The sequence below is a fragment of the Peromyscus leucopus genome, chromosome 10, assembly GCF_004664715.2.
Source record: "Peromyscus leucopus breed LL Stock chromosome 10, UCI_PerLeu_2.1, whole genome shotgun sequence".
Lineage (NCBI taxonomy): Eukaryota > Metazoa > Chordata > Mammalia > Rodentia > Cricetidae > Peromyscus > Peromyscus leucopus.
Genome location: NC_051071.1, coordinates 93,251,606 through 93,371,381, shown reverse-complemented (window position 1 = coordinate 93,371,381; position 119,776 = coordinate 93,251,606). Strand labels below are relative to the sequence as shown.

At 44.9% G+C, this 119,776-nt stretch overlaps 2 protein-coding genes across 3 annotated transcripts; one reads left to right on the top strand and one right to left on the bottom strand.

The window, feature by feature from the left end:
• Positions 1-10,659: 10,659 nt before the first annotated feature.
• On the top strand, positions 10,660-42,799 carry Cplx1 (complexin 1). The gene is made up of 4 exons (XM_028867423.1): positions 10,660-10,793; positions 12,104-12,206; positions 35,741-35,916; positions 41,049-42,799. Exons 2-4 carry the CDS (start codon positions 12,176-12,178, stop codon positions 41,244-41,246), a joined length of 405 nt encoding a protein of 134 aa, XP_028723256.1. The 5' UTR covers positions 10,660-10,793; positions 12,104-12,175; the 3' UTR covers positions 41,247-42,799.
• Positions 42,800-54,306: 11,507 nt separating this feature from the next.
• Pcgf3 (polycomb group ring finger 3) lies at positions 54,307-102,081 on the bottom strand. 2 transcript variants are annotated; one of them, XM_037209293.1, is made up of 11 exons: positions 101,867-102,081; positions 90,523-90,562; positions 90,118-90,275; positions 88,431-88,548; positions 87,131-87,227; positions 83,844-83,899; positions 75,215-75,322; positions 73,982-74,070; positions 61,696-61,833; positions 57,788-57,868; positions 54,307-56,976 (listed from the first exon to the last, which is right to left on the bottom strand). In XM_037209293.1, the coding sequence occupies exons 4-11, from the start codon at positions 88,537-88,539 to the stop codon at positions 56,929-56,931; spliced, it is 726 nt and encodes a 241-aa protein (XP_037065188.1). In that variant the 5' UTR covers positions 88,540-88,548; positions 90,118-90,275; positions 90,523-90,562; positions 101,867-102,081; the 3' UTR covers positions 54,307-56,928. The 2 variants fall into 2 exon arrangements, with proteins under 2 accessions (XP_037065188.1, XP_028723254.1); XM_028867421.2 differs by having other exon boundaries at positions 90,118-90,258.
• Between the last annotated feature and the right edge of the window lie 17,695 nt (positions 102,082-119,776).

Sequence of the window (119,776 nt, the reverse complement as noted above, 5' to 3'; positions counted from 1 at the left end):
TAGCAGAGGGGTGGAGTGGGATAGAGCCCTGGTCCAGGTTGTCCCCTTCCTTCTTGAAGCCAGAACCTGTTAGAGGACCTCAAATTCTCCTACTTCTGGACTGATGTCTTACAAGGATATGACCCATAGGAAGGTTCCTGAACCCATTCCCATCTGTACCTGCTTTAGCTTGAAAGCATCCCCAAAGATTGTGGCTGGAAACTCATTGGAAGGTCTGGAGGGAGGTGTTTGGATCCTGGAGCTCTAGACCTATAATGACAATGCTGTGATATGGGAAGAGTCAGCTCATTATAGGAGGTACTCAGCCTCTCCTTTCCCTCTCACCTCCTATACCCTGTAAAAACCCAACATGAAGCCCTCACCAGATAAATTTCCCTTCTGCTTTCCAAGGATTGCTAAAATAAACTGAAAAGGATAGGCTAATTGTAAAAAAGACACAAATGTATCGTGGAGTATTCCTTTACACTGTATGAATATATGTCACAGTGATTGGTTTAATAAAGAAGCTGACTGGCCTGTAGCTAGGCAGGATAAGATGAGGTTGGGAGAACCAGACTAAGAGAATACTGGGGAGAAGGGGAAGAGTCACAAGGAGATACCGAGAGAAGCAAGATGAACACGTACCACCATGTGGCAGAGGGTAGATGAGAAATATGGGTTAATTTAAAATTTAAGTTGACTAGTAACAAGCCTGAGCTATTGGCCAAGCATTTATAATTACTAAATAGTCTCTGAGTGGTTATTTAGGAACCAGCTGCCAGGACACAGAGAAACTCCACCTACAATGTATTGTATGACTCAGTGAATTGCTGAATGAATGAGTGACTGAATGGTCAGGTTTGAGTCACACTTGCTGGTGGATAGGGTGGATGAGGACAAGAAAGTAACTGGACTCTGCCATGGCAATGAGGGGTCTGGTGTCGGATAATTTCTCCATCACCTTACTGAATCATCCAAGGTTCCTAGAGGGACTTTGGAGACAGATGGGTACTATTCTACATCTAGGAGGGTGCCCCAGTTGGAGCAGGGCCCAAGCAATCCACTATAAGGTTATGATCCTCAAACATCTCTGTGAGGTAAGATGAAAGATGAGGGAAAAAAGGGAACACAGTGTGGTAGTTTGAATGCTATTTACCCCCATACACTCATAGGGAGTGGCACAATTAGGTCTAGCTTTGTTGGAGTAGATATGGCTTAGTTGGAAGAACTGTGTCACTATGAGGGTGGGCTTTAAGATCTCCTATGCTCAAGCTACATCTAGTGACACAGTTCACTTCCTGTTGCCTACAGATCAAGATGTAGAACTCTCAGCTCCTTCTCCAGCACCATGTCTGCCTACATGCTGCCATGTCCCACCATAATGATAGTGGACTAAACCTCTGAAACTGTAAGCCTGCCCCCAATTAAATGTTTTCCTTCACAAGAGCTGCATGGTCATGGTTTCTCTTTACAGCAATAGAAACCCTAACTAAGACAGAAGTTGGTACCAGGGACTGGAGTATTGCTGTGATAGGCCTGACAGTGGTTTTGTTTGCAGGAATTTGGACTTTGGTACTTTGGGTTAGGAAGCTTGGAATGCTTTCATCACTAGTAGGAGAATGGAAAATTTTAACTGTGGGGTCTGGCTCAAGAGTTTCAGAGGGAAAGAATTTTAGTATGTTAACTAGAGATTGTTCTTGTGACATTTTGGTGAAGAATGTGCCTGCTATTTGCCCTTGTCCAAAGAGTCTGCCTGAGGCTAAAGTGAAGAAATTTGGATTAATTCTGTTGGCAGAGGAAATCTCAAAACAGCCTAGTATAGACTCTGCCATGTAGTTATTAGTGTTAACTCCAATTAAGATATATAATGAAAAGGAGCAAGCTGAGCAGCTAAAATACAGAATGTACAACTTGAGGAGAAAAGACATACCAGGAAGTGGAATGGAGCTAAATCCTGTGTTCAAGGAGATAAATAGATTAAGAAATGGAATAAAGGGAGTGGTGACTGAAGATCCCACCCAACTAAGTTTCCTACTTGTGAATAGTAATTAAAGAAAAACTTGGAGCTGAATGTGGTGGTACAGGCCTTCAATTTCAGCACTCCAGAGGCAGAGTCAGGCAGATCTCTAAGTTTGAGGCCAGCCTAGTCTACAGATCCTATTTTAAGACAGCCGAACTTAGGCAGTGTGGAAAACAGAAAGCTGGTGAAGCTATAATTGAATGAGAGGGCCATGTTTCAGCCCCAGCAGAGACTCATCAGCTTCATCCACATGGTTCTGGCTTTAGAGTCAAGGGTAGGAAAAGGGGGTTATGGAATCTCCTTCCACAACTAAGGAAAACCACTGAGGCCAGGTATGTATCAGGGGGTGTCCATGCATGGAAACCCAAAGAAGACATTGTGTGAAACTGTGAAGTTGAAGCCTGGATTGCCTTGGAGACCCTAAGAAGTTGGAGATGCCAAAGCCATGGGATACCTGCCAAGGAAAGCTGCTAACAGGGAGTGGAACCAGCCAAAGAGAGAGAAGTGTGTTGCAGTCAACAAAGCTGAAAGGAGTTGGCGATCTGAAGATTATTTTGACATCAGACATGGAGATGCAGAGTTTGGAGTTTGCCCAGCTGGTTTTTAGTCTTGCTTTGGTCCAGTATTTCCTCACTATGCTCCCTTCCCTGTATATACAGTAGTGTATATCCTGTGCCATTATATGTTGGAAGTATGCGATCTGTTTTTTTTTTTATTTTGATTTTGTAGGAGATTACAATTAAGAGATTACATGAATCTCAGAAAATATTTTGAACTTTGGACTTTAAAATATTTTTGAGACTGTGATAGACTTTGGGGACTTTTGAAATTGGGCTAAATGCATTTTGCATTATGATATTGTTATAAGCTTATGGGGGCCAGGGAGTGGAATGTGGTTGTTTGAAAGAAAATGGCCCCCATAATCTCATAGGGCATGGCACTATTAGGAGGTGTGGCTTTGTTGGAGTAGATATAGCCTTATTGAAAGAAGTATGTCACCGTGGGGTGGGCTTTAAGGTCTCCTATGTTCAGGCTACATCCAGTGACACAGTTCACTTCCTGTTGTCTGCTGACCAAGATGTCAAACTCTCAGCTCTTCTCCAGCACTGTGTCTGCCTGCATGCTGCCATGCTTCCCACCATGATGATAATGGACTAAACCTCTGAAACTGTAAGCCACCCCAATTAAAAGTTTTTCCTTTATAAGAGTTGCTGTCTCTTCACAACAATAGAAACTCTAACTAAAGCCTGGAGGTGGTGGCAAACGCCTTTAATCCCAGCACTTGGGAGACAGAGGCATGAGAATCTCTGTGAGTTCAAGGCCAGCCTGGTCTACAGAGCTAGTTCCAGGACAGCTAGGGCTGTTACACAGAGAAGCCCTGAAGAAAGAGAGAGAAGGAAAGAAACCCTAACTAAGACACAAAAGTAAAAAGGAATACTTTACCCTGGAGTCTGGTTGCAATCCTTGTGAACTGAGAGTCAAGAATTCCAGGACAATTAACAAAAGTTTGCCTACATAAAGACAATGATATTTTTACTTTGTTTTTAATTTTAAAAAAATTATGTGTGTGAGTGTTTTGCCTGCATGTACATATGTAGGGCATCAGATCCATTGGAACTGGAGATACAGATGGTTGTGAGCTCCTATGTGGGTACTAAAAACTGAATCTGGATCATCTGCAAAAGCAGCAATCTCTCTTACCTGCTGAGCCATAGCTCCAACCCCAATATTTTTTATATTGAGATCTAAAACAAGAATATTAAAATAGTAATGAAGCAGCCAGGAGTGGTAGTATATACCCTTAATTCCCAGCACTTGGAAGGTGGAAGCAGGAGGATCTCTGTGTTTGAGGACAACCTGGTCTACATGAGAAGTTCCAGGCCATCCAACACTACATAGGGACACCCTGTCTCATTAAAAAGATAATGAAAGGGCTGTAGCTATTAAGATGGCTCAGTTGTTAATAGCACTTGCTGCTCTTGCAGAGGATCTGGGTTCAGTTCCCAGAACTTACATCAGGCAGCTCACAGCCAACTGTAACTGCAGTTTCAGGGAATCTAATGCCCTCTTCTGGCCTCCAGGGTGTATATACAGACAAGCAGGCACATATACATACACATAAATTATAATAAAATTAAAGTAATAACAACCATGCTTATAGGCCTAAGAATATAGTATATAACATTTCCAAGATATAAACTTGCAGCTTTTAGCAAATCTCCCTAACAAGACTATAAATAATTCCCTTGAGCAACTCTTGTCACTTATGCTTTATCAGCTATAATCATATCCAGTGTACCTCAGAGACCACCATATGATCTCATTTATGAAAAGAGACAGGTTCCTTGGCCACCCCTAATGATAACTTCAGAAGTCATCAAAATCATCTATCTGTATGTATAGCTATTATAGACACTTAAACATGCCTTTCTCTTAAGAAGTCCACACCCACACTTGGATATATATTCTTTCCCTCAGCACCTTTCTTTTTATTAATCCCAGTTACTAGAAAGCTAATATATGTTAAAATTTCTTAACCAACTCCATAGGTTGGGGATACAGTTTGTAGAGTGATTACCTCACAGAATTTAATATATAATACTGAAAAATATTCCTCCAACTCAGCTTCATATTCTTTTCTGTGGTGTCAGTAGTATACCAAGATAACCACCAACTGGCTTTGTGGGACAAGGAAAAAGAAAGGAAGTTCAGGGTGGTGCTGTTCCCTGGCTTCTGCACTGTAGACTCACACCTGGCTAATTTAAAGTTGCTGAGCTGCTGGGGCTCAACATTGGACACCCTCCCTTCATTGGGGAAGGTACCCTTTGCATTTGCCCAAGCAAGCTACTTTTATGTACCTCCCATTCATCCCAACTTTGACTTGGCCACACCCCAAATACAACACAAGACCTAGATCCAGAAACTGATGCCATGAACATGAGGCCCAGTAGTCAGGAGATCTATGTCCATGTGCACCAATGAAGAGCCAGATCTGAGCCAGAGCATCAGTATCTGAACGCAGCAGGCTATGAAGTGTCCTGCTGTTGCAGAGCCAAAATAGCTCCCCTCTCTGCTTCTCCGGTATGTGACAGTCCAGAAATACGTGCATGTGACATGGCCTCAATCTGTGTGTTACCTGAGAAGCAGCAGAAGGAAGTATATGCCTTCCAAAAAGGCTTAGCTCACCTCTCCTACCCTGCTACCCATCTGCATCTTTATGGGATTGGCCTGGAGCACCAAAACAAGAGGTCTCCATTACCCACTACAGTCATCATCAGGCAGACTCTTCTCCAGGCTCAGTAGTCAGACCACCCCACATCCTATCTGGAGTCTCCCTGAAGCCTACTCTTCAAGAGCCTGCTCAATTACCTCATTCAAGGAGGCTACTTGACTGCACCCCAAGATAAGCACTAAGCAGCTCAGGGTTCTGCCCTGCAGCTAGAGAGCTCTAGTCTCAGGTGGGCAACTAGAGACCCAGCCTTAGGCAAACTGTTGAGCTTAGGTCAGCCCTGAGCCTGGAAGAAATGGAGTGTTGGAAATTCCAAATATTAAGAGAGTGACAGTGGTGGGTAACGTAGGGAAAGGGGGCTGGCTAAGTGTTCTAGCTATAATGGATGAGACCTCAGTCAGGAACAGGGAACCTTACTATGCATCAGACCCTCCAGGCTTTCCTGCCCCACCAGCAAGTGTCAGTGTCTCACTCTTAATCCTGCTTCAGCTCAGAATCTTCCTGGGACTGGGGTTCGGGTCTCAGGGAACAGAAGGGGAGTAGGGTGTGGTACAGATCATGCTAAAACATGCTGGCTGTTCCAGGCCTCCATGGCATCAGAAAGGTAGGAGCTGCCTGGATCCATCCAGCCTTAGTTCCCCACACTGACATTCTCAGCAACCACTCAGCTACAGCTGTGAGCCTCAGTTGTCTAGGGACAGAAGTGGCTCTTCTGTAAGCTGTCTGTGTGCTCTGTCCCTGGCTGAGCTGACAAGGTATTTCAGGGTAGAGGAAAGGAAGGTCACACTTCTTAGAGGGTGTAAGGAGGCCTTTGGAGCTATGTCCTTGGAAGTCTCTAGTATGCAGCTTGAAGTTTCTCAGGTGATTGGAAGAAGTAACCATTGGTGTTAAGTGCCAGGGTACTGAGACCACACACCTGCAGAAAGACTTGAGATGCTTCAGGACACCATCCAGCTAGATGTCCCTTCTGTTTGCTGACTAGGTTCTGCCTCTAAGCCTAGAGTGGAGCCCCAGGCCTCCCTGACTAGGCTCTGGGTCTGAGCAAGGTTGAGTCAAGGCCTTGATAGCAGCTACCATGCTTTTTTATTCATGTATTTTTTATGTAATTTGCATGTATGCCTGCATGACCGAAGATGTCATGAGAGAGAAAGGGGGTTCATAACCCATTATATATGGTTGTGAGCCACCACTGGGTGCTGGAAATTGAACTCAGGACCACTGGAAGAGCAGCCAGTGCTCTTAACTGCTGAGCCATCTCTCCAGCCCCTGTTACCATGCTTCTGAAAGTTAGACAGTTTCAGAAGTATATGATTTGGGAATAGCAGAAACCAGGGTAGGATCTTTGGCAAGAGGCCACCAGGAAGTGCAACACCCCTACTTCTGATCCTGGGATCTCAGAGGACAAATTCCTAGACATTGACATCTAGCCATCTAGGACCCAGAAGCTGGACTCTGTTAACCAGCCACTGGATTGGTAGCAGTATCAGAAGGCCCATGGAGATCCCTGCGGCAGCAGAGCCCTCTCTACCCAAAGTCCCCTCCACCCATAGCCCTGGCTGCCTGCCAGCTCAGATGAGACACTGCAATTCTTGGGCTGGAGAAATGGCTCAGGGGTTAAGAGCACTGGCTGCTCTTCCAGAGGTCCTGAGTTCTTTCCCAGCAACCACATGGTGGCTCATAGCCATCTGTAATGAGATCTGACACACAGGCAGAACACTGTATACATAATAAATAAATAAAAATCTTTAAAAAATAAAAAAATGAAACTGCAATTCTCTATCTTGCTTCTCACGTGTTGCTCTTTTGAACAATCTCAGAACCCAGCAGGAAGTATCTTCACAGATGGTACTAGCCCTAGGCCTGCATTATTCAGGGCACTGAATTATTAAGTTTGTGTTTAAAGTTCCTGGACCAATGCATTGAACAGAATCAGTCATGTGACAAAGATACTTTCCCCACATAGTCCTCTGCTGCTAGAACTCACACCAGAACTGAAGATGACTCCAAGAACCCTAAAAGTTCTTCCTTCCCATCCTCTGGAGCAACCTACATTGCAGGGGAGCCTAAGTGGAGCAGATAAGGGGACCCTCAGAGTTGGTACAGAACACACGCAGACACCAAGTTCTCAGCACAAAGTAGATTCATTACCCTGGAGGGATGGGGTGTGTGCAGAGGGGGAGAGGGCTGTCTCTGGATCAGACAAAGACAGACAGCAGGTGTTTCTGTAAGAGTGGGTTTTTAAGGGGAAAGAGGGCAGAGGAGTCTGTGTTAGGATGAGTTGGTAAGTCCTGATTGGATCTGTCAGCCAGTGTAGCCAAAATATGAATTTGGATTGCTGGACCTTGGTATTTTGATAGCTGGACCTTGGAGTTCTAGTCAGGCATAAGGAAGTGGCCAAATAAGGGAATAATCATGAGGGCTAACTTTAGGAATGTAATCTAATGGTTTAGCAAGGGAGAGGGAAATGGTAAGGGCAAGACCTGATAGTACCATGTTTACAATGCTCAGGCCTGTTTGAGAACCCTTCAGAGGAGTGTCCTGCCAACCTTAGGTGGCCGTTTCAGACCTCACACTCTGAACTCTCTGATGGATGGAGCTTCTGAAGCACCTGTAAAGTGGACAAGTGAGCAAGGTGCCCCTCCTATGTCCTAGGTCTCTTAGCCAGCATTTAACTATGAACAAATGCATATGATATTCATGACTGACTGCTTGGTGGGAATCTGCTCCCTCCAGCAGTAGCCTCTCCATGATGACTACCTCACCTGGCCTTCTATACATTTCCCCCTTTTCCTGTCACTGCCTCCTGCATGTCCCAATAGACAAGTCCTCTGGACCCCTGGAACTTTCACTTCCTGGACCTTCAACAGACGAGTCTTTCTCACTAGGTTCCTGGGATCCTCTGTACAGCTAGAGCTCTGTAGACTGAACTGAATTATTGGCAAGAGCTGTAATCTCTCCTACCTGCTGAGCCATCTCTCCAGCTTCAATATTCCTTTTATATAGAGATATCTCAAATAAGAATATTAAAATAGTAATGAAGCAGTCAGGAGTGGTGATATATACCCTTAATTCCAAGCAGTTGGGAGATGGAAGCAGGAGGATCTCTGTGAGTTTGAGGCCAACCTGGTCTACTTGCTCTCAGGCCATGTCTGTCCCAGGTGTGGCAAAATGGATGGCCAGTTAGGCACAGACCTTTTGCCATGTTCTCTTCCTATCATAGGTTCAGAAATCTAGGTAGCTTGTAGAAGCCAGCCTTAGCTGTGGTCACACCCCAGATGGGCAGACAGTTATGGAGCCTTCTTCCCCGAGGAAGCACTGCCCTGAAAGCTTTCTCAGGCCCAAGCAGCTGCCACCTCCCAGAGTTCTGCCACTCAAATCTAAGACTGTCATTATCTTTGTCTTTGTCTATCAGCAGAGTCTGGGCATGACATTGCTCTGTACTCTCAGGACTTAGGAGGTGGTGGCAGGAGTATAGAGGTCATCCATTGGCTTGATATCAAGTTCAATGCCCGCCTGCAACACATGAGAACCCGTCTCAAAAAACAACAACCAAAAAATAAATAAATAAAAAACCAAAACAACACATATGCAAAATTAAACTAGGGGGCTGGAGAGATGATTCAATAGTTAAGAGCACTGGCTGCATTTTCAGAGGACTTAGGTTCAATTCCTAGTGCTCACATGGTAATTCACAACTATCTGTAACTCCAGTCCCAACACCCTCTTCTGGCTCCTGTGGTCACCAGATGCACATGTGGTACACAGACATGTAGACAAAATACCCATACAGTTAAAAGGGGGAAAAGCTAGGACAGAGAAACAAGGAGATAGAGATACACAGAGACATAAAGACAAGAACACAAATATAGAGAGAATAGAGACACAGACAGAGGCAGACACAGGAAGACGAGAGAAACGGAGATGAAGTAGAAGTGGAAGTCCGGTAGTCCTAGGGTCCTTTGCTATAATAACCTCAGCTGGTCTGGGGCTATGGGCTATGGATGAGATTGGCCTGCTCTGGCTCAGGAGGTCAACCCGAGGTCTTCTATGGGATTACTGCCAGAGAGTCAGGTCCATCTAGTGGACTGCTGGAGAGAAGAAAAGCCAGTGAAAAGTGATGGGTCTGTCTTGCTCTGGCCCTTGATTTTGGTAGCTACCCTAGACTCTGAAAGCACAGAAGGAGCCAGATTGGGCACATCTGTCTACAGATGACCCTGTTCCACAGGGCACCAGTCCTAGGCCTGCACAAGACCTGGGGCATCAACCATCCTTACCAGGAGGGTGGACTGAGTTGGACAGTGCCAGTAGGAAGTGCATTGGGAGACTTAACTCCTCTGTGTCCAGTGTGAGTCACACTGGCCCAACTTCCTGAATGGTCTCCTCTTCCTTGGCATAAGCCTAGATGCAGTGCAGGCACTTTTACCAATGGCAACAGACCATATTGAGGGACTCCCAGAGTTCCCTAACTTCAAGGCCCTCAGGCTGAAGTGAGAGCCGAAAGGTGTGGGGCTTGACACTTTCTGTTCCTCTCTCCACTCCAGCTCCCTTTCTGGTCTCTTCTACTTTGAATCTGCCAGGTCTAAGGAACAGGAAATGATAAAAGCCAGTCAGTGATGGACTCCACCCCTGTGAGTTCAAACTGCCAGGCACCTTGAAGCAGCAGCCTTGGGATGTTGGTGAGGGAAGCATACTCATTAGGCGAGAAGTCTCCCTGAATTGGATGAAGGTCAAGATCTACCTAATCCTGAGGAATGACTCAGCCAGGAGGAACAGTAACAGTTAATACAATGGCCATCAGCACTAGCCCCTGCGGGCTAAGAGTCACCTTTGGCTAGCCAGAACCAGAACAGCTTAGGCGTCCCCGCACAATCCTTCTGCGGAGCTGATTGCCTCACAGAAGCCCCCAGGATACGTGCACAGATGCCAGGCCAACCTTGTGCTTCCTCAGCAGGGCTATGATCCTGGCTCCGGGGAAGGGGCGGCCTAGAGGCGGGGCTGCGGCTGTCCCGGAGGAGCCCCCGCCCAGCCGTGTCCGCAGTGACCTTCAGGCGTCCCTGACTGGCTGGGGTTTCTATCCCATCAAAGCCACATTTGGATCTGCACACTGGGCAAGCTTGGTGTATGGGCCTATCCAGCGCTATCGGGGGTCTCGGGCTCTGCTCGCTTCCTCCTGCCCTGCCAGCAAAGGAGCAGAGCAGAAGGCAACCGGGTCAGAAGCAAAACGCGGTGGGTAGATTAGGGGTGTTGACCCCAGCCCTGCGTTCTCCTTGCGCCCGCAAGCGAAGACTTCTCGAGGGTCTCCAAGCCGGTGTGGAAAGAGTAGCCCTCAACAAGGAGGGGCCCCTATGCAGCCGTCGCGCGCGCCAGGCCAGGATCTGGGGACCGGGGGCGCGGCTGCCCCCCCTCCGCTGCGCCCCGCCCTCCTCGTCATGCGGGATGCGGGCGGGGGCGCCTCGGAGTGACGCGCCCTCCTCGCGGTGCCCTTCAGCCGCCGCCGCAGCACAGAGCGCCACATGGACTCCGCCGGCCCCAGAGAGCGCTGCTGCTGATCGTCCGCCCAGGAAGGTAACCAGTGCCCTTGCAGCCGGTCCGGCCTTAACCGGCTCCCTCTTCTCCGTTTCCCAGCCCAGTCTTCCTCCCGACTCCTGGGCTTCCCTTCCAGGCTCCCCGCTTTCTAGCCCTGGGTCTCCTCCCCATCTCCTGGGTTCCCTGGCTCTTTCTTGGTTGCACGTTTCTCAGCCCCTGGTTTTCCTCAAGGTTGCTCAGCCTTGAGGGCGCTGTCCAATGCGAGGTGCTGAAGTGGCCCTTGGTTCCCTCTCCCATTGGCGTCTTTTTCTCCTTTGAGAGGCGCTCTCTGGCCCGAGGCCGCGCTGGGGCCGGGCACCTCGCCCGCCCGCAATGCAAAGGGTGCGGCGGCCGCGAGAGAACTGGACGCCTCGGTCTTTGCGGAATCTCCGCAGCGTCCTAACCTCTCTGCGGCTGGCCCTGCGGAGCCCCCATTCCCCGACTCCCGGGAGACAGAGAAGTTTAGAAGGCAATTGGCTTTGCGGCAAAAGCATCCCTGAACCTCTAGCTTCTGGGACACTATCCTCGCCTGGCATCCCTCTATAGTTCCTTGGGGTCTCATTTCGCAAAGGGAAACCTGTGAAACATTGGATCCCCAGCACTAGGTTCCCTGGCAGGAAAGACCCTACCAAGAGGGATGTCTCTGCAGCTGTTGGCATTACAGAAACACCTTGCCAAATGCTGCTGGCCCATTCTGGACATTCTGGCTTGGGTCATCCTATCCCATGCAGAGGCAGGTGGGGGCAATATGCTTCCACTCCCACTGGAAGACTGGGACGTTGCCATCTCTCTCTCTGATCCGGGGCCAGTTCTGCTCTGGGCCCATTTGGGGCCTCCAAAGTCTCCCTAGAGACAGATATAGTTGATACTAGTCAGAAGTCATAAGGACACTTCCTGAGGGGCAACATTGACGGATTTCTCTCCCCAGTCCTTCTCCAGAGGGACCCCTGCCCCACAGCTCCAGAACTACCAAGGAAGCTGAGCAGCCAGAACCTGGGCGCCACAGTAGAGCATTGACCTTCAAACGCCCCCTGGGCTCCGCCCCCGCTTGAGGAGGCTGGTGCCAGACTCCTATAATTGGTGGCCCCAAGTTGTGAGCTGCAGTGGCATCTAAAAGCTTCCTTCAGAAACCCCAGAAGCAGCAAGATAACTGTTGCTTTGGCTGGGCTCTGGACCCTGCCGTCCTGGTCTGGGTATGGGGGCAAAGCCTCCCACACTGGATTCTCAGGGTACTGGGGAAGGGAGCAAGGAGTAGATGAGGGTCTGAGGAAAGCCTGGTCTGGGTACCTGTGACCACCTGCTCTCTCTAGGCAGAGGATTCTGACCACACTTGAATGTGAGATCTGACCCCGGAGTGACTCCTGAGGGACCAAGCCATCATCATGGAGTTCGTGATGAAACAAGCCCTGGGAGGTAGGAGGGGGGCAGGGAGGGGGACGTGGGGTTGGGCCACTATGGATACACAGAGAGGATACTCAGAGACATGTCTCCACCACTGCAGTGGCACATAAACGTACGCTGCATGACCACTCTGACCTCATACACAGCCTCTATAGATGTTTGCTTATCATCCGAATAAGCCCAGGGCAGTGCCCCAGCCCAGTACTTTTGAATCCCCTGGGAACTCAAGCCTTGAGATTGAAGACAAGATGTGGGAGGTTATGCTGTGTAAGATGGCCCTGTGCTCCCATGCCATGGTCCAATAAGTCCCACTGGTCATCATCAGGCAAATCAAGAGCTGAGAAGCATGGATCAAGGTAGATGCCCCAAGGAAGCTTGGGAGCAGCCCTCACTGTGGCAGTTCTGGGAACAAAAGGTGCACTGGGATTGGGTTAGGAAACAAGATTGGAGTGATCACAACCAGCATTCACCTATGGGTTTCACCCAGGTAAGAGACAGTACTGTGCAGAGGACAAGAAAAGATAGCTGTGTAACCAAATCCCCTTCTGCAGAGAAAATATGGCCCCTTTTGTATTGTTGAGTGAAGGCAGCCACTGTTTGAAGGTAGTCCTGTCCCCACTTGGCCCAGAGCCATCTTTGTAACCATCAACAGTAGGACTAGAAGCTGGTAGAGAACAGTGGGCTGAGCTCTTGGCCAGGAGGTGCTCAACAGTGAGCTGAGGGTTTGCCATCCATTTGGCCTGAATGAGTTTCAGCAGGGCAGTTTGGTCATGTCTGTTTAGAGCTGCCTGCTTCAGGTGCCCCAGGACCCTCAATGCCAAGAGTTCACCAATTCTACTATTGGAGAGTCCTTGTTGCCTACAGGGGAACCTCTTGACTGGTGTAGGTCTCAGCTGGAACGTGTTAGGCATCCTTTACTGGTATGGAGAAGGGAAGGGGGACCGCTTACAGAGAGGAAGCTGGTTGGGGCCTCAGGGCCAGGAAAGAGAGAGGTCTGCAGGGATAGGCATCTCCCAGAGGGTGTCTATGACTTCACTCATATGTGATGAAAAGTAGACCCAGTGTGCTTGCTGAGAGTTCATGGCTGAGGTAGACTCAGGTTGAATCTAATTATAATGATTACATCACCAGGACAGGATTCAGGGACAAGCCAGCATCCTGCATCAGAAGGGACCTGTGTTATACTCAGACAGTCCCAGGCTGCTACAGATAATTAATTAGGTGGCTAATTCAGGCCCTGAGGTGGGCTTTTAAATAAACTGAAATATCTGATTTGGCTGTCTACATAGCTGAAATTAGCTGGGTAATTGCCAGCCTGGATTCCCTCTTTGTTCTATGCCAGCCCAAAGTTTCTCCTGTACCAGGGACAGGGTGTGCTTCTTGGGGTGCTGTGAAAGCTGGCAGTGTGGGGGATAACCAGCAGACAGAGGGCTACAGGGTAGCAGCCACATACTAGGCTGAACATTATCAAAACTACCCCATATTTGCTCTGCATTCATTCTGTGGAGACAGGCATGTAGCTCCCACGATGTTTGGTGGAGCTGGTAATGACTTCCCCATCCTCACTTTCAGTCTTGTCATGGGCCTCAAGCTCCTCTCTCTCTAGTGTATGTCACCTTTGGTGTCTTAAGTTGTGTGTGAGCAAAATGAAGCCAAACATAGTTGGTTGGAAGGGAGGAATGAGTTCCAGGTAAGGGTCAAAAGGCAACAAAGAGCCCAAGATACAGATCAAGCCCCAGATATACACTGGCAGGCCAAAGGGCCAGGGAGTCCCCGGAAAGAGGTGACAGTGAAGAAAATAATAGCCCAGAAACAGACTTATGGCTCTTTTACTAGGCCATGTCTACTTAGGGTTTCAGATCCAGGAACTTGAGATCTGTTGCTTCACAAGGCCCTAGACCAAAGAGGGGCAGGTCTAGGATCTGGTTAGATGTGGATGTGGTGCATACCTGGCTGTTCTAGGCCCATGCCTGTCAGGAGAAGTAGCCCATACTTTGATGCCTCATGTCAGGCCTGCAGCACTTTACTGGCATCCTCTGTTCCCTTTGGCATGTCCCTAATGCCTCCTAAGAGGCAGGTCTGGGCCACAGTGACATCCTAGAAATGAGACTCAGAGGAACCAAGGCTTGTGTCTGAATACCATGGAACAGTAAGTAATGTCCCGAAATTCAGAGACTTTCAGGTCAAAGATAAATTCACCTTGGATAGTTGTGAAGTTCTAGATAGTTTCAGGTATTTCCTATAAATGCTATGTGGATGCCTGGATTCTGTTGTGTGTGCAATTCCATCAGCCCAGTTGGGCTCAGTCAAGCTGAGAGGTGCTTTCCAGAGGCTCTCTATTCTAGTGCCATCTGTTGCATCCTCTCTGGAGACCATAAGGTAACTTGGGAGCAGGACACAGCCCCTGGAGCCCTACTACATGAGAAAAGGAAGATTTCAGATGTAGGTCTGGTGCACTGGCTTTGGCCGGGTGGAGAAGTGTCCAGGGTATGGTTTGTGAAGAGATAAGCAAGCCTGGAGAGTGTGAGCAAGGAGGGAGTCCTTTCCATCTTCCATCAGCTGTTTTGTCTGCTGCAAATGTCCAGCATCATGTCTCACCAGTATAGCTTTCTCTGTTGGTTTCTCCCACCCTCCTCACCTCACTTGCCTTGCCTTGCCTTGACACCACCACCCCCCAGACTCTTTATGACCTCTGCACCACTGTGCCTGTCCAGGCTGACACCAGGTACTGGGCCCTGGGATTCTTGCACCTGAAACTGATAATTGCAGGGTCTGGCCTTCTCTGCCCCAGTGTAGCCTCTAGGAGTCTGAGCCAGGCATTTTGAAGACAGGACCGCCACCAGCTGGTACTTGTCTTTGCTCAATAACCACTGAAATGCCAGGAAGTGCCACACCTGCAGCTCAGGTCTGGAGGCTGAGCCACTGCTGCGGGCCTTACTGCTCTTTGTCCCTTATCACCCCTTCTCTCACTGCCCTTTGCTCCTATGGATGCCTCACGACTCACAGACCATCCTACAGACCCTTAGAGAATGGTTTAGACAACAGTAGCCTTGACTAGAGACCTTGTCAGGACAAGCTGGGCACAACCTATTGTCTCTCATCCTTTGCTCTCCCTGCAAGCAGATACCAAATTCCTACTCCATGACAAACAAAAGCATGACTGTGAGTACCTATGCCAGCCATGTAGGATTGAGGGAGCATTCATTTAGGGCCAAATCATGGAAGATAGTGTCCCCTATTGATACACCCATTCATACCAAAAGAATATCCTTGTAGCCTTGGACCACTCCGGAACTTACCAAGATACACCAACCCTAAATGAACCACTGCCAGTGCTCAGTCACTGAAAGGAGACAGTGATCAGCACCTCTGCTGTCACCTCGAGATGTGACACATCTGTAGCCATCTCTGTACAGGTCTGTGATTCAAGGTTGCCTAGAATGCTTAGTGTAGGAAGCAGCAAATAGCCCAGATATATAGTTATCCTTGGAGAAGATCGGGCAGCTGTGGGAGTAATATGCTAGGTGTGGGCTCTTACCAGCTAAATTAGATAGAAGTAGCTATTTTGGCCCAAGTGATCCAAATTATTGCTTGTTTTCTCATTATTCTCAGTATAACACCCTATGTGCTAGTAACATGTTCTAGTCTCAGAAAAGGAATTGTGTAAATGCCTATGGGGCAATAAGCACATGGATGGTAGCAAGAGACTCTTAGGACATCCTCATTATGGGTCCTAAGAGCAAACCCAAAACAGCAGGGCCTCTCCACCCTCCTCCACCTGGGCAGTTCCAGTGACCTGGGGTGACTTAGTGTGAATAGTATCTTATGATGAGCCTACTCTGGGTCTGGCACCCTGAGGTTCTAGGTGAGGCTGACTCCACCCACTCCCACTGTCCCTGCTTTTGTCAGGATCTGGTCTCAAGAGTTCTGTGCATCGAGTTCCCCAAACTACTGCTGGTCTTGGTGGTATGGGATACAGATAGACATTCAGGGCTTCCTGTATTGAGGGGATAATGGGGTTGCCACTGAGCTGGGCTGCAGGTGAAGCTCTGGAGAGATGTCTCATGATGAAGTACCAGATAGTCAGAAGAAGAGCAGCTGGAGTCAGGGTGGCAAAGAATTATGAGGTGCTCAGCAATGCCATCAGGACCTGCTGCTGCCCTGGTCTTTTTGCCCATCTACACTTACCCTGCATCACTCCTTTGCCCTGGGTAGAAACTAAGCAACAGCCCTTCATCTGATTGGCAGATGTTTCTATGGAATCTTGTGGAAGCTTTCCACTGGGCACCACTGGCTGAAGCAGCTACAAAGATGAGGGCCAGTGTAGACACATGAACTCCAAACCAAGGTAGGGCTTGAGTGGATACCTCTCAGTGCTTGGCTGGACAGTCTTGATGCCAGGCCTGCTAACCTGCTAAGCCCTTCATAGATAGAATTCCCCATTTCCTGACTTACCCAGTAGGGCAGGCAGCTAGCAAACACTTGAGGACAAAATATCCACACTCCTGTGCACTCAGAAGACACTAGTGCAGTGCATGGCGGTGGATTCAGCTTGCGCCCATAACTCTCAGTGGCTAGAAGGACACTTCAGGGAAACAGCTTCTCTCCCTAAACCTTGAAAGGCAGCTCTTTCCTTAGGAGAGGATACTCCTGATTGATTAGACTGTAGATCAACTGAAAATGCCTTAGTCCTGACTGGGATTGAAGAGGATACTGAGCACTTCACTGATTGCCATTCATGTTCTGACCTGTTGGTTGGCAAAAGATCTTAGCTGGGTCTCAAGGTACATTTCACAGCCCTAATGGACACTAATTCTCAGAAACCTTTGCTAATGTTGCTCACTGCAGAACTAGCTGTGACAGGCCATCTAGTGCTGGAGGTTAACTAGAGCTTCAGAGCAGGGACAAGTCCATGCTGCCTGATGCTAGCTAGTCTAGCAAAGCCCAACCCAAGCTGGAAAAGTCATCAAGAAAGAAGAGGCAGCGTTGCAGGCTCCTCCCTTGGCACCTCACCCGCAGGATACCCTCTTCTCTGACTCCCTTCTGTCTGCCACCATAGGGTGGTTAGAGAGAGGTAAACACCCTGCTCTTCAGAAACCCAGAGTTTGAGATTTCCCACTATTAGCCAGGGACTTCTTAGAGCAGCCTGTGTGCCGAAGAGATCTCTGAAGGAGGGAGACTCTGGATGGAAGACAGGAAAGTACCCAGTTGGTCTCACCATCTCTCCAGAGGCTTTTCCTAACCTGCTTTTGCTCCACATAATTTAGTTCTCTAATGTCACCCAGTGGTCTTAAGAATACTCAGTAGCACTGCTAAGCCGGTCTTTTATCATCTCCTGGATTAAGGTGAACACCACCACTCTTTGTCCCTCAGGTCCCAGGGCTTCTTGTTTCATTTTTGTAGGACCAGCAGCTCAGGAGAATGAGGACAGCCCATGGTTCCATGGGAAGAGAGGTGGACTCTGAAGCCAGGGGCGCTCAGCTAGTGCTACGTGTTGGGTACTGGTGCTGAGCATTGCTACTGGGAGCTGGTGTCCAGTGCTGGTATAGACTGAGGACCAGAGGTGGAGGGGTAGTCAATCAAGCAGCCACTGGAGCACAGGCTCTAAGGGAGGCTGGTGCCCTGCTGTCTTCAGCAGCTGCTTCTGGCCTTTGTCTCAGACTGACATTTCTGAGGTGACTGCACCTGATGTAAATGCCAGACTCTGGCTGCTAAGCTGCATGGAGACTTTCCCAGGCCCCTTCCTTGGGTCCTTCCTCACTATCCCTGACCTTGTCTTCCTCAACAGAGAACAACGTCACTGTCACCTCTGGTCCTTTGAGGAGAGCACATGGCAGAGGCAGTGGATTGGATCAGTTCCAAGTGACTGGCAGAATGACTGAGTAGAGGGCCAGGATTACAATCACATTCAAGACTGGTGGCTAGGCCATCTGCCACAGAGCCCGACTCTTTGAATTTACTAATTGGTGACTTCATCTAATCTCTGTTTCCTCTCTGTTTGTCCTTCCCCAAAAGCCAAGATCAGATACTGTTGTCTGCCTGACACTTTGCTCCATAGGAAAGGGTGACAGTACCTATAGCAGGCCTTTCCAGCCTCCCCAAAGGGTCTAGCCAGTAAGGCAACCATCTGAGCTCCAGCCAGCTTATAAAGGCTTATAGAACCACAAAAGGGGTTGTGCAGAGGAGCAGTCTTTAATGTCTCATGTCCCAAATCAAAGGAAGCAGTGCAGAAACCAAGTCAGTATGTTCATTCTGTCTAGCCCAGGACATGGGATATAGATGCTGGCTTCCATGACACAAGGCTAGGGACAGACATGGAATGAAAACTGGTCCTGGGAAGACCCTAAATCTGCTTCCCACAGGCAAAGCCATAAGGAACCAATGAGGCCAAATGCCTGAATACTGTGCTCAAGTAGTGACCAGGTCAGGGCAAAGTCCAGCTCATAGATACCTTCCCAGGGCCTCTTTGCCTCTCTGACTTGAAGACATAGCATGGTGGAATCAGGGGCTTCAGAACAGATGCTTTTTTTTTGTTTTTGTTTTTTTGGTTTTTTTTTCTAGACAGGGTTTCTCTGTGTAGTTTTGGTGCCTGTCCTGGATCTCACTCTGTAGACCAGGCTGGCCTCGAACTCACAGAGATTCGCCTGCTTCTGCCTCCCGAGTGTTGGGATTAAAGGCGTACACCACCACCGCCCAGCCCCAGACCAGATCTTGAATACTCAAGAGAAACATGGGATGGGTCCATAGAAGTAAGAATAAGAGCAGAAAGCCAAGTTTCTGTGACATTAAAACATTGCTCATCCCCAGTGGGCTGAGGGGTAGGAGTTGGAGACATACATGTTCAGCAAGCATCTCAGACCAGAACCTTGGAGTCCTGCCTCTAAAAAATGTTTATTCACTGACCAGAAAGGATAAAAAGTTCTACCTTACCAGGTGCTGAATGTGCTACCCCCTCTCCTATGTACCATAGAAGTGAGGATAGGATGTATGATGAATGAATAGTCCCAGAAAGAAGCTAGGAGGGGAGGGGAAGCCCTGTTGTGGAATGGGATTCAATAGAATGCAATGGCTGGAGGCAGAGGGTCACTGTGTACAGCGTCCCTAACTCAAGTTGTCACTGTGTAGAGGGAGATGACTGTCATGGTTTAGTTTTTGTCGCTGTAATAAACACCATGACTAAAAACAACTTAGAAATGAAAAGGTTTATTTCAGCTTACTGTTTATAGTCCATCATTAAGGGAAATCAGGACAGGAACTCAAGCAGGAACTTGGAGGCAGGAACTGAGGCAAAGACCCTGAGGACTGCTGTTTACCAGTTTGCTCTCCATGGATTGTTCAGCTTGTTTTCTTATAAAACCCAGAACCATCTATCTGCCCAGGGTTGGCACAGCCTACAGTAGCTCTGGCTCTCCCATATCAATCACTAATCAGGAAAACACCCACACAGACTTTTGTTGGCAAGTCTGAGGAAGCAAGTCCTCAGTTGAAGTTCTCTCTTCCCAGGTAACTAATTCGTGTCAAGTTGACAAAAACTAAAACCAGCACAATATGTTTCATCTTTACTTTAAAACTCTAATGAATAATATAAAATCATGCCAATCATCCTCTGGTTTTTGCCTAGAATTCTACTTTGATTTTTTTTTTCTTGTATTTACTGATGCCATTGTCTAGCTGGCCTGGCATTCCTGTGGCTTTATTTGAAAACCTCCAGCTGAGGACAGCAGTAGACATGCCAAAGAGGATGGGGGAGATCACCAGGCTTCACCATTACGGGCAGCTAAGGAATGCTGAGAGTGGGAGAAACAGTCTTCTCCAGGGAAGCGCACCAATCGGTCATCCTGAAAACATACATACAAACAACATTACACAGACTGAACAGACTATATTAGGAATACATATGTATATACATATGTGCATGTAACAACAATTAATGAAAAAAAGGCCATGAATTTGAAAGCAAGCAGGAAGGGGTATGGGAGGGTTTGGAGGGAGGAAAAGGAAAGGAGAAGTGATGTAATTATATTATAATCTCAAAAATAAAAGAAATAATAATAAACAAATGACAAAACCCAATAATTATATGAGTTTCAAACAAAACCCAGAAACACTGGAGCCAGTTTTGCTGCTGTTCCTCCAGGGCCTGTTCTCTAGGCAGTGTCAACGCCTGCTAGTGATGTCATCACCGCAGTGTATTGGACCTGACCTCTGTCACCCTAACCTTTAGAGGTACATCCTTTAGGTTTCATTATTTCATTTTAATATGGAGAATAAAATCTTTTAAAAAATCTTTTACGTGCCTTGGAGGCAGAGCAGGAAGACTGCTGCTGGCCAGCCTGGTCTACACAGCAAGTTCCAGTCCATTCAGGGATACAGTGAGAGACCCTGTCTCAAAACCAAAAACAGATAAGCAAAAGCTTTTGCAGTTCTCTGGAGCCCACATGCTCTTTAAATACATCTTTTCAGGGTCAATGAGGTGGCCCAGTGGGAAGTGGTGCTAACTCCCAAGCCTGATGACCTGGGTTCAGTCCCTGGGTTCCTACATAGGGGAAGAAGAATATCGATTCTCAAAAGTTATCCACTGACCTCCACACCCACAATATCGCACAATCTCATGTGTAAACACACACACACACACACACACACACACACGCACGCACGCACGCACGCACGCACGCACGCACGCACATGCACATGTACCATAAATAAATAAATAAATAAATAAATATGTAAAAACAAAACAAAATAGTTGGGTATGGTAGCACACCTTTAATCCCAGTACCTGAGGCCCAGTGAGAGGTAGAAGCCAGTGATCTCTATGAGTTCCAGGCCTGCCTGATCTACATACCAAGTTATCAAGAGTAACATAGTGAGAGACTGTCTCAAAAAATGAATAACATTATTTCAGCCCCAACTGCTTGAGTCAGAAATCAAGTCCTTGCCAAGGCAACTATAGGGGTTCCATGTACTTTTAAAAATATGCTTTAGTAATTTTGCATATTTACAATTACACTTCTATGGTTTCACACATGTACATAGTACATAATAATTACATCATGTTCAAAAATTTCCCCACTTACTTCCCTGACCCCTCCCCAACAAAGACTAGGCCTCACCATGATGTAGTAGCCCAGGCTGGCCCAGCTCAGGATCCTTCTGCCTCCACTTCCCAGATGCAGGACTTCCCTGTGTATTTTCATTCTTTCTTATCCTTTCCTGGTTTTTTTGTCTTTTGATCTACATGTAGAGGGTTGAGCTAACATTCTGTTTTCTTCATACACAAAAGCGTTTTTGATGTTCACATTTGATTTTGTGATACTAATAAATTTATTTCTTTAAATTTGTTTTGTTTTGCTTTGCTTTGGTTTTTGTTGTTGTTTTTTATGATTTATTTATTAGCCAGGCAGCAGTGGCTCACACCTTTAATCCCAGCACTTGGGAGGCAGAGGCAGGTGGATCTCTATGAGTTCAAGGCCAGCCTAGTCTACAGAGCAAGATCCAGGACAAGCACCAAAACTACACAGAGAAACCCTGTCTCAAAAAACCAAAAAAAAAAAAAAAAAAAAAAAAAGATTTATTTATTATGTATAGCGTTCTTCCTGCGTGCCAGAAGACAGCACCAGATCTCATTGTAGATGGCTGTGAGGTACTGCATGGGGAATTGAACTCAGGACCTCTGGAAGAGCAGCCAGTGATCTTAACCTCTGAGCCACCTCTCCAGCCCTTCTTTGTTTTTGAGACAAGGTCTCACTATATAGACTTGGCTGACAAGGCTAGCCTTGAACTCAGAGATCTGTTTTCCTCTGCTTCCCAAGTGCTGGGATTAAAGACATGCACCACTACATACAGCCAATAAGTTTATTTCTTAAAAGAAAGGTGTATTGTCTTATTAAAATAGAGTAACAAAACAATATAGGCAACTATGAAGAAGAAATGTGAAAAACTGACTCTTGCATATGTATGTGCATCACATATATGCCTGGTGTCCATGGAGGCCAGAAAAGAGGATTAGATCCTCTGGTATTAAAATTATAGATGATTGTGAGCTACCATGTCGGTACTAGGAACTGAATACAGGTCCTCTGCAAGAGCAGCCAATGATTCTAATTGCTGAGACATCTTTCTACCACCTATAAGAGATACAAACAGGTAGGTACTGAAGTCTGGGAAGGTCCATAATAGGACTCTGGTCTCAATAGTGTTGGTCACTACTCTCAATACTTGAATCTGGTCTCCTTGCTCACCTGGGAGTACCCATTCACCTGTGGATGGCGAATATTCAGGAACTCTGCATGGTAGGCTGGCTTAGGCAAACACTCAACTTGTTTAAGGTACAGAAGTTGTGTAGCCTAAGCTTCCAGCTTCAGAAGCAGTATCCTTCCTGACAAAGGTCTTGTGGGCGGGGTCACAGGCAGTACACTGAGTCAACAGTTTCTCCAATCCAGTGTCTTTTAGATTTATGACCTGTGAAGTCAGTGACAATTTTAGCTAACCAGAGGAGACAGTGTCAATTTATGTTCTGCAGCTACCTTCTTGGGAGGTGTCTGCAGGCCACCTCTAAGTGGATACTTACCTGGATCAGCTGTCACCTCTGGTTTTCCCTTACAACATATGGCACTGTGCTCCTGGGGAGTAATCACAAACTGTAAGCTTTGCTCAGTGAGGCACTAAACAAAACTGTGCTACGTTTCTTACAAAACCTTTTGTTTGTTCTGTAGTTAATGTTTCATTTTCCACTTGGTCCTTTTCTCTTCACCAGCAGCCCTGAGCACCATGTGCTCATATGGGTGATCATGACAGATACACTTCTAGGTGTGTTTCTCTCCTTGGGGCCTTCCCTTCTGTCTGCATTGGTAGATTTCTAGACAGTCACTCAGTAAGGACACTGGGGCCTTTCTGAGAATACTGCAAGGAGATGAGGGGGTATCTTTGTTCTCCCTCGTTAGAGACAGTTCGGCTGGGTATAAAATTCCAAAGATGAATGAATTTCCCATGTACACTTGAAGGCATTTTTTTGTTGGTGGTCCAGCTTATGAAGTCTTAGGTAAACTCACCATCTGTCTGCTTCCAGCCTGCTGTGCAGGCTTTTGGGGTTTCCTCTCTGGTTTCAGTACCAGGAATTCCTGGGAGTTAAGAGATTTCTATGGGTCTTGTTTCATTCACCCTGCTGGTGTGATGTTCAGTTCCTGGGAATTTTTTCCTGTTGCTTCTTTGTTCTTCTCTTCCTTTTCCTTCTCTGGCACTAAAAACTCAGCCCTAAACTCCACCCTGTTTCCTTCTGTTCTGTTTGTTGTTGTTCATTGCTATAGCTTTTATTATTTTTTGGGCTATTTCCAACATTGCATCTTCTAACCTTTCAAGTAAGTTTTTATCTTCTGTACTTGTACCTTTAATTTCCAAGAGCTCTGGAGTGTGGGTCACCTCACATTTGCTTAAGGGTAGTACCAGGTTGGTACAGTTGAAGGACACACAGGAAGGCAGGTGCCTCTGGTTGCTGCCCACAGGCTTAGCTATGTGATGTTGTATTTGGCTTCCGTGTCTTGCTGTGTCTCTAACATCCATTTAACACTTCCTTTTTTGATTGGAGACTTCATGTTTGTGTTCTACTGATTGGTGTCTGGATCACATGTATGGAACTCTGAGCTTTCCATTGGTTATGTATGGTGAGCTGGCGGGTGTGCTCCTACGCCTTTATGGAACTACAGTTCTTTCAGAACATACGTGACAGTGATGACTCTGAAGTGAGTGAGGGCTCTTCTTTCAGGACTACGTTAGTTACTGTTCTGTTGCTGTGAAGAGATGCTATGGCCAAAGGAGCAGGTAGACAGAGCTCTGGAGCAGTAGCTGTGAGCTTATATCCTTATCTGCAAGTAGGAGACAGAGAGAGAAACAACTGGGAATGGCATGGGCTTTTGAAACCTCAAGTCCCACCCCCCAGTGGCACACCTCCTCCAACACCTCCAAACCTAGTGTTTCCCAAAAGTTCCCACAGTTGGGGACCAAGTATTCAAACAAATTCTATGGGGGCCATTCATTCGCACCCCCACAAGGACACAAGCATTCCCTCATCTGTGTCTGTAGCTCCACATTTCACCAGTGCCTTGGAACTGCTTTTGTATTTTGTTTTGTTTTCTTTATTTGGCATCCAAAGTAATGGCATTTTCATGCATACTTTGTTTTTGTTGGTCATCCTTCCTCATTGTTCTCCTCCACCCATCTATTCCCAACCCACATTGGCTTTCTTCCATGCAATAACCATTCTGCTTTCACATCAAGTATACTCTGTTGCTCTTTCTCCATCATCAGACCTGTTTTTTCCCTCTCATAGTTCACTTTATAGTTTTATGACCTACACACATACATGTATATAGACAGACATAGATAAAAAGTAAAATCTAGGATTGGAATATGAGAGAACATTCAATATTTATTTCTCTGAGTCTAAATTATTTCACTAGGGATTTTTTTCCTTATGACTGACTAAATGGAATTCCATAGTTTTATTTGTCCATTCATTTGTTGAAGAGCATCATAAGCATAGGCATGAATTTTCTGAAAAGGACTCCAATAGCACAAGAAATCATCCTAAGAATTGGCAGATGAGACAGGTAGCACTCTAGTTATTTTCCAGTCCATTGCAGTAAAATCAACAAAGTATTTTTAAAGAGCAACAAAAAAGCTGAGCAAAGTGCACACCTTTAATCCCAGCAGTCAGGAGACAGAGGCAGGTGGATCTCCAAGTTTGAGGCCAGCCTGGTCTACAGAACAAGTTCCAGGACAGCCAGGACTACGCAGAGAAACCCTGTCTTAGAAAACAAAAAACAAACAAACAAACAAAGAACAAAAAAACATAATTGACAAATGAATAAATGGTATTATCATATGAAATTAAAATGTCTCTGTACAGGAAACTATCAGCAGAGTAAAAAGACAGAATAGGAGAAAAGTATACTTGCTAACTATACTCTAGAAGGATATAGTTATGTAGACAGCATGTAAAAAACTGGAAAAATTATTTTGAGATGATCTCCCTAGTCCAAGCTGGTCTAGAATTCACAATCATCCTGCCTCATCCTCCTGAGAACACCACTATACCTGGCTAAAGCAGTGTTTAGAAGGAAATGTCTGTCATGAAACTCTAGAAGATAGGCTATAGCCGGGCACATGCCTTTAATCCCAGAACTGGGGAGGCAGAGGCAGGTGAATTTTTGTGAGTTCAAGGCCAGTCTGGTCTACAGAGAGAGTTCTAGGGCAAGCTCCAAAGCTACACAAAGAAACCTTGTCTCAAAAAAAAATTAAAATAAGTCTGCATTAAAAAATTAAAAAGTATGCTGTAGAGTGGGACAGTATATTGATAAGATTCACATTGACTGAGTGTGGTAGAACATGCTTGTAATCCTAGCACTCAAGAGGCTGAGGTAGGAAGATTGGTAGTTTAAGGCCATCTTGGGCTACAGGAGCCCTTGTCTTAAAAATAAAATACTAAAACAAAAGTAAAGAACCAAAAATCAAAAATATATTTCAGATAAAGAACTTGTACGTGGAATATAAAGAAATCTTACTATTCAATAATAATAAGATTACCAATCCAATTTAAAAACAGACTCCATACAGGATTCTAAATAATGTGTATGGAGACTCAGAATATAGCTGGATGTGATGGTGCACATCTGTGAGTACAGCATAGGAAACAGGGGTAGGAGGATTGAAAGTTCCAAGCCAGCCTAGCTACATAGTGAGACCCTGTCTCAAGAAGAAGAGAAGATGGGAAGGAAGAGGAGAAGGAAAGAAGAAGAAGAAGAAGAAGAAGAAGAAGAAGAAGAAGAAGAAGAAGAAGAAGAAGAAGAAGAAGAAAGGAAATGCTAAACTAAAATAATAAAGAATAAAAAGGAAAAAGCAAGAATAAAAATCAAAGCCAGTGTAACCCTTAGGTTTGCATTGCACAATGAGAGCTGTGCATAGGAGACTGAAGACTTTGACAGTGAGTGTGGACGAGCACCTCAACCCGGAGGCCAAGGTTAACAGCAGCATTGCAGAATGTGTCTGCCTGGGACACTCACTGTGGTATGACAAAAAGTATCTCTTGTACCTCAAAGCCATAGTTCAACCTAAGTAAGAAGAAAAACATTCAAGAGTCCCAAATGAGTTTTCAAAAAGCTCAAATCAAGGTTATCAGGACCAATTTAAGTCTGAGACACTAGCATAGCCCAGTAGAGCCCAGAGAGATATGACAACTGTTTGTCAAATCAATTTTTGGCTGGGATCCCTGAACAGAGAAGAAGTTAAAAACCCAGGAAAAAGGCTGGGCATGGTATCATATATCTTTAATGCCAGTACCCAGGAGGCAGAGACAGGCAGATCTTTGTGAGTTCAAGGCCACCCTGCTTTATCTAGCAAGTTCCAGACCAGTCACAGCTACACATCAAGACTGTTCTTCAAACAAACAAACAGCGCACAAAACCAGGAAATCTGAACAGAAGACAGGCTTTAGATACAATATCCCTGGGTTGGCTCACTCTGAGCAGTGTGCCTGACAGCTAGAAGACATCATTTACCCAGGAGGTTGGATGCAGCTTCCAGGAACTCTGTTCTGTTTTCCTTTGTGATTATTCTGTAAATTTCAATTGTTCTCAAAACATTTGTTAGGCACTGGAGTATAGCTCAGTGACAAAGAGTCTGCCTAACATTGTGTGATACTCCAGGTTCAATTCTGAGCACTGCTAGAAAGTTTATTATTGATTGATTGGGTGGTGGTGGTGGTTTTTTGAGACAGGATTTTTTCTGTGTATCCCTGGCTGTCCTGGAACTCACACTTTAGACTAGTCTGGCCTGGAACTCAGAGTTCCACCTGCCTCCAGAGTGCTGAGATAAAGGTGTGTGCCACCACCTTTTATTTTTAAAAACACACACACTTAAATTTTTTATTACATTTATTTAGTGTGTGTGTGTGTGTGTGTGTGTGTGTGTGTGTGTGTGTGTATGAGCATATATTTATGGTGCATTTGTTGAAGTCAGAGAACACCTTACAAGAGTCAATTCTCTCCTACCAAGTAGGTCCCAGGATTAGATTTAGGTCATCAGGTGTGGCTGCAAAAGCCTTAACCAGATGAGTTATCTCACTGACTCTGAAAATATACTTTTGGCCAAGTATCCTGAAACACAACTGTAATCCCAGAATTTGGGAGGTGGAGGCAAGAGAATTGTGAGTTTAAGGCCAGCCTTGTCTACAGAAGGAATTCCAGGTTAATCCCAGGTACAGAGCAAGACCCTGTCTCAAAAGAAAGGAGAGGAAGGAAGGAGGAAGAGAAGGAAGACTTTGAATTGATATTCACCCAAAGCAAATACAGGAATGACCAGCAAGCACATGAGTAATACTCGAAATTATTCATCAGAAGTGAAATATAAATACAAGCTGCAGTAAGGCACCACCCGTCACCCACAGGGTTGGCTACAGTCAAAAGGGCTACCAAGTCAGTATTGAACTATATGGGGACCCATGTTCATATCTGCCATAATTCAAGTGTAAGGGACAGAACTACCTTAGCAGGATCTGACCATTTCTTCCAACTGGAATCTAAATTTGCTGAACGGTTTGTCAGTCACTCTCAGGATGTACCTGGGTAAGTGACCAGTACACAAGCTTGTCTCTAAGGCCCAGGCAGTTCTCTGTGTGTACCAGCAGGCCATGAATGGACAAGTTACTCCACAGTGCGACCCTACAGTAAGCTATTCATATAGAAGCATTGTACTTAGTAACCAGGACAGCCCCCTGTTATATACTGTGGGGCTCTACTGATCTAAAATTCCAGAGAACACAAGACAATTTCTATGGGAAAGAAGATGAGGTCATCTGGGTGCTGGGGTGGGCACTATGGCTACCAGAAACCTGTCTTTGGCTTCATAGACTTACATATTCTGATAAGCACCCACTGTGCTTTAGTAGTGGGTTCAATGTGGCAGGGCACATTTGCCCCCCACCATCCCCCCCCCCGCCGTGGTCATGCTGTGGCTATGTATGTAGACTCCACCTTTCAGCCACATGTTTGCAAAGCAAGAAGGAGGCAGGCCAGTAGTCAGACATGGTGCAAGTTCCTATTATTCTAGGCCCTCTCTAAAGGGGATGGAAGCTGTAGCTACCCCAAGGACACAGGAACCCATTGGCTTGTTTGTGGGGGAAGGAAAGAGGAAGGTTCTGGGAATACACAAATACTCAGAACAGCACCTTATGACACAGGCACATGATGGCCACTGTGCCTCTGGGTGGCATCTGAGTCACAACTGATGTTCTGGTGCTGGGGCATTTCTACATTCTGCAAATGAGCTCTACTGAACTTAGGTTGTGCTTTCCTGTGTTTACCTAGAAAATGACAGATGCCAGTTTCCCTTTGGCTGAATATTATTCTGGCCCATGTGCTGGTTCCTAGTCTTCTGGAAGCTCTAGTTCTCTCTCTCTCTCTCTCTCTCTCTCTCTCTCTCTCTCTCTCTCTCTCTCTCTTTCTGTCTCCCCCTCCTTTTCTCCCTCCCTTCCTCCCTCCCTCCTTCCTCCTCTCTTTCTTCTTCCTTCCCTCTTTCCATTCCTCCATTTCCTTCAATATGACTTCTGGCATTGCTTTTATGCTAATTTAATAAAATAACCCAGAGGATTTCCTTCTTTTTTCCCAAGAACATTCTAAATATCATGGGAATTATCTGTTTTTTAAATGTTTGAAAGATCCCATCTGTGAATTCCTAGACATTATTCTCAGCTTTTTATAATAAGTATATTTTGAGGTATGGATTTCATTCAAGATTTCCTATGTATGAGGATAGAAAATACAATGTATTATTTGGTTATTACTTGCTTATTAGCGTGTGTGAGTGTGTTGACATATGCGTATGTGTGGGAAGAAGCCAAAGAAGGATGCTGAGTGTTCAGCTGTATGATTGCCACTTTATTCCTTTCAAACAGCAACTCTCACTGTACCTGGTGCTGGCTGGCTTCCAGCAAGCCCGAACAACCCTCCTGTCTCCACCTCTCACATGCTTTTTATTACATTGGTGCCAGGATCTAAACTCAGGTCCTCATACTTGCACAACAAATACTCTTACCCATGGAGCCATTTCTCCAGCCCATGGTTGAGCATTTTAATTTCCTTTCTGTTTTGGCTTGCTTGTTCTCTTTGCTGTGGAGGACTGAGGTAGAGGCATACCTCATCCTGCAAGCCCTCATGGGTTCAGGAACCATGTTCGGGAGTTTGCAAGCCAGCTGCTTTCTAGGACCTATATCATGACCTCATTACCTCTAGTATCCATGTTGGCAGTGACTATATTCTAATATCCAAGCCCATCTGCTGCTAGGGAGGTCACATTTGCATAGCCTACATAGCACAGGTGATGTCATTACCAGTCATGCTTTGGAAAATTTGGTACCAGCCTCATGTATGCTTTGGGAAACCTACCAGGGAGATGAAATTATAAGTAATTTAAAATTATATTTCTCTTTTTTGTAATAATATATATGAATTTCACTATTTTAATTAATTTTAGGTGCACAAAGCAGTGGCCTTAAACACATGACACTATTGTTCAGCTGTCACCTCTACTTCTGGAATGTACTCATCTTTCCAAACTGAAATTGTCCCAGGGAAACACTTAGCTCCCTATGCCTCCCAGCCCCCAAACTACTTTCTATTTTCTGCTCCTGGATCTGAGTCCTCTAAGGGCTTCACAGCAGCTGTCCTTTGTGGCTGGTGCATTTCACTCAGTAAAATGTCCCCAGGGTTTCTCCATATTCTCTTGTGTCAAAACTTCCTTCCTTTTAAGGTTGAACAATATGTAAGGTGAGGACAGATCCACTTTTTTCTTTCTCCAGTCACCTGTGGACTGATGCTTGCTGCTTTCCCTCCTGGTTGTTGTGAATGATGCTGCTCAGACTAGGGGTGGACAAATATCTGTTTGAGTTCTTGCTTTCAACACGTTTATGTATGTACTCAGAAGTGGAATTACTAGGTCTTGTGGTAATTCTGTATTTGTTCTTTTTATTATATATATGTAAGTGTTTTGCCTGCAAGTGTATATATATACTATGTATGTGCAATGCCCTTGGAGACCAGAAGAGCGCATTGGATCCCATGGAACTAGAGTTACAGGCTGTTGTGAGCTGTCATGCCGGTGCTGGGAAGCCAGGTTCTCTGCAAGAGCAGACAGTACTCTTAACTGTTAATCTGTTTCTTCAGTCCCAGTCAGTGCTTGACCTTCTGAGGACCGACCAAACTGTCTTCCATGGGCTGGATCACTACACATTCCCAGCACAAGGTTTCATTTTCCCCACATCTTTACCAATATTTCCTGTTTCCTGTTCTAAAAGGTATGTTGCGAGATATCTCAGTGTAGTGGAGACTGTCATTTGGTGGATTTTAGTGAACATTCCCTATAGCTTTCCTAGGGCTGAGGATTAGGGGGAGGATGACATGCAGCCTCTGGTAATTTTTCATCCTCAAAGAACTGTGAAACCATGAGTATCTTTGCCAATCAGGTTTTGATGTGTGTGTGCATGCAGCTGGCCTAAAACTCACAGAGATCCTCCTGCCTCTGCCTCCTAAGTGCTGGGATTAAAGGTGTGCACCACAATGCTTGGCTACCCATCAGGTTTTCTCCTTGCTTTTCAAAAATGGAGTCTGTTATAGTGCATTAGGCAGCCTCTCAACCTTTTCTAGGATACTGCTGGTCTTCTTCTGGGTGTTCAACATCTCCAAGTGCACTGTAGCCCCAGATGTTCCCTGGTTATATGGCCATATGCCTAAGACAGCCCTTGTCTCTAGCCTTGTGTTGAGATAGTGGACATCTGTGGACCCATGTCCCAACAAAGGGCCATTTCTGACAGAGGCTGGAGTGAGAGTGCTAGGTAGGAGGGTGTGCATACTGTCTGGCTGCTTTCCCAAGCTTCTGCCATTAATCCTCTTTCTCCAAGAACTAACTGTGCCCCTCCACAGCATGGAAACGATGACATTAAAGGCATCTACAACATGACCACCCTGGAACTCTCTAGGACTCTGTATTTTCACTCCTTTTTGTTTTGTTTTCTTTTGCTTTGATCCAGGGTCTCATGTAGCTCAGATTGGCCTCCAACTCACTATTCAGTTAAGATTGGCCTTAAACTCATGAACCTCCTACCTCCACCTCTCAAGTTCTAAGATTGCAGGGATGCATCACTATTTCAGGCTTGGTATTTTCATTATTGGACATTCATTCTGCCATAAATTTATCAAGAATTTTAAGATACCCTAAAGTTTAAGTCAGAGATTCAATCCAAACAGCATAAACTTGCATGTCACAGTGGGGCCACCATCATCACAGTAAGCTTTTCCAGCAGGGAGCTGGTATGTCTTTCAAAAACCTTAAGTTTCTAAAGATTTATTTGTAAAATGCAGTTTGTTTCCATAATGTAAATGCAAGTTCTCCCCTATGTGGGTCCAGCTGGCATGGACAGTTTGGGGGCAAAACTATTGACTTTAGGAAAATGTCATCCCTTACCGTCCTTCTGTATAGTTAGTTCTGGTCAGCTTTTGCTGGAACATCCTGAGTGTTTTAGAGAGTATGGCATCAACAGCAAGAGAAGTGGAGAAACAGAGAGCATGGTGTCTTCTTAGGATGCCATACTCATTATAATTTTTCTCATGAAACAGAGCCTCCAAAGCTGTGTTAAAGAACGTCAATGCCGCTGTCTCACTTAACTGTAATGTGAGCACTTTCTCACTGCTGCTCTTTGTTTTCCATATCAGTTCTGATTCTCTCTATGGATCATCTCTCAAAATATTACATTGGATTTTTTTCTTTTTGCTTTTAAAGTCAGAGTTTCTGTGTGTTGTAGCAGGAATCTTAAAAGTTCTTATTAATAAAATCAAACCTGAGGCGAGTTATTGGGGTCCATGCTGGTAGATCAGAGAGACAGAATAAGCCACAGCTAACCTCACCTGGTCAACTTCTCAGCTGGTCTTGTTTCCTCAGACTGGAAGCTTCTGTGTCCTCATCCCAATGGCTCTCAGCTGAATTGCTGCTCAAAAGCCTGAATGCTTAACCAGCTAAAATCTTAACCAGCCAAATGCTTCTAGTTTCTGGTCCTCACACCTTATATATCTTTCTGCTTTCTACCACCACTCTCTGGGATTAAAGGCTGGCTTTCTGGGATTAAAGACGTGTGTCACCATGCTTGGCTGTTTCCAATGTGGCCTTGAACTCACAGAGATCCAGAGGGATTTCTATCTCTGGAATGCTAGGATTAAAGGTGTGTGCTATCACTGCCTAACTAGTGGCTTTTCTGTTCTCTGACCCCAGATAAGTTTATTAAGGTACACGATATTTTGGGGAACACAATATCACTACAGTGTGTAGTCCTAGCTGTCCTGGAACTCTGTAGACCAAGCTGACCTCAAACTCAGAGATACACCTGCTTCTGCCTCCTGAGTTCCTGAGTGCTGGGATTAAAGTCATGTGCCACCACCACCCGGCTAGGATTAATTTTTTGTTTATTTCTTAGAATGATTATGAAGCCCCTCCACTTTATTTTTCCTTCTTTATGATTAAAGGCTATAATTATTCTTTCAAAACAGTTTTAGTCACAGACCTTATTTTTAGACATATAGTCTGTTAGATTAGGCTAATCAAATCATGGAGTGAAGATTTTGGGAAATAAAAATCCCTTTGTCTACACTGAAACTGTCCAGACTTTCTCTGCAGCTTCTGGGAGGATTTGCGAAGGCCTTGTGTAAATGCTACCAGGTGCATGCAGGGGCCTGCGACTCACTAAAAGCCAGAGAACAACTGCAGAGTGTCTGCTTCTCACTGTTATCAAAGTTTTTATACTTTCAGTTTTAATGTCCACTTCAGCTGAAAGGCAAACAACAGGTTTATTTCTAACATTTGAACCTCTGTGGCTATAAATTTGATCCTCTGTTTAGAACAGATAGTTTGATTAGATCAGGACCAGGAAACATAGTCTCTACCACCTCCAGTTTTAGCCTTTTAGATTGTATACTCGTTTGTATTGTGGTGTGGCTGGTGTTTAGGAAATACACACACAACTCCTACAGGAAGTGATCAACACACTTCCACGGGTCCAAGGCTGTTGCCACCCCAGACAATACCAAAGTTGCCTTCTCATCAACGATCAGACCACACTTGCATTTACTTAAATAAAATCATTTAATTTATTTCTGGCCTTTTTTTTTCACCCAACAACTAAGATTCTGAGCTTCTTCCATGCTTTTGGGTGTGTCAACCAATGGTCTGCTTCTTTTCACTGTTGAGCGGCACTCTGCTCCTCACCTGCAGGTTCCATGGTTTACTTGCCCATTTGTCTGCTGATGGACAGATAAGTTATTTTGATTTTTACTATTACAGATAAAACTGCTATAGCGTTTCTGTCCCAGAATTCATATGAACTTGTTTTATCTCTGTTGGTAAATACTTGGGACTACACTTTTTTGAATCACATTATGGGTGCATTTAACACTGTAAGAAACTAGCAGTTTGATGGCAGAGTGCTTGTCTAGCATGCATGAGGTGCTGGGAGGAAAAAGGCAGAGAGGACAAACTGACATTGATCCACTGTCCTCCAACTCCTGTGCCATCTGCATTCCCACCAGTGTGTGCTGCTGTTTGTACATTGTATCCAGCACTTGTATAGCCAATCTCTACCTGTTAAAACCTTTCTCATCCATGTATGTGTGTACACACATGCATTTGTCAATATGGGTGTGTGAATGTCACTATGTGCTGCACCACAGCCTGGGGTCACCCAGCCTTCCAGAGCTGCCTCCACAGTCTGAAGGCTCAGATATCTCATAACAAAAATAGATCTTCCTTCAGAGCCCGGAGTCCAGCCAGGAATCTCTGGCATATAGGAAGGTCTAGGGAAGGCCCAACAGGCACACAGCTCCATAGTAGCACATAGACGGCCTTCAGTAAAATGGAGATTGCAGTCTGTGTGATGGGTGGGATGTGGGACAGGCCTAAATAGGCAGCTACAAGCCACACAGCCCTCATTGTTACACTCCAGCCACTGTTCATCTTCCTCTAGGGCAATGGTTCTCAACCTTCCTAATGCTGCGACCCTTCAGTACATACCAGTTCCTCATGTTGTAGTGACCCACAATCATAAAATTGTGTTCATTGCTACTTCATAACTGTAATTTTGCTACTGTTGTGAATTGTAATACAAATATCTGTCTTTTTCGATGGTCTTAGCGACCTCTGTAAAAGGGTCATTTGACCCCCCAAAGGGGTTGGTGACCCACAGGTTGAGAACCACTGCTCTAGGAATAGACACCAGATTCAGTTCTATCTGCTTTAGAATGCCAGCACCTTCTCGGAGGGAGAAATAATTATAGTTCTCTCTCACGTAAGTGTAAATTAGCTTGTTCTAGTAGGGAATAAAATTTACATGAAAGCAGTTGGGATTACAAGATTTGTCCTTGCCTGCCCCAACACCTGCTAGAGACAGCTGTGCTAGAGGCAGAGAGATTCCAGTGAGTTACCTGGAAAACTGTTGGAAGATTACTTCATGACCCAACTTCCCTTGAGTCACTGACCCAGAATCTCCTTTGCAAGTTTCTAGATGCTGCTGAAAACTGACCAAGAAGTTCATAATTTCCAGTAAGATTCAAGATCTGCTCTGTCAGCAAATGCATATTTTAAGTTGATTCTCTTGTCTCCACCTGAAAGCAGCAACAAAGTCTCCAGTCTCTTCACACCCTATCACCTGTGGTAGAGTTTCAGGCAGCCTGAGGACATCATGCAGAGGAGAGAGGACAGCTGGCTTTGCTCTTGCTTGTCATGGTGCATAGGGTTGGCAGGTACTCCAGAGACATGAAAACCAGTGAACCAGCACCCACGCTGAGGTCTTGTGTGGCTTGCCAGGTCCCCATCCTGGGGGACACAGTATCTGAGTGCAACCGCCTGGGGATCTCACATTGGGCCGTTCTTTAGAATGTAATTACAGCCTCTGTCCTATGGGCTAAACTAAGGCATTTGGGGTGGTTTCTGTAGGGCCTGTGACTCAGGAACTCATGAGAAAAGTGGTGCCTAGCATAGAGGCAATTAGGGCCTTGGTGCTGAAGACAGGCAGTGTCTGCAGTCTGGGTCATGGGTGCACGCCTGTTGCCTACTTTAGTGACCAGTACTGCCCACCAGACATCTGTCCCCTGCCTGCTCATCATCCATGTATCTGCACATCTGGATTTTCCTTCCACCACTTTCCAGTACCCAGTCCTCTGCCAGACACAAGCCTCAGGGAAGACACACGCCTGCCTCTCAGGAGCACATGAGTGAGCAGACACATCAGTGCTCTCAAGCACACATATGCAGTAACATGGTCATACACACATAAAAAGATACGCAGATATGAACATGCAACTACAACAACCACTCACACACATATTTACAAGTGAGTGCACACACAGAAGCCAGCACATCCACTGTTTCCCTCAAAGGATGGGCAGCACTGGAGCCATGGCCAGCAGAAACTCTGGCAACTCTGAATGCTACTGCCTGACCTCTGCTGTTGTTCCTAGGGGCCACCAAGGACATGGGGAAAATGCTCGGGGGTGATGAGGAGAAGGACCCCGATGCTGCCAAGAAGGAAGAGGAACGGCAGGAAGCGCTGCGGCAGGCGGAGGAGGAGCGCAAAGCCAAGTATGCCAAGATGGAGGCAGAACGTGAGGTCATGCGGCAGGGCATACGAGACAAGGTGGGCAACTGGCGGTGCAGGAGAGCTGTAGGTAGTGACCCACAGGGCCAGCAGCCTCCTTCCTTGGCGTCGGCTAACAGCTCCCCTTTTACTCCTTATTTAGGGATTAAAACCTTGGAAACCGGACTGTTGTGGGGCTATAAATATTCACATCTGAATGGGGGTCACTCTGAAGGCTCGCGTCAGGAATGGCTGCTCTCCTGGAGTTTTGGCCCCTGTCCAGAAGAAGGCTCTGAGAGAGGGATGGGGATTGGTTGAGCAGGAAGTCTTGGTGGATCAGGAAAATCAGGGCCAGAGGTTTCCCTTTCCCTTTGCTTCCTAGACTCACACATGGTGGATGGGTGGCAGCCTCCCTGTTCTCAGTCACCCCGTGACTGTCTCCCATGGGTGGGGCAGCCAGAGAACACTGTGCCTATTCATGGTAGAAAAACTGAGGCCCCATGTGGAATACTGAACTGAGACCCATGTACAGCCTCATCTTTCAAGAGGATGGCCTCTGCCCACTCCTCCCTCAGTCCTTACTGTGGCTCACACACTAATGAAGGCTGGGCAGAACCCTGACAAAGCGGTTGCCTGCTTATCAGTGTGCAACTGATGCTAGAAGCCAGGTGGGAAGACACCGCAGTGGAGCCCTGGCCCCTGTCCTGTGCCTCTAGGTACTGGGAAGAGCAGAGCCATGGTAGACATTGTGTGACCTCTGCTTACAGGCCAGGTGCACAGTGGAGACAGTTATTGCCCACACAGAAGAAAGGCTCCAGGCCATGAGGACATGTCATCTAGATCCTTCCTGGCTTTGTGGGGTGGCTTAGCAGGCTTGGGTGTATTGGCGAAATTATTAAGGCCACTCCATGTAGTTAAAAGGGAGGTTTATTTAGTGGCATAACTTACAAATGAAGGGATAGGTAGGTCGCAGGGTCTGGGAAAGACATAGCGCAGTCTGGCGGTGTTCTCTGGAGAACTCTGCTCGGTCTACCTCCAGTGTCCAGGGTCCAGGAACCAAGAGAGACCCCCATCCGGATCTCAGGTCTTCAGGGTCCTCTCTTGGCCCCACCTTGTAGGCGTGACAGTTACCAAAACCTCAATGGGGGTTGGAACTTCCAGATCAAGGTTGGAATGGCTACCCACTACATGGGTGGTTGAGAAGCAGGAAGTGGGTCACATAATCCTCCAGTCCTGAACTTGGTGAGATGCTAGGCTGGAGAGTGGACAGCCCAGGTTCTAGGCCCCTTTCCTGCCTGTGCATCCACATCAGGTTCTCTGTTGATATGTCAGTGGTTGGGGCAGATCTTTGGGACTCATGGGAAAGGAAAGCTTTCCCTAAAGGTAGGTAGAGGGAGATAGCCATTAGGTGTCTGGGTACATTGGGCCAAATGGGTGGCTCCCCCCCCCCCCGTCTCCACCCATGTTCTGCCCCCAAGGGCCCAACATATCCTCACCCCACACTTGGCGCAGTGTGCTATTTATGGGGTCTGGGCTATGCACCTGACACCTGCCTTGGAGCACTGCCACTGGACAGTTTCCTGGGTCCTATGGAAAGTGCCTGCTCATTTTGCTTTGACCCTACCTTCCATAGCCAGTGAGTTACTGATCATGGTTAGCAAGATGTGCTATTGATCATGTGAGCAACATGGTGGCAGACCCCTAAATTAACTGTAATATGGAAGGAAGAGGATAGACATGAGAAGTAGAGAGATGGAGAGTTAGACAGACAGACAGTAATTCTGAGAGAGGAACAGTTTAGAGGGAGGGACAGAGGTCCCTCCCTCGGTAGAGCTTAGAGGGAGTAGCTATCCAAGACGGGCAGAGCAAGCTTTGAGTAGGGTGCTATGCTAGGTGCCTAGGTGTGCAGTGGCTCCGGCAGTCCAGGGATGGGTCTGGGTTTTGGATACAGGGGAGACCTGTGCCTGGCTCAGTCCCCCCCCCCCCAGGAAGTCCCTGCCAGATACCATCCCACCCACATAGGCTTTGACCTCTCACTGTCTTTATAAAAAACAGGATTCAAGGAAGAGCCTACAGGGTACCTTCTCCACTTCTCTGTTTTCACACATTTTCCTGGAAATTGTGAAGAAATCCATTCTGCAGAATATCAGTCCCCAACCTGTCAGTCACAACCCCTTTGGGGGTCGAATGACCCTTTCACAGAGGTCACTTAAGACCATCAGAAAACACAGATATTTACATTACAATGCATAACAGTAGCAAAACTAGTTATGAAGTAGCAATGAAAATAATTTTATTGTTGGGAGTCACAACATGAGGAACTGTATTAAAGGGTCACTGTATTAGGAGCATTAGAAGGTCAAGAACTACTGCTTTAGAAAGTTCAACAGCCTGTGCCAGGCTGATTATGGAAAAGAAATGGAGAACATTCAAATGAACGCCTGAAAGTAGGGCCCACTGGTACAGATAGAAGGGTAGACCCAAGAGGAGAAAGTTGGAGTCAAAGCCCCAGGCATGACAATCTGGGCTCCATCCTCCCTCAGCCGGACTGGACAGGATGGTACAGGGCTGTCATGCTTCCAGACACCCACTTGCTGCTGCATCACTGTTTGCCCACCCCAGACTCTCGTAGTCCTGACTCTCCGGTGTTTGCTGCTGGTGCTCCACCTTCCCAGCTTCCCATAAGGAATAAATTCTGCCTGTCGGTATGACTTTTCAGCCTTCACTGGGCAGCTCCTGCTACTCACTATAACTGGATCCCCAACCTTCCCTAGGCTATGTGTACCCCTGGTCAGAAGTTGAAAGGCTGAATGATGTTCCAAGGCTCTTCAGTGACAGGGGGAAGGGAAGAGACTGGGAATGGGGCCAATTTTCATATCCATATGATGTGAGACCCCAGATAACCTATCTAAAGAACTGGGCATGGCCATTCAGGATTGTCTTAAGAGGTGGGGTGTTTCCTGGAGAAGTATCCATATCCATTGGGAAGTCATCTAAGCAGGTACTTGATTTGCTGACCCACCATCCAAATTATATTTCTGCCACTTGTTTGTGTACCTAGCCAGATTTGCACACACACCTTCAGGTGTTCATATGTACTACCTGATTTGTGCACACTTCCAGTCACCCACAGTGAACTGTTTGTTGAGCCAGAACTTTCCTTCTGGTAAAGAGACAAGGCCCAGGTTTTAGCCCCCACATTTCTGCACTCACTTAGGCTCTCTCAGCCTGTATGATGATGAGAGGTGTGCAGGCACATACCAGCTGGAGCTATTGGCTCTTACCACTGACAGCCACTACAGGCTTTTTCTTAACAATGTTCTTAGGTCTTCTGTTACCTCCTATATATCAGACCTTCTTTACCCAGTCCCCAGTCTTCACCTGGCCCTGGAAGCTACCCGAAGTGTGCTTTCTAATACACCTGACTGACACCTCCTGTGGTCCTGTCCTTGGACTGATGCTTCTGCACACCTGACATGATGAATACCTGGCCTGGGTTAAGCTGGCATGTATCAGTGGAATCCAGTGGAGTCTGGCAAGGGTTATAGCCTGGATAGCATTGACTGGCAGAATAACCATGGCTTTCCCTAAGATAGAGCTGAAAGTGGTTGTAGCCTCAAAATGACCTTGAACTTCAGTGGACAGACTAGCCTTCAGGAAAAGTAACCAAAGCAATAGCTACACATGCCTCTGATCACACACTTGTTCCTAAGTGTAGCCTTAGGCAGCTCAGCCTCTCAGATTGCCCGTAGACCTCACTTGGCCTATGCCTGCTGCTCTTGCCCTGGCTGGAAGTTGCTGTGACCTGGCCTTGTTTCTGGAGACGTTTCTTCTGGCTCACATACTACCCCATAGAACACTGAGCCACATGCTCCTCTTCTGTATCACAGGGGCTCTGCCTGTGTGGGTAAGGTTTTCCCAGTAGGTGGCCTGCAGTAGAAGCCATGACAGGTTGAAGCTGTGGGAGGGCCTTTCATGTGCTGTTTGCCTTTCATGCAAGCTGACCTATCACTTCTCTGTCTTGTACTGGAAGGTACTGGGGAAAATGACTGGGAAAAAGGCCATGCTTTACTGGTCATCTCAGTTCTGTTAAGGGATGGAGGGATGATCAAAGAAGAAGAAATGAGCTCCCTTTATTACTTGGTGTCCTCTGGTCTTGCCTGAATTTGGCTGTTTTCTCCTCCACAGTGGAATCCACCAGGAGAGAATGAAAGTGCCTTTAGTAGAGGACGAGCACCAGGCAGATCCCCATCTGGAAACAGATTATATGAGTTTTTGGGCCGAGGCTGGTGGGGAAATAGATAAGTCAGGAGTAGCTGTGTTCCCTTATAAGCAGGAGAAACAAAGGTGTGCATTTGTAGGGTTTACATGCTTTCAGACTTTCAGGAAGAGTGGTCTGCAGTAAAAGAGGCTGGAAATTGAGCCAGGATTAGTGATGTAGGTGTGGGTGTGGGTGGGTGGAGTCCCAGGATAGTCTCCACCAGGGAGCCCTAGTGAGCAGCCTCTTCTTACCTCTGTGGTCTCATGCACCTTTTTTTTTTTTAATGTTTTTGTTTTTTTTAATTATTATATATGTTAGATGCCGTTATAAACAAAGTGTGTTTTGTTTTTACCCATCCTCCTGCTGCTCCAGCTCCTCCTTTGTAGCATACCCAAATTCTTTTATCCTTTAATAATTAATATTTATTTTTATTGCTTTTAATTATGTGTAGGGTTATGTGTCTACATTGTAGGTATGTGTAGGTATATAGGTTAGTGCAGGTACTTAAAGGGGCCAGAGGCTTCAAATTCCTTAGAGTTGCAGTTACAGATACTGGTGCTGGGGATCAAAACCCAGGTCCAAGTCCAGAAGAGCAGCAAGTGCTCATAACTGCTGAGCCATCTCTCCAGCCACCCCAGACTCTTTTTCTCTTTCACACCCCATGTATTCTTCAGGCGCCTCTTAATTGTCCCATTTTCTATGTGGTCTTCCAAAACCTGGGTGGGATCACTTCTGGAGCCCTGGTGAATAGGGTAGGCCTGGGACACAGCTGGAGTCTTCCTCAGCCATGAGTACATCTTTTGGGGTCCCTGGTTGGTTTCTCCAGTGCAGAAAGGACCTGGCCTCTCTGGGTGTTGCATCAATGCCACCCAGACTGGGGGCTGGGGAGGGAAGTATGCAAGCCCTGCCTTGACTACCCTTTCCTTCACAGTATGGCATCAAGAAGAAGGAGGAGCGCGAGGCGGAGGCCCAGGCAGCCATGGAAGCCAACACAGAAGGCAGTCTGACTCGACCCAAGAAGGCTATTCCACCAGGCTGCGGGGATGAGCCAGAGGAGGAAGATGAGAGCATCCTGGACACTGTCATCAAGTACCTGCCTGGGCCACTGCAGGACATGTTCAAGAAATAATGATACTGTGTCAGCGCCAGGAGCCCCGCCCACTGTACAGACCCCCTCGGAGCCCCCCCTACAAGGGATGTTGGGAGCAGATGCAGTCCTCCCCCCTGCAAAAATAAGCCATAGTCCTAGATCTATCCTGCCCATGCCCCCCTCGCGCCTCGGGAGCCTCTGGCCACACCCCTCCCCCCACTGCCATCATTAACCCCTCCAGGCAAGGGTGTGGCCCTCAGGCCCCTATGCTGTGCATCCTTGCCTTTGGGTGGTTGGACCCCTCCTTACTAATCTTGAGTTCACCATTCCCACTGAGCCTGACCGAGGTCAGGCCCCGAGGGCCAGCCCTGACCACCCCTGGAGTGCCATCCCTCTGTGGGTGGCCACCAGTCAGGGCCTAAACTCAGGAGCACAGCCATAGTGGGGTGGGACTTGGGGAATGAGCTGTGGGTGCCTGGGGGCCCCAGCCCTTCCCTGAGCCCATTACCCCAGTTTCTAGACTTGTTGGACCTGCTGGACCATTCACTCTGTCTTCCTGTCTGTGCGGTAACACCCCAGTCTTCACCGGCGGCCCTTGCATATTTTGTCCAGCTGTCTCTTTCTCTGTTGCTCTGCAAGGTTTGGCTTCTTAAGAATGCCACAGCCAGGGGAAACAAAGCAATAGATTGGGTATGGGTGGGTCCCTTGACATCCTCTGTAACGCACACTTTCCAGAGTCCCATCTCTCCCTGGTGGCCTCCTGTTCTCTTCATGGAGGACAGGCAGTCTCCTAGGGAACTCCTGGCTTTACCACTAGACACCTACCTTCAGAATGCCCCACTCCCTAAAAGCCCAGGGTTCTGGGGATCCATGTGCAAGGCAGACAGAAGGCCACAGGATTCGGTGTCCCACCCTCTCCACTATTCCCCCTTTGAAGGGCTGACAGTGGCCCGCAAATGCAAGCTCCTGGGCTTGGGCTGTGGTGTTTTGTTCTGTGCGTGGCCCAAGGGCAATATGACCCAGCTACTCCCCTTTGCCCAGCCAGCAGCCATTGTTCTTCATATTTGTTTAATTTACATCATAATATGTTGAATCTCAGGTAAATGAGGTCTGTATTTGATAAGTTTTATCTTGACAGAAAGGCCAGCCTGGTCTTCCCGACCCTTCCTGTCCACATTAAAACTGCATTAAGTGTCCATGAGTTTTGGGCCAGGTGTGTGGCTTGGCATTGACCTTCATGACCTTACATAGCTCTTTAGAGAAGCCATAACAATTAGACTGCAATACTAATCAGAACGCCCTCTGCCCAAAGAGATGAAGCATGCTCGGCCCACAGTACCTTGCTCACCTGGGCCTCTCTCTGCACCTCTGGCTGGTTTTCATGAATTGAAAAGCCAGCTCTGAGCAGATGGCCTTTTCTTGAGTTAACCCTGCATCCTGTTCCTAGCGCATGGGGCACCGGGCCGCAGCGCTTAGTATAGCCCATGTGTTACCTGTCTGTCTGTCCTTGTGCCTGCACCTCCTGCATGTCAGAGGCCTCACATGTTCTCTCTGAGGGAATCACAGCCAATAAACAGTGATTTCACACCGTGTGGCTATTCCTTCTAAGACTCCCATTCTCCCCGGCAGAGGGAAGGCTTCCCTCACATTGGAGACAAATACAGAATGTCCTGTAGGTCGTTGCTCAGATTTACTGATCCAACTTATTCTCCAGAGGGCAAAGTTGTCCCTTCAGGACCCCAGTGCCCAGAGTGAGCCTCCAGTTTACACAACCTTTCTTCCTCACAGTTCTGCCAGGCTCTGGTAAATCCAGACTATACTGCTTCCCAGGTCTGGGCCCACCAGGATTTCCATAGCTCTGTTCCCCTGCCCAGCCCAGGGTGCTGTCCTCATTCCCTATAGCACCACACACCTTTTGGGATCACTGTCAACTGCCGAATGGGAGGAGGTGCTCACAGGACTTGACAGCTCTCTGTCCTGGCATATTTTATTAGACCCAAGTCCAGAGAGTAGTCCACCTATCTCATACTGTGGGTCTGCAATCCCAATTTGCCCCATGCTTAGCCCAACCCGAGGTGCTGTGACCACAGCTGTCCTTAAAGAGCCCTTGTTCATCTCCCTTTTGGGGCACCCCTCTTCTGGGAGACAGCAATCAGCAATTGTAGAAATTCCATCCAGCAAAACCTGCTAGTCTGAGCAGAAAGGCTACACATGTCTCACTCTTACTTGCAGGGGTGGGTGGAGATGAATAGAGAAGTGGGGATGATTTAGAGGGATCCTGCTTTCCTCCAAGTACAGGAGAAGTATCTCTCATGCCCCTCACTATCTCTGGAGGAAGAGGCCCACCCAAGGGGCACCACCGAATTATCCAGATAACATCCTACCTGCTGGGGCAGCGGCTACTTCTTTTTCCTGGAGGTGTACTTAACACCCTAATCTCTGGCTCTAGACTCTCTGGAGCTTTGCTGAATGCTGTCACTCAGAATGAATGTTCTTATAAGGGCACCAATCAGTCTACCCACCTGTCATCTGGTGCCCTACCTCACAGCCATCTGGATTCCTCTTGGACCTAAGTAATGATATGAATGTTTTAGCTATTGGAAGACTTGATCAGTTGGTCACCCAAGGACTGATAGGTTAGATCTTGGTTGGTTATAATATCTTCTAGGGCCTGGAATAATTGAGTTCCCTTCTCTTATAGTTGTGTGTATGTGCATGCGTATGTCATGGGAGAAGTGTTAAATACACACTGTAATTAATGATTTCTGCTTGGAGAAAAATGGGTATGGGGTGATGGGATCTGGAAATGCTATTCATGAGTGATGTGGTGGCTGTCAGAGGAGTGACACATACAAGATCAAGAGGATAGGAGGCAGGAGCCATGTAGGCATTCTCCATGCATGTGCTTGTGTGTGCACGGAATGTGAATATTCCAAGCTGAGCGACAGGCACCAGGGCCAGGGAAACGCTGCCCTGAAGCTGCAGGGCATGATGTTCTTACAAAACCTCCACCTGCAAGCCTAACCCCAGACACTGGATGTTGACATATCCTGAACACTTTTGGCTGATTTTACCTCCAGTTTCTCCTTATAGCTTCTCCCTGGTATCTGCAGGCAGCTAGCTCCGGCAGCCAGACAGATACCTGCTCTGACCTGTGCTCCACTTTCTAAGACCGAGAGGCAGCGCTGTTCTCAATCACAAGCTACCTAATCATCAAAGCATTCCAGAAAAACTAAAAAGACCTGCAATTAAGGACCATTTTGTCCACCCCTGCTAATCCGCAGCTAGACAAATCCTGCTGTCCACCACAAAACCAGCGGGGCCAAGGATCCCTGGGTCTGCGCCACCTGTCCACGCGTTTTGGACCCTGGCTGCTCTCAGGTCTTCAGTTCTGAAAGAGAGCCAGGGCAAAGGGGCAGCGGGGCAACACGGCAGGGCTCCTTCAGGTGCGGAGGAGGGGTACCCATGACCAGGCCCAGTTCAGACGGGCAACCGGTGGAAGGGTGCCCAGTGAAGAGGGTGGGACTCAGCAGGCAGTGTGGAATAGCAGAAGAAGCCTGATCCAATCACTGCGCTCCGCTGCGGGGCGCCGAGATTGGTTCCAAGATGATCACGTGCAGATCCTGCCCAATCAAAGCTAGAAAGACGCAGTTGCCTAGAGAAAACCTTGTCTGACCTCCTCAACCCCTCCCCGAGGTGGGGCTCTGAAGCGGGGAGGGGGGAGGGGTACACGTGTCCCGCACCCTACCCCACCCCAGCCTCCGCATGGCCTGCCTCCTTCCCTTAGTCCTTCCTGAATCTTACTTCTGCTTTAGGCGCCTGTTCCTATCTCCGGGTTCCCTAACAGCGTGGGCTAAGTGGTCACTGGAAAGACCCTCCTTAGGTACAGAGCTCCCTTCTCCAGAGGTCATGAGCAGGGCTATCTCTTTTCTAAACCAAATTAAATGTGGCTCAGTCTGACCCTAGACAGGTGTGAGATAAGTCTTGTCCTTTAGCAGCCACAACAGATTCCAACCCACCCGGCCTAGTCTTCCCTCCTCATAAATGGGGGCAGTGTTGGGAGTCGGGGTCAGGCAGAAAAGCCAGTGGAGATGTTCACTGGGCAGGGGCCTGTACCAATCAACATTGCTTTCCCTAGGATAACTGTACACCCCCCACAAACTAAGGCTCTCTGCCGGCAGGGACTGTTCCCTTTCTTTATCCCCACAATGACTTCGATCAAGGAGCAGGCAAAATGAGGTGCAAGACAACCTAGGGGCGCATCGAGCAGTCCTGGACATTTCAGAAGTCCAGTTATGGCTGTGCAGGTGAGGGCTTTCTGGGCCCCAGGAATCCCTCTTTCGACCTTCAGGTGAACCCTGAGCTGGCCTGTTATTTTTGGCCTCACCTGCTGACCTGGGGGTCAGATCAGGCTAAGGACAAGCCAGGAACTCACTACCTGTGCTAGCTATGGGTGATGGATATGATAGTGTGACCAAGTGCTTTCTGGGTGGCTGCCATACCCTATGAAGGTAGGTGTAGGCCAAGCTTCTGAAGGACAGAACTGGGGAGGGGCCCAGCACTGCCCAGATCCTTAAAGCACCCCAGTATCTGAGAAGGGTGGTAGGTAGGTGGAGAAGGATGTTTGGCTGTGCTTCACTGTTAGGTCATCAGTTGAGTGATGAATCTCAGTGAAGGCCCATGGCCAGTAGAGTGGCACAGACCCTCTCTTTAGCTTATCCTTCATCAGGGCTCATGCATAATCTGTAACACCGTCCCACAGAAGGCCATTGGTCCAGGACAGTGACCCAATATCTAATGCTCCTAAAGGAGGCCTTGGAGTTCATCAGCCCAAACGTGTGTGGGCTCTATGTATGTGGCCACCAGGTCCAGGTGCAGGAACCGAGAAGGTGGAGAACATCCCACTGCATTTCCTAACCCCCTCGGCTACCCTCCCATACCTGACTGGGGCAGGTCCTGGGATAGCAGAGGCAGCTTAGTGAGGCAAAGTGGCAGACTAACCCTCTGCAAAGTGACCTCCATTCCAATATAAGGAACAGAAATAAACGTAGTTCATCAACCAGGACAACCCGCCTAGGAACTGGGGCCAACAGGAAGAAACCCTCAGTGAAGCCATCACAGCTATGTGGTCACAGCTGAGTGTACCCAGTGGTAGAGGCTGAACTAGATCACAACCCAGATGGGAAAAAAAATGTGCCTAGGTACACACAGACATACCCAAAAACTGAGTAAATGCATAATAGAGAATATAGATGAGTTTCCCATTGCAGATGATTCCACATACTCTACCCCATCTTCCTGTTAGTCTTTGCAGGAGGACTTAAATTTAAGGAGTAAAGCACCAGGGATTTCACTGTTTCCAGATAGTCAAGATGACTGTCAATAGTAATGTGTCCTGCTACCAGCACAGACAGATTCCTGACTGCCAGCAGTCATATCAGAGGAACTACAAAGAGTGATGGAGCTTATGGAATTCGGCCCAGAGGATAACAAAGCTGCTCTGGGTGCCTCCTGGAGAGACAAAGCCCTGGGAGGATTGTTTTCCCAGAATGCCCCTTGCTTCTGCTATGCTTCTGTTTGCTCTGCTGTGTTCCTGCTTGTTTGGCATGGTATTTCTGTGAAAAGGATCCCACTGTATCTAATACAGTGTGATTGTTTCTTGGGAAATCCCACTCCTCACTGGGTGATTTACTTTTTACTTGCAGATCATAATGAAGACGATTTTTTAACAATGCTGATTGTTATGCCCAGATCGCGGGGACCCCCAAAAGACCACCATGGAGACCAAATCTCATATATAAAAGCAAAGTCTTGGGCTCTCTTTCTGTTTGACGAAGCAGTGAGAGCAGAGAGCCCTAAGCTCAGGCGAGGTAGAGATTTTATCATAGCAGAGGTTGGGGTGAGGGGATTTCCAGGGTTTAGGACCCTGATTGGCTGACATTTGTCTAGAGGTATCTGTAAAACAAAAATAGGTGTGTTCTAAACTCAGGGACATCTGGCCACCTTATCTAATGTTTGGAATGTTTGGGATGTCAGGTACTTCCCTTAGATGTAGGCCCTCCCTGGGTGGGGTCAGCTTATGGCTTTTCCTGGGTCTGGGTGTTGCCTGCCAGTAAACTTGTCACGGAAGCTGTGTCTGGGCCTCTAAGCCTATCATAGCAGCTGTGTGGTCAAGCTGTTTTGGTGCCCCTCTACAGTGATTAGTTAGATCTATGATTTAATTGGACTTTTTGAGTTAGCCTAACAGATACAGGTGGTTAGGATAGTTGGTAAAGATGATGAAGGACATGATTTAGGTTATTCTGCCAATTGCTCCAATAAGAGATACAAAAAAAGGCAAATATAGGCTAAAAGTTAACTTCCCCTTTGTTAGATGTGAGATTTGCAGAGGGCAGAAATTATAGATGTATGAATTCTACCTGTGGAAAAACAGGCTGATGATCAAAGAAAACAGTTATGTCCCTACACCCAAGGTTAGGCCTGAGTCCCTTGGTCATGTAACTTACAGAATTAATCACAGGCCCTGGTATGCACCTTGAAAAGACAAAGTTGTAAAAAGAAATCAAATGACTCTATTGTGTGTAAAGAAAAATAGATGGTTAGCTGACCACTGGTTTAAAGTTTTTCTAGAGTAGAAATAAGAATAGAAATCGACTACATTAAAACCACAAACAGCTGCATGCCAGTACAAAGGAAATGGCTGAAATAGACTTGGCTAGCTTAAAACTTAGTTAATCAATAATAAAAGAACCACTGCTTTGGAGTGAAGATGTTATGGTGGAAAAAATTAATACAAAGGAAAATGTTTAACTACTTGTGGACTTCTAAAGGAAAACATGTAACTTGTGATCTTAATGTGATTTCTTCTTATGTAAAGATTTTAATTTGCTTTTGGAAAATATGTAACATGGTTGTGAGGTAATCTTTTTCTTGCACAGAAATCTTTTTTTTTTCTATGTATATAGCATTCTGTCTGCATGTACACCTGCATACCAGAAGAGGGCACCAAATCCCATTGCAGATGGTTGTGAGCCACCATGTGGTTGTTGGGAATTGAACTCAGGACCTCTGCAAGAACACCCAGTGCTCTTAACTGCTGAGCCATCTCTCCAGCCCCCCCAGAAATCTTTGTCTTAGGTGGTATAAAAGGGATAAGGGAAAAATGTAAAACGAGGGCTGGAGAGATGGCTCAGAGGTTAAGAGCACTGGCTGTTCTTCCAGAGGTCCTGAGTTCAATTCCCAGCAACCACATGGTGGCTCACAACCATCTACAATGAGATCTGGTGCCCTCTTCTGGCCTGCAGGCCGAACACTCACTGTATACATGATAAATAAATAAAATCTTAAAAAAAAAAAAACATAAAATTATTTAAAAAAAAATGTAAAACGAACAACAGAGAGAAAAATAAAACGAAGAAGTAAGCTTTGGACCTCAGAAAAAAAGAGTCTTCTATGTGTGTATGCTGCTCCACTGACACTCCTTTCCAGTTTCTCTGACACTGCTGAAAGCTGGGCTTCCAGTTGCACCTGACAAACTGTTCCTCGAGGGCATGCTACTTCCATGCTCTTCCTCAGGAAACCCCAGGCTAATCATTTGGAAAACCCTGTAAACCAACCCAGTTGCTTAACATTCTACAAAATTCCTGTCGGACTCTCCTGGAAACCATCAAGGTTACTGGAACCAAAGCAAATCTAAGAAGCTGTCACAGTCCAGAAGTGCCCAAGGAGACATGTGTTGTCTTGTCATGTGTTCTTGGTTGGGAAGAGAAAAGAGGAAGTAAACACTAAGGGAAGCAGTGCATCAGACAGGCTTTAGTTAGCATTGTCTTTGTTGGCTCACTGGATGTATTGAATATCAGAGCTGCAGTATTGAGAAAAGATTGGAATATTGTTGGTCCAGAGTCTAAATTACCTTAGAATTAGTGATTAGAGATGGGCAGTGGTGGCACACGCCTTTAATCCCAGCACTCGGGAGGTGGATCTCGGAGTTCGTGGCCAGCCTGGTCTCCAAAGCAAGTTCCAGGAAAGGCACAAAGTTACACAGAGAAACCCTGTCTCAAAAAACCAAAAAAAAAAAAAAAAAAAAAAAAAAAAAAAAAAAAAAAAAAAAAACAGAATTAGACATTAACGATCCAAGAAAACTCACAGAATCAACTAACGGTTGTATCTAGAGTCCTCCAAAGACCACCAAGAGACCAACTCTACACAAAAGCAAAGAGTCTTTATATTGTGAGTTAACTCGGGACACAGCAGCAGAGCAGGAGAGACCCTGAATAGCAATGGGGCAGAGTTTTTAAAGCAAAGGGGGCTTGGGGTCTACGGACCACATAGGAACAGACTCAGGATGGGTTTATATGAGGGGCAATCATATTAGTAATTTTTTAAATTTTTTTTCTGGAGCTGAGGACTGAACCCAGGGCCTTGTGCTTGCTAGGCAAGTGCTCAACCACCGAGCTACATCCCCAATAGGCACACCGATAGGCTGATGCAGCAATCCAAGTCAGACTGAATTAGAAAAAGCCCCAGGTTAATGGGTAAAGCTTTCCTGGGTGATTTTTCGGCCCCCCAGAGAGGAGATGGGGATGAGAGACTGGAAAAATCTCATATCTGTTTTCTGGGATGCAGCTTAAAACCCTGTGGGAGTGGTCTTGGGCCTCTCTGGGGGAGGAGCTGTGTTTGGCCGGCTTTGAAGGGGTGGGTTTGGGGAAAGAGATGGGGGAGGGGAGTTGAGGTGGATCTTCCACCAAAACATTCCAGACTTTTTGCGTATAGGATGCCAGGGTGCCAGGGGCTGAGGTGGAGCTCCCGCCCAAACACCAGGCTTTGTCCTTGAGCTGCCATGGAGGCTGGCTAACCTATCAATACTCTGTGGAAGCTGACTCAGTGGCCTAGGCTTTCACATTGACCCATGCACATAGCTCTAAGTTGGTGAGGGTCCCACCCAGACAGTAAACAATTGGCTGAACCTTGAGCAGTCGGGATACGTAAAGAAAGGGAGCTACTGAAAGGACTATATCTTTTGTTCATGGCCCTCCCAGAAACTGCTTGCTCGACTCAGGAAACTGAAATTGAGGCCTGATCTCTGAGAGAAGACTGAGCTGTTATGGCTTTCACTAACCTGGGCTCATCAGGGCTCACAGAGACTGAACCAACAACCAGGGAGCTTGCATGGGACTGACCTAGGCCTTCTGAGTGTAGCTTAGTCCTCTTATGGGTAGTAAGGGTGAAAAGGTCATAGTCACAACAGGACCCAATGATACCTTTTAGAGCTTTATTAAGAGAAAGAGACAGAGACAGAGAGACTGCATGTCTGCTTTTAGGCTGGGACGCAGTTGCCTGCTGATGACTACAGAATGCTTACAATGGGACTCCTAACAGTGGGAACAGGGGCTGTCTCCAACTCTTTCACAGGCTTTTGGGACCCTACTCCTCATACTGGGTTGCCTTGCCCAGCCTTAATACAAGGGGAGGAGCTTAGTCTTACTGCAACTTGATATGCTTTGTTGATACCCATGGGAGGCCTGCCCTTTCCTAATCAGAAACAGAGGAGGGCTGGGGGTGGGAACAGAGTGGGGTTGGGAGGAGGGGGTAGGAGGAGAGAAGGGAGGAAAACTGTGGCTAGTGTGTAAAAGAAATTTATTTTTAAAAAAGAAAAAAGACATAGTGATCTGGGAGGCTAGGTGTAGCTTCTAGAATTCTGGCCTGCCTTTTTTTGTGATTGTCCTATAAATCTAAAACTATTTTGAAATTAAAACTCTCTCTCTCTCTCTCCTTTTTTGAGATAGGATTTCACTATGTATCCTTAGTTGGTCTGGAACTCACTATGTATATACCAGGCTGGCCTTGAACTCATAGAAATCCCCCTGCCTCACCTCCTGAGTGCTGGAACTAAAGGTTTCCTTAAAGAATTCACTAGCTGGCCAGGAATGGTGACAGTAATCCCAGTACTCTAGACGTCAAGTACAGAAGGATCCTGATTTCAAAGCTCAGGGGTAGGAGAGGTTTTTAAAGGGAAAAGCTGCCAGCCGGGAGTTATATGTCTTGGCATTTGGGATTGGGTGAAGGGACATGGGGCAGGGTGATTTTTTTGAAGCTATTGGTCTAGACTTTTGGCGTGAAACCACATTTGAAACTAGTTGGCTGCTTCTAGGCTATCAGTTTGAGTGTCATTGTCATGGCATATTCCTGAGGTTCTTCCTGGAACTGAGTACAGCCCCTGGTAACCAGGTGGTCTAAGATGATGGCCCTTCCCTACGATGGAGTCTGCAAAGTCAAGTCTAGGCCTTCATATTGCCTTCACAAGAGAATAAAAGTTTATTCTAGAGTCAAATATAAGTGACCATGACCTGGGAACAGATTTAGGTTACCTCAAACTCCATGTTCCAACATGGAAGCAGTTTTATCATTTTAAAGAACAAAGTCATAAATCAGGTCAAGTTTAAAGTGCATTGGCGGGTACATCAGAGAGGCGGGTGCAGCAGGATGGGAGCAGCTCTTCCAAGGCCTCAGATGCTATGTGATGACATTCTTAGTTTTGGGATGGTGGAAGCAAGTGGTCTACTAAGTTCATAGATTTCTGTAGGAAGCAAGTGAACTCCTGAGTAAATTGTTGACATGGGCACAGCCATGTCAAGGACCCCAATATGTCAGCCCCACGAGAGTGGCAAAGCCTTCCTCCGGTCCAAGTAGGAGTGTTGACAATGCACAGAAAGTGTTCACCGTAGATTTTCCACCCCCACCCCATGTTTAGGGCCTGAAGACTGCTCCCAACTGAGATTAGCTAAACCTGCTTCCTTGTTCAGCCATATGCAATAGCATCTCCTTGCTGAGCTTCTAAGGGGCTGCAGCTTCTCCATCCCAGAGCCTAGATCACCCAATTGCAGCTTGTGTCTCCATGTGTCTGTCCTTTCTTTAATATCTGTCATTTCTTCATTTCCCAATCAGGTCTCTGGGACACAAGTTGTACAAGGAGGCAACAGATTTCAAAAGACTGTCTATTAGTCATAGGATGTTAGTTCCAACAAAGGTGGACAAGGAATGGCTATTCGGGACCGAAAGCTACCTGGTAAGGTAATAAGCATCTGGACATGCCACATTCCAATCTCACCACATTACTGCAGCTCTAATTAATTAGTTTGCAGACACAGCTTCTTTCTAGGCATTCTTGTTCACACTACATAGTGAGACCTATGTCAAAACACACAAACAACAAGGACAAATTTCTAGCTGGAAAAGGTATTATTCAACTCAATTAACACAAATAACATAAAGCAGGCAGTGAAAGAAATAAGAGTGGGAAGCACAACTCTTCAGTGCCCAGCCACCACCAGGGCTGTAGCTACCTGGAAGGTGGTCAGCTGGGGTAGGTCTCCTTCCTGAATTTCTCCCCTTCTAGACGGACAAGGTGGAAATGGCTACAGAGAGACAAGTTTTTGAGAAGAGTTGAAATTTACCACAGTACAAATGGGAACTCCATTCTGTGTATTTTTATGAATATTTTCCATCCCTGAATGACTGAGCCTACAGACGGAGAGGGCTGCTCATACTCTGTAACACATTATCTGCCGTAAGCTTACAGATACTTCAGACAAAACATTTCCAGTCCAGGAGAGTTAAGTTTTTCTTCTGCTTTTATTACAAGCATATAATATTAATTGGCAAAACACTGAATACAAGCTTCACTATCATGAAATCAAAACATTAAGCAATATTCCAAAAAAGATTTCAGACAAAAACTAGCCACTGATGGTACAAAAATTACACACTAACACAATCATAAAAAATGTAAACTTTCAAATTAAACAGTCAAAACATCTGAATCTGCATCATTTCATACACCATGACAACTGTTGGCTGTGGCTGCATTCCGGGGTGAGAGCCCACGTGGTGCTGCTGTCTGTGACTCGATGTTACTTCCACTTGGGGAAAATGTGTCTAGTACAAGCTGAGAGCTGGAACTGACATGCTAAAGTGACACACATCTCACGGGCACATTTCAGTTCTTTCTCCAAATGTGCTCTTGGATGGGGGTAGTGACAAGCGGAACACTGGGTGTGAGAGCCACAGGCCCACACAGCTGTTCCTGATGGGAGCCTGAATGGTAGTAAATCCTGCCTGGAAGAACGCAAGATATTCAGACTATGGTACAATTCAGTGATTTTTCTAACCTACATGTCCCAGTTTATTTACTTGGTGTATTTAATATCAAGGCAGAGAAAACTTCTGTTTTCATGTTAAGGTCACATGTGATGTGTTGGGGTTTAAATGATTTCCTGAGGAAACAGACACTTTGTGTGTGTGTGTGTGTGTGTGTGTGTGTGTGTGTGTGTGTATGTGCGTGTGTGAGGGGGAGGGAGGGAGAGAGGGAGGGAGAGAGAGAGGGAGAGAGGGAGAGGGAGAGGGAGAGGGAGAGAGAGGGAGGGAGGGAGGAGGGAGGGAGGGAGAGAGAGAGAGAGAGAGAGAGAGAGAGAGAGAGAGAGAGAGAGAGAGAGAGAGATTTCGCTATCTGCACTAAATTCAATGTTTTAGGAGCATATTCAATATCCATATACAAAGTAGAACCCAGCTGGCTCATTCTTGGAACATTTAATCTAATGATACATTTCAGAGCACTGTGATACACCACCCTGTATGCCCTCAGAAACAAAGCATACTAGCCTGCCAAGATTCAGATGCCAGGGCAGGCATCAGAGGCCAGCAAGCCTGTCAAGGGCAGCACTGCCAGGTTCATCAGTGGAGACAAGGAAATCCCAACCCCCAGGATGGCTCAGCCACAGACTCAGCTCAAGAACTTGGGTAACCGACAGTAGACACAAGCCTAACATGGTGCAAACTCATCACTTCCTTCCTGGATGCTTATCTTTTAATATTGATGGAACACACACACACACACACACACACACACACACACACTCACGCACACTCTCCCAGTAACAGCATTCTTATAATAATAACATGAAAAAGGCAAAACCAAATAGCTGAATGCACAGATACTGAAATTCCATCTATATTCCCTTTCAATTTAGTAGAATTGATGCTAGATCACAATTTAAACACTCTAATAAATGCATGTTGGAACCTATTGCACAAAAGCATAAAAATGCTCTTCATCCCTATAAAAAACATACAAACCAAAGGCTACAAAAAAGTAAAAGAAGCTTGCAAAACATCTCACAATTTTATCTTATATGCCTGTAAATAAAGCTGGACCACGGAAACCAAACAACTGGATGGGAAAATATGATAGAAGGCTTAAAATAGAATAAATAATTTTATAAAGTTAAGTTTTCTTTTTTTAACCCCCCAAGTCTTAAATTCAATATTATATATTCTATCTGAGTTTTCTATTTTCGTGAAAATGGTACTGAGCGAGACCACGTGCTGGGAGGCTGGTCCCGGGGCTGCCGGTTGGACGCACCCGATTTCTAGCATCGGCAGCTATGAAAACAACTTCACAGGAGCTCCGCCTGCTGAGAAAGCTGGACAGGACCAATCACTAACTGATCCTACTGTTCATGCTGGAAAAATAAAATTTCGGCCTTGGATGTCACATGGAGCTTGGCAGGAGTGAAACAAGGCGCCCGGAAACTTCCATCTGACGCAAGCTCACTCTGCTTTATCTATGAGCGAGGTAAGGCTACAGGTCAGACCAAAGGGCAGAAGGGCATTGGGAAGCTGTCTGCAGTGAGACAGGCGCGTGATGGAATCTTAGAAAAATAGGTATTTTTGCTGCTGAGGTTTATCAGGTTAACGTGGTGACTGAAGCAGAGCTGTTGGGGCAGTGGCGCCCGGCTAGGACATCAGTTGCCATGTCCGCCTCGCTGAATACTTAGATCTATCAACTTAGCACCATAGCAAAGTCAAGTGATTCTAAAAGTAGCTACAAAGTTACAAATATATATCATGAGATTATACAGCCATACTAAGTTTGATCTGAACTGTAAATTAACTTTATTTTAATTTGGAGGCTTCTAACTGTTTAACTCTTCTTTAATTTCACCACATGGGAAAATACCTAAATTCTAACGTAACTGCATTGTGAGAACACGGTCTTGCAGAATGCTTTAGCAGCACTTGTGTTCTGAGGTAGACAGGTAATATTTACGCATAAACCCTTGTGTAGTAACTCTAGAAATGATTTGGATGAATAGCAAACTCAGGAAACTGAATGATCCAAACAGTCCTGGGCTTAAATAGAGAGGTGAATTTTGATCAATTCCAAACAAAGAGCTTGCTTTTATTTTAGAAGGGCATACATTAAAGATTCAGTTAATTTGGATGTTTTATCCTTAGTAACATTAGGTCTCACAAGTCGCTGCTTCTGACACTGTGTAAGTGAAAGAGGAAGTAGAAGAAAAAGTGGGTGTTGATAAACCCAATCTCAACTCTCAAAGCAAATTCAGGAAAAATTCCAATTGCTAAAGCGAAGACTCAGAAAGCCTGGCCTAAGGGACACTAAGATCCTCATCTGCCCACCAAGAGCAGAGGTACTTCTAGGATTATAGGGTCCTACAGTTCCCATGGGGCCTGGAAGGGCAGGAAGTGGGAGAGGTCAGAGGGCACCCAGACTGAGGGGGTCCCTGGGACCCCAGGACAGCACCCTCCTGTGTAGTCTTGCCTTCAGACCCCTTAGGGGATAAAGTTGGATATGCTGGCATCTCAATCTTTAACCCAACAACAACAACAAAAATTACACGTGAAAGGGGAGATTACCAAATAGTATCCTGTCTGTGACCAAAAAAGCAACTTCTGCTTAACAGGTTGCTCAGTTACCTTGCATGAAAAAGGGACCCAAAGAATGCATGTTAACCCCATGAGCAGGAAGGCAAGCCTGGAAATACCCACTACCAGGAACATGGAGGCTAGAGGCCACCTCCCAAGTGTCTTTACAAGGTCTCCCCAGGGATGGCTTGTGCTGTCTGATAGCGACAAACAGCCACCACCACATCTTGCCAGCAGAAGGAAAACAAAAAGGGAAAGGCAGGACCTTCAGTGATGGCCTTTCCAAGGAAAAGTATTTCAAGAACTTTTCAAAAAGCCAGTGCTGCACGGGCAGATCACCTCGTTTGCCTTGCCGAGGGGGCCGGAAGTGTAGCCACATGACACCGGGGAGTCATGAAGGGTCCTGCCTTGCCCGGCCAGCACAGGCCATCATCCCAGGATGCACAGTACAAGACTTAAACTTGGGAATGGGCCTCTGCCATACTCTAGAAGATGGGAAATTAAATAATAGTATTACTGCAAGCCTCTTTGGGTACGCTTTAAATTAAATTTTTATATATATCTTAAGTCTTCAGGAAGCTAAAGGCAACATAAATATATACCATGAAAAGACTTTCAATAACTTAGGAAGGACTTAATGAAAGTACAAGTATTTTTGAGGCTTATCATGAAACCTAATCCACGAATTAAACCAAAGCGAACTCAGATTCTCAAGGCCTGGAAAGCAAGCAGAGGCGCTGATGTCAGACGCGGTGTGGGAACGTGCCACCATTTCACTTATTCTCTGGCCTGCAGACCTGAAGCAGAGACGAGCAAACTGCGAAGTGTTTTCATCCTCTGTAAACGCGTGCTGGTAGTGTCTTGTTGGGAGTGGATTCTCTCATACAAAAGTTATAAATATTCTCTATTCAGAAATCTGGTCCACATGGCACCCAGAGGCAACATTCCACGACACATTTTGCCGTGTAGAGCGTTGGGTGTGGGCTGAGTCTGGCTGGGCTTACAGCAAGTCCATCTTGGGTCTGTAGTGTAGCAGGAGGGGTGCCTTCTGCAAGACAAAAACAAAGGTGGCTGAGGGAGGTACAAGGGGCCTAGACTGCACTCACACCACAGGCACACACTGTACCAGCAACGCCACAACTGAATCCAGTTCTGGGGACAAGGAGTAACTATCATTGTTCTCAGGTAGCCCAGTGGTCACCTGTGTGGGCGTCTGGGGCTCATGACAGAGCCTGTGCAGCCAGAACCTCAACTTGCTCCTCCTGCCTACTAAGCTAGCTCCGCTCTCTCCCACAGTTCTTCCATTCTCCAACCCTTGTCTCGGTCAGCATCAACTACTGGTCATCCCGGTCTTTGGCTGGCCCAGTGTCTCCGCCCCCTTCTTCCTGGGAAGCCACATGGCTAGAGGTGTAAGAGCTGCACTCCAGTCCTGGGCAGGGCCCGCAACACCAGCTTCCACACTCAGAAAGGCACCCAAAGTTTGAGTTTGCTCCAACTGTGGCAGCTGCCACATCTGGTCCCCTGGACTCAGGGGACTGAGAGGGGTGGCGAGTAAAGACCCTGGCTGGGTGGATGACTCAACAAAGACAGCTGTTCCACAGCAGTGTCTGCAAACAGAAGACAGGCATAGCAAGTAAGGGTCAAGAGTCTATCTAAAACCTGGCATTCAAAAGAACCACCCAGTCTCATGCCAGGCGGTGGTGGCGGCGCACGCGTTTAATCCCAGCACCCGGGAGGCAGAGCCAGGCGGATCTCTGTGAGTTTGAGGCCAGCCTGGTCTACAGAGTGAGAGCCAAGACAGGCACCAAAACTACACAGAGAAGCCCTGTCTCAAACAAAACAAACCCACCCAGTCTTACCTTGAATCTCCACCTTGTAACAACCACGAACTTGAGAGTGTGGTCCTTGCCCAGGATCTCTTCGTTGCATAAAATGTCCAGCTGGTGGGAGAAGGGGCTTCAATTAGTACAAATTCAACCTATCTTTAGAATGAGGCCAACATGACAATATGAACAATACTCTCGTATGTTCTGAAACAAGCCCCTCCCTAGTCATGTGGGAATATAGCTTGCCTGTTTATTCCAATATAGAAGCCAGCTGCAAACACGAGGTATAACAGAAAAGGAGCATTTCTATTAAGACCAAACTTCCTCAGGGGTCAAAGATACAGTGGTGTACTTCATAGCTGTGTTGCTGTGGTCCCAAGAGGCTCAGCCTAGTTGCTCTGAGCATCAATGATGCCTGCCCTGTCTCTACCCCTGTTCTGGGTTTCTCTAATGAATTTCTGGAGGCATCAAAATGTGGACCCCTCCCTGGATCCCCACTTACTGTACCTCATGCCACTGTCCTCCCTCTAAGTGGTAGTGAGATATAAATTCCTGTGTTTACCCACTGACCCTTGAAGGGCCTAGCCACCATCAACAGTTCAGTAAGCTACAGCAGTGACTCCAGGTTACCCAGACAGCAAGGTAGGAAGGTATACCAAAGAAGTCACAAGACAATTTCTCTTCATACAAAGCACAAGGCCTGGTCCACACAGAGCATAAAGGACCTTATCCACATAGAGCACACAGGGCCTTCTTCACATACAGCTGCAGGGATTGATTTACACCCACCTGCTAGCCTACACCATCATGGGTTTCAGACCAGGATGCTTTCACCATGGCTGCCCTGCCCACTGTCCCTTACTTCTAGCTATCCTGTTCTCAATGCAGTGAGGGAAATGTGCTCTTGAACTTTTTCTCACTTATTTATGTATTTATTTATGTATTTATTTATTTATTTATTTTTGGTTTTTCGAGACAGGGTTTCTCTTGTGTAGCTTTGCTCCTTTCCTGGACCTCACTTGGTAGCCCAGTTTCTCACTTATTTAATAGACTTTACTACTTAGAGAACAGTTTTAGGCTCCCTCGCCTCATCTTACATACACATTCCCAGAGACTAGACTGTTACGGCATGAGTTATATATCCTGTACTTCATTCAGTCTGTGAGGAGCCACCTGGCTGCCATCTTCCTATAACAGTCTATTCCCATTGCACCTAGTTGTGGTTCTGTGTCTCCTCATCTGAAGTCTAATGCTTACAGGTGTATCTGGCCAGCACTGGCCCTCCACTTCTCCAGGCTCACCTGGATAGCACTTGCCATTATATAATCTGCACATGGGTACTTGAGGAGGTGCATAGTGATGTCTCACTGTTTTTTAAATTTGTATTTCCTTAAGTGTGTGATCAATGACCCAGATGGTCTTGGTATCTCTCTAGGCAGAGGACAAAGGCTGTTCTCACAGGCCACATAGGAATGTGTGTTTCTTGTAGACAGACCAGCCTTTGGGTCCATGAAAGCTCAACTGTCTGCTGTCATCTTTACTAAGTGGTGTTTACCTTGTGATACACAAACTGCATATAAGCTCCTGTCCCCAGCAAGGCAGAATGCCTTCACGCAGTTCTTATGACTTGCCCTTAGTGCTTATCCCCCTTCCTTATCCAGTGTCCATGACAATGCTCCCCACACTTCACACAGCATTGGCAACTGCAGGGCTCTGAGCAGTGTGAGATCCACCTGGGATACTCATGAGCTGACAGCCAATTGCAATGAAAATGCTTCACTTTGCCGGGCGGTGATGGCGCACACCTTTAATTCCAGCACTCGGGAGGCAGAGTCAAGTGGATCTCTGTGAGTTCGAGGCCAGCCTGGGCTACCAAGTGAGTTCCAGAATAGGGGCAAAGCTACACAGAGAAACCCTGTCTCAAACAACAACAACAACAACAAGAAAAAAAAAAAAAAAGAAAGGCTTCACTTCTTGTTGGTCCTCGTGAAGAAATGTTCCTGCACATGGAAGGCTCCCCTTGAACTGCCTGATGTTCCTGGCTCTGTACAGTCATAGAAGCCACTTCAAGTCAAGACAGACATCTTTACCTTCATAGGGTCCAAATCTCTCCTCTACCTTATTCCCCAAATAAACCAAATCTAGACTTTCTTTTCTTTTTCCTGTGGGCTCCTGGTAGTGAGTATCAAGTTATAACCTCATTCTGTGTCTGCCACCTCCTTCTCAACCACTCAATGTGGTTGGTTCAGGGCTGAGCATTGGGCTGCTTGACAGTCCAAAACCCTGGTTCCTGGGTCTGATCACAGCTCTGAAGAGCAAGCACTGTGGTAAGACTGCCAGGAGTGTCTTTTAGTGCGGCTATAATTAAACAGAAAAGACTGGGCAACTGATGAAGTTAATATGTTAATATAACAAAACATTAACATACTTTAATATAACACAATTTAATATAACTAGTTAACAGCTAATATGTGCTATAGGCTGGAATTCTGGTTATAATGTAAGCACTTGCTGTCTCTTCAAGCTATAATAGAGCGAAGAAAGATTCCCCAGGTACCAGTCATGATTTAAACACCTCCCCAAGGCCCTGCCTCCCAGCACCATGGGGTTGAAGTAGAGTTTTCAGCACATGGACCTGAGGGACACTGAGTACAAGAAGATCCTCTTGCCCTACAGTTTCTAGGGTCTTGTGACCAGGTCACTGCGGTCCTTACCTCTGTTATCTCTATCTTGCTTCCCCTGACCTGTGTCTAAAATCTTCTTCTACTGCATACTAATACATATTCTTATCCCTGGGTTTAGGCTTAGTAGACAATCTGAGTTGTTTCACCTCAAAATCCTTAAGATGTTACATCTGCCAAGACCTTCTTCCAGAGGGGTCATATCCACAGGCTCCCGCTGGGATACAGCCTCGATGGCTAGCACAGCTGTATATACTACTCTCCAAACTGTTCTCAACCACCACTCACACGTACCTGCTGCAACCTACTGGACCGTCTGTCTTGACAGGCGTCTATGTGCCCTCTAAGTCCTTTTCCACACAGCCTCAGAGCTCTTTTGACCCTTCCTTGGTGCAGCAGGACCAGCTCCTGCTGTTCTTGCTCAAGTACCACACCAGCCTGAGTTTCTGAGCACATGTACGTACAAGTCTCTGTTGTGAGCCTCCACGACAAGCTCTGGGTCTGTGGGTCTACTGGGGTTTCAGCTATTAATATGTGTCAGACCCAACACCCCCTCATTCATTAAATTAAAAACAAAAGTTCTGGGACTACAGAGATGGCTTAGTAGTTAAGAGTACTTGCTCTACATAAGGCCTTGAGTTCAGATCCTAGTACTCACATAAAAATCTGGGCATGAGCCAGGCAGTTGTAGCACATGCCTTTAATCCCAGCACTGAGGAGCTGTTACACTGAGAAACCCTGTCTCAAAAAACCAAAAGTAATAAATAAATAGAATCAAGTAAATAAACAAACAAACCGATTTCTTTATAAGGGGCCAGGAAAATGGCTCAGTGGGTAAGGGCACTCTGTTGCCAAGCCTGACAACCTTTTAGTTTAATCACCAGGATTTCCATGGTAGAGGGAAAGAACTGACTTTTGCAAGCTGTCACTGCCCATGTACACACACACACACACACACACACACACACACACACACACTCACTCACTAAATAAATCTAATTAAAAACATTAAAAAAAAAAATCTCCAAACAGCCAGGCAGTGATGGCACACACCTTTAATCCCAGCACTCAGGAGGCAGAGCCAGGCGGATCTCTGTGAGTTCGAGGCCAGCCTGGTCTACAGAGTGAGATCCAGGACAACCAGAGCTACATAGAGAAACCCTGTCTTTAAAAAAAAAAGAGGGATGTGTGTGTCTTTGGCTGTTATTTTAACAAGACAGGCAAAGAAGGATCCATCCCAGATCTTTGGCTGATGACTACCTCATTGAAGGAGGAGAGATTGAGCTTCTTGGCGATGAATTTCTTCAGGTGCAGCACTGTTGCTTGGGCTGAGCATCGGATCCACTTGCGCTTCAGGCCCCGTAGTTTGCTGCTATTGCATTCCAGACAGATGCTCACCTGGAAGAGAAAGGATATGAGGTCAGGAGTGCCAACTCTCAGACTTTTCCTGGACGAGCACTAGTTTCTACATCTATGAGTACTGGTCTTTGAAATCAGAACAACACTGTACAAGGATTTCTACCTCAGTCATTTTATACCTCCTTTAAAAACCTCCTCAGAGTCTTTGTGATGCTGAGAAACACTCTAGCCTGTCAATTTTGGTCTTCTTAACTTAGTCACCCTGAGTTATGTGTCTGTATTTGCCAAGGGCACTGAGTCCTTAGTGTTCTCAAGTGGCTACCCCTGTCCAGACAAGACCTGGACTGAGCAAGGTTTGTGAAGGAAACAGGTGTGTTCCTGACAGAAAGGCCATGAGCAAAGCCTTGGCCTGACACTTAGACGGTGCTCTGGATGAGCCATTCTTTTCCAGAGTCAGAGTACAGGTGCGGATGGAAACATTCTACAGGTGGAATTAACTGCTGGATCCTAATGCAGTGCAAACGGAGATCTGCTTCAGGGAGACAAAGCCTTATCCCAGGACTGCAGAGAAAGCATCTCTAACATGGGTTCATTAAAATTTCTGAAAATTCAGGTAAAAGAATTAAAAAGGAAAGTAACTGAAATATGTATCATAAAATAGAAAAGGAAGAATTAAAAACATAAGATACTGAGGAAAGAACATGTTACAGGCATAAAAATACAACACAACTTCTAAAATTAGTAAACACATTCACTGAAGCTAAAAACACTGGGTACCTTAACTACTCAAGACAAAAAACTTTCTCAAAGATCATTTGAGGAAATTACCAGTGAGAATTTAAGTTTAAAGGCAAAGATTCAAATTAAAGTATCAGAATTAAGGAAGCCAATAAAGAAGACAGATGGAGACAGACTTGCACAGAGGGAGGGACAAGGGAAGTCAGAATGTAAAAGTTTAAGTTCCCCGAAGGATGGAAGACCAGGAAAGCAACAATCAGATAAAAACAAAGGGACTAGAGAGATGGCCCCTTTGTAAAGTACATGATGCTCCTCCAGGAGATTCAAGGGTTTAGTTCTCAGAACCCATGCTGGGCAGCTCACAACCAGCTGTAACTTGAGTTCCAGGATGCCTAATGCCTTCTTTTGGCTTCCACAGGCACCTGCACACATGGAGCATACACACCTTAAAAAGAAGGCCGGGCAGTGGTGGCCCACGCCTTTAATCCCAGCACTCAGGAGGCAGAGGCAGGTGGATCTCTGTGAGTTCAAGGCCAGCCTGGTCTACAAAGTGAGTTCTAGGACAGCCAGGACTACAAAAAGAAACCCTGACTCAAAAAACAAAACAAGAAAAGAAAAAAAAAAAAAGAAAAGGGGGCGGGCACAACTTAAACAGAAGGACAAATTTCTTGAAATACCTTATTAAAAGATAAAAAGAAATGATATAGAGGTGAGGTAGTGCATTGCTAAGAGATATCTGTTGGATGCAGTGCATAGGCCTGTCATCCCAGTACTTGGGGAGGTAGAGGTAGGTAGATTAGTTCAAGGTCAACCTCAGCTACAGAGATTTTCAAGTCAGCTTGCTCTATGTGAAGCTCTGTCTCCAAAAACAAAACAAAACCAAAACCAAAATGAGAGAAAGGAGACACTGGCCAAGTGATCAGAAAATAGATTATTACTAAATCACATCACAGAGCAAGAATGAAAAAGAGCTCCTTTCAAACAACTATGGAAAAGACTGGTTTAGGAAGATGGACAGGAAGGAGACAGGGGGAATCTTAGGGGCAAGGTGCTATTATCAGCTATGGATTTTTGAAAATGTATGTATTAATTTAAGCAATTTGTAACCAGTAAAGTAAGAACATTTAACTTGCAAAACAGACATGACAAAGAAAAAAAAAAAGATTAAAGAAAACATTAATTCTCTGCCAACAACCCTAAACCCTACCTAGTACCAAAAACGGAAGCAACAAGAAAAAAAAATAAACATGTTAAACTAAAGCAGAAATCAGCATCGATTTATCAGTGGTCATGGGAAATACAACTAACTTGCCATCTAAATTTTCCAGGGACCAGAGAGATGGCTCAGTGATAATACTTGCTGCTTTTGAAAAAGACTCAGGTTTGGTTCCTCACACTCACATGAGAGCTTATAACCATCTTGCTTCTTGTTCTAAGGAGTCTTTTGGCACCAAGTATATGCATGATGCACATACATCCATGTAAGCAAAATACTCACATAAAAAAAATCTTTTAAAAAGAGAAAAATCCTGGTTTGATTAAATAAAATTTAGTCAATGTTAGATATTATAGGAAGATATTTAATAATCTGAAATACCACATTATTAACCAAAAGAAATCTGGCTTAAGTTAATAAGAGATAAGGCAGACTTTAATAGAAAAAAAAAATGTCCCTAAGAAAACATTCCCTAAGGAATGTTTATAAATTTACACACACCAATTGATTGGAGCAGATGCAGAAACCCATAGCCAAACATTAGGCGGGGCTCAAGGAATCCTGCAGAAGGGAAGGAAGGATTGCAGGAACCAGAGGGGTCAAGGACACTACAAGAAAACAGCCCATAGAATCAACTAACCAGGGCTCGTATGGGCTCACAGAACTGAACCATCAGGGAGCCTGTATGGGTCTGACCTAGGTCCTCTACATATGTTATGGTTGTGTAGAGCTTGGTGTAGGACTCCTAACAGTAGAAGCAGGGGCTGTCTCTGACTCTTTTGGGACTCCTACTGCATTGCCTCATCCAGCCTTAATATGAGGGAATGTGCCTAGTCTCATTGTAACTTGATATGCCATGTTTGGTTGATATCCCTAGGAGGGCGGCCCTTTTCTGAAGGGAAACAGAGCAGGAGTGGATCTGCATGGGACAGGGAAGACAGGGGGAAGGGTTGGGAAGTATCTTAGGTTTCTATTGCTGTGAAAGGACACCATGACCACGGCAATCCTTATAAAGGAAAACATTTCATTGTGGTGGCTGGCTTACAGTTCAGAAGTTTAGTCTATTATCGTCATGGCGGAAAGCAAGGCAGCATGCAGGCAGACATGGTGCTAGAGAAGAGCTGAGAGTTCTTACATCTTAACTCATAGGCAACAGGAATTAGTCTGTCTCACTGGGCATAGGTTGAACATATATGAGACTTCAAAGCCTGCCTCCACAGTGACATACTTCCTCCAACAAGGCAACACCTCCTAATAGTGCCACTCCTTTTGGGGGCCATTTTCTTTCAAACAACCATAGGAGGAGAGGAGGGAGGGGAAAATGGTTGAGATGCAATATATGAGAAAAGAATTAAAAAAAAAAAAATTGCACGCACCTAGTGACCGTTGTGAATGGACTGCAGTAGCCCCATTTGACACCTACTTAGCCAAGTGGCTGTAAGCTTTGAGCTATTGTGTGCTCTAGCCAGAGTCTGCATCTTTGTGAGGTATGTAGTCCTGTGCTTAGCTCTGGCTAGAGGACTCAGGTATATTCAGGAAAGGTGTGATCAAGGTCATGGACCCCAGGGAGCAAGATGTCTGAAGCACACCTAAAGCATAGGTGTGCTTCATTTGAGCAACAGAAACAGCACAATGCATTCATTCCATAGGACTATGGGTCTGAGCCATCTGTGAGACAAGAACAGGTGTCTGTGAAGTTTCACAAACAAGAAATTAAGACCTTGGAAAGGTGACCACCTGCAGCAGTCAGGTCTGAGATAAGACTCAGGAGGTGAGGCATCAGGGCAGATGGTCAGGAGTAACTGATATGAATCTTTCCCCACACAGGTACTGCTGTCCAGACTCCAAGGTGTATGTGGGGGAGGTTGAGACCTTAAAGTGGCAGACATGCTTTGTTACAGGTAACAGAATTTCTTGTCTGCAACAGAGATTGTTGACAGGATTTTACTTCCTGCCTCTCCTCTACCCCCTGCACTTGCTCTACATTCTTTGACGCCTTCCCCTCTTGCCATGTAGCATCTGATCTAGATTTTACACCAGCTGCAAGAAACTCAAAGGCAGAATGCTGCCTCCCCACGGGTGAGGGCAGCACTGCCACTGCTGTCCTCTGGGACTGCAGAGGTGGGAAAACAGCTAAAAAGTGACTGTGTACAGAGGCTGCTCTGGAAGGTCTTTCTATGTAGAAATTAAAGGAGAATTCAGAATGAAAATAGACTGGAGTCTATTGAGGTAGATGAGCTTGAAACAGGGGGGTGGGGCACAGAAAGAGACCTGGTGCTCCTAGGTGTTCTTGCAGGAGGTGACAGCCTATCCTTCCGTCCTTGCAAAAGAGCTCCATGAAGAGAAGGGCAGGGATCAATGTAAGTTGGGGACCCCTAAAGCCCATAATGGCTGTTCAAAAAACAAACAAACAAAAAACACCCAGAGCCCCATCACAGCAGACATTGGGGAGCTAAGGAGGGGCCTTTGTGGAAACAAGACTCACATTTCCACCCCAGCTGTCTGTTGACCACAGGTGGGGTTTCTGGGTGTGAGCATATCTTGTATAGGAAATAGCTTAAGAGAGAGATATAGATAGATAGATAGATAGATAGATAGATAGATAGATAGATAGATAGATAGAGAGGTGATTAGAGCCACCTGCCCACTCACCAACCACCTGCTGTCCACCAACCACTCCGGCTGTCCCCAAAAAAGTAACCCAGCCTTAGGAAAAGAGACCTTCAGCAATACATGTCTCATCTACAGAGAAAGAATGTGGCACAGCTAATGGTCCTGACAAGACGGCCTTTTCACTGTGAACAAGGGCAAAAGAAAGGAAAAAGGGACCCAAGTAGTTCTCAACTTGGGGCAAAGTTGAGAGGAGGAAGAAGAAATGAAGAGCAGAAGGAATAAAGGTTCCTTGTGTGGAACAGCAACAACAACCATGAGGCAGATTCATAGATAGCTGGGAACTCCCAAAACATAATTAAGACTGAATCAGGTTGGGGGCTTGATCACCTACAGAGAGGTGAGGCTCCCACAGAAAGAGGCCCTTTAATCCCTTGCCCCAGGAAATGGGAAAATAAAAGTTCTGTCAGTTCTTCAGAAAACCTGATGTGGAGTATAGAAACTTGATCTACTCTTTTTGTTTTGAGACAGGGTCTCAGTATGTAGCTATGAACTCTATATGTAGACAAGGCTAGTACTGAACTCAGATCCACCTGCCTCTGCATCCTAAGTGCTAGATTGGAGGTATAAGCCACCACTCCTGGCTGGATATATACCTTTTGTATTTTTCAGGCATCCACTAAACTTGTCTCCCCAGTAAGGTCAAGTAAAATAATTTACTGGCCACAAGCCTGTTCCTGGGGTTATTTAGTAGTGAAGACAGGAGACAAAGTAGGGGCAATTTCTATTCAGAGAGAGAAAGAAGAAAGAGGAGTAAGTACAGTTCGAGAATTCAGAGGCCACCACGAACAAGACACCATCCAACTCCCTGATTGACCAGACACAAGAGTTGGAGTCAAGCCATGGTCCAGTGGTCAGGGCTCTCCTGCTGTGGTCACAGAGAGGTCTAGACCTTTCTGCCATTGAGTGCCAGTAGATGGTCCTGCCTAAGCTAATAGGAAACACAAGAGGAGATAAGACTGACATACACATGGGGTAGGCAGTTTGTCCTTTTACTGGTTTCTTTTGTTTTCCTTTTTGGTCCTGGGTCGGGGGTAAAGGGAGAAAAACTTAGGGCTTTGTGCATGCCAGGCAAGCTTTCTACCATTGAACTACACCCTTAGCCCTCTTAGTGTTCCATTTTTCTTTCCTCTCTCCTTGCTTCTTTCTTGAGATAGTCTCATTATGTAGCTCTGACTGGAATGGAACTATGTACATCCAGGCTGGTGTTGAACTCACAGAGAGGTCTGCCTGCCTGTGTCCCCATCCCCCAATTGCTGCAATTAAAGGTATGTGCCACCATGTCTTGTCCATTTTCTGTTCTTAATATTTAATGTTTAAGACACAATCCAGTTGAAAAGATATGTCTTAAAAGATACAAGACAACCTGGCAGTGGTGGTGCATACCTTTAATCGATAAATTATTTTGAACTTAGATTTCATTGTGAATGTGGACAGTAATAAATACACCAACACACAAGAACTTGAAATGTTTACTAGCCACACACTTGTTCTGAAATGACATATAAAACAGAACCCACAAAAGAGAAATACTGAAGATAAATCCAACATTGTGGGAAAATAAAACAAACACTCAAAGAGCTGGACATGGTGACACAGGCCTCTAATCTTAGTTACTCAGGAGGTTGAGGAAAGAGTATCCTGAGTTCAAGGCCAGTCTGAACAACTTAATGAGAACCTGTCATAGAATGAAAAGCAGAGTGAGAAGAGGGCTGGGCTGTAGTTCAGTAGTAAAGCACTTGCCTAGAGTGTGTGAAGCTCTCAGTTGTTCCCTAGCACCACAAACAAAACTAATACCAAACTCAACAAGAGCACGAAACGTAACTAAATCTATACAACTATCAGTTTGGCATCTAAGTTTTACTGTTGGAGAAGAGTTCTGGAAATGCAGCATTCTTGGCTAAGTGCTTGCTTAACAAAGCACTAGGTTTGATCCCTACATAACTGGTACAGGCTGTGCATACCTGTAATCTTAGCACTTAATTAAGGAGTGGAGGCATGAAGATCAGAAGTTCAAGATCATCCTTGGTGAAACAGTGAACTCATGGCTAGAATGGTTTATGTAAGACCCCGTCACAATCAATCAATCTCCCCTAAACCAAACTAACTTTATTCTGGTTTGGTTAAATTTTTCTTTTTTAAGAAACTTTCGCCGGGTGGTGGTGGTGGTGCTGCTGCATGCCTTTAATCCCAGCACTCGGGAGGCAGAGGCAGGCAGATCTCTGTGAGTTCGAGGCCAGCCTGGGATACCAAGTGAGTTTCAGGAAAGGTGCAAAGCTACACAGAGAAACCCTGTCTCGAAAAACAAAAAAACAACAAAAAAAAAAAAGCAACATAAAATCCTATATTACATACACACCTAAAGCATCAGGGCATGGAAAGGAGAAAAACCAAAGAAAGTGGCAACATCAAAGCCTGAAAAGTCAGGAACCAAAGCAAACAAAGGGCACAGAAAAAGAGAACTCAACTGGGAGACAGCACATTCAAGACCGTGGGCCAGTCACAGCCGGTGTTCCCTAAGACAAACAATTACAAGGACCGCAGAGAGAGACTGACAGAGAACAATGATGATTCAGGGGACACTAAGAAGAGAAAGTAAGGGTGAAACCAACACTAACTGATCCTTAGCTGGCTTGGTACTTTATTGTCCATCACATGCTGCAACTGTACACCACAGAAGCCTTGGGAAGACATAAGCACCATCCATTTCACAGGCAAGGAAACAGGCACGGCAGAGTGTCAGCTTATGAAAGTAACTGCAGCTTAAGGTTAGGGTTAGGACGTGAGAAGATGGGGCTACAGGTCCCGTGTGTTCAACCACACCAGTGACTTAAAGAACAGTGTTTCTGGGCTCTCTGCACAACTGGACTATGAGGGCTTATCTTGGTTGTCAACTTGACACACCCACCTGGAAAGGAACCTCAATTCAGGAACTGCCTCCTTCAACTGCTCTGTGGGTGTTGGAGAATATTATTTTAAGGTGTGTTACTTTTGTTTATGTTGCATTTGTTTAACTTTGTGAAGCTGTGTTACTGTGCCTTTCTAAAACATCTGATGGTCTAATAAAGATCTGAACAGCCAATAGCAAGGCAGAAGAAAAGATAGGCAGGGTTGGTAGGCAGAGAGAATACATAGAAGGAGAAATCTGGGAAGAGGTATTGAAAAGGGATCTAGGAGCCAGAGAAGGAGGAGGTCTCCAGGGGCCAGCCACCCAGCTACAGATTAAGCCATGGAGTAAGAGTAAGATACAGAAGTAAGAGAACGGGAAAAGCCCAGAGGCAAAAGATAGATGGGATAATTTAAGGAAAGCTGGCAAGAAACTAAGCCAAGTTAAGGCCAGGCATTCATAAGTAAGAATAAGCCTCTGTGTGATTTATTTGGGAGCCAGGTGGTGGGGCCCCCCAAAAGAGCAAAAACAATCAACAGCATATGTACACATCTGTAGGGAATTTTCTTTATTGCTAACTGAGAGAGGTGGGGCCAGACTACCAGGGGTAATACCACCACTTAATAGGTAGTCCTGTATTGTGTAAGAAAGCTAGGTGAGCAAACCAAGGAAAGGAAGTCAGCAAGCAGTGTTCCTCTAAGGTTTCTACTTCAGTTCTTACTTCTAGGTTCTTGCTTTGGCTGTCTTCCATGATGGACTTGTAACCTGTAAGCTAATATATCCTTGCCTTCTCAAACTACTTTTGGTCAGTGTTTTATCACAGCAACTGAGAGCTAACTAAGACAGAAACTGGTACCAGGAACAGTGCTGTAATGGACCTGACTCTGTACCTTTAATGTCTTGGACTGTTTTATTGGATGAAGGCAGAAAATTTTGAAGCTTTGTGCTGGAAAAGCCATTGAGTGCTCAGGGCTTCACGAGCTGTTGGAAGATAATTGGAGAGAAATGCAGACAGTGAAGGCCTGGCTAGTGAAGTTTCAGAGAGAAATGTGAGAGTAGCTCAAAGACTCCATGAGAGAGAGAAGACTGTGTGTGTGTGTTTGAGACAGGGTTTCACTATGTAGCCCTGGCTGTCCTGGAGCTCACTATACAGACCAGTTGGCCTCAAATTCAGAGATCCACCTGCCTCTGCCTCCTGAGTGCTGGGATTAAAGACGTGAGCCACCATGCCTGGCCTTTAATGTTTATATGATATTTTTCATTAAGAATTTGTGATTTCTGGTCAGTTGGAACTGAAGAATAACTGTGATTAACAGAAGGCCAGCACCACTGAAGTGAAACCTTTTGCTTTACTGGGACAATCAATGCTGGTTAGCTGGGGCTAAAAATATCAGCTGTGGTCAATAAGAGACCAGCATCATGGAGGTGAAATCTTCCAAGTATTTCCTTAGGGTATTAAGCTGGCAACAGACTTTAGCATATGATGTGGAAGTGTCTCCCATGATACTGGTTTTTCAGGCATGTACAGGTCATAAAGAGCAACTGAGGCTTGGTACAGTGTGGCAAGGCTGGCATCTTCCTAAAGAGAGGCCAGAGAGTGTGTGTGGCGGGGGGAAGCACTCAGCGAAGGTGCAGCCTCAGTTACAGTGGAAACTCCAAGACTGAAAGAGTCATGGAGAGAATCTGAGGTTTAGCACCATGTAGAAGCAGCACTGGAGTCCCCCAGGTGAGAGGCCAGGAGAGCTACTGATGAAGATGCAGCCTCAGCTGCAGTGGACTTCTGCAAACTGGAGATACTAGGACAGTGGGAAGAGAGGCAAGTGTGAAATGGAGTTGGCCTGAACCTACCCTGAGACAACTTGTGTGTGCTACGGATGACAGAGTCAAAGAAGTGAAGCTGCCCAAGTCCTTTGGAACCCACAAGAGTCTGAGACCAAGATGCCAGACATTGAACTATAAGATTCTGGAGCTACACTGCTGGACTTTGGTTTTTCCTTAACTGTGATTACTTTGTTGTTTGCTTTTCAAGACAAGGTTTCTCTGTGTAGCCCTGGCTGTCCTGGAACTTGCTTTGTAGACCAGGCCAGTCATGATTCAACTGCCTCTGCCCACAAGTGCCAGGATTAATAGCATGTGCCACCACCACCCAGCAACTGTGATTGTTTCTATAGCCTGTTTTTTTCCTTTTGAAACAAGAATGTATTTAACTCAACTCTGATTTTATAGGAGCGCAGAATTAAGACTTCTGACTTTTAAAGAGACTCATTGAGTCTTCAGTCCCCAAGACACTGAACTTTTAAGTGACGAAACTTCTTAAACACTGTGGGACTTTAAAGTTGTACTGTATTTTATATTCTCATATCAACATAAGATCCTAGGACAAACAAAAAAAGAAAGGCTATGGTTTAATAGTGATATGTTTGTATGTCAAGTTGAGGAAGAGTAGACTTGTTATGGCTAATCTTGATTGTCTTTTTGATACATCTGGGAAGAAAGAACCTCAACTCAGGAAATGCCTACATCAAATTGGTCTGTGGGGCATTTTGTTGACTGCTAATTAATGGAGATAGGCCCAGCCCACTGAGGACAGTGCTACCCTAAGGAGTTGTATAAGAAATCTAGGTAAGCAAGCCAGAGAAAGGTAGTCAATAAGCAGTGTTCCTCTGTGGTCTCTGATTTAGTTTCTGCCTCCAGGTTCCTACCTTGAGATCCTATCTCAGCTTCTCTTGATGATGGACCATAAAGTGAAAAATGAAACAAGCCTCTTCCTCCCCAAGTTGCTTTTGGTCATGTTGTTTACCACAGCAACAAAAGAGCAAGCCAGAACCTGGACACTGGAGGAGCATGGATTCCATGCAGAGATCAGCACAGACAGCACCTCTAAACACGAGAGAAAGGAAATAAAAAGTACTACAGCCAAAGCAGGGTATTCAGGTGGACACTTGAGAAAACTTATCTAGAATGGCAAGATGATGGCCTTCATGCCTCTCCAGAAATAGGATTGTAAGGCACAACTTGTCAGTGCCAGGGATGTACCCAAGGCACCCAGGAAGTGCACAGCCTGGGTGAGATCAAGAATATACACAGAGTTTAGCTCCAAAGGCTAGACCAATACAAAAACAAAAACAAAATTCACTCTTCACATATGCTTTAAGAAACAAACAAGTAGCATATCTGGTATAAAAAGGAAAAGGCAAAACTTAACAATAGTCAACAATAGCAATTTTTTAAACTGTAAAAGATTAGAGAAAATACTCTGAATAATTCTATGCCAATCTATAAAAAACTGACACAAGCAACACCCAGGCCTGGACAAGGTCTAGAGACCCAGTGACTTCCAAAAGCATAGTAATGAGTCCAAGCAAGGAACACAATTGCTCCAGAAAGGCTAGCAGGCACATGGCCTACAGAGCAGGGCCTGTGAAACCTGGGGATATTGCCTGAGAGTTGTTCCAAGGTACCTACAGACAATACCTACTGTTACTTGTTACTGATGCTCAGGATCAGTAAAACAGATGAGACGAGGGGCCACTCCAAGGTGACTGTAGTGCCTGTGTACACAAGGGTAGTCAGAGTGGTCTTCTCACCACAGGAGAATGCTTATCCCACATTTATCTGCAAACCTATCCTTATTCTATGGTGCCGACTATCATTAATTGCAGAAATGGACATGTTAAAATAAGATCCCACCATTCCAGTCCCAATATACTGTTTCAGTTACTATGTCTTCTGATAGGGCCAAGATCACCCCCACTGTGTACAGCAATCTCATGGCTGTTGATGCACATTCATCTCCCAGTAAGCTGTATAGTGGCTGTTTCCTGTCAACCTTGGTATCATGTCTAAAGTCAGACTGGGGAGAGGAGCTCTCTTTTCCAAGGAAATCATACCAAAATTCTTGTTGGTGGTGTGCGTTGGTTCTTTGCCAATTGCCAACATGTACTAATTATTTCATGCTGAGCCAATCACCCATGGAGCCAAGTTCTGTTTTCAGAGGATTGTCTTAGGTTTTATGTAAGACAGCATGACCTAGGAATAACAGCATCTTTGTTCCTCTTTAAGTGCCTCATTCTTGTTTCCCTGCCATTGGGAGAGGACTTCTAAACACAGAGCCAATCAGTCATGGCATTTCCTTACTCCTTGTTTTAGTAAGACAATGATCCTATTTCATCAAAAGCATCACAACTGTTAGAACTCACAAACTAGGAAGTCCTGTAGACAGGGATAAGGAGTTTTATTAGATCCTTCTATGGCACTTCTGTGATGATACGGTTTTTGTTTGGTTGGTTTTGTTTTGTTTAGCTGATAATGTGGCAAATGAGACATGGAGAGTCCTCAACATTGCATGCTTACTTCCCTTTATTGTGCTGATGGGTCACTTCCCTTGGGGGCACAGCAGAGAAGGTACCAAACCACCAATGGTGAGTGGTTGCAGTGGGCTGTATAAAACATAATCTGACTGTGAACTGTAATTCTGTATGTCTGAAATGCTTTACAGTTACCATGTGTTGCTTTGGTAATTAAAACATAAACAATAGGAATATAAAGAAGAGTTAAGTGATTAACAGGAGGAAAACTTTATGATGTTTTATCCTGTTACAGTTTCACGAGACACTGAAGTATGCAAACACGGGAATGAACTGATGCCAGAAAATTTACAGAGGAGGCATTTTCACCTGCTCGTCACTCCTGTGGTAATCGTTGTCCTCCTCCTGCTTCTCTTCTGCTGTCTCTTTATTGGAACTGTCGTCTGCTTTGGTTTCACCTTTTAGCACAAATAGAAAACGTTGTACAGGTTGAAATATCTCTATTCCAAAATTCAAAAGTTCTAGTATGTAAAGCTTTTCGAGGTGTAAGTGTAAACTTTTATACTTAACCCCATATGACAGGTTGTATGTAGAAAAAGGTAGAATTAAAATATATACAACTTTTCCAAAATGAAAAAAAAAATCTAATACTAAAATACTTTTGGCTCCAAGCATTTTGGACTAGCAAAACCCATATTAAGAAATCCAAAATGTTATAATATTTGTAAAAGTTCACAGCATACTAAAAACGATGTTGATATTCACTCTTTTGAGAGCATACGTACGTCCAGTGGTAGCAGTTAAAACCATTCTGCATATTTGCTAAGGAACTAACAACTCTGTGGTATGAGGACCTATGGCTGCAGCTGGGTGAGGCAGATTTTGGATTATGTGTCTTGAGAGACTCGTGGATTTGGACTAATATGTCTTAAGGGACTCAGAAGATGGAGACAGTAACCAAAATTGGTGAGCACAGCAGAGACAAGCCTCCGGGACCACTCAGCACTCACCACAGCAACCTTACTTCTGTAAGTAGTCTGGCTCATGGAACCTTACTGTTTGGACAAATACTCACGACCAGATTCTCACTTTTATCCACCCTACCCACTCTCACCCAAGCCTAGTCTGGCTCCCATAGGAACCTGGGCACCAACTTGCCTTAGGCTCTTAAGGATATACAGGCTGGTCTTGAGATTTCTCAGGAACTTACATGGTCCTAGTAGCAAAGTGCCAGTACTCAAGATTTAAATAATTTATTGAATAGACTTAAAAGTACCAATTAATTTTATGCCCAAATCCAACTACTATTTGGCCTTTTTATCATAAAGCAAGCAAAGTCAGAATCTTAAGGATATCTACCTTCTATCGTTTTTTCCTAGGCCTTCTGTCCAATTCTGTTCTCTTCCACATGACCCCTAGGCATTTTCTAGTATCTCTTATAGTCTAACCCACATGTCCAGCTAACAGGGTTGATGAAGAGCCTTTTCAACAACCATCAGAAAAATGGTCAAAACCACCTAAGCCTTGAGACAAAGTGCTCTGTGGGGGAAAGCCTGATGAATGAGCCTCTGAATTGCATGGTGGTCTAATGCAGCTACTCACCATTGCGGGGATCTAAGTGCTGTTTTGCTGAGCACGCCTCCCCCTTGATGTCACCTGGTACCTCCATGCCCAGTTTGTGATAGAATTCCCTCTGTTTCCTCATTTCCGCTATTAAGAATGGAGACAATTTTAATAATCAGTAGGAAAGGACTTAAATAGTAAAACTGCTCACTAATGTCACAAAGAAACTTGCAGAGTTAGATGAGTCTGAAGGATGATACTAGTAAGAAAACAAGCACAGGTCAGAACGAAAAACCTTAATGCCCTAGTTGCGGGTGTTTAAGAACACTGAGACAGGACACACTGGTGCAACAAGATAGGCTCTGGAGCCGTAGGGATCTTGTTCCAGGACTATGACCCAACCTCCTCAGCCCTCTAAGATGGTGTGGGGTTATTCATCACCTGGAGCATGACAGGTAGTTTGAGGGGCTCCCTAGAGTGTGAGAGACCCTGAGGAGGTGGCCCGGATGACCCTTCATACATCATCACTAACAATGTACATATACCATTTTTGCACTGGCAGCTTGGCAATCCACACATACTGCCGAATGCTCCCACTGTCCCTGTAGCCATGATGGTCACAATCTAGAACCATCTGGCTGCCATCAAATGCAGAAGAATTCTCACTAGGCTGAAGGTAGTAGACACACCTGGAAAACAAGGACAGACCCAGAACAATCCTGTCCTGGAAACCTGTGTTTGTGTGCCAAGGTCCCTTGGTCACATCAGAGACTGGCAGTGGCCAGTGGCCATGTCTGTCTTGTATTGGGTGAAGACTGCCTCCAGTGGCTGTGGGCAGCAGTGGCCATGAAAGAAATGTAAGAAAAAGAGGAAACAGAAACCTCCAGACTACAGAGAAAGTTTATTCTTAAAGGCAGGCATCTAAGTCATGAAGCTGTCCAGGGTTTTAGATTATTATGCTTCTCTGGATCATTATCCAATAAAGCAGCATGGTCTGTCCTTCGATGGTCAGCATACAACCCCCACTGCCTAGACCAGGTTGATACCTTGTACTTGGAGGAAACTATCAATTACATGAGACAAAAGCAGCTTCTGACTTTCAGCAAAAGCTCCATTCATGAGACTAAAATTCAGACCCAAATGACATGCATCAGATCCTGGCCACTGCTCAGAATACAGACGGCAAAGGAAACTTAAAATGATTTGTTCAAACCAAAAATTTACAAGTAACTCTATAAAAGATACTTTACATGTAGTCAACCAAGAAATGATTTTTCATTAAACTTTTTAAATTTTTACTTATCTTTTGAGACAGGGTCTTACTAGGTAGCACTAGCTGGAACTCATTGTGTAAACCAGGCTAGCCTCTAAGTCACAGAGATAGTCTGCTTTTGCCTCCTGAATGTTGGGGTTAAAAGCATGTGCCATCATGCCTGGCCTTATTAAACTTTTCATCTGCACATTTATCTTTCCCTATAGATCTGGAACCTCTAGAGAGCCCAGAACATGTTCTGAACATGTCCAGCCTGAACAGATGCTTTGCAAAACCTGACTGTACACATATGAAGATGTGTAAGCTATGAACCTGGTCAGAAAAGGAGTCCTTCTAGAGTGGAGGAAAGGAAGGGCGGGCTCAGCCCAAGAAATGTTCTTGGACCAGAGAGATGGCTCAGTGGTTAAAGATGCCTGTCACCAAGCCTGACAACCTGAGTTTGCTACTGTGACCCACATGGTGGAAGGAAAGAACTGATTGCCACAAGTTGTCCCGACTTCTATATCCAACCATAGCACATACATCAGGGAACACACTTGTCCCCACATGTACACATATATACATAAAATAAACAAATGAAAAAAGAGACGTTCCCATATACATGTGTATGAAAGGCAACCCTGAAACCAGAGCATGGAACGATTTCTGACAAAGGGAAGTCACCCAAAGTGGCCTCAAAAAGAGCTGTGACCTTAAGACCAAAAGCCCAGAACACCAAAGGCAGAAATAATTCAGCTTCTGTCACCATGTTTACTGCCTATTTCCTTATTTTCCACCTATCATAATAAAAAGGTGGAACAATAATACCCCAGTATGTAGTTTGAATCTGAAATGTCTTCTGAAGGCTCATTTTCAAGGTGGCCAACTACGGGGCTCTTGGGAGGTGACTGGATCAGGAGCGCTCTAACTTCAGTGGGTAACCTCATTGTATTACCAACAGGTGTAAAAGGCAGGGCCCAGCTACAGGAAGCAGGTCCCTGGGCACGCTTCTAAAGAGGATCTTGCTCCTAGTCATTCTTGTCTGTTTTTGCTCCTCTGTTTTCTGGCCACCATAAGGTAAGCAACTTTGCTCTGCTATACCCTTCCACCATGATATTCTTCTGCTTCACCATGGCCCACAAATAATAGAACCAGATGACCATAAACTTAAAATTCTAAAACAGTATGACAAAACGAATTCTCTAGGGTATTGGTCACAGGGAAAAAAAAAAAAGTCTAATATGTCCAGTGTCAGATATGTACAAATATAGAAACATTTCCAGGAATGTTGGCACAAACCTATTAATACTAGCACTTGGGAGGCAGACCCATGCAGATCTCAATGAATTCAAGGCCAGCTAGAGCTAGTCAGATCCTACCTACAAAACAAACAAGCAAAACAAAAAACCACACAAACAAATAAGCAAACAGATACAGAAACATTAACTGGAATTTTCTGGCATTATATATCTAAAATACATTAAAATTTAGCCAACAACACAAAAAAATTCTGTTAGTAATCTATCCTAAAGGTAAGCACGTCAACGTGTAAGGAAGTCTTACTTGTAACACTGGAGGATCACACACAACTTAAGTGCTGCATGATAAACAGAGCTGAGCTAGTTAAACTTGGTCTAAGGTACATGATATCTCTTCTGCTCAGCAGACATCCCTACAGAAGCTGTGAATATTTCAGCACTGTCCAGAATCAACAGGCAAAGTGACTCCAACAGGTGCACCATGGGACCAGAGTAGGGTCACTACCCCAAGGAATCTTAGGCAGCCACTGCAAACAGTACAAGGAGCATAACCAGAGTTATGGAAAATACAGACTGTAAACTGGCTCAGGCTCTGCCAGTGTAATGCCCACACACTCAAAAAAGAAACACAGGATTCTCTCGGAATTTAGAAGCAGAATGGCATCTGAGACTCTACAACTATTCCCAAAAAACACTCTGCCAACAAGTTGACTTGAATTAGATGTGTCTGCTAGGCCCACAGTGGGTGCAACCCACTGTGGAAAGGCTGAGTCACACACACCAACAGCAAGCCAGACTCTATATACACCTGCCCCACTCAGCATCAGGCCCCAGCTGGCTGCAGGTTTTCTATGTAAAGAAGCAAAGCAAACCTAAAGCTCTGTGACTGGAGAGCAAAACTGAGATGCTGCTAAAAGCTCAATAACAGAAGAAAAGCAAATTTCCAAAGCTGCTTGTGGATGATATTCAAAATTCAGTAATAAGGGACTGCAGATATAGTTTAGCCACAGAACACTGTCAATCAAAATACAATAATGACAATGAAGTAGAGTTTGGTTTTGTATTTAATGTAAACTCACTGATAAGGAGAATGGAATCCTTTTGGGGGACAATACTGATTCAATTGTGGTTAAAAGTTATTGCTTCAGTTCCTCACTCCATCCCTTTGTCTCACCCACCAACACCTGAGGCAGTCTTTCCCTAGAAACCTACTGACTACACTGGCCAGAGAGACAGGAAGGCGATCTTCACTCTCCTCGGCATCCTCCAATTCCTTCTGCAGTCACAGTCTCATCTCCCAGCTCAGCAGCAGACCACCTGTGGGGCCAGTCTTCTTCCATTTACTATGGACTCCACAGAGCCCTCCGCAGACCCAGCTTTCTCCCCTCCTGTGAACCCTCTCCACCCATCCATCCCCACCCTTCTATCCAATCCCCATTCCTGAGTGTCAGCTCCCAATACCTAGAAACAAGTTCTACCCAGGGACCCCCAGTGGCCACACCTTACAGGGATTCATGAAACCTACAGCCACCACACACTCTTAAGATCTAGAGAGGGCAACAGAAGTCAAAAAAATGGAAAGCCCACTCAACAAAGACAATACTAGATATCAACAAACTAGAATTGCAATTATTCCAAACTCAGATACCTAGACACCAAGATAAAAACATAATAATTTCTATCCTGACTCATTTTCATTCAGTAGTGAGTTGTGCAGTTTTCATGAGTTTGTAAGCTTTCTGTTGTTGATATTCAGCTTTAATCAGTGGTGGTCAAATAGCACGATATGTCTCCACTAAAGCCCAGCAACCCTACTACAGTAGTTCATGAGAAATGTGATATATCTGAAGCACAAGGACTTTAAAATAGCCTTTATGAATATGCTCAAGGACCTTAATGTTATGGATAAATCCATTAATGAAATCTATGAAAATATAAATGAATGATGGAATGAAATGAAGAAAACTATTCAAGATATGAAAGCAGAAATGGAATCAATAAAGAAGACCCAAACTAAGAGATATGGAAATGTGGTGATATTCTGTTTCCCAATATATTGTGTACCCTAATAAATTTATCTGGGGTCAGAGAACAGAAGAGCCACTAGACAGACATTGAGGCCAGAAAACGGTGGCACTCACACCTTTAATCCTAACCTTCTGGAGGAAGAGATCCATCGGATCTCTGTGAGTTCAAGACCACACTGGAAACAGCCAGGCATGGTGACTCACACCTTTTATCCCAGGAAGTGATGGCAGAAAGCAGAAAGGTATTTAAGGCATGAGGACCAAGAACTAGAGCTGGTTAAGCTTTTAGGCTTTTGAGCAACAACAGTTCAGCTGAGATCCATTTGGATGAGGACTCAGAGGCTTCCAGTCTGAGGAAACAGGATCAGCTGAGGAACTGGCAAGGTGAGGTAGCTGTGGCTTGTTCTGTTTCTCTGATCTTTCAGCATTCACCCCAATACCTGGCTCCGGGTTTGTTTTTGTTAATAAGACTCTTTAAGATTCATGCTACATGGAAATGAAAAATTCAGAAACTCAAACAGGAACCTCAGAGGCAAGCCTCACCAACAGAATACAAGAGATACAAGAGAGAATCTGAAGACAAGGTAGAAGAACTGGATGCCTTCTACATGTTAAATTGAAAAAACTCCAGGCACAAAAATATCCAAGAAATCTACGACACTATGAAAAGACCAACTCTACATATAACAGGAATAAAGGAGAAGAAACCCAGGTCAAGGGCATGGATAATATTTTCAACAAAATCATAGAAGAAATCTTCCTTAACCTAAAGAAGGAGGTGCCTATCTAAGGTAAAAGAAGCATACAGAACACCAAATAGACTGGATAAGAAAAGAAATTCCCCATGACACATAATAGTCAAAATACTAAACATACAGAACAAAGAAAGAATATTAAAAGCTGCAAGGGAAAAATAATCAAGTGACATATAAAGACAGATATATTAGAACAGCACTTGACTATTCATTGGAGACTCCAAAAGCCAGAAGGACCTGGAGAAGATGTTTTACAAACTCTAAAAAACCACAGATGCCAGCCCAGACTACTATACCAGCAAAACTTTCAATCACAAGAAATGATTCAATCACAAAAAAGACATTCCACAATAAGATCATATTTAAGCAGTACCTATCTACAAACAGAGCTCTTCAAAAGGCACTAGGGAAAAAAAAATAAACCTTCAATCTGAAGAGGTTAACCACACCCAAGAAAACACAAAGAATATATAATCTAAGACCAGCAAATCAAAAGGGGTGGAGGTGGGGTTCTACACCACCACAACAAAATAACAGGAATCAACAGACACTGCTCATTGATAACTCTCAACACCAATGGTCTCAATTCCCCCAATAAAAAGACACAGACTAACAGACTGGATACAAAAACAGGACCATTCCTTTTACTGCATCCAAGAAATATACCTTAACATCAAGGACAGAAATCACCTCAGGATAAAAGGATGGAAAAGATATTCCAAGCAAATGGACCCAAGAAAGAAGCCAATGTAGCCAATAAAATACACTTCAAACTAATCCAAGGAGATAGGGAAGGACATTATATATACTCAACAAAGGAAATATTCACCAAGAGGATTTACATTTTTTCCCCCAAAATAGGGTTTCTCTGTGTAGCCCTGGCTGTCCTGGAACTCTTTTTTGTAGACCAGGCTGGCCTTGAACTCACAGAGATCCACCTGCCTCTACCTCCTAAGTGCTGGGATTAAAGGCACAGGCCACCACTGCTAAGCAATATTATGATTCTTAACATCTATGGGACAAACACAAGGGCACTCAAATTCATAAAAGAAACCTTACTATAACTAAAATTAATTACATATTTGCCCTCACACAGTGAGGGTGAGTGACTTCAATACCAACAGATAGGTCATCCAGACAAAAACTAAACAGAGAAGTGCTGGAGATAACTGACCTCATAAACTAAACAGACCTAACATATTTACTGAACATTTCACCCTGACATAAACAAATATAGCTTCTCAGTACCTCTAAACTGACCACAAACTTGACACAAAGCAAGTCTCAACAGATATAAGAAAACTGAAGTAACACCCTGCATCCTGTTTGACCACCATAGATTAGAGCTGGATATCATCAACAACAGAACAACAGAAAGCTTACACACTCATGGAAACTGAACAAATGACTACTGAATGAAGAAACAACATACCCAAACTTATGGGACACAATAAAGGCTATTCTAAGAGGTAAGTTCATAACACTAAGTGACTATATTAAAAAACTGAGACAGGTAGTGGTGGCACACACCTTTAGTCCCAGCACTTGGGAGGCAGAAGCAAGGAAGCAAGGGCATCTTTGTGAGTTTGAGGCCAGCCTGATCTACTGAGCTAGTTCAAGGATAGTCAGGGCTACACAAAAAAACCCTATGTTAAAAAACACACACACAAACAAAAAATCAGAGAGATCTCATATTACTAACTTGATGGCATACCTGAAAGCTCTAGAACAAAAAGAAGGGATAATACACAAAGGAGTAGATGGAAAGAAATAATCAAACTCAGGGCTGAAATCAGTAAAATAGAAACAGGGGCTGGGGGTTTAGCTCAGTAGTAGAGCGCTTGCCTAGCAAGTGTAAGGCCCTGGGTTTGGTCCTCAGCTCTGAATAAACAAACAAACAAACAAACAGAAACAAACAAAAATACCAAAAAAACCCAACCCAATCCAAAAAACAATAAAACAAAGTTGGCTCTTGGAGAAAAATCAAAAGATTTACAAATCTTTAGCCAGGCAGAGAGAAAAGATCCAAATTATCAAAATTAGATATGAAAAGTGGGACATAACGACAGGCACCAAAGAAAAGCAGAGACTCATAAGAATATATCTTAAAAACCTGTACTTCACCAAATTGGAAATTTTAAAAGAAATGGATAGATAATTTTCTCAGTTTATACCATCTACCAAAGTTAAATCAGTATCAGATAAGCAATTTAAACAGACCTATAACCCTTAGTGATATAGAAGCAGTCCTTAAAAGTCTCCCAACCAAGCTAGGCAGTGGTGCTGCACACCTTTAGTCCCAGCACTCTGGAGACAGAGGCAGGCAGATCTCTGTGAGTTCGAGATCTGGTCTACAGAGTGAGCTCCAGGACAGGCACCAAAACTACACAGAGAAATCCTGTCTCAAAAACACTGAAGACAAAACAAAACAAAAAGTCTCCCAATCAAATAAAAAATTCCAGGCCCAAATGGTTTTAGCATAGAATTTTACCAGACTTTCAAGGAAGAATTAATGCCAGTACTCCTCAAATTACTCCATAAAACAGTAATAGAAGAAACAGCCCAAATTCTTTTATGAACACGCAAAATTTATAAATAAAATACTTGCAAGCCAAATTCAAGAACACATCAAAAAGAACATCTACCATGATCAAGTAGGCTTCATCCCAGAGATTCAGAGGTGGTTCACAACAAAACCACATGATCATCTGATTAGATGAAGAAAAGTCTTTTGACAAAATCCAACACCCTTTCATGATAAAAGTCCTGTAGAGACTAGGGACACAAGGGGCATACTGTAACATAATAGGCCTCAAAAAGTCCATAGTTAACATTAACCTAAATAGAGTGAAACTTAAAACATTTCCACTTAATCAGGAACAAGACAAGGTTATCCACTCTCTCCATATCTATTTCAATATAGTAACAGAAGTCTTAGCTAGAAAAATGAGACAAATGAAAGAGATCAAGGGGTTACAAACAGGAAGAAAAGAAGTCAAAGTGTCTTTATTTGCAGATGATACCATTGTATACATAACTGACCTTAAAAATTCCTCCTGGAAACTCCTATAGCTGATAAACACTTTCAGCAAAGTAGCATAAACAAAAATCAGTGATTACAGCATACAGAGATCTCCATGTACTTGGCTATATCCTTACAAAACTCTGCTGTAAATGGTTCTGAAGATCTCGGCATTTTATCTTGAGGCGTTGCTGTTTCACAAAACTAACACAGCCTATGTATCACAGGAAGACAATGGAAAATCTAGAACTAAGAACAGACATGTGGGAAATAGGGATGCTGCTGATGAAGGGGCCTGGGCCCAAGAGCCAAAACTCTAGCTATGAACTGGGCTGAGCAGTGTTTCAACTCACCTTCCTGGAGGCCTGGCACCAGCTTGTAAACAATGTCCTGCATGGTTCTGTCATGACTGCAAAAAGAAAACAGGCGTGTGGGGGGAGTCAACCAATGTAAATGCTGTATTTATATCTTCTACTTAACAACTTGAGGTTAGATTTTCCTTCTAGTTTGCAAGGAAAAACATGTTCTAAAAATTATCTAGGACTTGAATTGATGCATCATTTAATTTAGGTTCCAGCCTCCTGGAATGAAAGGTCACTCTGGACAAAGGGTTAGGCTCAACTTTCTGGACACAGGAAAACATGAAGGTGCAGAGCTTCTTTATCTACAATATGGCTCTTATTATAGTTTGTTATTTTTAAGCATAAAAAATAATTATGTCAAGTAATTTCTTTTCTTGAATAAAGTGATAGAGAATTTCTTAATTTTCAAAGCCATTTTAACTTCTAACCCTTATTGTATAAGCCTGTATAAATCCAGTAACTGGCCAATGATTACACTTCAACAAATGCATAGGAATCTAGCCAACCTGGACTCAGCCCAGTGGCTACTCATGGGCAAGTCCTAGTGCAACTGTAGCCACTTAACTGTTTAAGATCATCACTCACTGCATGAACCAACTTCCTGTGCTTTGGAAGCTCTAGGCTATGAGGCCCAACTGTATACTGTAAGGTGGTCACACAGAGCTCCAAACCTCCTTTCTACTACCTAGACCAGGATACATGGTCCATTCAGGTGCAAATTTGGACTTTGTAGACTGGGGCCTGTGCTGATTGGTTTTTGCCAATTTGGCACAAACTAGAGTCACCTGGGAAAAGGGAACCTCAACTAAGGAATTGCCCCCACCAGACTGGGCCTGTGGCCAAGGGTGGGGGTGGGGCCTTAATTAGTGACTGATAATAGGAGAGTCCAGCCCACTGTGTAACTGTCACTCCTGGGCAGGGGGTCCAAGATTGTATGGGGAAAGCAGGCTGAGAAGGCCATGGAGAATAAGCCAGTAAGCCCCGATTCTTACATTAACAGTGATGAACTATTACTTAGAAGTATAAGCTAAATAAATCCTTTCCTCTCGGTGTTGGTTTTGGTTAGTGTTTTATCAAAGCAACAGAGAAGCAAACTAAGACATGGCCCTCCATGCATTTGATGCCCTTGACATCTTTTACCACACCCGCCTAGCTTCTACTAGACCCCATGCTGAGTGGAATTAGTGGCCAGAGCTCCATATTTGAATGCCAGGCTTTGCCTACCTTGGAGGCCTAGCAAGGGGGCTAGTTAGAAACATAACACATGGTACTTTTTGGATGGAAGGCTCTCAAAGTGGAGCTTTCTTCAAAGCGAACATGATCACACTCCAGGTTCATAATAGTATGTTTTAACACTCTGCAATGTCTCTACCCCCTGCTTGGATCATCCCGGCTAGTTCTGGCAACACATCTTTCCACCCTAAAACTTGAGACATGAATTCTGAAGCCAAGAAAATCCCTTCTACATAACATTGAAGGGCCCCACAGGCTTCCTCTCTTTGGCCCCTGTAAGTAGAGAATCAGACATGAGGTGGGGGTAGGTGAAACCAAGTCAGGAGCAGAGGATGGCACCAGCAGAGGCATCACCCTAGACAATTTCAGATGGAACCCACATTACCATCGAGAGAGAGGGGCTAAGAGAGCTGGGGCTACAGCTCAACTGAGAACACTTGCCTTACATTCACAAAGCTCTAGGTTTGATCCCCAGCATTGCATAAATGGGGTGTGGTAGAACACTTACAATCAAAGTTCTTGGGAGGTAGAAGCAGGAGGATCAGAGGTTCAAGGCTACATAAAACCCTATGTCAATTAAACAAGTGAGAGAGAGACTAATCGACTTTCCAGGTCCATTGCTGTGCTCCTCCCCTAATTCTCTTTTTTGTTTGCATAACAATCTAAACTTCCATGAGAGGATCTGCCCACAAGATAGTTCTTTAGTGTTCTACCTCCAACAGCAAACTCCAGCAACCATAAAGAGGGCAGCAGTGTCCCCAGCCTCCAGCTCACAGCCCTAAAAGCCCCCCACCACTCCTGTCAGCAGCAATTTAAGTGGGGAACCTGCTACTGAGCTCTACAGAACTGCACCCCAGAGAGAAAGCGGATGACACAGCGTGTACTATCCCATGAGGACAGAAAACGCAGAACAGAGCCTGAGACAAGTGGTATCAAAAGGAAGTCTCAACAGTAAGTTGATGTGTGGGAAGGCACCAAGCTTAGGGATAACTATGGTAGTGGGCTAAGATGTGCCTAGAGCCACCATAGTGACAAAACTATAACCTACCACTATACAGGGTTGTCCAGAACACAGAGCATTGGAACTTGGTTCAAGAGTCAATGGGGGGCTGGAGAGATGGCTCAGAGGTTAAGAGTACTGACTTCTTTTCCAGAGGTCCTGAGTTCAATTCCCAGCAACCACATGGTGGCTCATAACCATCTATAATGAGATTTGGTGCCTTCTTCTGACATGCAGGCAGAACACTGTATACATAATAAATAAATGTTTGTTTGTTTTTTTTAAAAAAAAAGAGTCAATGGGAATTTGGACTGAAGTTCCTTAAATCAGATGTCCCCCACCCATTCCACATGTGGGACACTGGCAAGGACTCAGGACAATACTTAACACCAAGAACTGCTAGATATTACCATAGGTCCACCACATAGGATATACAGACCCTGAGGTCCTCTCCAGAGACTCTATGAATAAATGATTTAGCAATGAAGTTAGGCACACAGAAAACACTCTCATCTCAGTGTGGGCAGTAGAAACAGTGGCATCAGTAGTGCTGTCTAGAGGTCTGGAGGGGCTTCCAAGGCCAGACAACTCAACTGCTATTGCTCCCAGCTGCATGTGACTCAGCTGTGACTGTGACATGCTATACAACTTTACAGTGAAAAACAAACACCTCTTCCTTTTAGTTCATCTTCTCTGGTTCCCTCATGCCATATGTATCGGTGCCTTAATTTCCTTCAGCATGACCTTTGAAATCAGAAATTCCACTTTCAGGCCCTTGCTTCCTCAGTTCAAGTTCCAGCTCAGGGGCAAGTTACTACTCTAAAGAAAGGAGGTCAGGGTCCCTTCTACTTCAAACTTTTAGTTTAAGAAAACTTATAAGATTCCAGTTGTTCTCATGGTCCCTCCAGAGCAGGTGCTACTAGATATCCATTGGCATGGCCCTGGTCACCTGCAGTGTAGTATCTGGGCCAGAAACAAGATGGCCACTACTATGCAGATGTAAGAACATCATGGCCAGAGAGCACCAGCCCACATTGTTACTCACCCAATATACTGTAGTGGGTGGCTCTGATGGATCACGATCCTGCAAGTGGGGCAGGTATTATTCTCCTCCAGATATTTCACCAGGCAGCTCCTGCAGACTATCCAAAGGGAGAGAATGACAGAAACCCACAAGAGAGGTGCTAATTGGTACTATGCCCAGCCAACTCCAAGAGTGCTAAGAGGGCACTTGCATAAACCTCCTCTACATAGTTCCTGACCTCTGAAAAGAAAGTCCCTTTGGGTTGCACTGTGCGGTTACCACCTGTTACACACTCCTGGCCTAGGAACTAACTGGAGAAGAAAACACTAGGAGTGGCTGTCTAAGTCACTATGTGGCAAGATCATAATAATATAACTAATATTTAAAAATCTGCATTTGACTTAAAAGATGACAAAATTGTCTTATATAGCAAAATATAGGTAAAAGTCAGTGAAACTGCCTAACACAAAACTGTACCACGGATTTCTAACAATACAATTAATCTTAGCCTAAAAATTCTTTAAAAATGGAAAGCATCTTCAAAAATGCAGAATGTATAGAAGTCATATGTGCTGGTCACTAGATGCACTTAGATGCAGCAGTCATGTCTCTAGGTGACCCACACAGGAGATCTGTCTCTCAGTGAGACAGGAAAAAAAAATCTTAGGGGGGCTGGAGAAACGGCTCAGTGGTTAAGAGCACTTGGCTCTTGCAGAAGACTTAGGTTCAGTTTCTAGCATCCACATGGTGGTCAACAACTGTCTGCAGCTCTAGTTTCACAGGATCCAACACCTTCTTCTGGATTTTGCTGGTACTGCAAGCATGTAATGCGCATACATACACATAGGCCAAACTCATAGATAAATAAAAAAAATAATTAAAATAACAATAATTAAAAAAAAAAAAAAAATCCCGTCCTGCACAAGTCCAGGCCTGACAAGCAGAATGAGTAACAGGCAATAGGTACTATACTGACTCTTGAAATCCCACAGGTGCTTGACTGTTAAAAAGAAAAGACTTCACTTGAAATTTCACAGCGCAAGTACTTCCCTGCTAGAAAACAGTATCACTACACCAGTGGCCAACCTGGCAGACAAAAAAAAAAAAAAAAGTAGTTCTCTTTGGTTCAGCTTTCCTGACAGAAACGTCCCTCCAGGGAGTTACCCGTAGCATCCCTAGGTGAAGGTAAGTTTTCCAATCACCCTTCAAGATCTTTGTTCTTCTCTGGGCCCTGTTGCCCTTGTGTCCACACGAAAGCCCTAAGGAATGTGCTGGAGCACTCCTACCCCCTTCAGATCAGAGCAGAACTGGCTGTACTCACATGTGTGCAAGCACTCAGTCACTGTAGTTGCATCAATGAGGTAGCCGCTGCACAGGCGGCAAGTGATGTGGGCGTTTATGTCCCAGAGTTTAATCTTCCTGGTCAACATCTTTGGCTTCTGCAAGAGAAATACACTGAAGTAATAATGATGACTAATCTAGGTTGTCAATTTGACTACATCTAGAATTAACTAAAACCCAAGTGACTGAATATACCTGTGAGGATTTTTTTTCTTAATTAAAGTAGGAAGACCCATTTTCCTTTTGAGGTGGAAAGATCCACCGTTAATCTGGGCCCCAAATAAGGAAGCTTGCTCTCTTTGTCTGCCTGCTCTTGCTGGTAAATCCATTCCTTCCCTGGCACTGGAGCCTACTTTTTTGGGATTCTAGTGTATAGTGAAGATCAGTTAAGATATCCAGCCTCATGGACTGAAAAACTACTGGATTCTTAGACTTTCTGTTGGGAGACAGCCATTGTTGGACTAGCTGGCCACAGCCTGTCTGACTAATACACCAAGTATCTGTTTCATTCCCAGCTTGCCTTTCCTCTACTCATTTTTGTTGGACACATGACCCATCTTTTCTTACCCTATCGTTAAATAATGACCCACCTCAGGCCTCAGTGGTAAGTAAAGTTTGAACCTCAACTCAAGGGACTGCCACTAGCCACTATACTGTCTACCAGAAAAACACAGAGCCCAACAAGAGGCTAGATTAAGTCCTGTGGATCCAAACTTAATCACCAGCCACTTTGACCTGGATCTACCACATGGCCTTTCAACATCACAGCTGGTATCTGGGTCCAATCCTACCTTAGATATTTAGCTATCCTCACCCTTGTGGTGATATTTTATTTGTATGTTAATAAAAAGTTTGCCTGGAGATCAGAGGTCATAGGCCATAAACAAAAGTCAGGTGGTGGTAGCACACGCCCTTAGTCCCGATCACATGGCAGGCAGAGTCTCTGTGTGGTTAAGGACAGAGGGAAGTGTGGTGATTCATGCCTTTAATTCCAGTACCAACCATAGAGACCTGGAGGTCTGTATAGACAGGCAGTGACGAGGTAGTGATGTAGCTGGGCTTAGAGCCAATGAGAAAGCAGAACAGGAAGGCAATAAAAGCACAGGTTAGACAGGAAGAAGCTCTCTCTGGGGAAGCTACTGTGTGGTGGTAAGCTAAGGCTAGTCGTAGCTATTCACTAATTCTCTGATCTCTTTGGCTATTACCCCTGTATTTGGCTCTGTGTTTCTTATTTAATAAGACTTTCAAGAAATTTTTCTATATACTCTTGTACTCTTTATGAGAGGGAACAGTTAGATATTCACTCAATGCCACAGGAAACTAACTTACAACACCAAGTCATCACCTAGACCCAGCTGAGCTCCAGACTCACCGATGGCCTCTTAGCATAGTATGGCCACCTCTATGCCTTCTAGACACTATATTCAGGGCTAAGCATGGCCATAACAGCCCTTGAGAAATCCATCTGGCTCATGGTACCATTTCTAGTTACGCACCTCTCTTAGCCAACTGACTGATCAATATCACATACCCACCACACCCTGAATTAATGGTACTCTAGAGCCAGCACGCAGAGGATAAATAGGGCCAAACTCCTCACTCTTCAGACAGGACCCAGACCTCCCCTCCTAGATGGCATGGCCCCTTGGGAAAATCCCAGACCTCACCTCCTCTGGATGTCTGTGAGTCCTTCCTCACCCGGTGGCATGGAGGCTTCAGGCCACCAAGTGGATGCGATGATCCCTCCTTACTCTGAGTTCTGGCTGGCTTCTGCACCTTCTTTCTGTCCCTTGTTCCTTTTCCATTTTCTAGCACAAAAATGGCACTGTTAATTCAAAGCACATTGATGCCAATCCTGCACACAATCACATATTAAACCCTTACTATATCTTAGATAAGTATTACATATTAAACCACGGGACAGGGCACACTAGAAATGCTGGAAGACAATCAAGAACCACCAAATAACTCCACAGACAGTTGCTAGAGACCAAACTTCAAGGAAATATGAGGCAGTCACCATAATGAGTCATAGGTAGCCAGAAAAGAAGATCAGTTTCAGCTATGCTTACCTGTGAATGATAGCCTGGAATCGGGGCTACATTGTGAAGTCTGTGGAGAAGCAGAGATGGATGTTACCATGGGAGCACCTTGTCTCACCCTCTAGCAATTCTCAAGTACTATTTGGTTAAATGTGTCTGTTTATTTACTTGCTTTAAAATGATGGTAAAGAAGGTGGCTCTGCTGAGGAGACACCTCCCAGAGTTCCTGAGCCCTGCCCAATCTAGAGCAAATACACAGCTTACGGTGTAAGGGAAAGAGAAGATAGCTCCACTACTTGCTTTGGGGCCCAAGAGGCAGGATGAGGTATCTGTGGAAGCTCCAGGGGACAGTGGATTTCAGGGATGACCTGAGAAACCTCAGGAGGACAATGAGCAGCACTTCATTGATCACTTCATTTGAAGCCTGCAATTTTTACATCCTCACACTCAGACTAAGTCATTGTCTCTCCTACTCACAGACCTGCCACCCACTCACTGAATTTCCTCTGGGCCCATGTGGGCACTGTACCATGGTTAGGTTCCATGGGCTGAGGCCAGTGAGCCAGATATTCATGCCAGGATGTGGAGATGGCAGCAGCTGGAGAAATCCTGGTAGAGTGGTCTGGGACCTCCCAAGAATAACTACACAGGCAGTTTGCTTCTTGACTGAGGTACTTTGAAGGCTTCTTGGTTCATGGGTCTTACCATGTGGGAACAGGCAATGCTGGTAAAGGGCTTGGTAAGGCACCTGGAAGCTTAACTAGAACAGTACCAGAGCTCCAGGTTTTTGTAGCTTAAGTACTGATTACAACCTGGACATGGTGTACCCTAACATGTCCTGGAATGAACTTACTCTTAAATGCAACTCAGATAATTTCAACTTTAAAATTTTTCCAAAACTTCATTTTTTTTAAGTTTTTATTTATGTGTGCACATGCGTGCACCCACACACCTGTGTATGTGAGTGTCTGTGTCTGTCTGTGGGAATGTATGCAATGTGTGTATGGGTGCTTTGCAGAGGCCAGAAGAGGGAATTGGATCCCCTGAAGCTGAAGTTACAGGTTGTCTGAACTGCTTGATGTGGGTGCTAAGAAAGGAACTTGGATCCTCTGGGAGGACAAGTATGCATTCTTAACCACTAGGCCTTCTCTCCAGCCTCAGAACTACATTTGTTTATTAACTAATCAACCCAGAAAATTGTACAAAATGAAGAAGGAAAATGGGAAGGTAGAAGAAAGTGAGTATGTCCTATCAGGCAAACCAAGGGAGGAAACATTTAGAGGAAGAGGTGGAGCCAGCTCAAGGCCAAGCCTATCTTAAACTAGCCCTTGTCTATTATGGAGGCCACTGACCATATAAAAATGCTGTCCCTTGAAATTTGGTGGCTCATGTGATAAAAGAATCAGATCATGGCATTCATTCATTCATTGCTTTGAGACAGGGTTCCATTATGTAGCCTTGGCTGGCCTAAAACTCCCTATGGACACCAAGCTGACCTCAAAGTTTCAGTGACTCTCTTGCCTCAGCCTCTCAAGTGTTGGGCTTATAAGTATAAGCCACCATACATGGCTTTCTAATTGTACTTAATTCCAGTGCTGAGATTATTAAAGGTGTGTGCCACCCCTCCTGGTTTACATGTAATTTTTTAAAATGAAGTTTGTACAAAATGGATAAATTCCTGAGGGGGTGGGGTGCGAGTGGTGGTGAAAAACTGAATTGAGACTAGTGAAGAACACCCAATATATTCTCTATTATAGAAGCTGAGTAAGTAGTCACAAAACTTTCTTCATGGGCTGCCAGGTAGTGGTGGGGCACGCCTTTAATCCCAGCACTTGGGAGGTGGGCAAGTGGATCTTTGAGTACAAGACCAATCTGGTCTACAGAGTAAGTTCCAGGCCAGCCAGGGCTACACAGAGAAACACAGTCTCAAAAACCAAAAGATAAAAAATAAAACAAAACAAAAACAAAACTCTGGGTCTGTGAGTATACCATATCTGAGAACAAACCACCCTTTCAGGTGTTAAAAGCATTTGGGGCCAGAACATGCATTTGTCTATCTTGCACCACCAGGTTCTAAGTTCAGATTCCCAGTACCATACACAGCTAAAGAAGGGATCTCTAATTCATTTTACTTAATTAAAAAAAAAAATTATGTGCATTGGTGTTTTGCCTGCATTCATGTCTGTGTGAGGGTGTCAGATTTCCTGGAACTGAAGTTACAGACAGTTGTGAGCTGCCATGTGGGTACTGGAAATTGAACCCAGGTCCTCTGGAAGAGCAGTCAATGCTCTTAACTGCTAAGCCATTTCTCTAGCCCCTCTAACTCACTTTATGAAACTACTAGTTATACACCAAACCCTAGCAAGGTGAGATATGGATGAAAACTAACAGACCTATCTGACCCTAAGCAGAGCATTGGCTAATTTCATCTATCCGTATATAAAGGTGGAGTCGTTCAGGACCAAGTTAGGTGTATCCCAGGGAATATAGCTAGGCTAAAATACAAGGAAAAATATCACTTACCACAAAAGGTAAAAATAGAACACATGATCTTCCCAAAAGACATGTAAAAATTATTTTATAAACCATCCATTCATTATTTTTAGGAATCCTAGAAGACTGTAAGGAAATACTTTTAACCCTGTTGAAGGAGACATTAACACATGACTGCTCAACAACTCAGATGTGAACAATTACAGCTCCATGGACAAAGTCTCAGACAGAGGTGACTAGGATGCCCATCAGCAGGCAGCCCATAGAAGACAGGGCCCCACCTAGCAGCTGTTCCTCGGCAGTTAGGAAAAAAGGGTGCTCCTGGCTATGCATGGCTCCTTGTAGAGAAGAAAACTACCCATAAAGAACACAAGATTCCAAAAAGGTGAGCTGCCTGCTATGGGCTGGCCAGCAATGGTGGTCCACAGGTTTCAGGAAGAGGTCTTGAGTCCCCACCTACACAATAAACTGATGAAAAGAGTATCTTACAATTTAAAACAAATGACAGACATATTCCTATTGGTAGGGTGACACCAGACCACAGGCACCCACAAATCCCTCAAGGAAATGCTAACGTTCAACACAGTATGTGGTGCCATGTTCAGGGATATTTATTACCTTTTTAAATTCATGATTGCATTGTGCTCCGCTATGAACTAAGAGGCACACATCTACAACATATTAGAATTATAACAGGCTTAGCAAACTCAGGTCCTCAGGACAGGGGGTCGTTGCTGCTCTAGTGTCCCAGGGCCAGCTATGCCAAAGTACTATTTGGTTTCTAGAGAGAAACTTTGTCTGCTTCTGCTCTAAATAATGAAAAGAGATTCACTAAAGAAAAAGTCCAAATTAAGTAGATTTCAGCTGATCAACTTTATTACTAAACTGGAAGTATAAATTAAAAATCCAATAAGACTCACAAAATGGAGAGTGATGGTGAGTAGTAGGCCATGGTACCAAGTATCATGAGTGTACAGTGTTGAGAAAAAAGGCTGGCATTCTGTGGTAAAAGCAACACACACCCTACCAAACTCTATACCAGTGTTTTCTGGAGGCTCCAGCACTCAAAAATGAGCTAAGTATCAGTACCACTACCATATCATGTGGCCAAATGGCCAGCCTGGTGTTCTCTCCATGCCTTCTAAGAATCATCTATTTTGGTTTCTTGCTACACTGCACATCATCACACCTGTGGTCACAAAAACAACATGCACGTGGACATGGCAAACTATGACAGTGGGATAGAACTACCATGAAGGCAGGCAAGCAGGTTGGTCACTTGTCTTCATCTACTGCAGGGTGGGTGCCGTGTGCTGTATTCCCAATGACATATATGCCCTGTGCACGTTTATGAATGAGGGAATACAGGGGAATTTATGAATGAGAATACAGGGGACTCATATTTCTTATAAGCAAACAGTGTCCCTGCTATGGCAGGCCTGGGCCCAGAATACTTCTTCCCCTTCTGCACATTGTCTAGCTTGTGGGTTCCACCCAGTAGCCTCCCTGGGGATGGGAGTCACATGCCCTAACTTTAGTCAACACCTAGTCAGAGTTTCAGTTTATCCCAGTTCTGTGAGATGCAAAAATACGAATGACAGCCTGGTCATGAGTGGGAACAATGAAGGGTGAGGGTCGAGGGAAAGAGAGTGGGAGATCCTAGCTGGATCAAGAAAAGAGAGGGAGAACAAGGAATAGGAGACCATGGTAAATGAAGACCACATGAGAAGGGGAGGAAGCAGAGAGCTAGGGAGGCCCACGGAGATCCACAAAGATACCCCCGCAAAAGACTGCTGGCAATGGTCGAGAGACGGCAGGAACTGACCTACTCTCGTGATGGGATGGCCAGACACCCTGATAGTTGTGCTATAAACCCCATCCAAGGACTGAGAAATCTGGATGCAGACATCCACGGCTGGGCCCCTGGTGGAGCACTGGGAGTCTAATTAGTGAGAAAGAAGAGGGTTTATATGAGCGAGAATTGTTGAAGCCAAGGTTGGATAAAGCACAGGGACAAATAACCAAATGAATGGAAGCACAGGATCTATGAACCAAAGGCTGAGGGGCCCCCAACTGGATCAGGCCCTTTGAATGGGTGAGACAGTCATTTGGCTTGATCTGTTTGAATCCTGGGACTTATGCAGGGACACTTGGCTCGGTCTGGGAGGGGGGGAATGGACCTGCCTGGACTGAGTCTATCAGGTCAATCCCGGTCCTCGGGGGAGACCTTGATCTGGAGGAGGTGGGAATGGGGGGTGGGCTGGGGGGAGGGGGGGGCTAGAGGGGGAGAACAGGGGAATCTGTGGCTATTATGTTAAACTGAATGGTGTTGTAAAATAAAAATAAATAAATAAATTAATTAATTAAAAAAATACAAATGACTAAAAGAGGAAAATATGGGCCATAAGATATTATGTTCTACCCATAAAAGTACCTGCTGCCAAGCCTGACAACTTGAGTTCAATCCCTAGGACTCACATGGTAGAAGGAAAGAACCAACTTCTACAAGTTGTCCTCAGAATGCCACATATGCCTACCCAAAGTAAATAAATAAAAATATAACCTTAAAATGTCTTTAAAATTAGAAAATAAAATTTCTCTTAATCCTGGATCCATCCAGGTAATGTAATACAAACTAGTTACTAGCCATGCAACCCTGGTGCTCCTTACATAGCCTTAAAAGATGGAACCACCATTAAATCCAAGCTGGCAAGATGCTGTCCTTGTCCTGGGATTGTAGTTCAGTTGGTAATTGCCTGTCTAGCATGAACAAGACCCTGGGTTCAATCCCAAGCACCATAGAGAGCTAGGCATGTGATACAAGTCTGTAATCCCAGCACTTGGGAGGTGTAGGCAGGAAGATCAGAAGCTCAAGGTCATCCTTAGCTATGTGAGTTTGATGCCACTCTGGGTTACATAAGACCCTGCCTCAAAAGAAAAGAAGAGAAGAGAAAATCAAAGCAATGCAAAAAAAGGAAAAGAATGATGCTGTCCTTATTAAAATCAGTAACACAAACCTACTCCTTGAGTGTCAGGATGATGCATAGCAACACAGCACCAGACTTCCCTGGGTTGTCAGGATGGGAATCAACCTAGCACCAGAACCCAGGGATCTGTTCAGGAAAAATTATAAGAACTTTCCTATGACAACAAGGCCAACTGTAAAACCCCAGAAGTAATTATTTGTGGGACATGCTAAGCCCCCTACCCTGCAGGGACTGTGGGATGGGGGCCAAGTCTGTTTTAAATGAGGAGGGTATTTCTCCCCCTCCTCATTTCCTTCAAGAGGTGGCCTACCATTTGAAGTTACTTTTTGATACTTCAATGACAGGAAAGTAGTATTTACTAAAAGATATTTGATAAAGATATTATCAAATAGAAAATTGTGTCTTGCAAATGGGCATGAGGGTCCCGTCCTGGATTGCTATCACAAAATACCCTACAATGGAAGGCTTATAAGCAACCTAAGTGTACTCCTTAGCACTGGCAGCTGGGTCACAGTAGACTCGGTGGCTTATTCAGACCCAATTGCCATGCAAGTCCTTTGAGGCAGAAAGGATGGAAGAGCTCTCAGAATTTTTGATAAGGCATTTATTCTGTCTTTGCCTCCCCACAAAGCTCATTTCTCATGCAGTCATCTTTGAGTTACAATTCCAACCAAAGAAACTGGGAGGAATGAAAGCAACATCCAGGCCACAGCAGATGCCCATTGACCACAGTTCTTGCATTTTTTGGGGGTGGGGGGTGGGGGTAGTTTCCAGACAGGATTTCTCTGTGTGGTTTTGGTGCCTGTCCTGGATCTCACGCTGTAGACCAGGCTGGCCTTGAACTCACAGAGATCCGCCTGGCTCTGCCTCCCTAGTGCTGGGATTAAAGGTGTGTACCACCACCATCCGGCTAGTTCTTGCATTTTTGTTCCACTAGGTTTTGTTGTTGTGGTTTGCTCTGGTAAACATTAGATAAAAAAGCAAAAGGTAGTGGCTGATGAGATGGCTCAGGGGGTAAAGGCACTTACCATCAAGACTGATGACCTAAATTCAATTCCTGGAACCCACATAGAGATGGCAGGAGAAAACAAGACTCCATAAAGTTATCTTCTGTCATCCATACATGCTCAGTATTTCTGTACTCCGAAACATACACTCACGCAATAATTATAATTTTTTTTTAAAGTAAAAGTCCTTGAAGTAAGGACAGTTGTGGTATGCATGGCTTAGTCCCCATTCCTGGTTTGTAGAGCATGTCCTGAGGACTTCAGCAACCAAGCTGACACATATCTTCAGCACAAAGCTATAAAAGCCACTGATTATGGTTTGCTTTAGGCTACAGTTTGCTGAACACCTAATACGTTTGTGGAACCAGGAGACAGAAAGTCACTACAAACTCATGTGACCCAGAGGCCTCCATGAGGCCTTACAATAACCACATAACCACACAGGACTCACAACAGGCCCTAGTAAGTTCCATTGTACCATAAAAGCCAGGAAACCCACACAGGACCCATGAGGTTTCTAGGCATAAGACCCCATGAGGCCCAATGAGACCCACATAAGACACGGGGTTGGTCAGGAGCTTTAGGGAAGTTTATAAACATCTCACCATCTATATGCTTCTTACTGTAGAATTTACTGATAATATAGCAAAGTCCACCAAATATCAGTGAACTTTTAAAAAGAAAAATCCAATTAACCTCCATTCCTGAGGTCCAACTCAACACTGTAGAGTCTGTTTAAGACAACACACGGCCAACAACAGCGTCTCCAGCAAGCGCTGCTCCTGTCATTGGGAGTTTGCTCAATTCAGTGGGTAGTTTACAACAAAAGTGGGTTAAGCTTATTACCTATCCTTCTGGCTTTTGTACAATTTAATTCTGTAAGAAGGTATGTGGCAGACGAGTGTTTTCTTGTTTTTAAAGGCTTCATCCATCTTTGCGATTGAGTAATTAGTTTATTTTTTGAAACAGGGTTACACTGTTGCCCAGACTGGCCTTCAACTTCTGAACTCAAAAGATCTTCTTGTTTCAGTCTCACTAGCAGTAGCATGGATTATAGGCATATATAACCATGTCCAGCTAAATTTAATGATAATCAACTCACAGAACTAAGGAACAGTTCCAGTTTTTGAAGCATAATGTACTATGCAGCATTCTTCTAATATGAACGGTAAGATTTTAAGGATAACAACAGACAACAGGAAACTGACCTTCAACTCCAACGTATTTATAAATTAAAAAAATTACATCTTCAACTTTAAATCCAACTCTGAACATCAAACAAACAAGGCAGCAAATAATAAATATAGTCATTAAAGAATAACAACACAGACCCAGACAAACCTTGTTTTAAAGCACAAATAAACCCCAATAATTCTGGCCAATGACCTTGTGAACTTGAGTGGAACCCCGCAACGTTTAGAAATGATAGAGAAGTGGCCATCAGGGGCAAGAGCATCCAAAGCAACTTTGGATAAGTACTCTGAGCCATCTTCCAGGCCTACTCACAAGACCTTGGATGGGGAGAAGGGGCTCCTAGGTCTGCAGGACATCTCTGAGCATAGATTCCCACAAGGACAAATCCCAACCTCACATCTTACACACTATTTTTAAAAAACCACTTATAATCAAGTGTATGAGGTCCAATGTACCAGGAAAGATACTTTTATTTAAGATGGTTTTAAGAAAATCTAGAAGGTTGGTTTATAATGTATTTCAGAATAGCATGGCAAGGTTCTCAGAATACTGGAAGTCCCTCACCCAAAGGTTAGACAGCAGTCCCACACCCCACTTTGTTCACAGGGGCCTATTTGCCAGAGCATTCCAAACGGTGAGTTAACCACCAGGAACATTTTCTATCTCTATTATTTCCTCTTAAATAGGATACACATTTGCATCACAATCATCTGAACTTTTATAGTGACATTAGACATGTTATTTAGAAGCCTCATTCTAACATACCACTCTACACACAACTATTGTTTCTGAGACAGGATCTTACTCTGTAGCCCAAACTGGCCTGGAATTCACTACTGTAGCTCAAGTTTGCCTTAAACTCAAACTCACGGCAATCCTTCTGTCTCAGCTCCCAAGTGCTGGAATTATAGGTGTGAGCCACCACATCTGGAGGTACTCTTAATTTACTTATAAAATTTTCTTGGGTATAGGCCATATGATACTTAAAACTTGATAAATTCCTGGCTGATAGCAAAACTGCAAAGTCTGATTCACCTTCTGGTACACCCACTTTGTGGGATTTTTCTCTTCCCAAGTGTGCACAGGATCTTGTGTCTTCATTCTAAAAGACAATTCAGAAGTAATGGCATACCACTTCTAAGGGTACACTGTAAAGCCTGTAGCCTCCTTCCAGAGGCTGCCTTGCTCTATCAGTGGCCCCCTTCTCTACTGTCCTTTGAGATGCCCCAGGAAAAGAACTGGGTCTCCAGCTAGCAGTGTAGGAGGGAGCTTGGTTTAGGATCCCTGTGGAACACCCCCAAAGATCTAGTACCCTGACTACAGGCCTATGGAACTTGGCCAGAAATTCTGCAAGGTCAGGCCTGGGCTCTTCACCTTCTACTGGAACCAATTTTTGTCTCAGGGCACTACATTCTGGGGTAATACGTTGTACAGCAACATATAAATAATATAACTCTTCAACACTACTCATGTTTAAAGTCCAAGCATGGAAAGATGAAGAGCATCATTGAACCTAAACAAATTCTCATTCTTTTCTAAAATTTCACACAGCAAATTACAGTAAAGGGCATAACCAAAGAACAAACCAGAAGCAAGCTCTGAGTACAAGGGTCCCAAGTGTAGGGACACTTGGCAAACACAACTTTCCACTTTGGGCCATTCAGGAGCACAACTCAGTTGACACCCACTGCTAAGGAACCTAGAAGTAAAGTGGCTCAAAATGAAACATGGAATTGACCAGTTCAAGTATCTCTTGATACTTGATACTTGCCCAGAGTTCATTCTCACCCTATACCTAGCACTTTTAAGTGCAGCCTGACCAAACAGAGCTTCCGCCAGGGAACACACCCATTGTTGACTACCCCAGATCTGTGTGGGATCCTGGCCACTCCAGAATCCCCTTGCCTTTTCATCTTGAAACATATCAGGTTTTCAGTGGACATCTTAGTATTTGCCCTAGTCAAGAGCAGCATATTTTTATCTCTTAATGTCTCCCGCAGCAGCAAAAACACATTTCACTTTTCCACAAACATTGTGTTCTCTATGACTGACTGGGAAGATTTCAGAGAAACAAAAACCTCTTCCCAAGGTCCTCTAATTCTTTCCTTTTTAGGGATGAAACAGGAGTATGGGTGCTAGTTGGTCATCCACGAAACAGCCCCCTCAATCCTCTGCCCATTAACTTCACCTTCCTATCTCCTCCTGGGGTGCCTCCCCCATTGGATACACCACTAGCCTCTGTACACACCCTCAGGACCTTCTGGGGAAAAAGAAGGGGGAGGAAAGGTGCAGCCACTGACTTGTGGCCAAGACCAGGGAAAGGCACAGTCCTATAGGAGCTGGGAGAGCAGAGGAGGCAGCTTGGAGGCCGGGACATGGAGCACCAAGTCCTGAGTCCTTGGAGTGATGAAGGGCTCCAACTTTGCCTTGTAACTATACTAAGAGCCTCACCCACTCCATAACATCAGGGTGCTCGGGGGCTTGTGCAAAGTGCAGGGTTTGAATCCTTGGGCTCAAATAACCAGGAACCCACATATAAGCACTTCACAGAAAGGGTCCAGCGTGGGCTGGGTAGATCTGGGCCACTCCTGGATTCCCAATGCCTAGGGATCTTTTCAGCAGATTTGGGGGTCTATATGTCTGGAGTCCCAGGCCTCCATGCCTTGAAGTTCCAACTATTATCCATGTACTCCCTGAGGACCTTCCTCGTGGTTCAGCCCCAAGGTTTTCACCCTAACGTGACCCACCTTTGGTTCTATTGGTCCTGAAGCCTATCTATATTCTGAACCCTTCTCACGGTTTACCCTTGGGGGCCCCAAACTTCTCTAAGGACCAACATAGTGGTCCAGATTCCTCTGGGCCAGTCTTGGTTTCCCAGCTCTCTACAGCTGATCTGTCCCTGGGTCCCGACCTTCCTATGGCCTTGTCCCAGAGTCCTGGCCCTCCGTGGGGTGGTCTCAGGGTCTTAACCCTCCTCTGTAATCTATCTAGAGTTGGACCATCTCAGTGATTCTGGCATTTTCTAGGTCCTGTCGGGTCCTGAGACCCAGTCTTCCTCAATGACCTTTCCTAGAATCTTGTCAGCATTCTAGTACTGACCCTCCCCCAATGACCAATCCTCTACCTGTCCTGAGGCCCCAGCACTATGAGGATCTGCCCAGTCCCAGTATTTCTGGCCTGCTCTGGGTCCTGCCTGGTCTGAGGTTCTGATCTCCCTGAAACCAGTCTGGTCCAGACTTCTGTTCTTCCGGGGTCCTGTTCTCTGGAATCCTGCCTGGTGCCTGGTCCAGCCCGTCTGAGATCCTTGTCTTCCCTAGGTTCTGTTCTCTCATGGTCCACTCTGCTTGGAATCCAGCCTGGCTCGGTGTTCTGCCTGCTCTAGGATTCTGCCTATCCCTGGTCCAGCCTGGTCCAGGGTCCAGCCTGGTGCAGGCTCTTGTCTTCCCAGGGTTCTGTCTGGTCCCGGTTCCTGTCTTCCCGGGGTCCAGGTTGTTCCGGGATCCAGAACGGCCCAGGGTTCTACCCTCCCAAGGTCTAGACCTCCCAAGTCCTGGCCTTCTGGCAAGCTTTTAGGGTCCCGCCTCCCGGGCCTGCCGAGGGCGCTGGGCTCGCAGCCTTCTGCCGACCATGGGCCGAGGCCGCGGCCTGAGGAGCGGGCGCGCGGGCCAGGCCGGGCGGGGCGGGCTCACTGACCTGCGTCTCGGGCGGCGGGCGAGCGGGCGCACGCGGGGGCTCGCCGGGAGGGGGAGGGGGCGCCGCTCCCTCTGGGTCCCCCCCAAGAGGAGGAGAAAAAAGCCGTGCAGAGTTTAAAACAAAGAGGCGGAAATGCCCGAATCCAGCCGAGTGCGGAGTCGGGGGCGCCGCGGCTGGAGCATGCGCAGTGTGCGGCTCAGCTCCCACCTCGCAAATGGGAGGGGCGGGGCCTCTGGGAGGCGGAGCCTATAGAGGTGGGGTCCAGGCGGGGCCAGAGGGCGCAGGCGCGTGCTGGCCGCGCTTGATTCAGGAAGCTGGCGCGACAAGACAACCGGGGTGGAGTTCAGGGGCGTGGCCACAGGGTGAGAGGTGGGTCAGAAGGCGTGGTCAGAGGCAGCAAGCTGGAGAAACTGCGTCTGCAGAACTTCAGAACATTCCTGACAATCGACTATCTGGGTTTCCTCCCGTGTGTGCCTTCTTCTAACATTCCTGTCCTATCTAGGAATCAGCCAGGTGCGCAGAACACTGTGGAGAGAGAGAGAGAGAGAGAGGTCCTTCTGCTCGACTTTCGGACCGTGGAAACCTACAGCTCATCCGTTTGTCCATGGTGATCAGTGGTCACTGTAACTGGGAGAGTGCAGAAACAGAGAAAAGAAAGTTTGTTCTTTTTTTCTTTTTTCTTTTTTTTAAATTTCAAGACAGGGTTTCTCTGTGTAGCCCTCGCTGTCCTGGACCTCACTTTGTAGACCAGGCTGGCCTCGAACTCAAAGATCCACCTGCCTCTGCCCTCTGAGTGCTGGGATTAAAGGCTATCACACCCCGCTGCAAGGTTGTTCTTGGGGAACAAAGTAGTTGTGGCAGCGAGCAGTATGCTAGAGAGGCAGTGGGACAAGGAATGAGTTAGAGGGGGGCTTGCAGGTATTGGGGAGTAGGGTCGTGTGTATGGTCCCTCGGAGGGAAGGCTCCCTAGCAAGGCAGCTATGCTCTAGAGAAACCTGACTGCCCTTTGCAGTCATAGAGAGGCTACTGATGAGGGAGACAGTTGACAGTCCCAGAGTAAGGGAGGGTATGGTGCTGGTATTAGGAATAGCAAAGAGGTACTGTTGAGCAGCTCTGGGATTAGGGCACAGATCCCAGGAAGTCATCTAACTTGACAGACAGACCCCAAAACCAACTGTCTGCAAGTGGGCTTTTCATGCCTTAGGTAACACCATATTCAGAGGTCCAGGGCCCAGACCTTGTTCTGTGTCTAGTCATCAGGGATGACTCAGGGAACTCTGGTCTTTCCTGAAGGTTGTTGCTCACTTTAGGCCCCCACCTTCCAGCACTGAAGTCTTCTTCTAGCCATCAGCTGACCCATCAGAATCCAGGCAAGTGTCCCTTCCCCCATCCTTACCCTGTATCCCTAGGTTAGTGAATAGCTTCCAACTAGTCTCCTTGTATCCATCCTTGCTCCCTGATCCATTTTCAGCACAAAATATTGGCTTTTATAAAGCATTCGCTGGGATATGTTGCCTGCTCAAAACACTCCAGAGGCTTTACCTAGAGCAGAAACCAGTGGGTTAGGGTATCCTTGAGGCTTGAAGAGACCTGAAATCATGTTACTGTCTTATTTAGTAATATACTAAGTTCACAGGTACATGTATGTGTTCTGGTTCAGCCAAGCAAATGAAGGAACCTAAAATTATGGTACTCAGTTTGATGATAGGGAAAGGAATACTTCCCTCCTTACTTCTGTCTCCAGCTAGCCTCTCTGAAGTATTTAATCCATCCTCTGTGATGAGTTTCCTCTTTGATGGTCTTCTCATCACCTACAAACTCCCAGTGAGGATGCTGGGAGGACAGAATGAACTGACCCCATAATTTTTAAAAATGTTTTAAAAGATTTTTAAATTTTATGTATATGGGTATTTTTCCTGCATGCATGTCTGTGTACCACATGTGTGCAGTTCCCTTGGAGACTAAAGTAGAGTACTGGATTCCCTAAAACTGGAGTTATGGACAGTTGTTAGCTGGAAATCAAACCCAGATCCTCTGGAAGAGCAGCTAGTGCTCTTAACTGCTGAGCCAGTTCCCCAACCCCATGACTCTCTTAACCCTGTCAGGCTTTGCCTTACTTCCCATCAAATGCTTGACCCAGGGCTCCAGAACATTTTGAAACTAAATCCAAGGTCTGTTACCACCTCCGTGACCCCTGCAGTATTTGACTTTGCTATGTTCTCCTCCTGGAGAGATCTCTTGCCCCTAGCTGTTCTGAGAGGATCCCATAGCACCTGAGTAGAGTGTGCTAGGCAGCAAAATTGCACAGAGAAAAGAGTAAAACTCCTCCCAGGTCCTGTCTTGTAGCGGGTTTCTACTCCTTTGGGACATTGTTCTTGTGCTCACTCACAAATTCTGAGGCTCTTCCTTTTTTTTTTTTTTTTTTTTTTTTTTTTGGTTTTTCAAGACAGAGTTTCTCTGTGTAGCTTTGCGCCTTTCCTGGAACTCACTTTGGAGACCAGGCTGGCCTCGAACTCAGAGATCCGCCTGCTCTGCGTGCTGGGATTAAAGGTATGTGCCACCACCGCCCAGCTCTGTGGCTCTTCTTGATGCTCCTGGGCACACTGAGCACCTGTACCTCAAGCCCCTAGGGGAGCTGTTTCATCCACAGTGTCTGAAAGCATGGAAAATGGAGGCACAGTTCTCTACAAAATAGGCATGAGTATACAAAGGCTGTGACCCTGCCACTCAAACAACTAAGACACTGGACAAAATAAGTCAAATTTCAACTTACAGATATGTCAGACAACCAGATCTTGGTCCCAGAGAAAGAAGGAATAGTTGAGTGAGCCTTGGGAGAAGCCAATAGAACTGCCCAGATAAGGGCTCTAGATCTTCACAGTGTTGCAAAGCCCTCAGCTTAGCATTGCTAGTCCTTCATGGAAACTGCTAGGCTTGGAGAAGAAATGGGGAAAGGAGGGAGGAGAAGGATCTGGTAGTCCACCAGGCAGGCATCATGGTGTTTCCATTGGTCAGGAAGCCCTGAGGTGGTCTAGGGATATCCAGAAGGCTTCCAGCAGTGGGATAATCTAAAAAGACTGCCCTGTCAAGCCTGATAAAGCCAGAAGGCTTGGAGGGGACTGAAGTGCTTGGTAACTTGGCCTTGTCTGTGATATTGCTATGATAAAACACCATGACCTAATGGCTCAAAACTATTTACAGTGCTGTACATGGTGAAAACTCACATGGAAAGGGTGTGACATCCACATCTGGTTAGTACCAGTGGCCAGAGAAACAAAGGAGAATTTTACCCTAGGGGAGAAATCAGTCTCTCAAAGTACACCTAGAAACAGCATTGGAGAGCTGAGTAGTATATATAAGCAGTTTCTGACCTATGTTCCTGGTGTTTGGGTGGAAGACCAGAAGATGGGCAGGAAGACAGACACTGTGAGGCCATATAATAACAATGTCTACTGCCAAAAAAGAGCCACAGACTATCATCAAGAAGAGCAGAAGCAGTTAATCAAAACAGATCCAGCATGTTCAAAACTTGGATGCATAAAACTGAATAACACAGTATCACAGGACTCTTGAGGAATTTTTAAAATAATGGGTGAGAACTGGATATTTGTCTTCCATTTTACATGAACTGCTCCTAAAGATAACCACAGACTTGTAGGTGATGCCTCCTCCTTGTAATGATCCAGCTAATAATCAAAAATAAAATTGTGGAAATAGCTAGGTTGCAGCTCAGTAACTGAACACTATCTGTGGTGTGTAAGGCCCTAGGTGTGATCCTCAGCACTTGGGGGGAAAATTAAGCAATTAAAATAGCTATGTTAGGGGCTAGAGAGATGGCTCAGAGGTTAAGAGCACTGACTGCTCTTCCAGAGGTCCTGAGTTCAATTCCCAGCAACCACATGGTGACTCACACCCATCTGTAATGAGATCTGGTGCCCTCTTCTGGCCTGTAGTCATACATACATGCTGTATACATAATAAATAAATAAATCTTTGAAAAAAATAGCTGTGTTATATAACAACTATTATTGATAGTAGCATTGTCAAAAGATAGGTGCTGTGTGCTTCTGATGGACAGAGGGCATCACCAGGTAAATACTTGCCAGAAATCCCACTTGAATCTAGAACACAGTCAGTCTGAACTTCTCTTAGTTAGGTTTCTATTGCTGTGATAAAACACCATGACCAAAGCAACTTGGCAAGGAAATGGTTTATTCCACCTTGCAGCTCGCAGTTCATCATCTAGGGGAGTTAAGACAGGAACTCAATGCAGAAACCTGGAGGCAAGAACTGACAGCAGGGGCTATGGAGGACTGCTCCTTACTGACTTGCTCAGCCTACTTACATATCCCAAGACCACCTGCCCTGGTGGTGGTACCACCCACATAGACTAGTCCTCCCCACATCAATTGCTAATTAAGAAAACTGGTTTGCTCACATGCCATTCTGGTGGGATCACTTTCTCAATTTCTCATTTTCTTCCTCTTTCCAAATGACTCTAGCTGTGTCAAGCTGACATAAACCTACCCAGAAGAGATTCCACCTGTTGTTGAACAATCTTTGTACACTGTAAATATGTATGACTCTCATTGGTTAATAAAGAGCTGACTGGCCTATAGTTGGGCAGGAAGAGATTGGGTGGGAGAGCCAGAGTAGGAGGACTCTGAGAAGAAGGGCGGAGTCTGAGGAATCTCGAGGAGACTGCCATAAGGCACACAGTGAGCAGGATGGGAAGTGCATACATGAGATAAACAAGCTTCGGAGCAGCGCCTAGATTAGTAGAAATGCGTTAATTTAAGTTATAAGAGCTAACTAAAAACAAGCTTAAGCTATTGGCTGAACATTTATATTTAATATTAAGTCTCTGTGTGGTTATTTGGGGAGCAGCTGGCAGGACAGAAGAGTCTGCCTACGTCCATCTATAGCTGAAGTTTTCTCTGGTCCTGCCCAGCCCCACGGACCCCATAGCTGCTTATAAAATAATCACTCAGAAGCTTATATTAATTAAAACTGCTCAGCTATTAGCTCAGGCCATCCACTGACTAGCTCTTACATTTAAACTCAGCCCATTTCTGTTAATTTAAATGTCATCACATGTTCCGTGTCTTTACCTGTGTGCCATTACATGCTGCTCCCTGGACGGTGGGATGGCATCTCATGACTCAGCCTTCCTCTTCCCAGAATTCTCCTTTGTGCTTGTCTCATCTATACTTCCTGCCTGGCCACTGGCCAATCAGTGTTTTATTAAACCAGTGTACAAAAGCATTATTCCACAGCATTTCCCCTTTTCTGTTTAATTAAAAAGGAAAAAGTTTTAACTTTAACATAGTAAAATTATATATAACAAAACACTTATCAAGGAAGAATTACAGTTACAATATCTAGTCTATTTATATTTGGCAAATTCACAGAAAATATTTTATTTATCCTATATTTGTGAGCTTAAGGTTTCATATCTAACTTATCTTTTATCATAAATAAGGAAAATTGTAACTATCTAGTTATAATGCCTTACACATTCCTTACAAATAAACCAACTAACACAGCATTATCCAGGCCTGACTTCCAGTGAAGCCATTGGAGACAAATCTCAGAACCACAGAAATAAATCTTCCAGACCCCCAATATGTAAAAGAACCTTTGTCACATTTGATAAACACTATTCCCAGGAGCAGCCCTGGACCACCTCAAGCAGATGCCAACGCCCTCATCAACGCTGACAAGGGTGTGCTGGGAGTCCAGGATGCTCAGGATTTATGTCAATCAGTGCAATAGTCTGTATTTTTCTGTGGGGCCAGGTTCGGAAGCAACAGGCCAGGTGGTGAGTTCTCAGAGACCTGCTGAGCAGACTGGAGGTTCTCAGCCCAGTCCAGCAAAGCTGCAACCCTTCACCCCTGGAAGTTGCCAAGCAGGACTGACATGTGACTGCCTGGATGTCAATGCCATTAAAACCAACGTGTTGCCCAGCTAGCTCAGTCGGTAGAGCATGAGACTCTTAATCTCAAGGTCCTGGGTTTGAGCCCCACATTGGGTGCCATTTGTAGCTGAAGTTTTCTCTGGTCCTGCCCAGCCCCACAGACCCCCACAGCCGCTTATAAAATAATAACTCAGAAGATTACATTAATTAAAACTGCTCAGCCATTAGCTCAGGCCATCCACTGACCAGCTCTTACATTTAAACTCAGCCCATTTCTGTTAATTTATATGTTGCCACATGTTCCGTGTCTTTACCTGTGTGCCATTACATGCTGTTCCCTGGATGGCAGGATGACGTTTCCTCTCAGCTTGTCCCACCTATACTTCCTGCCTGGCTACTGGCCAGTGTTTTATTAAACCAGTGTACAAAAGCATTATTCCACAGCACCCATCTTAAGAAGATTTGCCACTGAAACTTTGTTCTGGACCTGGGAAGTAGGAATGGAGCCATGGCCATATCTGGTTGGTTATGGATATGGGAGAAGCAGCTAAGGTCCCTCCCTATGGAAGCAGCTCCAGTAGCTGCTGCTGAATCAAGGAAATCAAGCCAAATGGAGGACGTATTGCAGCAGCCATATGAGTAGATCCTGTTTTGGCATCTGGTGATGTCAGAAATAAGGTTCATCTTAAGGTAATATGTATGATGTTGTGGTTTTTTAAGGTGGCATCATCTTTTATAGATAAATACTAAAATTCTGTGGGAGAATATAATACATCCTCTGAGACTTCCTCAGGACAATGTGTATGGAATCTGTACATGGAAATGACACAACTCTGATGATGTAAAAATAAATAGAGAGGGGCTGGAGAGATGGCCTAGTTATTAAGAGCACTGGCTGCTCTTGCAGAAGGTTTGATTCCCAGCACCGATTTGACTGCTCACAATCATCTGTAACTATAGTTCTATGGGGATCCTATACCCTCTCCTGGACTCCTCAGACACCAAGCACACAAATGATACATAGACACACATGCAGGCAAAACATCTATACACATAAAATAATTTTTAATGGAGATAATTCATGTTCACAGACATAGGTAGGTAGGAAAGTAGGTAGCTAGATGATGGTGATGATGATGATGATAGATAGATAGATAGATAGATAGATAGATAGATAGATAGATGATAGATGGTACAGATACATAGGTAGATGATAGACAGGCAGATAAGATAGAAAAATTATAGATAGATTCAATATAGTCAGGACATCAGTTCTCAACCTATCTATAGCTTCAAGGGAATCCCAATCAAAACCCCTGAAGATGCTTGTTCTAAAAGACATTTAGAAAGGAAAAAACAATAGCTATCACAATACCAAATAAAATTAAGTAGAGAAGAAAAACCATAAAGAGGCTACCCTGGAACTTTCTCAAACTCAGAGATCCCCCTGCCTCTGATTTCTGAGTGCTGGTATTAAAGATGTGCACTACCATCCGCCCCAGGTGAAATGATTTCTTAAAGGAGATACACAAAGGCAAATAAGCTCAACATCTTTAGCCACTAGAAAATAAAAATCTCAACTACAAGATACCACCCAATACCCACTAGCATGGTTATAACTAAAAACATAGACAGAGGCAAGTTTTGGTGAGAATGTAGAGGAATTGGAGTCTTCATACACTGTTAGTGGGAATGCAAAGATGACATAGTTGCTTTGAAAGACCATCTGGGGCTTCTCGAATATGAGATATAAGATAAACATAAGAGTCCATAATCCCCCTCTTAGATATAGAACTAGGGGAAATGAAGACAAATATCTACACAAACTTATACATAAATACTCAAAGTAGCAACATTTTCAATGGTCCTAAAGTGGCAATATCCCATGTTATCAAACAATTGATGAATGGATGAGTGAGTGAATAAATGAATACAATGTGGCATATCCATACAGTAAAATATTATTTGGCAATAAATGGAAGTACTGGTACATACCACAATGTGGATAAACCTGGAGCACTATGTTGAGTGAAAAACACCAGTCACAGAAATGTGACAGACCACATATTACATGACTCTATTAAAATTTAATGTTCAGAACAGGTAATCCATAGAAACAGAGTAACTGTGTAACTGTGAGTGAGCACTTCTTTGAAGATATAAAACTATTTGGGTGGTAACTGTGTTAAAAATCTAAAACCTGTGCACTTTACTTTTCTATTTTTTAATTTTTTGAAGTAGGGTTTTATGTAGCCCAGGCTGGCCTCCAAGTCTCTACGTGGCTGAAGATGACTTTTTGAACTGATTCTCCCACCTCTACATTCCAGGTGCTGGCACCATGCTCAGACCAACCTGTTCACTTTAAGTTTATCATTCTTTATTCATGTATTGAAACACACACACACACACACACACACACACACACACACACACACACACACACACGCCACAGGGCATCTGTGGAGATCTCTTTCATAAGATAGTTCTCTGCTTCTACATGATTGAGAAAGGGTCTCTCTTGTTTATGCTGCAACCTCAACCTCAGGCTCTCTGTCACGTGACAGCAATCCCCTTGTTTACCTCCCATATCACCCCAGAAGTGCTGGGATTATACACACACACCACTAAATCAGGCTTTTTTTTTTTTGTTGTTGTTGTTGTTTGAGACAAGGTTTCTCTGTGTAGTTTTGGTGTCTGTCCTGGATCTTGCTCTGTAAGACCAGGCTGGCCGCGAACTCACCAAGATCCTCTTGGCTCTGCTTCTCAAGTGCAATCACTACCTGGCTAAATCTGGCTTTTTAGCATGGCTTCTGGGGATCCAACTCAGGTTTTCTTGGACTTTTACCTATCTTGCTGGCCCTATTTGTGTACTTTAAATGGGTGCCATGTGAATTGTATCTGTTCTTTAAAACTATAAAGCTGTTCTTTAAAAATAAATACAAAGGACACTACAAAATATTTAGGAGTGATTGAAAAATGAAGTGTTTCCTATTTATTCCTATGGAAACAGCAATAAAGTTAAAGAACTGAACACACACACACACACACACACACACACACACACACACATTCACATGAACATTAAATAGCTTTCTCACATGTACACCAAGAAGACATCCATCTCAAATGGCACACATTTGAAAAATGAGATATCTGCACCCATGTACAAAAGAAAAGTGCCTTTTTACAATAAGTGAACTATTAGATATGCAACTTCAAGTACACACACACACACACACACACACACCAACAAACACACAGCTTACTGTATAAGCCATGACCATGCTCACACAGTGAATTCAATACACAGTTCAAATTAGATCACCCTATTGGGAAGTCACTCTCCATGAACACCTCCTGTTTCTGTATACCTGTCCTCACAACAGCACAGCTTTAGCCATGTTAGGAATGTTTCTTTAGTAGACTTCGGGATAGTGAGGTTGAGGAGCTGCCAGGGCTAAAGGGAGATTGCCCTTTCCCTCCCAGAACAAAGAGAGTATAGACTCCAGAGTATAAATCAGGCTTCCCTCTGGAAAGAAGATAAGGAGGTCACTGTAGTCTTGGGGGTTGGAGGACAGACTTGTTCTAACCAGGATTCTCCTGAAATGTATCCTAATGTGTATGCAAGGACTATCGGACCAGCTGAAGAGTCATTATAAAATCAACTGCTTCTGCCTTGAGTATCAAATGTTTTGTCTGTACCTAGGAATCTTGTGTTCCTTATTATTTACATGTGTGAAACTCTGTCAGGCAAGCTGGGCTTATGAACAATTAAAATCTAGCCCCTCCAAGTTTCTGATTTCACATGTGCTCATTCTATACTACATACATACCCTCATTTATTTATTTATTTATTTATTTATTTATTTATTTATTTATTTTTTAAATTACACTCATGATATTAATCACATTTGTGGTATTCATAGATTACATTCGTAGTATTCATTCAAATATATATATTAATTTTAAATGTCGAATGTCATTTCTTGAAGGGGGTAGGAGGTCTTAATTACAGGCTTACAGCACAATGGGAGGACCCTGGAGGGCAGAAGTTCGCTACTGATGTTTTACAATCTTGCATCTAAGCTGTTAATGCCCATTATTCAGGATACACAGACCAGGAACTTCCCTTAAGCATTCAGGAGGGTGGAACCTGGCAGGGAATTAGCATTGGGAGGATATCAAGGTCAAGGTCCGCAAGCAAGACAACAGTTACCCAAAACGGGGGCCAGGACCCTGCAGGTCCCCCTTTTATTAAAAAATGAGCTTCTGACTTGGGTTGCGTGGGATGTCAGCAGGTCACCTTACCCGTCATGGAGACGCCTGCCCAGGCCACACAGGTGCTCTGTCTTAGGTTGGTGAGTGCCCCCCAGGTATTACCCGTCTCTGAATACTCATTATCATACCAGCTCAATCGTGTGTGAGCTGCATGGTTAATTGCTGCCAAAGATCTCAAAGTGGCACTGGGCTTGCAATCTGTGTGTTCAACACAGAAAAGACCCACAGAGGTTCTATCTCACCCATAGCCAGTAGGCTAAAGGCAACTGAGTCATTCCCTTCCTTATCGAGCCATACTGTACGTTGGAGTCCTTGTAAGATAGTATCCCAAAAGCAACTGGAACTTGAGTTTATAAATTTATAATTTTCAAAGCCAATCGAGATGTATATAGCTACTGAATTAAATTTATCATGCCCAATAGAATGAAAGATTAACTAACTGTAGTAGCTACTTTTGTTGCCAGGGTCTCCACTGTGCTAGCTGTAGTAAGCAATTATGAAATGGTAATCCCAGAAACAGTAGCAGCGGTGTGCACCATTGTTATAACAGCAACAGCGGCAGCCGCAATGTCAAATTCTCTTCTGGGTTGTGTGGACATCCATTGGCATGGATACAACTCCAGGAACACAAACAGCCAAGGCCCGTTTTTCTTGATCCGAGCATGACTTTGGCTGGCAGCTCTTCTGGAGAACCCAATCTCATGGCTACAGTTCCTAGGCTTACATTAATGCTTGCCAAAGCTGGCCATATTGGGCTCTCAATCTCCATTGGCATCAGAAGGGTAAATTTTTTTCATGATAACCCATTAGGTCTCTGTCATGTTGGGCTTCAGCAGCAGCCACAGGGCACATATAGTGCTCAGGAATCCAAAGAGGAACCTCATTGTCCTGAGGAAAGACATAACCCAAACTCCGGGGCCACACCAACACTAGATCGGGTCTCCTCCACGTGCTAGTAGAAAGATCCTTCCATCGATCCAGAGGATGATTTGCAACAGGAGTCCTCCAGTGCTTATCTGCATCGGATCCTCCAGCAGAATCCACTGATAAACTCCAGCAGAATCCACTGATAAAAAAAATTTAAATATATAAAACAAGGGAAAGAATAGAATGTGGAGAGGAATGGTGAATCCCTAGTTCTCCCTTTTTTTAACTTTAGTAAAATGTTTGTTTGTTTAATATTTCAAATTTTTCTATTTTTATTTATTTTTTATTGTTTAAAATTTATTTATTTATTTATTTTTCTATTATCATCTTGATAGAGTATGTATTCTTATCTTAATAGTGAGATGTTTCATTGAGGCTTGCTCAGTAATTGAGTAAAACTGAAATTTATTATAAGCCACAGTCGTCCTAGGGACCTCCATGCTATATATATATCCATGGTTCTATGGGTTGTAGTCTGATTATTCTTTATTTTATATCTAGAATTCACTTATGAGTGAGTACATACCATGACTGTCTTTCTGGGTTTGGGTTACCTCACTCAGGATGATTTTTTCTAGTTCCATCCATTTGCCTGCAAATTTCATGCTTTCATTGTTTTTCTCTGCTGAGTAGTACTCCATTGTGTATATGTACCACATTTTTTTCATCCATTCTTCCGTTGATGGGCATCTAGGTTGTTTCCAGGTTCTGGCTATTACAAATAGTGCTGCTATGAACATAGCTGAGCATGTATCTTTATGGTATGAATCAGCATTCCTTGGGTATATGCCCAAGAGTGGGATGGCTGGGTCTTGAGGCAGTTCGATTCCTAATTTTCTGAGAAACCGCCATACTGATTTCCACAGCGGTAAATCTTACTCTTACTCCATGACTTGCTGTGTAGCTGGGTGGCTGGCTCCTGGAGTCCTCCTCCTTCTCTGGATACCTCTTCTTCTTTCTTCTCAGATTTCACCTTCTATATATTCTCACTGCCTGACAGCCTTGCTATCCTTTCTCGTACCTTGCTATTGGCTGTTCACTTCTTTCTTAGACCATCAAGTGTTTTAGACAGGCAAAGTAACACAAGTTTCACAGAGTTAAACAAATGCAACATAAACAAAGGTAACACACTTTAAAATAATATTCGCCAACATGCCACACTAGGCATAGCTTGAGCATATGAGACCTCAAAAGCCTGGCCCCACAGGGACACACTTCCTCCAACAAGGTCACACCTACTCCAACAAAGCCCCACCTCCTAATGTCACGCCCTATGGGGGCCATTTTCTTTCTTTCTTTCTTTTTTTTTTTTTTTTGGTTTTTATTTTATGTATATATGAGTGCTCTATCTGCATGTATGACCTTATGCCAGAAGAGGGCATTAGATTCCACTATAGATGGTTGTTAGCCACCATGTGGTTGATGGGAATTGAACTCAAGACCTCTGGAAGAGCAGTCAGTGCTCTTAACCACTGAGCCATCTCTCCAACCCAGGGGGCCATTTTCTTTCAAACAACCACAATGTGTATGAATGTTTTGCCTATGTGTATGTATATGGACCATATGTATGCCTGGTGTCGGTTGAAGTCAGAAGTATCAGCATTGTATCTCCTGACACTGAAATTAGGAATGTTTGTGAACCACTGTGTAAGTGCTGGAAACCAAACCAAAATTCTGTACAAGAGCAACATGTGCTCTTAACTGCTAAGCCAGCCCCTAAAGAGACACACTCTGCAGTCCCTAAAGAGACAATCTTTACATCTGCATAGTCTTAAAAACTAAAAGCCCTGGTCACACATAAACAAAAAAGGCAGATAACCATTTCTATATACACAAGGGACAGACCCATCTCACATCTCATACTAGAACCTAAGTATTATGCAAGAGCATAATTGAAAAGATAAATGGCGGAAGAGTCACGAGCCATGGCTACCAGAGTTAGAATGGGCTTTATTAGTAAGAAGAGGGGATAGGACAGAGAAGCCAGGCCTGGCAGAAAGGAAATAGAAAGAGAGGCCCAGAGAGAGGCACAGAGAGAGAGAGCGTGGGGGCCCATGTGTGGCTTTTTAAGGTGGGGATGCAGTCGCCTGCTGATGACGCAAGGCATTAAACCTGGAAGAGTGAGAGCAGGATCCTTACAATAATACATTAACACAAACTAAATACCAGTTTCAGTACTGATAAATGCACAGTATAAACATCAGATTTTACACAGAAAGATACAGGAGCTGGAGGTATGGCTGCATGGTAGAGTGATTGGCCTGGCCTATACAAGGGTCTGCATTCGAGCCTCAGCAGCACACACATACAGATAGCCAATATTATCTCACACCATACTTAAACAGGAAATTCCTATCCTAATACCATATATACAAATGAGAAAACCAAAGATTTACTTCTTTAAGAGATTAAAAGTTCTGGAGCCATGCAGTCCTGGGGTGGGGGATACAAGTTGGGCTATAGACACTTTCTGGCTTCTATTTTGGGGCTTATGAGAGCTCTGGGGTGGATAGGGAAGGGAAGAAATGGACACCTGGGGGACCTTGTCTGGAGGGACCAACTAGAGTCCAGATAACAGTGATTAGAGACCTTCCTCAAAAAAGAAACAAAAAGGTTTACATTCTAGCAATGGATCCCTTCCATGGCTGTGAGGATGAAGTCACAGTCAATGGGCTTGAGGCACCTGAGAGTCTGGATCCTGATATGCTGACATGGTCCCTGCTGGGTGTGGGTATCTTGCATTATTTTCCTGCAGCTGGGTCCTAGTTAGATTATCGAGACACAGGTGAGTCATTGGGTAGATACAGGAGGGAGGCATGCTGTTGGGACCAGATAGATCTGGGAGGCTCTCTACACAGCTGTATGTGGGTGTCTGACGGCCTGCGTAGAGGAGTGGCCCACAGCTGAAGGGTTGGTTTTTCCTCCTCCTTTGTTTTCCCAAGATACAGGCAGCCATTATCCAAATAATTGGGATAGACAGATGGGAGCCCTTGCCCTCCACATCCCCAACATTTGCTGGGAGGAGCAGATGAACACCAAATAAATAACTAGGCATATTCTTCCTGGTAGTATCCCAGAAAATAAGGAGGGCCTTGCTTCATGCTCTCATTGTAGCAATTGCTTGATTTGACAAGATACTGTTTGGGAAAGACAAACAGGCTTGAGAAGTCATTCTTAGTGTTGGTTAGATTTGCTGGAAGAAGTCTGAATTTGGCTTAAAAAAGAAGACAAGACATTGAATATAAATTTCACCATGACTAAGGGGTTGAATGTTCGCTACCGAAAAGATGCCAGGCTTCCTTCATGGTCATAAGGATGTCATCAGCATAACAAAGACGGTACTGTTGTGCCTTCACAATCCACCCTCTCCCACCCTAGTCTCTGAGCCCTAGCCACTACTACTCTCCAGTTCTAAAGTTCTGTCTTTACAAAAATGTTATATAAATATTCTGTTAGTTTATTTTTGGTTACTGAGATGAAATGCCTGAGACTGGGTAACCTTACAAGAAAAGAGGTGTGTTTGGTATACAGTTCTGGAGGGTCAAGTGTTAGCCACAGTCACCTCAACTCTGGTTGTACTTTATGGTTAATGGTGTCATAATGAAGAGAACATTGCTTAGAGGGGGTGATCACATTGGGGGACAGGAAGCCAGAGTGAGGGGATGGATTAATTGAGATTTTTTTCCTCTCTTCCCTTCCCCACCCCTTTTTCTTCCAGTGTTGGAGGTTGAACTCAGGACCTTGCTCATTCTAAACAATCATCCTATCACTGAGCTAAGTCCCTGGCACCAAGCTTCTCTTTTTAAATAATATCAAGAACTAACTTGGAGTCCTGGGAAAATTGGAGAACTATGTTTTCCAAAAGCAGCCCTATTGGGGAAATTTATAAAGGCCACTCCACGTAGTTAAAAGGAAGATTTATTTAGTGGATGACTTACAAATGAAGGAATGGATAGGTCGCGGGGGTCTGGGGAAAGTGTATCGCAATCCAGCGGTGTTCTCTGGAGCTCTGCACAATCAATCTCCACTATCCAGGGTCCAGGCGCAGAGAGCGCGCCCAGAGCGAGCGCTTGCCCATCCAGCCCTCAGGTTTCCAGCACCTCCCCTCGCCCCGCCTCGTAGGCGTGACAGTTGCCAGAGTCTCAATGGGGGTTGGAGCTTCCAGATCCAAGCTGGAATGGCTACCCACTACATCTCCCCCTTTTTGTCTAAATAAGAAGGTTCTAAACTAATACAAGACTATATACAAAGGAATGGTTATCAAATATTGTCCAGAAATAATGAGGGATAATGACCTAGATAAGATGTAACTACAACCAACGCAAACAATATCAAGCAAGAAACACATTCTAAAATCCAGAGAAGTATAGAGCATAGGTAAATGGCATGTTATAAAGATCATTCAAAGGTGTCCTATCCTAAAGAACCTGAATCTAATACTTAATATGTTCTATCTAAGATATTATATATACTAAGTTGTAACTATAACTGCTAGTCTTCAATCCCATCAAAGACCTGAGAAGGAACATAATGGTACCTGAGAAATGGTAGACGGATGCAAGCAACTTCGGGAATCTTGCAAGAGTAGACCAAGACAGCTGGCAGCCTGGACAGTCACCTAATGTTTCTCAGCATTGTTGGTGCATTCAAATTGGCTACAGGCCTAGAGTATCTGACAGACCATTTTCAGAAGCAGGATTTCTGAAAGACCATCTTACCCTGTCTTGGCAGAGTACAGTGGTCGCTTGAAGACTAGATAGTCGTAATTTCCTCAGTTATGATAAAAGATAAGTTAGCTATAAAACCTTAAACTCACAAATATAAGATAGATAAGACATCTTCTTTAATATTGTAACTATAATTCTTGCTCGGTAATTATTTTGTTATATGTATTTTTACCATGTTAAAGTTAAAACCTTCCTTTTTAAAAAAAGAAGAAAGGGGAAGTGCTGTGGATATCACTCTATGTAAATAAAAAACTGATGGCCAATGACCAGGCAGGAGGTAGGTGGGACAAGGAGAGAGGAGAATTCTGGGAAGCGGAAGGCTGGGGGAGAGACACTGCAGCCACCGCCAGGAAAAACAGCATGTGAAGACGCCGGGAAGCCACCAGCCACGTGGCAAGGTATAGATTTATAGAAATGGGTTAATTTAAGATAAAAGAACAGTTAGCAGGAAGCCTGCCATGGCCATACAGTTTATAAGTGATATAAGCGTCTGAGTGATTATTTTATAAGTGGATTGTGGGACTAAGGGGCTTGGGGAACCTGGAGAGAAGCCCTCCAGCTACACAGCCCCTCAGATAACCTGAAGATTCCCACTAGGCCCCATCTTCTAAAGCCTCTTCCATCTCAACATCACCACTTTGACAGAAAAGCTTATAGCACAGGGGCTTTTGGGAAACACACCCAGACCACACCAAACCATTGCAAATGGAATCACACAGTATATAACCTGTAGGGCAGGCTTTTATCCCCTCGCTCTGCATAATTATCCAGGTTGCTGTATGTATTTGCTCTTCATTCCTGAGTAATATTCCATAGTGCCTATACTGTAGTTTACTTGACCATTCACTGACTGAAGGACACCTGAGTGTTTACACTTTTTTAATGATCACAAAGCTGCTACAGGTTTTTATCTCTCATGGATAAATACTCATGACTGTAATAGCTGGGTTATGTGGGAACCACATTCTTAGTTTTATGAGAAACTGCCAACATGTTTTCTATAGCCTTGACAACATTTAGAGTTGTCAGTATTTTTTTTAGCACTCTAAAAAGAAGTATGGTATTGGCTCATTGTAGTTTTAATTAGCATTTTATTGGTAGCTAATAAAGTTAGTCATTAATCCTTATTTGCCATCTGTTTATTGTCTTCAGTCTTTTGCCCATATTTTAATTGTGTTTGAAAAACACTATATAGTAGTCCTTTGTTAGATATGTGGTTTGCAAATATTTTCTTCCAATCTTTTTGAGAAAAGTCTCTTAATAGAAGCTGCATTAACCCTGTAGGTCAGTTCAGAGAAAACTAGTATTAGCTAACATGCTGAGTTTTTCCGTACACAAGTAAGGTACACTTGTCCATTTCTTTAGGTCTTTGTTAGTTTCTTTCATTAGTGTTGTGCAATTTTTAGCATATAAGTGCTATACCTGTTTTGTTAAGTTTATAGTTGAGTATTATCTTTGATGAGATCATGAATGTATTGTTTTTCATTTTGGTTTCCATGTCATCCACACAGGTAGAGTGCTCAGGATGACAGCTGTTGTTTGTTTACTGATCTTACACTTGATAATCTAGTTGAAATCACCTACTCAGCACAAGAGCCCTGAGATAGTGGATGGAGCAGGTCAGAAGGTTTACTTAAACAGATGTGATAATACAGGAAGTAACCATGGTGATGGTCCCATTTGGAGATAGGCTACCTAAATCAGAAGCTGGTGACAGGCAGGTTCCCATCTAAGCTAGGGCCCTGAACAGTGAAGCCTGAACTACCCTCTCCTAGATAGAACCTCAGGATGTCAAAGTCCTGAGACCAAGGTAGCTTCAGGCCATAGGGTTTGGGTATGGGGGGCCAGGTCTTCAGGGAAGTGACTATGAACCGTGGATTGAGGATAAGCAGGTGTGAGACAGACAGGAAAGGGAAAGGGCAGAGAAAAGGGCTAGGACCACAGTCCTTATCATGGGTCTCAGAATAGATAAACCTTTCAGGGTACACCAGGGTTTTGCTCATTTTCTGGAGCTGGACAGGACCGCATCTCCAAATGGGAGAATCCATCTGACACGCACAC

Bases quoted from the DNA above. Each gene is read 5' to 3' on its own strand.
- Pcgf3 (XM_037209293.1), bottom strand. From the start codon at position 88,539: ATGTTGACCAGGAAGATTAAACTCTGGGACATAAACGCCCACATCACT. The intron at 87,228-88,430 runs GTGAGTACAGCC...CCCTTTGGATAG, and splicing joins GACTGAGTGCTTGCACACAT to TCTGCAGGAGCTGCCTGGTG. The intron at 56,977-57,787 runs GTAAGACTGGGT...TTTGTCTTGCAG, and splicing joins TTACAAGGTGGAGATTCAAG to AAGGCACCCCTCCTGCTACA.
- Cplx1 (XM_028867423.1), top strand. From the start codon at position 12,176: ATGGAGTTCGTGATGAAACAAGCCCTGGGAG. The intron at 12,207-35,740 runs GTAGGAGGGGGG...TGTTGTTCCTAG, and splicing joins GATGAAACAAGCCCTGGGAG to GGGCCACCAAGGACATGGGG. The intron at 35,917-41,048 runs GTGGGCAACTGG...TTTCCTTCACAG, and splicing joins GGCAGGGCATACGAGACAAG to TATGGCATCAAGAAGAAGGA.